The sequence below is a fragment of the Argiope bruennichi genome, chromosome 10 (assembly GCF_947563725.1).
Source record: "Argiope bruennichi chromosome 10, qqArgBrue1.1, whole genome shotgun sequence".
Lineage (NCBI taxonomy): Eukaryota > Metazoa > Arthropoda > Arachnida > Araneae > Araneidae > Argiope > Argiope bruennichi.
Window position 1 is genome coordinate 63920684 of NC_079160.1, and position 110291 is coordinate 64030974.

The 110291-nt window shown below is 29.5% G+C and overlaps 2 protein-coding genes across 3 annotated transcripts; both read left to right on the forward strand.

The window, feature by feature from the left end:
- Positions 1 to 16962: 16962 nt before the first annotated feature.
- Positions 16963 to 62133, forward strand: LOC129989040 (cytochrome P450 4c3-like). 2 transcript variants are annotated; one of them, XM_056097352.1, is made up of 12 exons: positions 16970 to 17185; positions 18402 to 18646; positions 24808 to 24920; positions 28940 to 29025; positions 30588 to 30778; positions 39088 to 39157; positions 43934 to 44060; positions 51675 to 51866; positions 54001 to 54174; positions 56602 to 56668; positions 59504 to 59683; positions 61920 to 62133. In XM_056097352.1, the coding sequence occupies exons 2-12, from the start codon at positions 18421 to 18423 to the stop codon at positions 62075 to 62077; spliced, it is 1584 nt and encodes a 527-aa protein (XP_055953327.1). In that variant the 5' UTR covers positions 16970 to 17185; positions 18402 to 18420; the 3' UTR covers positions 62078 to 62133. The 2 variants fall into 2 exon arrangements, with proteins under 2 accessions (XP_055953328.1, XP_055953327.1); XM_056097353.1 differs by lacking the exon at positions 51675 to 51866 and having other exon boundaries at positions 16963 to 17185.
- A 13561-nt stretch (positions 62134 to 75694) lies between these two features.
- Positions 75695 to 110016, forward strand: LOC129987562 (cytochrome P450 4C1-like). Its single transcript, XM_056095529.1, has 12 exons — positions 75695 to 75765; positions 76905 to 77150; positions 82943 to 83055; positions 86431 to 86516; positions 89058 to 89248; positions 91859 to 91928; positions 96182 to 96308; positions 98954 to 99145; positions 101320 to 101493; positions 103712 to 103778; positions 107384 to 107563; positions 109765 to 110016. Exons 2-12 carry the CDS (start codon positions 76925 to 76927, stop codon positions 109920 to 109922), a joined length of 1584 nt encoding a protein of 527 aa, XP_055951504.1. The 5' UTR covers positions 75695 to 75765; positions 76905 to 76924; the 3' UTR covers positions 109923 to 110016.
- Positions 110017 to 110291: the final 275 nt, after the last annotated feature.

Below are 110291 nucleotides of genomic sequence, written 5' to 3' on the forward strand. Positions count from 1 at the left end.
ATATTTGGATAGCAGGACTTCCTCTGAATGGATTTCTGTTAAAAATTTAATAGAAATCAACAAAATAGATGTAGATACCATATATCTGACTTCATCAGTCCAGCTAAAAGCGGTTTTTTTATTGTAACACGTATGCTTTGTACGACTTTAACTACTTATTTCACCATTGATTCTATATTCATCTGGCAAATAGAACTGGAATTCTAAAATTATAATTAACATTCTTTAAAATGTTAATTAAAATTAATTAAATTTTTGTTCCAGTTTTATAGCTTAATTTTTCATGCGATTATTTTAATAGTTTAGCATTTACTAAATTCGAAATTTTATTCCAATTTCGAATTAATTTAAATCATTTATTTTTAATTAGATATTGAATATCTGATATTCTAAATTTATAAAATTAATTCCATTTATGTTCTCTAAAATGTGTATCTCCAAACAAAATATGTGTCCGTTTTTTGTTTTTTTTTTCCCATACTTCGTTTGAATGAAGCTTTATAATCTTCATGATCTTCAATACATATAAAAAAGCCCTTTAATTCTTTTGATCAGATTATTCATAAAAATGTTTTTACTACATTGTTTTTTAAAAGTGTTTTTTATTTGATTATTTCGACAAATGCTGTTAAAATGAATAGGAATATTAAACTGCGAAAGTTACTTGAAAAGAAAAACTTTTGAAAATGCTCACAGGAAATATACTTACTACGTTTATTTTACCACCTTGTTTATAGATACTTTTTATATTTTTGCTTCTGTCGGTGCTTTTGGTATATAACGTGGAAAATTCCGCATCTATAGTGGTGCTTAATTTCTTACATAGTAGTTGGTTCTCGCTTTCACACTGATGCACTTATATGGTAAACTTAAAATTTGTGAATAAACTACTAATTATAATTAAAATGTCATATTAAAGCGATAATTATAATAAAAATGCCTGAATAAAGTACTAATTGTAATTGGAATGTCTGAATAAAGCGTTAATTATAATTAAAATGGCTACAACGTGTTTAAATTTTGTTAGACATGTCGACTGCGATTAAATAATTATGATAAAAAATATATTAAAAGCAGGTATAGAAAACACTTCATGTGATTTCAGTTACACGTTATATTTATAAGTGGTTGCATTTTTATAAAATTCATTTACAGTAAGATATTCAATATTTATTTTTCTTCTACGTAGTGGCTGAATAAAACATCTTCTTTTTGTATTTCATGAAAACTAAATCATTTTTAGATGCAAAAAAGTTTAATCGTCTATAAATAGAATCAATAAATAAGTTGCCGGCTCCCCGGAATAGGAGTAGTGCGTCTTCCTAGCAATCTAGGCATGCGGAGCTCGAGTCCTGATTCAGGCATGGTTGTTCTTCCCGATGTGTTCTATCTGTGAAGTGTGTGAAAGAACCCACTTGTAAAAAGGGGCTGTGCAAGCAAGTTTTTGAGTGCCATCTTCATATGGGCTGGAAGTCGTTCTTCTGCCTTGGTATGCTGAGGATATTTGCCCTCAGAAGCTACTGGAACCCCTTTCTGTGGTAACGCGGACACGGCATCCTCATCAATAAATAATTTAGAAATTTATACAATTATGCTCTTTATATATTGTTATTTGTAAGGATTGGTAGATTGTGGAACGACTAAACATAAAGGAAGAAATGCAAAAATCTTACGTTTCCCAATAATTTTTAACTTTAGTCACATAAAAATTAAAAAAAAAATTGGGTTTTGATCGTCATTGCTTTACAATAAAGTGATGAACGAAAAAATTCATATGCAATTGCAAAAAAAAAAAAAAGAAAAAAAAAATTACAATTTTAGTTTGTGAAGTTGCAAAAATGATAATATAAACCCGAATCAAATTGGCGCAGTCGACAATTAATTCTCTTTTTCTTTACCTGAACATAAATGCATGAAAGGCATTTTTCTTATGTTATGAATTTATTTTTATCTAGTTCTTTTAATTTGTTTACGATAAATACCTTCATTTAAATGCATTAATTGAAAATAGAAATCAAACTAAATTTCTGAAGGCTTTTGCTTGAAATACTCTTTTCTACTTTTTTGGATTTAAATATTTTCCTGTTTGAACTTTTGTGTTATAAATACTATTATATGTCCGCAACATTATATTGAAATCTGGCTACATTATAACATATTGATACAAAATTTTTCTACTACAACAACCGTCAATCAATCGTAATAACGCAGCGCATTTAATCGGTAGTTCAGCAGCTTTCTTGCTGTCTAATCCTCCAGTTCTGTTACTTGTCGGCGACTCCGACTACTCTCACACACACTACTTCCTACACATGACTTCTTCGCAGCTTCAGAGTGCCCGTCTTTTATAGTTCGGGGAGGCGGGGTTAGAAACTTTAGACCAATCAGGGCGTACCTTGGTGTATCTCGGTTCTTAGTGGATGGATCGTGAAAGTTCTCGAACTTTCCAGTATGATCCATTTAGTCGCCAAACTCGCGAAATTCATCGTCAAGTCGCCAAATGGTCGCCAATCTCAGCACGCACAGGACAGATCTTACAAAGGTTTTAACGGTTTTTCCCAGAATGTCACTATTCGTGCCGGGTAGCAAAATTACAGATTTGTAACAATATATATAAAGATAAATGAATTCAGTAGTGAATTCTACAATATTTCTTTAAAGAATATTTTTCCTCCGATTTTTCATTTTGAAGATTAATTGAAAAACACTTTATTGATTTTAAGTTTTTAATTAAACTTAAAAGAATATACAGAAATATTTAACTTCGAAAAATATATTTGTAAAGATAAGATTTTCTAATCCATTTTTTATTCAATTCCTGATGTTCTAGAACTTAGAATTATTGCTAATATTTTTGTTATAGATATAATACACTATTTTATTATTCTCAGGATTTAAACATGAGTTAATAAGTATATTCAATTAAATTTCGGTTTAGATAAAGTGGTGTTACATATTAGTGAAATCGCGAAAACATAAACTTCAAAATTCCAGAATATATCCTACAACTCGGGGCATTTGGAGACTAGCTGGTTTGAAATAAATGTTAGTGATGTTTAATTTGAATTAAATCCTTAAGGCATAACTTCATGTTTTAAGAATCAAATTGTGGCAGTCATGAAATCATTTATGTCTATAATTTTAGGCATTTGCAATTTATGGTGAAAAGGAATTTAGATAAGCAGCCAAGTGCCATGAAGTCTTAGTGTTATAAAAAGCGAAGTCACAGTGTAAAATATGTAACATTGATCTACTTTCAAATTGCATTTTGCTGTTTATAGCGGGATAATTCTCTTTTTATTACTCATATAATCTTCAACATTTTATAAAGAAAATGTTTAGACTTTAGAATTCAGAGAAGGAAGAAGTTTCAATAAATGAAATGTGCTTTATTTTTTTCATTACAATGCTGCTGCAGAAATCAGAAAGAATCTATACAATTTGAGCCTTCAAATAAAAGTAAATGTGACTTTATTATCGACGAGGCTCAAACTTCGGACTCAAAGCTCTGGTACTTCGAATAACGATATTTGGGTAGATAATCACTTTCTCTCTTTTGTCCGGGGACGTGACACGGACGTGCCATAGAATATTTGATAGAATTATTTTCACTCCCATTGTGAATTTTTGTCCTATAAATAAAAATTCCGCATGCAATGCATATTATAAAAATATTATTAAAATAAATAACAATCGCCAAATAGATTATTTTAACACTTTTACATAAAATGTGTTTCATTAAGCAAATCAATGATTATTGAATCAAAAGAGCTAATTTGTACTTGGTCCAAGATTTATATTTTAAATTGATTGCTCAAAAAGTTGTTTCGAGTTGTTCATATAAACGGAAACAAAATTTCATTTAGAAAATAATTGCCTTATTAATTGAACAGCTATAATTAAAAATGTATTCAAACGTAAATAAAATAATTTAATTTTTATTAATTGAAAGCCTCAAGAAACAAATGACTGTAAAGAAAAACTTTTGTGAATTTATATCATTGATTTATCTAGGAATTCAGAAGTCTTATCAATGAACATTCTTCAGCATTTCTTTTAACAGTTTAAGCAAAATTCATTACATTTGATAAAATCAGGAAACTACTTAAATAAATAAATAAATTTTATTTTTTTGTTTTGTACACATAAAATACTGTACGAGACAATTAGGTATTATCATCGTTCCCATAATTCATAACTTTGCAATGAGTTACAGGATTAAAGATGCATTTCCTAATCAATATGTATAATTAAATTGTTTTGTTTGTCAGGCATTTTGAAATCAGAGTTGTTTATTCTAAATAGATTTCATTGAGTATTTCGAGCCTTCCATATTTTGTTGCATCTATTCTTTCACCTGGCTTTTTGAAAATACGTCAGAAGTTTGGTTTGGTTATATTAACGTCCTGTCTTTAAAGCAACATTAGTATATATTTTGGGACGGACCTCGTAATTTAGAACCGCAGTCAGACGACGAGTACGACACCTGAGCTGGAAGTCTATCTCCAAGCTTCCTTCAGGCCCAACTATCTCCAAGGTATTCAGATAGTACTCAAGATAATAATCAGGCCAAACTATGTCTTCCTCCTATCTCCAAGCACTCTTCAGGCCAAACATAATCCCACAACAGAGGGAGGATGTTTGGCCTGAAGGATTTAGCTTGCATCATACTCGGTCACATCTGGGTGGGGGTTGTGCCAAATTAGGGATTTTAGTCATAAAGCAATTTTTTGTATGAAGGTGTCTTTCTAAGAGAAATGGCTGCTTGATGATGATAATTTACTTGACAATCATAAATTGCTTTTGTTTTCGAGATTTTTCAAAAAATTACGGAAAGAATTGTGCGTTGAATGATTTCGTACTCTACAGTTACTTTAAAGTTACTATTCTGGGAGGATTTAAAAAGTTATGTTCATTATTTAATGTGAATTAGGAAAATATTAAAGTATAAGAATATTGTGTATAGATACAATTTTCAGAGAAATTCATTAACTGAAATTGATTTTATCAAATGTATTATAATCAAGATAAATATTATTTTTAACATTAATGAATATATAAGTATTTTTGTGGTTTAATATATATATATATATATATATATATATATATATATATATATATATATATATATATATATATATATATATATATATATATATATATATATATATATATATATATATATATGTAAAATTATTTGTTTGAAGCAGAAGTTAGGTTTGAAGACATTGAAGAGAGAAGTTCTATTTTTAAATTAATTTTAATATTCGTTTCATGAAAGTATAATTATTTACAAGCAGAGACACGGACAAGGCACGTCCGCCACAGCGCGTCTCAAAATCCGAAGTAAGAAAAAGCGCAAAACATATGATCACTACTCTTATATAACATAGGATTTCCGGCCACATGCCGATGGAATAGAAATGTTGACCGTTGACAAGGGCCACGGAAGTATCACTTTCATTTGATACGTAGTACTGATGGCGCGTTTGTTTTACAGAGGAATTAATTAAACCGAAAGTGGAATTGGATCACGAAATAAGAGAATATTTTTAGAATGAAGTTACTATGGGCGAAATTAAGATAAAATATTGGAAATTAATGAAATTGAAATTAGAATTAAAATATCATAACATATATGTATATAATGATATTTTATATCATTATATATTATCACAAGGTGCTACATATTTACGAATTTGAGAGAATAATTCTAGATTCCATGATAATGGATCTTAAATAAAGATTAATTTGGAATGAAAGAATTTAAAATAATTTCAATTCTTTAATTGAAGGAACTTTAAATAAAGATTAATAAGGTAGGTATAATCAAATAAAACATTATTTCTTTTTAGTGCACAAATAAATATGTATCATTAAAATTTACCTTTCATCTAAATTCAATGCTATGGATTTTTATCATAATTAGTGAAGTTTCAAATCGTACTATTGAAATTGTAATACTTAGCGAGGTCCTGCAGAAATGGAACATAAGAATAAGGATGTCTTTTTTTTTACTGTTTTCTGGTAAGAATTGATTTGGATCGAATATTTCTGGATTGGGAAACAATTCAGGATCCCGGTGCACAGCAAAAATAAAAATACCACAAATAGTCCCAGGTTATACGGCGTATCCTACTTTTATTTATACAGTCTGTTGTCTTTGCATGTCGTTTTAAAATGATACAACTAATTAAAAGAAATAGGGAAGTATTATTTAAAATTAAATTTACACAACGAAGTACACATTGCCACACTAAATACTGAATATACAAAAATATTTTTTCCAGAACAATCGTCTGTATGTATGTATTTCTTTAACATTGAAAAGAAAGTTCATGAATGATACAAGGGGTGTTCAAATGAAAAGGCACTGTGAGTATAATTGAAGACTTTATTCAAAGAAGGCCTGAGCACAACGATTCCATTGATTAACGAGTCGAAAGATTCCTTGTTCCCAGAAATCCCGTGGCCGTGGTGAGATCCAATCCTTCACGGCGTCCTTGCGTTCGCCGTCCGAGTTGAGGCGCTTCCCTTTCAGACGTTTTGTCAGGGGACCAAACGCATGAAAATAGCAGCGACATGTCCGGGCTGTATCGTGGCTGTATGGGGAATGATTGAGTTGCTCCCACTTTAACTTGGCCAGTTCCGCGTATGTGATCCTGGATAGGTGTGAACGCGCGTTATCATGGAGCAGAACCACACCCTCCGTGAGTAGCCCCGGTCTTTTGTTCTTGATGGGCCTGCGTAGTCTTTTTGAGTGTCTCACAGTACGCATCAGAGTTAATGGTTTTTCTGTGCTCGAGGAATTCAACACGCCACGTCAAATGGACGGCGCTCTTTATAAGAGCCTCTGCTCTCTCCTTCGTATGCCCCGATCTAGCCGGAGACTCCAATCACATCCCCAGATATCTCACTATGTTCTCCCATAGCGGCATAGACAAATATGTTAACGGTAACGTTTTTACTACGTTTCGTGCCTTTTTTATTTAAACAGCCCTTGTATATAAAACTTATTTTAGATATCTTAACGAGTGCCGCCTTATAATTAGTTTTAAATATCTATTATGTTTTCAAAAATATAGAAAATAAATCTAATTGATCTATCTATCTCTATTTGATTTCAATACAAAATTTAAGAATTTTATAAAACTTTGAAACTTACAATTAATAACCTTTGAAAAGCGAGTGGACATTATAGAGTTTTCCCACGCTTGAAAAAGGATTTGCATCTTTCAATTTATCCGCATTTATAACATTTTAATACATAACGTAACGCCATCCTGTGCCCCCGTTGCCTATAACACTAAGTTATCTAATCTGTTGGCTGAGCACAATCTGGAAGGAAAAAAAAAGAAAGAAAGAAAATTGTTGATAGAAAGAAAGAGACGACAGACCATCTAGGGTTCTCCAGAGAGATTCCCATTGGTGTCAAAGCCTACATGACTGTATTCAGTTTTTGGGGATGTAATAACTGTATAGAGGGGACAAGAATACTTAAACAAATGGTGACTTTGAGTTGAACTTACAGGGAAATGAGATTACTAACTGAAAAAATTGATAAATTACATTGAGAACATCTGTATGACATGTATGAGCATATAAGCAATCACTGAAGAGTCAGAAATCTGTAGCGTCCGTCTGAGTCCTGTGGTTTTGATTTCCGTCATGAGAACTGCACTTTTGAGGGACTTTTGAAGTTATAATTTCGGCTGATTTTGACAAGTGGCCTTTTGGTCTCAGCTATTGTGAAGTCTTGAAGAGAACTTGGTATTTATGAATATGGTTTACTATGGAGTGGATCTTGCTGCGTGAAAGGGTATTCGATGCAACTCTCCTGTACCATTCTCCCTCGAAACTTGTTTCTGGCCTTCTTATGTATCATGAGAGTGTCAGTAGGCATTCGGTGGCATAGTGAATTTTGAATCCTATCTCCACACAGCTACAGTAAGGAGAGTTGGCCAGATGGAATCTGTGAAGGTATGTCTGGAATGGGCCGTGTCCAGTGAAGAAAAGATCATTCGCTCGGTTCCAGTTGGCCGGGTAGAGAGAAACTTTCGGTATTATGTTGAATGTGGAGTGGCTTGTTTCGCCTTCTTATCATTCCTTTTGCCATCTTGTCATTATATAGGTTTGGAGGATGTTATTCAGATGACATCTTGGGAGCTTCATTACATTCTGATCTGGATTAGCATTAGACGCTGTTTTGGCTAGTTTATCCACCGCTTCATTCCCTTCATAGCCTACATGTGCCTTGATCCATGAGATTTTAATGTGAGGATTTGTAAGAAGAATGGTAAATGTATCTTTTGATAATTGGCTATTGGATTTTGGAGAACTTGAGGCTTGTATACTTACTTTATTGTCGACGTAAATAGTAACTGGATCTGATGTAGGAAGAGAGGTTGCGTATTTGATTGCTCTATTGAGTGCTAGTAATTCAGCTTGGAAGACCGTATTTTCTTTCAATAGGCTGGTTGACCACTGGTGTATAGTCACTGCATCCTGCATGACACAAAATGCAGCCCCAACTCCTGCTGAGGACTTTGATCTATCTCTATAGATCCCGAGTACTACATTCTGAGACCCACCGTCTTCCAACGAAATTTGATGTGATTGGAGATGTTTGGAAGGATGTGACGTCCAGCCCGTAGCTCTGTATTCTTACTCGTATGGGCTGGGCTGATATGTGGCATATCATGCACGATTCCACGGAGTCTGTACAGTTCAGTCATTTTTGCCATAATCTGAAGCTGCAGATATAGTGGTGGCAAGCCAAGGATAATCTGAAGTACTGTAGTAGACGTGGTCTTGTATACTCCCGTAATTGCTAACAGAAAGCCTCTTTGGATGGAAGAGAGCTTTCTTGCTAATCTAACCGCTGGGTGGAGGCACCAAACTCCTGTTCCGTGTGCAAACATCCTTTCAATGACTGTCCTGTACAATATTTTTCTGTATTGAAGTATTATTTTCTGTATTATCCCCCAGGATTTGCCAGCTATTTGGAGAAAATTGAATTGTTGTTGTTGCGCTTTCAATGCTAAATGCTTGAGGTGGGTATTCCAATTCAATTTAACATCAATATGGACACCTAGGTATTTAATGGCGAGTGCCTGCTTTATTCTTTCTCCCTGCCAATAGATTCTGGGTTCTGCTACCCATTTACTAAACAGAATAAAGTTGGATTTCCCCGTGGACACTTCTAGATTATTTATGTCAGCCCAGGATATGAATTGTGCTATTGATTCTTGGGTATTTTGTCTTAAATTTTCTTTTGTTTTGGCTTTAATGACCAGAACAAAGTCATCGGCGAATGCTTGGATAGTTGTATGGTCAGGCCAGATTTTATTAAGCAGATCGTTCGCCACCAAGTTCCACAGAGCTGGATCACTGCATGATCCTTGGGGCCAACCTTGCTTCTGTTCTCTTATGGCCCAACCTTCTTGTGTGTTGAGGATTATTTTTCTGGCATGTAGCAAGTTTTCAAAGATGTTTCTTAAATTTTGGAGACATTGGAGTTTATAAAGATATTTAACTACTGAATGGTGTTGGATATTATCAAATGCCCCTTTGATGTCCACTGAAAAAACCAGAATATTGTCTTTTTCCCTTTTTCCATCATAAATTTTCTACAAGCTCTTTAAGAGCAGCATCAATGAATTTTCCTTCACGGAATCCAAACTAATTATTGTTGATGAGTTTATTTGATTCTAGAAAATAAATAACACGCTGTGTGAATAATTTTTCTAGAACTTTTCCTATAGTAGGCAAAAGAGCTATTGGTCTGTACGATGTGCCTAGTTTAGGGTCTCTCCCATTTTTTTGAAATAGGATGATATTGCTTATTTTAAATGGATCCAGGAATTTTTCTAGTGAAAGACATTTATTAAAATATTCTTTGAAGAGGGTCGAGAAATTTTTGTTTATTGTTTTTAGAATTAGATTATCCATACCGTCATATCCTGGTGCTTTTCCATGGCGTAGATTATCAATGACCTGTGCTATTTCTTTTTCAGTGAAAGGGATTAGGAGTGGACCATTATGAGTGGTGGTGATTTCATGTGTTAAAGATGGAGTTGAATTTGGGAATGGAAAAATTTGTTCTAATATATCCGGAGCTATTTTCTGGTGTCCTCCTTCTGGATCGATATTGTGCAAGAATGTTAGTTGAGATGGATGAATTGTTTTCCTAAAGGCAGATTTAAAATGTTTCCCATATGGATTTGCAGGTTCAGTGCAAAGATCTTTCCAACCAACGCTTTTGGCTCTCTTGACTTTCTTTAACATTTTAATACAGAAAAACAGTTTGAAATTAAAAAAAAATATATTAAAAAGACAAGTACACTTACAAATTTTAAAGGGTTTATTTATTTTCTCTTAAGATTAATGGAGCAGTTGGATAGAAACGCTTTGTTTCCTGTTTAAAAAAGAAAAAAAATTATATATCAAATGCATTTATAATATTTTGAAAAGACTAAAGTGGAAATTGTCTAAATTTTTCAGTAAATGTTGATTTTTCATGAAGAATACGTCGTTAAGAGGCAGAATTTTTCAAAGTATTTTTTATACATTTTAATCATTTTCATCATTTTTAGAAAAATGCATATAATCTCTGGTAAGACTCGAAAGAAATCAAGAACGAAAGTCATTTACATTAATTGCGAATAAATGAGGAGACAGTTGTTTTTATTTTTTATAAGAAAAGTACTTTCGAATAATTTCAGAAATTAGTTCACATAAAACTAACTGCAGCTCATATTTGGATTTTAGACGATTAAAACATTTTGGTATTTTAAAAATTAAAAATGGAATTGGAATAAAGTTAACAATAAGTTAATGTTATACTTAAATTTGTATAATCATTGTAAACTGAAAAACATTGAGCTTTGTAAAGGGATTCGTGCGAAAAAATAATTCTTTAGAAGTTCATTTCAAGATATCCTGATGCTACATTTTAAGTTGTTCTTTTCTTACTCGGGATAACTGTAAATTTTAGAATCAATGGTTTATTTACACGTTTTTTTACTTAAGCTTTCTCTTATTTTAATATATATCATAGTATGTTTTAATAAAAAAGTTTTTTTTTAATTGCATGTTGATTTTAATATAACAAAATTATTTTCATTCAGCATTACAAGACGAATGTCAAAAAAAAAGTATGTAAATAAAATTAAAATTTTTTTTTCTATAATATGCTAAATAAATTAAGTTATATAAATATATAAATAAAAAAATAGAATAGAGGAAGTGATTAGAGGTTGAAAATTTAGGCATATCGATTTGCTAAATCGGAATTGCTTTTTCAGCTTTTCGGAATAGAAGACTGAGTCTAAAGTCTATTAATTCCCATTTCTTTAAGGTCCTTAAAGAGAGCTAATAGAACTAAAAATAGGTAATTGATTTCAATTATAAATATTAAAATGGATGCTTCACATTGAGAAATAAGAAGAATTATAAACTGGGCTGATATCACTGATTATTGCCTTTCATCAAGAACTTAAATATCTAGTTATTCATAAATTCAGTTACCTTGATAACGCACTCAAGATATTTCATCCTGTTCAATGTTTCCTGTGAAATATTATTTTTCGGCTCTCCTCCAAACATCTCCTCTATTTCCTCATAAAAAATTTTCTGAATTTCTTAGTGTATTCCTAAACAGTACAAAACCCAGTTCATTGTTACGTGTGTAGTATCATGACTCTATAGAAAAGTGATAAACTTTATTTATGTAAAATGTATTATCACTCTAGCTTTTGTCATAACAGGAAAAAAAAAGTTGAAATCTTTTACCGCAAACATGAAGGTGTCTATTTTTTCTTTCATATCTTTTTCTGTAAATGATGGATCTTTCAGATGATATTCCAGAAGTAACTCCAAAAACGGCTTTCTACTTAGAAAATAATTTCCTTCATTTCATTTTCTGATTCTGATTTCAATCTGGCGCCTGCTATCATTTCAATCTTTTTTTTCTTCATTACCTGTGAAGAAAATGCAATAAATTTTGTCTAATATCATTAATAAAGATAACTAATCTAATGCATAACTTTGTATTATTTAAATTTTTATTCATTGCCAGTTTTTAAGAACTACTAATTAATAATTATTGATACTTTCTTTTATTAGTGACAGTAAAAAGTGTTCGGAGTAGGGAAACATAATTATTTATGATCTCAATGATAATTCATCGCTGATAATTAGACATTAGCACTGTTGTTGAATAATTTTCGACCTAAATAATAGAAAACATCTCTACCAGTGGCAAGCAAGAGTGAACGAATTGTGATGTAAAGGGTTACAATTGCATGTTCTTTAATTTCTTAATAATTTCAGGTAATTAATAAGAAATAACTTACCTCATTTTCTTACTAGTGGTACATCGACGCTAACCAATAATTGGAGTATGGAAAAATAGTTATTTATTCTCTAAATTCGAATTAATTGCTGATAATTAGACATTAGTAGAGCTGTTGAGTAATTTTCGATCAAAATAATACTAAACATCTTTACCAGTGGAAAGTATGAGTGAATGAAACCTGAAGTAAAGGATTATAAATGCACGCTGTTTAATTTCTTATCAATTGAGGTAATTAGATAATGTTAAAATTTTCTTTAAATTACTGATATTAATGTTACAACACACAAAAATATTACCACATTTTCTTACTAGTGGTATAATGAAGGTAACCAATATCCGGGGTATATAAACATAGCTATTTATTCACTTAATTCTAATTAATTATTGGTAATTTGAAGAGTTGTTTATTAATGTTCAATCTAAATAGTACCAAACAATTTTATGAGTGCAAAGCAAGAATGAAGAAATTCTGGAGTAAAGGATCATGACTGCACGCTTTTCAATTTCTAATTAATGGCAGATAATTAGGTTATGTTAAAGTTTTCTTGTAGTCACTAATATAAATAATGTAACAGACCTTTACCAGTAGGAAATCGAGGTTAAGAGACATCTACTGTGATTTATCCTGTAAAATGTATCAATAATGCATCCATAAATGTATCCATAAAAATATGAAAACACAAACACACACATTTACGCACGCGCTCATACACATGCAAACACACATACAATCACATGCGGGGAAATATTTATTGTAATATACTTATTGATTATATATTATATTTATTGTTAAATTAGTATTTATAAAATATTTATTACGAATCATTATATTAATATTTATCATATATTTATTACGAATCATTATATTAATATTTGTTCTATATTTATTAAGAAAAGATATAAAAGTTAATACACGGACAAAGCATTACTTAACAAACATAAAAACGCATAAAAATGTAAACAAATGCGAGCGGTGCTTTTTACCTACTCACTGTCGAATTCACGTCTTTAGGAGTAGAAACAATTGAGATTATCATAGTATAATCAGTAATGAATTATGTATTTTCTATCCCTAACAGGTGCAAATTATTATTTAAATTTCTTGTTGAAGAATTCAGTATCTGTTAGGAAATGGAATTCGTTTGTATTGCAAATTTACTTTATATGGTATTAACTTGCAAAAGAAATGCATTTCTTTTAATTAATACAGTTTTAGAAAGGAATTAAGATTTTCCGTTTGCGGAATTTCGTTACATGCAAATTTTTGCTTTTGAATTATGTATTTTATATCTCCAACAGGTACAAGTTATTATTTAAATTCCCTGGTGGTGAATAAGGATTTATGAAATAGAATTTATAAGTAATGCAAATTCACCTTATATGATAAACATGAAACGAAATACGTTTTTATCTGTATTGGTTTCTATAACTACATTGCCTCTTGAAAATTAAATTAAATTAAATTAAATAAATATTAGAAATCAAATTTAGTTGAAATCAGAATCATTATTTGTCGCCATGGAAAATTTTAAAAAATCCCATTTATTAAAGATAAATTTCACCACTTTCAAATAAAAAGATTATTTAAAATTGCCTTTGTGGGAATATTGACTTAGAGAGTCTCTATGATTGATATTTCCTGCATAAAGTATATGCAATTGACGTATTGTTTATAATTATCGTATCTGAAAATATAGTTTTATCCATGTACACGATATCTACAAAGAAAAATTATTTAATTTGATATCTATAAGATAAACAAATCTTCATTCTGTCTCAACATTGGTTATTATTGGGATAATTTGGAATATTTTAGATTTATATTTAGAACATGAAACCATAATTTGTTCTCATCTTTTTTGTCATTTTTTTTGCCTTGAGAGAACTGGGAATAATTTGTGCTCTATTTTATGATCTTAAATAGTTTTTATTTGAAACTTACGGTTACTTGGATCATTATTACGAACGATCGATCATTATTACGAACACTTAAATTAGAATTCAATTTTTATCTAAAAAGTAGAGGCTTTATGTTTTTGTTTAAATATAACACTATAGCTACATTATTTCTTGGTATAATCATAATAAAAAAAAATACTTGAATATGAAATAAAATTAAACCATTTAAGGACGAATATAATATTCATATAATAGACTGGCAGCATAATTGCCATTTTAATTACAGACTTAATTTACGCATGATATATGGATCTATGAAACAACTTTTATTAATAACTCTGAGTAATTTTTCCACATTTTAAATTCTCAAACTACTTAATGCTACAAATAGGGTATTGGTTTATGAATTATGAAAAATCTAAAACAGTTAAACGAAATTCTGCTGCGAAAATATATTTCAAAGTCGCTATTTCAGGCCGTTAAAAATTCTAATGAAACGTTTTAATATCTTTAAGAAGACAATACTAATAACATTTGCAAACAAGATTGAAGGTTTAAAATAGAAGAATAAATGTATTACTATTGAGCTATGAATACTACTACGAAATATTATTAAACGTCAACAGCATTTTATCAGCTTTATTTTATGTACACAGATTGACTGAATTTAAGAATACAAAGAGGCCACTTTCAGCAGAAATTAGAGCCAAAAATAATTATTCTTATGTGGTAATAATAATAATAATAATAATTTTTATTAACTATTATTATTTAATAAATAATTTAACTATTTTGATTAATCTTTCTTATTATTACTGTAAATAATTATTTTGATTTGTCTAATATTTGAGAAATTGAAATATAATGAAATTTACTTCTTTTTAATTTCTATATTTTAAATTACAGTGACGAAAAAGTATGATAATGTGTTTAAAAATTATAGAAGTGAAATCATGCATTCACTTAGTAAAGAATTACAAGAAGGGAAGTTACTAAACAAATGAATTTAATTATTTTTCTGTTACTGTTTTTCGGATGATGCAATAATAAACTTTATAATGAAGTAATAAACTGGAATGTGATAAGAGGTTATCATTTAATTTCAAACTTAATTATAATTTTTATTTTATTAAACTTATTGATTTTTATTTCCATAGTATTCCAAAATGATCAATTATGCAGATAAAATAACTTTTATATATCATAGTATTTTAATGATAAATCAATAAACTTCATCAAGAGTAAAATTTGTCCATCATGAAGAAATTAGAATGTTTGATGCTCGTCTTTATTTTTTATGTAGTTACTCAATGGTCCTTGTTTCGTACAATAGCATAGAATATCTTTTCTTCGTTTAGTATCTATTCTTTCAAATCGGCTGCTCTAAAAATTAGATAGGGGCGAGGTGGCCTGGAGGTAAGGTTTCGGCTTCAGAACAGGAGGATTTCATGTTCAAGATCCGATGCCACCAAAGAGCCGTCGTGTAAGCAGGTCTGCTGAACTACTGCCCAAAAGTCCTTTCTCTTGTGTGGTGTGGAATCTTGGAGAGACGGGTACTAGCTCTGGAGTCATCTTCGTTACCTGACCGTGGATCAACATTAGGAGGTACGCTCTAAAATAGCCCAAGTGTAGCTTTAATATAACCAATTTAACGGAACTAATCTAATTAAAATTCGATACAAATCAGCAATTTTAATGTAAAAGTTATATGCTGAATTTCATAAATTTTAATTATATTATCTTGTTTATATCCAGAAGCACAGCCTTTTGCACAATATTGAGCGATATATTATATTATTCGATGTTCACCAAAATTACAGAATATTATAAATAATATTAATGTCATACAGTTGCTTAATACTGTGCAATATAAATTTGCTACTAGTCATATACACGAATAAATAAATGAATGGATGGTCAAAACTTAGATGTATTTGGTCCAAAATTACTGCATTATTATTTTTATGCAAAAAACATATTGCATGTTTAATTTTGATAAGGGGAGGTTCTATTATCCATTTCTCTCTTTGATCTTTGACTCTTTTTGATGTAGTAAACATATACAAAAGAACAAATACATACACTTCGAAAAGCAATTAAATTTATATTGTGTTATTTTCAAATTTTGTCTTATATTTATTAAGCAAAATAGAAGAGGAAAATGAAATAAAAAATTATACAACAATTCTTAAATTCTTAAAATTTGTGTTAATATTTCATCTGAGAATTTATTTATACTAGAAAATTCTATATTAATATCTTAAAAAATTTGAGAGTTAATAAAACTATATTTTTGATTTAATTTTAGGAAGGGAATTTTTCATAAAATGTTATGTAACCTTCAACATAACTAGTTACCGTTTGGCACCAAAAACTATTTCTGCTAGGGAAAAACAAAACTCTTAAGGAAAGAAGATTAAATGATTTAAATCTTTTTGATGAAACATTAAAGGACATAACACACGAAAAATAATAATAGGACAAACAATTATTATAAACATTTAAGGAAAAGTAGAATTTTCGGGGTTAAACATCATGCCTAAATCTATGACTCCAGAGCACAGACTGAAGTTTTATAAAGCGGCCGCCAGGTGGCGAGCTGGAAAAATTGTCCGATTACAATTAGAATTAACTCTTATGCTGAGTGAAATGCAGGTTTAACTAACTTGGCATGTTGACATCACTAGTATAAATGCATTCATATTAATATATTTCTGCTCCTTCTAAAATATGCACATATGGTTAAATATTTTCCTTGTCGATTTATACGTCTGCACAAAACATGATCGCAGAATGAATCTTTATTTAAGAACGGATTAGCAACTTTTGTATAGCAGTGGAAGGTTCAAACTATTGCTACTCATTGTTTCTCTTTCATTTTAAAGGAACCAAATCAATCTCAATAAAGAAAAAAAATCTTCCGCATTTGTAAGTAAAACTTTTTTCCCTGGCAACTATTGTATAAATTTAAAATTAGGCTGCATTAAGCATGGAATTGAATATAGGTATTTGTTTCTTTAGTATTTGTTTTAAATAGCAAATCGAACATGCATTGAAAATAGAATAATCACTATGTTTATAACAAAATTTGGTGAAAATTGGAAAACAATTCTGATTAAAATTCTTCAAATTTAGTATAATATGTAAACATTAATTATATATTTTCAACCTTTCATAACTCTACTTATTTTACTCTATACTTAATTTACTTTACTTATGTTATTCTATACTTAACTTACTTCCTTTACTCTGTACTTAAAATAAAATATTTTGTGAATTACTGGATATTATATAATGATTTTTTTTATTAAGCATGGCATTATTAAAATATATCCTATCAGAAATAAGTGGAAAAAAATTAACAGATTAAAAAAAAGATTATAAATACTATACAGCAAAATTTTTCCGAATTTAAGAAAAAAAAAGTAATGCATTTGTAACTAAATTTTAAAACATTTTTTTCGAGAAAAATGAAAAAAAAAATCGTTAATGGTTTTGTTAATTTATTTCTGTATGGTTCGTCAGCTTTTTTATGTTAATTGTCTTTCGTATTATTTATATTTCAAAAACAAATGTGTACGTTCAATATATTTTTTTAAAATTTCTTTTGCATATAAATGCATAAACATTTTTGACATAGGAATAATGAATATTAATTGTTGTATCATATTTTTAAATTCATTATTTTTTTCGTCTTATTTAAAGATGAAATATTGTAAATAATTTTTTACTGAGGAGTTCGAGTTTCCTGTGGTTTTTTAAAAATTTCTATAAGTTCTGATAGATAAAATGTCTTTTTTATTATTTTTAGATGTTTAAAATTTAACTGATTAATTTAATTAAATTTTGATTTCTACGGGTGAAGTTTAATGGCGATGAATCAGAGGAAAATCTGATTTTGATCTATAGAAATTGAATTTAGGATTTTTAAGGTTATTTTAAGGTATTTATTTTAATGGGTTTCAAATTCGTCATAATTATAAACATGGATAAAAAAAATTGAACCAAAGTTCTATGATTCTGTGCATTAATAAAATTGTGTTATTATTCTTTTATGTTATATATTTTAAGAAAAATGTTGTCATTGTTTTATCATACTTCTAAAATACATGTGCAAGTTTTAATTATTTTAAATTTTTTTCAGCTTTATTTTTTTTGAAATTATGCTCCAATATACAGAATGGAAACCAGTTTTTACGATTATTCAGATTTTTATAATTACATATTTAACGTACAAGCTAATACATTCTGTGAAGGACTATCTGCAATGTCATGGGATTCTTCGATCATCCTCAATACCAGGGATAAAAAGCAACCCTCAAATGTTTTACTTTTCTGCTTTGAATGCTATTTACAATAACTGTATTGCTACTTGCCCTGCTCTGTGTGGTAAGTATTCCCATATTATAAAATATTTTTCCCAAAATTTATATCCAGCACAGAATTCTAAAGCTTTGTACTTTTCCTTATGTTTAATGAGATTTGTAATTACAAGAAAGGCACTGGAATTTATCCTATATTGTACAATCCCCAACAAAAAATAATGAAACATTTCTGTTATTTTGTTATTTATTATGGCGTCTTTACAAAACTGGTATCGATGGAAAGTTTTCGGAAGGACAAACTTTATTTCAAGCAAATTAATACTAATACTAATTAATTAACATTATTAATTAATTAGTATCTGGAAATTTTCCCATGACAGGAAATCGAGATTTTTAAAGAAATAGATAAAATAAGCCTTTTTAAAAATGTATTTATCAAATTTCGCTCCAAAATTGGCAATAATTCTTAAGATATAATAAACTAATGAGGTTTAATGAGGTATAGACGTGCCATCAAATAATTTTGAGTTGTGATTATTAGGAAAATAATATAACTAAATATTAACAACTTTTTATTTAGTACGAAAAAATACATTTTGCACTGTATAATAGTATAGGTTTTAGTTATACGTGTAATTCAAATTAAAGTAACATTAGTGGGACTTCTTTAGTTGCACATTAGAAGAGAACTTATAACTTATATTTAGATTGCAGTATATTACTTTTCGCAGAATGCATGCTGAATTTCAGTCATCTGCCAAACGGTTTCTAAGCGAGTCTTTAACGTTATGGATCTCTGAAAATAATGACACGCATTCATAGGTAGATGAAAATATTGTTAAAATAGCATGTGCCTGCTTCTCCAAATCGTTAAATGGCATATTTACTTATATTGCTTTTTAATCTTTCTATTTGAATGAATTCCAACTTTTTCCTTGTTTCAAGAAATTTTTGAATCCATATTTAACTAGATTGGAAATCAATCTGTTGCATTTCAAATTCTTCAATTTCCTACTAATCGAATTGGGACAAGTTGAGTTTATCAAAGGAAATCACATCAGGCAGGGTACATGATAAACTTGAGCTTTTCCGATAAATCTTTGAACTGAGAAAATCTGGATGAAATTTCTTTGATTGATGAATCAATTACGCGAATACATTCTTCAATATATTTTTCTTCGTCTGATTTCTTATGTGCATCTAAATCTTTGATATATTGTTTTTTAAATTTAGGTAATACGCATAGTTTTTCTTAATAGTATTGTCCCTAAATCATGTAATCCAGCGTCAAAAGCGCGAATGAAATCCATCATGACGATAATTCTTTTATTTTTACCCTGAAGCGCTATGTTCCATTTATTGATATGTTGGCATATGTCTGTAAAAACATCAATTTTGAGAGCGACATAACATCTAACAACTGTGGATATTGTTGAATTTCCCACTCCTTTTGTAAAAACAGTCTGATTTCTTCCAAGAAATCAATAAATCCTTGAAGTCCCGCAGCTCAACCAGCGAACATTATTATACATTAGTAAGCCATTATAACGTAGTTAAAACCTGCGACGATATGAGGTTGACAGTATTGTGACTAACACCATTACGTTATCGAGAGATGTTAAACCACTATCCGAACACAAGACTTGTTGGTGAATAAGGCAGTGAAGTTTCGAATTCAAGAACCGAATGTCCTACGTCTGTTTGAAATAAACTAATGAAACCATTTTTTTTTTCTTGCCTACCATTTTTGGAGCACTATCAGTTACTGAAACAATTCTTTTCAAATCAATTTCTTAGTCAGCAAGCGATTTTTTAACAGCCGTACAAATATATTTATCCTTTTTAAAATGGAATCGGAACACTCACGTTTGTTCATAATATTTCATAGTGAACTTTGTTATTTTGAACTAAAATGCAAACCGTTTTGATCCGCGGCGTGCCCAAACTATTTGTCACGTACCGTCAATGCCACGTGTGCCAATGGTTCGCCATCCCTGTATTAGATGGATCACAGATTACATTTATTGTGTTTTATTTCACAGAAGAAACGAAAAATTAACTAAACGCGATTCAGTATGATATTTAGAAGGAAGTTACATTTTTCAAATTCCAAGCACTTCAATATTTTTCAAAATATTTTCGAAAATTTTTCTATGGTTAATGCTTTGACGTGGAAGCCATAAAAACCTAGTTATACAAGCTATTTAGTTGAAACTTTTAATAACCATTCGTCTCATCGAACCATTCCGTTGCCAATTACGGCTAGCAGAGAAAAACAACAACTATGGAATATCTTAACAATATATATATACTTAACAGAATGTTTTATTATGAAATTAACAAAAAAATTATTGAAATAGGAAATGTCTCTCTCCAAAATAAGTGATTTTATATGAAAATAATTATCATTAAAGTTAATCATATGAAAATAATTAGCATTAAAGTTAATCATCATCATCATTGTTAAATAAAATGAATACTTAATGGGCTCAAAAAAATAAGAATATTTTTAATGCCTTTTTTCTATTCATAATTGTTTGTTTCAATTACTTAGAATTACTTCATACTTTTTAATTTTTTGAGCAAATATTATGCAATTAGATCCTTATTATATATAAAAATAAATCTGGGTGTATATTTTAAGTAGCTACATTTTATATAGGTAAAAATTAATTTTAGTTTGAAAACAAAAACAGAAGATTACAATCACAATTCCATAAGTTCGCATTAAAGTATTTTTATAAAAAATGAAATCAATTGTACATAACATAATAATATAGAACAATCTGACGGTAATAAATAATAATATGATTTGTTTTAAAGAATTTTTAAAAAGATATTTTACTTATTTATTCTCTAATAAATATAAGAATACAAAACTTTTTAACTTCTGTCAATTTGTTAACAATTTGAAAAAAAAAAAAAAAAAAAACTAAAGAATTCACCGTTCTCTTAAAATAATGATGTCATTTTTCCCCTGACAAAATATAAAACATCCGAATCCTACCAACAATATTTCTTTTGTCGAAGACTGAAACTGAAATCGTACTTTCAGAGGTTCATCTACCCGACAGACCTTCCGAGTAGCGCAAGTAAATTTCATATTCAATCATCGATTTTTCTTTCATTTGCATTTTTCAACGTGTTAATCGATTCTCTGTGATGCTGTAATGAAACCTTACATGACGAGTAGCTGTTTGAATATCAGATTCGCATAACGATTTTAATAGTGTTGTTGAGTAGGAATGGAATTACTGTTGCTCTTTGACATGTTTTTGTTTCTTCCTTCTTGCTTAGCTTTCTTTCATTTTGTTTAATTTTTATCTATTTTATTGACATTTATTTTTTATATAGTTTCAAATAATTTTTTAATCTATTAAAAGAACATTTAGATCATTTTAGTTATACAGAATGTAAAATAAAAACCAATTTCGCAATTAAATACGTATGCCAAAGGCTGTTAGTTAAGAATAAATACAATCAATTTTCTTGAGGAACTAAATGGTTTTCAAAAACAGCTGGTTAAGAATGTTTTTTTAAGAAAAGCGTTTTTTACAAGAACCTAATTGTTAGCGCATAAACAAGTAATTTTTAAATTTTAATTTTTTTCTAATTTGTCATTTTAGATTTAAAATTCATGTAAAAATATTTTGGAATCTAAAAATAATTTCTTCATAAATCGATCATTAGGCTGCATCACCCATATAGAATCAAGGTTTGAATAACTTAATCCATTTATTGATAATTAAGTTACGAAAATTGCATACAGCCAAAGAGAATGCACAAGTGCAAAAGATTTTCAATATTCGATATTTACAAATAGGAATAAATAAACTGAAATAAAAATGTATAAAAATTATAAATTCCTGAAAAATTAAAATCTAAATAAAATTTTGAATTCAAAGGGCAACAATATTTCTAATAAAATATTGTACTCAAAGGAGATATAAATTATTTCATCTAACCAACGGGAAGGGTCAGTCAAAACCTTCGCATAAAGTTCCCTAATCTGTTATCCCAGTGAACGCCTTGCGTGGCATTGGCGCATAATAGTTACTAAATATTAATTTTTGGCGCGAATTCAGCACTTTTACTGAATCGATCATGAGATCTTTGGCGATTGTTTTGTTGCTTAATCGCTACCATGCAGTCAGAAATGTCCAAAAATCGGATTTGGGATTCAAACGCTTTTTTCCCAATTCATTGAAACCAAAATTTGACAAAAAGCTGCCATTGTAGTGACACAATCCCATAACAGATTTTATACATTTAAGTCATTACTTTATTTGAATTATCGTGTTTATCTGTTTCTGAAAGTACAGATCGACCGAAAATCAATGCATAATTGGATAATATATGTACACTTTATATTTAACACCTATAGCCTTCACTATGGATGTTAAATCTGTGTACCGAATTTTATCTATCTAGCTCTCTTCATTTTGTAATTATCGTGTTAATTTGTATTCGGAATTTCTCGGAACAGATTTTACTCTAAATTTGATAGAAATCTGCAAGTTTGGTGTAAATACCAAATTTCAGCCGTCTAGTTTAAAGCGTTTTTAAATATTTTTGGTCTCAGAAAGAAGGACACTTTCCAAAAATTTGTTTTTCGGAGAACTAAAACGCGGAGATTCGTCAAGATATCATTTTGAATTTTTCGACGATTACAGTACTTTCCCCATACTATATATACGAGAAATTAAAAATGTATAAAAATTATTAATTTCCAGAAACTCAGACCTAAATAAAATATCCCTAGATCTTGCAATAACACTTAGAAATTTTTATTTTAAAATTAAATATATTGGTCCTTGTGTTTTTAAGTGGAATTTTGTTTAATTAGTGAAAAACTAATTAGTATAAAATTATTTGAAGTCAATGAATTGATGTCTTTATTTAAAATAGGAAATTTTAATTTCAGAAGGGAAAGATTATTAATCAGATAGGAAATGCATTCAGACGAAAAGAATTTTTTTGTTACTAATGTAAATATTACACTTTGTTTTAAATAGATTTCAAAAATATTTCAATTAAATCAACAGAATAAGTAAATTTATTATCTTAAATTACAGAAATAAAGGTTGTACAACATAATATAACTCATTAAGTTCACCTGGTGAAAAAAAAATTGCCTGAGGATGAAATTTTTGGTGATAGAACAATTCATCAAAAAAATTAACATTTTTTTTGATTAAATTAACAATTTTCTTTTATAAGAAGAATACAAGAGATTGCATGTAATCAACAGTAATTGGACTCCAGGTATTAAATAAATGTCATATTATCTAAAATTTAACATATTTTAGATATTTCTGAAGTAAAAAAAAATTCTCTCCGTAAAATGAAAGGCAAAACTAGATTACTTTACATCTATCTGAGAACATAATCTATCTGATATCCTTTTTTATATCTCACAACATAAATCCTTGATCCAGCCAGTTACTATTAATATTAGGGCTTCAAAAATCATTTTTCTGTTCCTAACTTCTAAGATATAGCAACTATCAAAAATCTTCGAATACAAAAGTTGTTTGTTTTAATGAGGCGCTAATTTGGGTAATTGAATTTATTTTTTTATCTTCAATATTAAAAAAGTTACAGCGAAATAAAAATTTCTACTACTTCTAAACATTTAATCTGAGACACAATTCTAATTTAGTCCTACTATATGGTTGCCTTCTTCTCTTGATTAATGGATAAGTGACTAAAATAAAATCTTTCAACAAATATAACTTTTCAATCGAGCCATTAAAAATCGTTAATTATTTTTTGTCCTAAAGTGCACATGACTTTAAGAATTTTGAAATTTACACGAGTTAAGAAGGTGAGTAGAAGACAGAAACAATAACTTTCTTTTTAAAAGGCACATTTCTCAGATGTGAATTAGCCACATTCAATCTATCATTGCGTGTCCTTTTAAATACACACTTTATGTAGTTCCATTACAGAAGGGTTTGAAGAAGCTACGATTCTAGGAATTATCACAATCAGTGTTTGTCTCGATAAAATTTTTTCCGCCTTCTTTTACTAATAAAAAAAATTAGCGGTGATTCTAAATATTAGATAATATGATAAAAGTCTAAATAATTCCATAGAAAGTATTGTAATAATAAAATACTTGAATTTTTAAAATTTTAATACAAAATTTTACATTCAAAAATTTTTTTAAATATATGATTGAATATGTCAAGTTACGTGATGTATTCATTTTTCAAAATTTAGGTGGACTTCAAGCAATAATGGGTTTGTGCCTTATATACGGAAAGAATGGTTTATTTAGACTCCTTATGCTATATAAACCATGTGTTATCTTCTTCAAAGCAGAAGCAGTCGAAGTGAGTAAAAAACGGAAAAAAAGGAAAAAATATTTTTCTGTTTTAATATGGATATATTTTTAGCACATGTTTTAATAATTTTTTTCTTTGCTAGAATGTCTGTTAGTAAAATGTTTTTTGTAAGATCTTTGAAGATTTTATCAAATTATAGGCTTCATTTGAATATTGCATTATATAAAGTTATTATTAATTTTATTTTATGCTAAATTTGTTTTCAAATATTTTGTGTTCCCAATTTGTTTAGCTCTGAACCACATAAAGGGTCAAATTTAAGATTTTGTTACATTTATCTACAGAACAATTAAACATAAAGAGTTCGCGATTATCCGGCAACTTTATTATCTGTCTTAGATTTCTTTTATAGTAATTAATTGTGGAATGCAAAGCGTCTATTAAAGCATCTATTAAAGACATTTTCAAAATCCCCAAACTATAAGTCTGACTCTTATCTTAGAATTACCTTTTCATACCTGTGTAATCATTTATCAGTGAAAAATAAAATCAGTTTGTGTCCCTTTCTTTAAGAATTAGGCCTACGATGAACGTTAATGTTTTGTTTATGTATCCTGCATTTTAGTTAAGCATAACAGAAGTTAAGTTAAAATGTGAACAGTGTATATTCCTTAACTTACTTTTTCTATGACAAATTCTTGAAACGTTCAGTGTAATATATAAACGAATATAAACTACCAGTGCTGAGTCTTCAATTTTAATATGACACGTTGCCGGCAACTACTTCGATGATTCACCCGGCCATGGCTGGGATCACATCGAGATAAAAGTAGGGCTTAGTAGTCAATAAGAAATGAGAAAATACGTATTACGTAATACATTTGGTATAAAAACTTTGTCTTCTGGTATTGGTGGGCAGAGAAATGAATTCATAGAATTCTGGCCTATCCGGTTTGTTTGTTGTCTGGTCTGCCCGTCTGCCACATTTGGCCGGATACTCGTGAGTGTACTATTATAATAAAGTAAGTGCAAATTGACTAAGATATTTTAATTTGTGTCTTTAGAAGTAATTACCAGAATTTTGGATAAACTGTATTAAAAAGAATTCTGAAATTTATAGCTATTTTATCAGGCATATACAGAGCCTTGTATTTTAACTCGACGCCTTACCGGCAACTGCTTCTATGATTCACCGGGCAGCGACCGCGTTCATATTCTGCGTGGCTTGAAGTAAATAGAAGGCATAGTACTCAATAAGAAGTGAAAATATATGCCTTATAATAATAACTTTTGGTGTAAAAATTTCATTTTCTGGTATTAGCAGGCAAAGAAATGAATTTATGAATTCCGGCCTATCCAGCTGTTTTGTTCTCCAGCCTGCCTTTCAGGCATATTAGGCCGTATACTCGAGAGTGTACTGTATTATAACTCTCTTAATACATGTAACTGTCTGTCTGATCATAAGATCTTTATTTTATAGCTTCTGATTCCTTAAATTCTTTTATAAAATAAAATTTTTAATAAAATTTGCTAGTGAAATGATGCAAATAATAATTTAAAGGATAAAATTTAGATATATATTTCTGGACATCCATTTCGGCGATATTCCAGGTTCATTGTTTTTAGCTTTTGGTTTTGAGTAAATGCCGGGTTTATACTCGGTCAGTTATAAGATGTCCAGTAGGCAGCGCATGCGTAGAAAAGCTGAAAAATGCTGTTCGGTACTTGGCAAGTAATTGTCCCGACGAAACAACAACATGCCGCTGTATTGTATTTTTTTCTTACTGCCCATGCATTTGCAGAATTTGTGTTTTTTTGGCAAAAAAACTTGATCACTTATCATAGATTAATTGCGACATTTTTTTGCTCTTTGTTCTTTCTGATGCTATATTTATTTACATCAGGAATAACAAATTATTTACTATTTTATTTGCTATTTTTTATTTGTCATTTTTTTCCTATGGTTTTTCAAATTTTATGTTTACCTACCTTCTATTTTATCACGTTTCTTTGTGTAAAATTTATCATTTGAATACGATGTACAGTTAAAGAAAGAAATTCAGGAATGCCAAAATGTCATTTTATAGCCAAGCATGGAATGCCTAAATCTATCTAATAAAATTATGGCAAACATAAATCAGTCCTTTTCTGCTCATGCTCTTCCTACTGGCTGTCTTATGACTGATTGAGTGCAAATCCGGCAATATATTAAACGTTTCTATGAAGTAATATCTTCTTCAAATAGCGCTATTAATTTACCTTTAGGTTTCTTACTTTTAATTAATAAATCTCGTACCATGAAGAATCTTGAAAATATTGTTTGATATTTTTTATTTATTTATTTTTTCTTTTTTATGAACTTTTTTTTTACATTTTTAATTATTTAACTTTTGTAATAAGCAATTAATGTTTATTCTTTCAACAATTTTTGTTACTTTATCACCTCAATTTTAAGAATTTAACCTCATTTTTATAAAATGTGTTTCTTAAAGAGTCTGTAAATATGTAGTAAATATTAGGATATAATTTTAAATTCCAACTATATTACATTCATTGAATTTATTACACACTAGCTATTACTCGCTACTTCGTTTGCGTGGAAATCTTGATATGTATATATGACGATCTGATCAAAATGTAAAATGTTACCAAATCGTGTCATTATAGTGCTGTTGAAAGCAGAGTCTGATATGATATAATCAAGAAACTTGTAATTGATTGAAAAAGATCTAAGGGAAAATTCCAACATTTATTGTTATTCTAATACCATAATGTATACAGCATTAAGCCCTGGTTTGGCCCTGGGATTTGTTGACCGTCATTGTAAAATAGAAAATCAAGTCCGTATTTCTTTAAAATCAAGTCAAGTCTATTTTATTTATCGATCGAGTTTGAGTAGTTACAACAGTATAATACTCATAATTTTTAAACTTTTGATTAAAATGAAAATACAGTTGCCAACAATCAGAACACATTACGTTTGCGTGAATTTTCAACGCCAGTTAGGGTAACGCAATGCGGATTAGAATTTTTTTTATTTCCTTTATTCTGCTTTATTTTAATTTAAAAGTACTTTAGAATGAATCAGAAAGATTGATTAATTAACAATTTTAAATTTAAATGCATGAAACGCTAAGAAAACGAACATAATCATTTGAAATAATCGATCAAAACCATATTACACCTAGCCTCTTTAGCGTGGAATAAAAAAACAACTGAAGCCCTATTCATTTGGAGGGGGAAATGAAGACTTATGGCGGGAAAGTTAGTTTTTAATTAATAAAAAATAATCACTCGATTAACCGGAATAAATTGCAGCTTATGTTCTATTCCAGACTATACTCTATCTCTGTGCTAAATTTTATCCAATTCCGTACAGCCGTTCTGGAGTGATTGACTAACAAACATCCATCCATCCATCTATCTCTCCAAACTTTCACATTTATAATAGTAGTATAGAAACAATAGCTTACAGAGTATTCCAGTGATAGCAAACTTATCGAATTACTTGCTACTACTTATTTGTTCTTTCAACAACAGCAATATAATATAAACAGCGACAGGTAATGTTACGGAAACTTACTTATTCCCCACTCCCAGTTCTTTTTCCACTTGATGTTTTGGACAGTCAGTTCAATATTTCATATTTAAGTAAGAAATTGATCTATCTGAAGAGGTAATTTTAATATGAATGAAGCCAAGACACACATAATAATTGAAATTGATGACAAATTAAACAAAATTCACATTAAATATTGTAGTGACAATTTTGATTCTGCAAAAAAATCAGGATATGTATAGTTTTAGTATATAAATTGCTGAATTCTAATTTACTTATAAATTATCCATCTTATTTCCTAATAAATTCTGATAATGGGTCTCGAAATAAGAGAAACAAGATTTAAATGATGATTTATTGTCGCAATCAGATACTATATAAATTATTTAATTAATAGGATTCTTCAGTTATAAGACACATACTGATGGCAAATTATATATATTGTTTTAAGAATGTATCTTTTTTAATTGGAGTTCTGATGTTTTTAATTAATAAATATATGTTTCAGGCTATTTTGAGCAGTCCAGAGATTATTAATAAAAGCGCGGAATATTTACTCTTGCGGCCAGCGATTGGTAATGGACTCATAACAAGGTTTGTCAGTAGTATTCTTTTGATATTTTTTTCGATCGGGCAAAATTTTTTTCCATTACTTTCTGATCATTAATCATATAGTTCAAAAGAAATGGAGGACGCTGACGTTTAAGAGAACGAGCTGGACGACCAGCATAAATAAATTGTGATTTTAGAAAATGAATAGACATTTCTTTCTCTGTAATAGACATTTCTTAAAAGAGAATTATAAAGAAACTTTAAAATCCATTTCGCACAATTTGTAGAACATTCTTCGAAGAAAGGATCAGAAATTAGATCTACCGTTATGATAAATGGTTGATTATTCAAAGTGATTATATCAAATATTTATCTTAATTGTACGTAACTCTTGTCAATACTTTTTTCTCTACTTCTTTTTATGGTCCAAGGCATGAGGGGAAAAAAAGGCTGTTCATTTCTAACTCAAAGAAATGAATGAATTTATGTAGATAAAATGCATTAAATTGCCATGATGTAATATTATTATGGTAATTCAATAAGAAAAACTGACTTCAATTGGTGGACAAATTTTGAAAATATTTTTTTTTCATCAGTTATCCATAAAGAAAATTTAGGTAACGGCTATTTGGTACTCTCAAATTCAAAATTGTATGTGGCGTGGGAGGGGGGGGGGTAAATACTTGGACTACCTGCAAAACAACAGAAACATAGCAATCCATAGCTATCTTGACGCTTAGTATTGTAATTTGATAATGCTTAATGAATTTGATTCTGCCGCCTCAACCTCGTAGGCAGTTCGAAAGAAGCAATTATAGATTTTGGTTGAAAAATATTCCATCCACATACCGTCAGCACAGAACTTGCTTCTTTGACTTAGCACATTTTGTTAGCAAGAGATTCCAAGATGGAAATGACATGAAATAAAGTGTTAGCAATTTGTTACCATCAAATACAGCAACATTTTTAAATATAGATATAAAAAAGATACGTTGCCTTAACATAAAGATTGTGGCATGCAGCAATATGAATTATGTTTTTTATGAAATTCATGTTATAATGCACATAATAATATATTTCATGGTCTACGACTCATTTTTCAATAATGTGTTTAATTGTTTCTCATTTTGCATCCTTTCAATTAGACAATAGAACTTTCATTGTCGATAGCTTAAATAGATTAACCCTTTACACTCGTAAATGTAATCTAAGTAATTTTTAAGTTGAATTTCAATGAAAACGTAATCTACAGGTTTTACCATTCTGTAGGCTCTTTTAACAATCGAAATTGAAAAATAAATAAATAAAATGCTTAAATGATGCACCGTCTTGAATGGTTAGGGAGATCACCATCCGAGTGCAAAGGGATAAAGCGATATTAATGAAAATAGTTGTAAGTTCATTAAGGGATATAAATGTTTACAAATCACAAATACATATTACTTAAAGATTTGCATTTAAGCTAAATACAGCTAGTTTTTTTTTGTTTAGAATTAAAGACAAACAATGTATTTCTTTTAGAATTAAAGACAAACAATGTATTTCTTTTAGAATCAAAGACTTTCTGAAGTTCACTTCGCTAATAATTTTTTGATATTTTATAGCTTAGGGACAGACTGGAGAAAGCAGAGAAAGCTTTTAACGCCAACATTTCACTTCTCGATTCTGGATGATTGCATACCTATATTCCAAAAACAAGCTAATGTTCTGATTTCAACTATAAAATCTCGTATTCATGAACCTTGGATCGATATAGCACCTTTGTCACATTTGTGCGCCTTGGATATTATTTGTGGTAAGCATAAAAATTTTATTTCATCGCTAATGAGTTTTTTCTGAAAGATTAAATGAAATTTTTAAACAAATTGGGTTTTTTTTTTATTTATAATCATAAAATATAGAGAAAAAAATAAAGCAACACTTAATTTTTATATGAAATTATGCCAGAAGTGAAAGTGTTTTTGTGTCGTTCATTTGATTAAAATATTTACGTCATTTGGGGATTTCGCACTTTATCAAAGCAGTCCCTTTGTAAAAAGAAAAGTGTTTAGAAGAAGTACTTTTGGAGAATTTAATTAACTTATTTCTTTTGAGAATCCCAACCATAATTTTTAGCGATAGGGAAACAAACATAGATTTTGGAGCAGTTGTTGTTTTCATTTAAAAGACTATGGAGATTGGCCGAGGTTGGAGATCTCTTGAAGAGGTTGATTTAATATGTCCTGTCCAATAACTTCTTTAGTGATAGTCTTCTTTAGTGAGCTCGATAAGACTTCATAGAACACGGATGCCAGGACTAGATGGGGATTGTACATTCATTAGATATTTGATTAAATGAAATTCTGGTATAGGTAAATTTTGTATGATGTTTTTGAAATTTGAAAGCCTTTAACATTTGCAATAATAAGAAGTCAGAAGGTTTAATTATTTTTTTTTATCAGAACCTGTAATCATTTGCTATAAAAAAAAGAAATTTTCTCTTTAGTGTTACTGTAGAATATGTCCTTTTATATATTCCAAATCGTTAAAGTAATATCTTGAATATATATAAATAATTATATACTTCATTCTTTATTAATATATTTTATTGAGGATTTGCTGATAATTATTGAAACTGTATTCGACAAAACTTTAAAAATATGGATTATTATGTTTTTCAATTAACTGTTACTAGAATTACAATATTATTTATCTGAGATTTAAGGTAACCTTATAAATATGCTGCTGTTTTTTTATCAGTAAAAATCTTGAATTGTCTTTGAAGAAGTGCTTTATAATCAGGCTGGAGATAACACGGATAATCTGAATATTGTCATACTTTTTCATTTCAGCGATAATATTTATATGGTTTGATAGCTTCAAGAATATGGCATAATTTGTAGTCATCACATTTTCTATCCGGATATAGATATTCCGACAGATTTTGTTGAATTTTGTAATTCTCATTATATTAGAAATTATGTGATCTTAATAAATAATGTCAAAATGAATATTGTACATTTAATATATAGGCTTTATGACTAAACAAAAAGTTAACAATTGAGCATCCAAATGATTTGAGGCCAATGTGGAGATATATGATTATAATATTCATTATGCCAACTGTAAATTACAAGCTCAAGTTAATGTTATTCATAGTCTTTATGTATTTCGATATTAGAAAAAAAAAATTCTAAATTCGGACATACAGATAAAAGCAGAGAAATTTCCCATTCGTAAGTAGAATAAGACTGAATAGCATTATTGACCTGATATCGATGTCTCATGTTTTTTTATGATATTATCAATGAATTACAAATGTAAAACCATTTGACCAAATATATAAATCTATGTACGATTTGATGAAGGAATCGGAGGCAACCACACGCCACCTATAAACATACACAATGAGATTGGGAAAACGTAGTGCTCATTCCATTTGAATTATAGTTTCTTTCTCAAGAAAACTGGTACACGAGACAAGAAGTGTGAGGTCAGGCGTTACCCACTTCTGAAATAAAACCTTTTCTCCCAGTTCAAACGATCTGTCCTGAGAGAGAAATTATAAAGATGCATATATCTGTCGTCTAGTATACAAAGCTTTTTCATTCAACCAAACACACTGATGCACTTCTTTCGAATAACAAATATAATCGCTTATTCTAAAATTAAATGGAGCCTTTAGGGATTGCAATACCGGACCAAAATTTCAATACCGGTATTCGGTATTTTTTAGATCTTAATACCGGGATACCGGTTTTAATACCGGTATTAGAAATTTTAGAAAAATAAAGAAAACACAGGTGTTTCTTTGTTTTATTTGCCAGTTTTATTAGAAAGGGTAAATATCACAAAAATAATTTGCAACTTATAAATTATAACAGTATATAAAGAATCACAAAAAAGTAAAGGAACAAACTATTTATTTAAATCACAAAAAATTGTAAAATTCACTATTCAATATATAAATTTTTGAAATGTGGTCTTAAAAAACATAATGCATCGATTGTACTGTCATTAAGCCTGAAAAGTAATTTTGTGCAAAAATGACTAGATGTCGAAAACGCTCTTTCGGCATCTACGATAGTTAGTGGTACTGTTAGCAATGCTCGATATACTTTTTCCAAGTATTTACCTCTAAATCCTTCATCTTCAAATAAATCGATTTCTTATCGGATGGTTTTGGATATAGCTGATTTCTGTATTGTATTTTGGTTCGTTGAATTTGTTTTTATTTATCGCTAATTCTAATTTTTGTTCAAGAGACAATTTATTTTCACTATCGAAATTAGTGTCATCATAATCTTCGATAAATGAACAGAATTCTTTTGAATGTGGATAGGTTTGTGGGTAAAAAATTTTAAGAAAATTTACTATAAACTTAATCAGATTTGAATTGATTATTTTCTTTTCTTCTTTTTCATTTTTATTTTTAAAATCATTATAATTATGTAAATACCATAAGACAATTTCTATTTCGGTATGTCTTTCTTTTATGCGATTTTTGAATGTAATATATAATTCTTCAGATAGTGATGTGTGCTGTTCTTACATGACTTCTTGCATTAGCTGTTAATAAATTAAAATCTCTTCGACATAACTCCTCTATAGTCAGTTTTATTAGAAGTAGAGCGGATATAGTTCTGGATATTAAGTCGAATTCACTATCTGAAAAATTAATTTACAGGTTTAAGTCGATTATTGCATTTTGGATTGGATTTCTCAATTTCAAAAATCGTTCCATCATTAGGAGTAAACTGCTCCAACGTGTCTTAGAATCTATTATTAACATATATTCTGTTTTATTTTCAATTAGTATATATTTTTGTAATATGGCATTTTTTGTAAGGGAATGTTTAATTATCTTAACAATTTTTCAAACTTATTAAATTATAGGAAGCAATTCTTGATGGGTTAATATTTCATCCTTATTCGCAATATCTTCTTCAACAATTACATTGTCATTATTTTCATTGTCAATATCACTCTTACTCTCTTCAATGTCGGAATCCGAAGTTTCTATATCCTCAGTATTTGGATTCTTCTGTTCTTTATTTTTTTGGTATAATACATCTATTACTCCTAATTGAATTCCATGAGCATTGTAAGATTGCTGATTTGCATCAATAAACTTTCCAACTTTTTTCATAACTGTTTCTCCGTTAGTAGTTATGGATACAATATCTTCTTTCAGGGATAATCCATGTTTCGCTAATTTAGATTTAAGCAATTAATTAAGTCATTAATTAGCTAATTATTTTCGCCTGTTAGGGAGACATAAAAACAAAAACGTATACTATATTGCTATGTTCGCGTTACCTGAACATACGATGGAGACAATTTTAAAAATCCCTAGTAAATACCGAAAAACCGTTATTTAAACTTGTGAATACCATTATTACAAAATTGTACAAATGGCTCAAAATACCGGTATTCGGTATCCCGGTATACCGGTATTGCAATCCCTTGGAGGCATCCTCCTATTACGAATTGTTCTACATGCTGTCTGAAGAAGTAGTGAATCTAGTCTTACTTTAAGTAGGTTTACGAAAAGCTAAACCACATATTAAAAACTCCTCCCACATATGATACTAAACAAAACGTTCGACACTTAGCCACCTTGCAAAATCAGACTATTATCGATGTTTTTCTGAACTACCTATTACTCTATAATGCAATATTGCTCGCAAGTGTAACATGTAGCCTCGGTCTTATTCTTAGCCTTCGACTATTTATATATTTGATACTGTAAGTCAATCAATTTTGAAAATATCTTGTTTAACAATTTCCAATAAATAATGATTTATTTCAATCAAATTGGAAGTTATTCAAATGCAGTAATGTCCGCTTTTTGTGTTCTCGGATTTAATCATTAATGAGTTGTGCTAATTAAAATAGCGTGGAATGGGTCCCTCGAAATTAAAGACTTAAGGTCGGCAATAAAGTAAAGTAAAGTAAAAACACACACACTCAATTATTTCTAGATCGTTATTTTTATTGGGCCATTCCCTAAAATTATGCCTTTTTCCATTCTGTGAGCTAATGGGCGTAGCAAAAAACATCATTAGCTTCAGAAACACCATACATTGCATATTATGCATGAAAGAAAAATGTGAATTTCTGAAAGAGTATAATCAATTTCATAGACTCAATTTGCAGGAAGTTGCTACTATGTCGAAAATTTCACAACAGTTTCTTATTTAATTGTTAAAATGTAAGGGATGAAACCAAATATCTTAAGTCAAAAAGCATGACTATATGGCGCGTAAGCGAAAGCAATGTATGATGGATGGAGATATGTAATGTTTTATTAAAATAAGAGAAAATGACACGTGAGTGAACCATTGCTTTGTCAGAAGCCCGAAAGCTATAATTATTCCAATAACTTGCCGAACCTTTTGAACACTTCATAAGAAAGCTTCATCCAAAGAATGTTAGACTACTTTAAAAATACGTTAGTTTAATAACTTTAAAAAGAGTTTTAAAAGATAAACCTATACGATTTTTTTATTTGCATTTGGTGTCAGTTTATTTAATTAAAATGAATGAATGATACGAATGACGTTCTGTTTTCCACGGGTCCTTGTATTCCTTGCGATTATTTCTATGATATTTTGGTTGTACTGTTTATTGGAATGTAATGATCACTTTGACGTGGACCCGAAGGGATCACTATAAGTGGTGTCCACTATTTGTTCATACTAGGGATTGCAATACCAGTATACCGGGATACCGAATACCGGTATTTTGAGTCATTTGCACAATTTTGTAATACCGGTATTCACAAGGCTTAAATACCGGTATTTACTAGAAATTTTTAAAATTGCTTCCACTACATGTCCAGGGATTGCCAACACAGCAAAAAAGTATGCATTTTTGTTTTTATGTCTCCCAAGCGGGCGAAATTAATTAGCTAATTAATTGCTTAAATCTAAATTATCGAAACATGGATTGACCGTGAAAGAAGATATTGTATCCATAACGACTGATGGAGTAACACTTATGAAAAAAGTTGGAAAGTTGATTGGTGTAAATCAGCAATTGTGCTATGCTCATGGATTTCAATTAAGAGTAATAGATGGATTATACCAAAAAAATAAAGAACAGAAAAATCCAAATATAGATTGGATATAGAAACTTCGGATTCCAACTTTGAAAAGAAGAAGAGTGTGAGTGATATTGACAATGTAATTGTTGAAGAAGATATTGCTAATGAGGATGAAATATTAACCCATAAAGAATTGCTTCCTATAATTTATAAAGTTCGAAAAATTGTTAAGATATTTAAACGTTCCACTATAAAAATGACATATTACTAAAATGTATACTAACTGAAAATAATACAGAATATATGTTAATATAAGATTCTAAAACACATTGGAACAATTTCCTCCTAATGATGGAACGATTTTTGAAACTGAGAAATTCAATCCAAAAAGCAATAATCAAACCTGTAAATTAATTTTTCAGATAGTGAATTCGACTTAATATCCAGAACTATATCAGTTCTACTTCCAATAGAAATGACTACTGAGACATTATGTCTGAGAGATTCTAATTTATTAACAGCTAATGCAAAAATAAATTTCAAGTTGCAGTCACTGAAAAAACAGCACAGAACAGATCTGAAGAATTATATATTACTTTAAAAAATTGCACCGAAGAAAGGCATACCGAAATAGAAAAAATGTCTTAAAGTATTTGCATAATTATAATGATTTTAAAAAGGAAAATGCAAAAGAAGAACAGAAAATAACCAATTCAAATCTGATTAAGTTTATAGTAAATTTTCTTACAAATTTTTACCCACAAACCTATCCACATCCAAAAGAATTCGGTATAATTATCGAAGATTATGATGATACTAATGTCGATAGTGAAAAGGAATTGTCTCTTGATCAAAAATCAGAATTAGCGATAAATAAAAAAAATTCATTGATCCAAAATACAATACAGAAATCATCTATATCCAAAACCATCTTACGAGAAATCGATTTGTTTGAAGATGAGGGATTTAGAGGTAAATACTTGGAAAAAGTATATCGCGCATTGTTAACAGTACCACTAGAGTTAGATGCCGAAAGAACGTTTTCGACAGCTGGTAATTTTTGCACAAAATTACGTTCCGGGTTTAATGAAAGTACAATTGAGGCATTATTTTTTTTAAGATCACATTTTAAAAATTTGTAATAGTACCACAGACGGAATAGTGATATTTACACTTTTTTTGTGATTTAAATAAATAAGATGTTTTTTTTTATTACTTTTTTGTGATTCTTTATATACTGCTATAATTTATAAGTTAAAAATTATTTTTTATGATATTTACACTCTCTAATAAAACTGGCAAATAAAACAAAGAAATACCTGTGTTTTCTTTTTTTTTTGCTAAAGTTTGTAATACCGGTATTAAAACCAATATCCCGGTATTAAGATCTAAAAAATACCGAATACCGGTATTGAAATTTTGGTCCGATATTGCAAACCCTAGTTCCAACTAAATTGTAAAATAAATAAAATATTGGGTTGGCAACTAAGTAATTGCAGATTTCACTCATAGATGGCTTCAGTTGAATTTTTAGGTTTGCAGACGTCGTACAAATGTAAAACATACTTTGTTATTTGATAGTTGGCAATTCAGCTTTCAATCAGTAAAAAAAAGTTTTTTGATCGGTTGCGTAGTTTTCGTTTGGCGTTCGTTGAAAAATGAAAAATCAAAAGTAACATTTTCGTAATATTTTGCTTTTTTATTTCCTCAAAGGGAAAAACGCATCGCAAGCTCATAAAAAGTTATGTGCTGTTTATGGTGATGAAGCCTTAAAAGAACGGCAGTGTCAAAATTGGTTTGCCAAATTTCGCTCTGCTGATTTTTCACTCAAAGATAAAAAAACGCTCTGGTCTCTCTCTCTCTCTTCCAGTTGAAGTTGATGACGACCTAATCAAAGCAATAATCGATTCGGATCGTCACAGTACAACGCGTGAGATTGCAGAGAAGCTTCATGTATCACATACATGCATTGAAAATTATTTAAAACAACTTGGCTGTGTTCAAAAACACGATACATGTGTTCCTCACGAACTGAAAGAAACGCATTTAACGCAACGCATTAACAGCTGCGATTTTCTAAAGAAACGTAATAAAAATGATCCATTTTTAAAACGACTGATAACTGGCGATGAAAAATGGGTTGTTTACAACAATATCAAGTGGAAAATATCGTGGAGCAGGCCAGGTGAACCAACTCAAACAATATCAAAAGCTGATATTCATCAAAAGAAGGTTTTGTTATCAGTTGGGTAGGATTACAAAGGAATTGTCTACTTTGAACTCTTACCACCCAACCGAACGATCAATTCTGATGTCTACATTGAACAACTTACGAAATTAAACAATGCAGTTGAAGAAAAGCGGCCCGAATTGACAAATCCAAAAGGTGTTGTATTCCATCATGACAATACACGGCCACACACATCTTTGGTCACTCGGCAAAAATTATTGGAGCTTGGTTGGAATGTTTTGCCACATCCACCATATAGTCCTGACCTTGCACCATCTGATTACTTTTTGTTTCAATCTTTACAAAACTCCTTGAATGGTAAAAATTTCAATAATGATGATGATGTCAAATCGTACCTGATTCAGTTTTTTGCTAATAAAAACCAGAAGCTTTATGAACGTGGGATTATGATGCTACCTGAAAGATGGAAAAGGTAATTGATCAAAACGGGCAATACATTACAGAATAAAGTTATTTAATTCAATGAAAAAAATTGTCTTTGATTTTCCAAAAAAAATCCACAATTACTTACTTGCCAACCCAATATATTAAAAAAGGATATTTCCAGTAATTAACACTTTCATCAATCAACACTATTGGGTTATTTTAATGCACCAAAACAATTAAAATAAAATATACCTATAAAAAGTTTGTAATTTTCCTTTAATTCATTTACATGTATTGATTTCTGAAAAGCTTGCTTTTTTTAGAATGCTACAGCAATTCATGAAAATAAAAGCCAACCCAATACAATTAAATCGTTACATTATATGTTGCTGAATTTTATTATGTTCCATAAATACTGAAATGCCTTCTTATTATTCTCATTCAATGCTGCCTATTTCAGAAACTGCCATGGGTGTCACTATGAATTTCCAAATAGGAGGAAATTGTGATTACTCAAACGCTCTTCATGAGTAAGTAATTAAACATGAGTTGCAATTCAATATTTTATTTATTCATATGTCCAATGTTAATGAATTATTTTCTTTACGGAGCATTGATATTGCGGTTTCCTCTGTGTTTTTTTTTAAATTTATGCTATACTTTTTTATTTTACTTGACGTTTTTCAGGTTTGGAATATAGATTTTTCATTTACTTTCTTGATAACCTAGAAACTTAAAATTCTTTTCGAATATTTGTTCTTGAAAATAGAAGACTATTTTTAAAATGATCACAAATTAAATATCAGCTAATCTGTTAGTGCAACATAATTTTGATTTCATAAACATTATGTTAGCTAATAATGAATTTATAGTAAAAGTATTCTCAATATTTTATAAAAAATTATATTAATGCAAAGTTTTATATTTAAATACTCAGAGGTTTCGTTTAGAATAGTAAAATGGTCAGTCATTGAAAGTAGAAATTAATAGTAATGACAGACAGTAATATTAGAGAGTAAAAACAATAGTAACAATAATAGTAACTAATAGTAGAGAGTAAGAGCAGTAATTGTATAAGAAGTAATAATAGAAAATAGTCCTTGAAAATTATGAAGAAATTTGTTCACAGAATTTAAAAAAAGAAGTTTTGCAAGGAAATATTTAAGCGAATCCTTTCATATTATAACTTGTCACTAGGGATTGCAATACCGGACCAAAATTACAATACTGGTATTCGGTATTTTTTAGATCTTAATACCGGGATACCGGTTTTAATACCGGTGTTAGAAATTTTTGAAAAAGAAAGAAAACACAGGTGTTTCTTTGTTTTATTTGCCAGTTTTATTAGAAAGGGTAAATATCACAAAAATAATTTGCAACTTATAAATGATAACAGTATATAAAGAATCACAAAAAAGTAAAGGAACAAACTATTTATTTAAATCACAAAAAATTGTAAAATTCACTATTCAATATACAAATTTTTGAAATGTGGTCTTAAAAAACATAATGCATCGATTGTACTGTCATTAAGCCTGAAAAGTAATTTTGTGCAAAAATGACTAGATGTCGAAAACTCTCTTTCGGCATCTACGATAGTTAGTGGTACTGTTAGCAATGCTCGATATACTTTTTCCAAGTATTTACCTCTAAAGCCTTCATCTTCAAATAAATCGATTTCTTATCGGATGGTTTTGGATATAGCTGATTTCTGTATTGTATTTTGGTTCGTTGAATTTGTTTTTGTTTTTATTTATCGCTAATTCTAATTTTTGTTCAAGAGACAATTTATTTTCACTATCGAAATTAGTGTCATCATAATCTTCGATAAATGAACAGAATTCTTTTGAATGTGGATAGGTTTGTGGGTAAAAAATTTTAAGAAAATTTACTATAAACTTAATCAGATTTGAATTGATTATTTTCTTTTCTTCTTTTTCATTTTCATTTTTAAAATCATTATAATTATGTAAATACCATAAGACATTTTCTATTTCGATATGCTTTTCTTCTGTGCGATTTTTGAATGTAATATATACTCTTCAGATAGTGATGTGTGCTTTTAGGAGTAAACAGTGCCAACGTGTTTTGAAATCTAATATTAACATATATTCTGTTTTATTTTCAGTTAGTATGCATTTTAATAATATGTCATCTTTTATAGAGGAACGTTTAAATATCTTAACAATTTTCTGAACTTTATAAATTATAGGAAACAATTCTTGATGGGTTAATATTTCATCCTCATTAGCAATAACTTATTCAACAATTACATTGTTATTATCTTCATTGTCAATATCACTCTCACTCTTACTCTCTTCAAAGTTGGAATCCGAAGTTTCTATATCCACAGTATTTGGATTCTTCTGTTCTTTATTTTTTTGGTATAATACATCTATTATTCCTAACTGAATTCCATGAGCATAGTACAATTGCTGATTTGCACCAATCAACTTTAAAACTTTTTTTCATAACTGTTGCTCGATCAGTCATTAGCGATACAATTTTTTCTTTCAGGGATAATCCATGCTTCGCTAATTTAGATTTAAGCAATTAATTAGTTAATTAATTTCGCCCGTTAGGGAGACATAAAAACAAAAACGTATACTATTTTGCTATGTTGGCGATCCCTGAACATTTAGTGGAGACAATTTTAAAAATTTCTAGTAAATACTGAAAAACCGGTATTTAAACTTGTGAATACCGGTATTACAAAATTGTACAAATGGCTCAAAATACCGGTAATCGGTATCCCGGTATGCTGGTATTGCAATCCCTACTTGTCGCCATCAATCTTCATTATATTGAGCGTGCAGTGTTCTTTGCAGCGTAAGTAAATTTTTGTCGTCAATTTTCGTTTGATGACTTCTCAAAGAAATAGATCTTCACATATGCAACTATGAACAAGTTACATAGTTTGCCAATGGATCTTTTCGTGCTATCCTTTATCGTTAGGAAAATGTTTGTATATTATCTAATATATAGAATCGTCTCTAACTTTTTTATCGAAATTTAATGAAACGAACCTTTTAGTGCAATAAAAAATGGCTGCTTTATAAACTGTTTTAGTCCGCAACTGGAGACGGGAATCAAAATGACTCTGCATTGTTCATTAGCTCTGATTATCACTTAGTACTCTGTCCTTGAATAGAATGATCACCTCAATACCTTCAAGTAGTACATTCAGCAGTATGTTAGCAAAAATCTATGAACACATGGTTGGCAAAAGTCTATGAACACATGCGCATAACTGAGCTATTCTTTGTCAAAGTTTTTTTTTGTTGTTGTTATTTTTGGAGTCCTTGACTCCATGTCTCTGAAAGTGCTTTTAATGCAAATGACACAAAAAGAATAAAGAAATATTTTAAAAATAATATTTTAAAATATGTATTCTTCCTTTTTGTTCGTTAAATTCTAACAGTTATAAACATTAATGTAATTCCGTAATATCTAACTGAAAAAATATTCATAAAAAATCGGCAATACAGAAAAAAATAACTAGAAAGATTTTGAACACAATGAAACATTAAATTTATTAACTGCAGAGTTCAACCTATAAAACATTAAACCTTTTTTCTGTTATCGCAATTAGGCCTTTTATAATGTGTCTAATAAAAGCTTATTCATGTATTTGATTCCAGAATATGGCTAACAAACTAAGAATAATAATTATTTTTCTCAGTAGAAAACAATATTTTTGTTCATTATGTGCAATCATATCAACATCAAAATTTGCACATGACAGTGGACTGCTATGACCTTCTCCCCTCCTCTAATTTGATTTCTTTTGTCTCAGATATTGATGATATTTTATGACACTGAAACATGTAACATTTATATATTTGAAATTATATACATGCTTCATAAGTTATCATGACATAGCACCAACAGTTTCGTAATTTTTTCTATTACCTCTTTATTAATTATTGTACTGATTTGCTTACTGATTTTTTAAATTCTTTATAATGATTTCTTCAAGATTTAATGCAAATTTGCTTACTTCTGACTATATGCTGAGATATCAAAGCAGTTAGACGAAATATTTATGAAATTTTCAGCATTTATTCTTTTTATCCAAATTGTTTTGAAATGATACATTTTCAAGAAAGAAACATTAAACATGATTTTTAAATTTATTACTTTAGTTTAGTAAATTTTTTAAATCTGCAGAATGAATTCAATGATCTAAGAGTACATTCAATGCTTAGTATATTCATCTCAATACATTCAATGAATACATTCTATCTCAATACATTCAATGAATACATTCAATTTCAATACTTTCAATGAATACATTCAATCTCAATACATTCATTGAATACATTCAATCTCAATACTTTCAATTAATACATTCAATCTGAATACATTCAATAAATCTAAGAGTTCACTGAATATTTTGTTGCATTTATCACACAATAAAACATTGTTATAAAACAACGACTGTGTTTGTTATAAAACTTAATAAAACCTCTAATATACATATATATAATACATAAACATAAACTTACTAAATATTCTCTAACATAATAATGAAATTTGGAATAATATTATGAACAAAATATTATTATTGTTTTCATTAATTATTTGTTGTTGAAGGTTGTAAATTTTAAGTACAGATATATTATTAGATTAACTGATAATACGTTTCGAAACCGGAAATAATGAAGTTGAGTGTGCATTTGAAAACGTTAAATCTTGTCATTGAGAGGAAAAGAGTAAGAAGCGATAATTTATACTATATGGGCATTTATTTCTTTATGTATAAATATAGTTCATTAGCCACCTTTGGCGACCAGTTTGTTCCCCCAAATTGTTAACTTTGTATGCTCTTAAATTATTAATATAGGATGCATTTCTTTAAAAAAAAACATTCCATCTAGTTATTTTATAAGTCTAAAACACATGAATAAAATTAAAACAGTATACTGAAAAGCAAAGCGAATATATATTGCGAAATAAAAGCGGAAAATAAAACTCCTACCAAGGATTGAATGATTGGTAAAAGCAAGTGCTTGAATGATTATATTGCCATTTGACAATTAGTAATAAGCTCGATTTTTGTGAAACGTTCGTCAGTGTTTTATATATAGAGATTTTCAGAATTTCATAACCAGCATTGAGAAGTTAAAATAAATTCGATTGTAAATATATCTTCCCTTGTATGATATTTATTAATTTCGTAAAATGATATGTCTCTAATAATTTTAATACAGCAAATTTAAGAATTATGTACACATTTTCAAGCTTGTTATGTTTTTAATTACTTCAAATAGTAAAAATTATTATTCTCAAATTTGTGAATGCAGAATCGAGGGATCAGTTATGTATCGAGCATTGCGCCCCTGGCTGCATCCTGATATAATTTTCAATTTGACAACAGTTGGTAAGAAGTTCAAGTCTAATGTTCATCTTTTCCGTGGCATGAGCAAAAAGGTAAATCATTTTAAAATAAATATTTTATTCTCTTTAAAGAAAGATGTAAAAGTTAGAAAATTTTAATTTATTTTCAATTACTAAGTTATTTAGTTTGGGAGAATACATATTTCTTATGTACAATTTTTTTTATATTTGTTTGATCTGTAGCTTTCATTTTTATTGAATTATTTTGAAATTTAATCAAAGTTTTTATATTCAGTAAGATTCTTTATTCATATGACATTGCATAGTTGGTATAGGTAATGGCCAGAGAATTAAAAATCCTAGAATATTTAAATAAATGTAGCTAAGAGATGAAATTAAGCCAGAAACCATGCAGAAGATAAGAGATCCATCAATGGTCTTTCGGGAGTATCAAGGTATGCGTTTTGCTAGATCTGCTATTTTAACACAGGTCCCTTGTTGTTCCTGAAATGTAAAGAAGAAATGAACTTTATGGATTATCAATAATCGTAAGTGAACACAAATGTGTCTACAATATGAAGAATCATTTTTTAGATAATAATACCTCCAAACAATAAGATAATAATGCCAGAACTGTTAAAAATTGTCTTTGTGGCATGACTCGAAGTTTCATTGCTGTCAGTGGGCATCTCAAAATCGATGTCTAAGCTAAAGCTTAGAAGTTAGTTTGGATCTTACAGAACGAAAGACAGTAATCTTCTTTACCAACAAACTTCATTTGTTTGCACTTAAATATCCTTTAGTGTTTTATAGAGCCCATGCCTAACCGAATAGGGTTTTAATGCAGAACCAGAGGATCTGCATTAAATTGATCGGAACTATATTGATATATAAATTTGGTATTGGACAAATATATAATAGATTACTTTTATGATATTAATTAATTCTTTAAAATGTTTGTCATGCTACTGAATTCTATTATCACTTTCCATTCTATTCTTCATTTAATAGAATTGCCATTTTAAGTGCTAATTTCCATTTTAAGTTCACTGTTAATGTATTAATTTGTATTCATTCTTCCCTAAAATCATTTATCAGATATTTATTATTTCAAAGATAGAAATTTTGAAATAAAAATAATATTTATTATGTCACTAAAATTTTGCCTTGAAAGCAATGAATCCGCAGAAACCATGATTGCAGAACTTATGTTGATATTCCATATTTTTGTTGTTAATATCATTGTTTGACTATCCATGTTCAGGTGAAAATGATAGTGTAAAAGCACTGTGTGAAGTTGCATTAAATTTTGTATTAGTTTTATGATTCTAAATTGATATATGGAAATTGAATAATAAATTTAGTCCACTTAAATTAAAAAATACAATAATTGAGTAAAACAAGAAATTCAAATTAAAAATTAACCTAGAGAAATCAAAGTATTCATTACAAAGTATATTATAATTATCAAACGTTTATTACACATACAATATAAAATCAGTTATGCAAGAATTAATTTTGCCAGGTTTAACATATTTTAGACTTATTTTTGTTGAACAGTCAAGAAACAGGCTTCGCCTTAACAGAATTCAATAGAGAATTAATTCTCCTATTTATAATCTGAAATGGACAGACATTCTTTGGAATCATATCTTATGAAAAAAAGACACAAAATTTTGCTTAAAATATATGTTAGAGAAGAGGAAAAATATATTCTATAGAACGCTAAAATCAAGATTTTATATGCTGTCAGACTAAAAGTTAATTTAAATTTAAATCATTACTCGAATTCATGAAATTAATGCTTATTAAAGCACTGTTGCTCAAATGTATTGAATATTCTTTTTAGTTGTTTTCTAATAGATATTTAATTACTATTTATTTCCTATTTAATCTATTTGTCAAGAAATTTCACATGGAAACAGGTGAAAAAAAATGCATTATTTGAAGAATTTCAAACTGTTAAAAAAGGGACGGGGGTGTCTTCCTAGCTAAAACAAATTTTTCTATGATAATAAATATAGCGATCCTAAAAAACTAAATATTTAATAAAGTTTTAAAGACGATTCCTAAATAAATAATAAATATAACGATCCTGAACAGCTAATGTTAAGAAAGTTTTTAGATAACTCCCGCTTCAATAACAAAGTTGATGATTAGTTTATATCTTATAACTAGGAAAATTTAATCATTTCGAAAACGAACGACCAATTATTCAAGGAAACAAGTTCATAACAAAAGAATGTCTCTCCCTCTTTAAGTAGTTGGATATATAAATGAAGGGGAAAAAATAAACAAATATTTTCTGAACTCTAATGTCGAACTTATGTTCCTAGAAAGATTAAACTTTGATCAGAAAAATAAAGTCCTTTTTTAATGAAAGATCCTGAATCTATCTAAACATTAACACTACTCATGGAAAGGTTAAGGGAAATGAGTTAGCGTATTCTCTGCCTAAGAAATACCGATAGAAATCTAACGCTAACAATGTAGTGCTGAATTTTAGATCATGGAAATACTGGAGAAATCTAACCCTAGCAATGTAGTGTTAATCTTAAGAGCATGGACCGAATTCAAGTGAAAAAGACTGATGATAAATAAATTGTAAAAAAGATGGCGTGCATCACTCAAAGCAAGATTTGTCTTTGGATGATTCTTAAAAGTATTTATATCATATGTTTTTATACTTTTTATATTTATATACTTTTTGAATACAGCACTTCATCGTGAGATTTCCCTCTCCGCCAAAACCTGCTCTATGAGATATTAATAAACTTCCCAAATGGTCTTGATCAAGTCATTGTTTCTCACATCATTTTTGTTTGATTTTCAAGTAAGTTATGGGGAAGGTCTATCCACGAAGCGTGGCCATTTGACTGGAGCTGATTCAAGATATCTACGATATTAAAGAACATCATGAAAGCGATACTAGAGTCTTCATTAACAGCTTTGATTCTGCATAAGGCAATCAATATCTAAGATTTTTTGTTTTCTGTATCTCTGTAATCATCGATTAGAATCAAAATTTAGACCCAAGCCATCATTAGGAAATGGTGGGAAACAAACACTCAATAGTCGTCGTTATACGATGAAATTGAGGTTTTGCCACAGAAGTATAGGAGAAGATATGTCGATAATAAAGAGCAATAGAAAGCTATTATTTTGTCAGATGAGACAAAACTAATGGCATACAATTTATTGCAAGATAACAGTAACAACACACTTTAGCTAACTGGAAGATAAATTGTACTCGTAAAGTTTGTGTCTGGCCTTTGACAGAAATCACATAAGCAGTGGCATGTGTGTCATGTGACTAGTTAGTCGAAATGGCGGCATCTACAGTGGAGAAGGTTTTTTTTGTGTCCCTCAATTGAGCAAAATGGAATCCGCACATGTTGTGCAATGACATTTTCGATCACAATTCGGAAAAGAAGTTCCAGTTAGAAAATGTATCTATCAATGGCATGAAAATTTTAAAATTGCATTCTGTTTGTGCAAAGGTATAAGTCGAAGACGACTGACTTATCGCAAAAAGTCGTCATTCAACGAAACCCTGAAAATTCAACGCAGAGTGTGCGTCGTAAAATGATGATTTCTTAGCTCACCATCTGGAGAATTTTGTGAAAGAAGCTGAAAATGATTCCATACGAAGTGCAAGTATTACAAAATCTGAATGACTTTGACAAAGAAAAAGAGCTTTGAAATGTGAACCGATATGCAGCTTCGTTTTTAAAATGGCAAATAAAGGGGAAAGTACATGCGAATAGTTCCCTTTTGCGGAAGAGAAAAATCATAAATTGACTGTGCAACACATGCGAGATTCGCATAAGGTAAATTTGTTCTGTGCAATGTCCAGAAAGAAAGTGCACGCCCCTTCGAGGGGGTCACACATAGAGCACCTGCATATTGTCTCTAAAAATGACCTCATACAATTCTTTTACTAGTGATATATGATATCTTACATTGTTCCCGATTTATAGTACATTGAAATTGTATATTTCTTTTATGAATCAACTTGTATACATCTCAGTAATTTTCAATTGGTGGAAGTGTATTAAAAGATATAGATGAAAAGGAATGATTAAATAAAAGATAAAATAAATTCCACACTTTTATTATAAAAATAAAATTTATTCTAAAATTGATAAAATTATCTGAATATATATTGTGAAGTGATCTTTTAAAAATTATCTTTAAAAAAATGTCTGATTACATTTGTTTTTCAAGTGATTAAATAATAATGAGTAGCAGACTTTCACGCCTTTCAGTTCAATGAAATATATACAGAGGCTTTTCAAGAATAAACAATGCCATCAAAAACATAACCTGTAAAAAAAACCAAGTCTCGCAACTCAGTTCTTCTATCGTAAAAAGTTGTGAGATCCATGTAATACCAAGTCGCTCCATTTATTCAGTCCCTACTTAAGGGTCCTTCTGTCTTAAGTTATTACGTAATTAGCTAACCTAACAACATCTTACGGTGACCATATCAATATTAAAAATCTTTTATGGTTTAAATAAATAGATTGACTTGGCCATCGCATGAAAACACAATGTATCTTTACATTAAATTAGATTACATTAACATATTATATTAAATTAGATTGTTTAGTGCGATTGCCAAGTCAATCTATTTATTTAAACCATAAAAGATTTTTAATATTGATATGGTCACCGTGAGATGTTGTTAGGTTAGTTAATTACGTAATAACTTAAGACAGAAGGACCCTTAAGTAGGGACTGAATAAATGGACCGACTTGGTATTACATGGATCTCACAACTTTTTACGATAGAAGAATTGAGTTGCGAGACTTGGTTTTTTTTACAAGTTATGTTTTTGATGGCGTCTCATTTGTTTTTGTAGATGGTCCTTTTCTTATTTTTGTATGTAGTCTTCCCCTTTTCTTTTCCGGTACTACTTCTTGAGATTCAGCCACAGTTTTTCTCAAAGCCCAGTCTCTGTCTCTATGGGTTTTTCTCGTAAGCTTTGATGTTACAATTTTTGACAAGTCTGGACGGTAAATAATTTTTAGTCTGTTGTATTCACAAATTGAGGATTCCTGCGCTTTAATACTTGCAAAGTCGACATTTATTAGAAGTAAGCCGTCCAGACTTGTAACTCTCGGAAGTGCCACGTAAGCTTGACCGGATGTGAACGCTGCAGAACCAATATCCATCAGTGCATTATTTAGACTTAGACCGTGACTTTTGTGTATAGTTATAGCATAGGCTATACATATGGGAAACGGTTCGCGATGAACATAAGCTCTATTAATAATTTCAAATTTAGTTTTGACCGGACTAAGCTCGTAAACATGTTCTTTATTAAATGTAATGTATATTTTCTTAATTATTTTTTGTATTTTCCTGATCAGCCTTTACCCTTTGCACTATACTGATAGAATCATTAACTAAACCAATACTCACGTCAATATTTCGCCTTAACATGACTTTTGCTCCTATTTTTATAATTATGTTCTCTTCCAGGCCTGCAGTCATAGAAGCATCGTCTTCATATTTTTTTATGCATTCACGAGCTCTTTTTGTAAGGTATCTGGGGAAATTTATGCTATCTACAGCTGTAAGTTTTATTTTGGGATGTAGAAGAGATTTAAGCATTGCAGTATTTAATTGTTGACACATGTTTTTTGTAGATAATAAGCAAACGATATCATCAGGAAGTTTCGAGAGGTGTTCAATTATTTCAATTAATCTGCTTTCATTTGAATTGGATTTGAGAGTTATTAATCTAGTCGAGAGTAAGTCGCTGTCTTTTTGTGTAGTCACACCTAATCTTATTCTATTTAGCATTTCAACAGAGTCAAAATCATTGAGCTGTCGCATGTTAATTGTAAGTTCATCGTATATGAACAGTTCAGTCCACAGATTCGGTACACTGAGGGAACCTAATAACTTGTTAGTTTCAGCAGTTGATAGTTTTTCAAAAGGTGACTTTTCTCTTACCGGCGGACGCTGTAAGAGATCTCCGAAAACTACAAGATGTTTTTTTCCAAACTACCCATTCTGATCGTCTCTTGTGTCGAATATTTCAGATAAGCGTAAGTAAATATATGTTAAACATTGGATATCATCGACACTTCGTCTATTATAAACAACACTACTTCTTTCAAATCTGATCTCAGAAGGAGCACTTCATCAGAAAGTTGTTTGTACTTCGGTATTTGCTTGTGTTCTACAGGCAGTTGCAATAGTCTATGTATAGTCAATCTATTCTATGTATAGTCAGCTATTCCTGTTGGAGTACTAACTGCCACTTTTTTGTTTAAATAAGTCTTAACCCAAATTTTCAGAGTTTTTATTAAAAAGCTCTTTCCAGTGCCACCAGTTCCACTCACAAAACAGCGTAAAACGTCAGCGTTATTATCGGTTGTGTCCATTTTATTTGTGATCATATCGAAGACTCTTTTTTGATCGACATTACGTTTTGTGATCATACTTTGAAGATGAGTTTGCTTTCTTCTACCAGATTGATTTTCTGAAAGTCACCCATTGCGTTTGCAGCTTCCACAGCTTCAAATTGAATTATTTCAAATTAGATATTGTTAGAAACCTGTAAATTTGAGATTTAATTAATTTTTCCCAGCGAGAATAGTGTCATCATATGAAAGACCGTTTTACAGTAATCTGTATTGGATGCTGCCGGATGCCGAGCCAGTGATACGAGAGCTTGGTGACAAACTTGGCGACCATTTGGCGACGAATTTGCCGACAAAATGGATAATGCTCGAAACTTCGAAAAATTTATCGATCCTTCCATTATTACATGGATATATTAGTTTTTCCTTGATTTATACACTAAACACTAATTGTATTCTAAATTTGAAGCTTCTATGTCTGCTAGAAGTGCCTTAGAGTTTTGATGATCTGTCAGTCAGTCAGCGACAAAATTCACAAACTTTGACTAGTTATAATTCTTAAACTACTGGTTCAAATTTAATGAAATTTGAAATATAATGTGTTTATATAATGCCTGCTTGGTTACTGACAATTCAGGCTTCTGGTTTTATCCACAACGAAGTTATAGGGGGTTGAAAATGGCCTGAACTGCTTCGAGAAAAGGATAGTATAGCCGTGCCGCTTGTTTTTGCTCGACTTCGTGGGGCACTGCCGAGCCCCCAGATATCGACCCAGTCATACTCTGTCTTTCAGTGTATAATAACTGATTTAACGTATCAATTCTTCTTTCGATTATTTTTCTCACTTAAGGCACGACTTTTATAATCAGAGTTCCATCTAGTACTTGAATCTCTCATTTATTATCTATGATAATTACTTTCAATTCAAAATTTCTGTGGAAGAAGGTTAATTTTAGAAAACAGTTTAGAAAGATGTGCGCTATTAAAATTGATGCTTTGTAATAAGATAGAATTCTAAAAAAACAGGAATAGCTAATTTCACGCATCTTTTCGTAACTCATCCAATGGTTGAATCATGGTTATTTATTCCAGCTAATTTCTAACAGTTGAAAATCTTAAGAAAAATTTAATATTAGCAAGAATTTTTTAAAAATATCACTATGGAATTTCACTTATAATAATGAGTGTCGAATTCTAAAAAAATGAAATAGCTGATTTAATGCATCCCATCTTCTTTCACTTATTATTGTTTCATTAGGTGTTATTGTAATAATATTATCTTGTAGTTTTTAAGCATAACTTTACTAAAATATTGCGAATTTCTTATAGATATTGAAGCAGAAAATCGAATCGATAAATAATAAAAAATGCAACCCAACATCTGAAATTACATCAAATAAATATTCTGTGGAAAAGAAAATGCAGAAACCGTTCTTAGAATTACTTTTGGAACATCATTTGAAAGATCCATCATTTACTGAAGAAAATATTATAGAACAAGTTGACACATTTTTGTTGGCGGTAACGTAAATCTTTCCATTTCAGTGCTCTTTTATTTCACTTCAGCAGTTTCATCTTTTCTACAATTTTACATCCACTTCCTGATAAGCAAGATAATTGTAATTTTGTATATTTGTGCATTCGAGATAACTATATTTTTTCAGTAACATAATAACACTATTAAGTTTCAGTTCTATTTCGCAATGTATATATTTGATTGATTATCTTAATGAAAGTTTATTTTGGATGCTAAATTCTTTATTGGCAAGTTTTGAATCTTGTGGGAAGGGGATGAATATATAAGATTTGCAGTAAATAAAAGCTCAAAAAGCTATCATTAGAATTCTGAAACGGATTAGGACCACAATTGTGTTAAAACAGTATAAAAAAATAAACTACAATAATACTGCTAAAACTTGATTATTAGTATTTCGATTAATTTAATAAAATTACAATTCTAGTGGCTATTATCTGGTTGTGAAAACATGAAAACTGCATTTGAAAATAAAGTTTTATAATCGATTTTTGAACCATTTCATACGAATTTTGTATATTATTACAGTTTTATTGAATATAATGTCCACCTTATAAAATCAGAAAAACAATAAATCAAATGACAAGCATGCTTTAGTATTTTTAAAAACGTAAGATTGAAATGAAAAAAGTAATTATTTTGGAATAAAAATATACAAGGTGGCCATAGTTTGTAATGCGACAAAATTTTGCTTGATGAATTAATTACATTACTGTCTATTTTCTCGAACATCCGAATTAGAACGAAGCTCAAGAATGTAATGCCTAAGATTATCTATCGTTTAGTTTGTAGATTAATTTACAGCTAAATAATTGTATATTTCCTAATAAACTTATTTTTAAATTCTTGAACATGAATATTTTTGGAAATTTGGAGAATAGAAATTCACTGATGCAACTGAAAAATATATTTGTATTTCGATTCTCTTTCGAAGTGAAAAGCAAATTATTTCTCTGCAATGGACATATTTAAGTATATTTAAGTTGTTACTTCTGCGAGCAATTTCACAAAACGAATCAAGATTTGTATTATATCATCTGTATCATAATATTATATCATCTGTAACATAATATTATATCATCTGTAAAAATATAGTGTTTTTATATTGAAAGATATTAATTATTAGTTAGTAGGTTAGACGTGTGACCATATAATAATTTTAGAGAGAATGAGTTTAAAATTTCAAAACACATATGATAAGTTATAATAAAGGTGAATATGTGTGGGCCTGGATGAGTGTGTGTTAGCTTTCTCCAGACCAGACCGTCTTATTTAGAGTTACGAAACTTAATACATATATAACTTAAATTGTGGAAATATGCGTGCTTTCTTTTAATTTTTGACTAGAATTTTAATTAAAAGTTAAGTTGAATTTTGGCTTTTATTTCTGTGATAACTTCCGAATATACTACTGCACCACAATGGTTTTTATATTGTTGCAAAATTCAATCAATTAATATTTTATGAATATCAAATTAATAATCAATATCATAATTTTTTTAGCAATCTCTTAAATGGTTTTATTCTTTTTTTTTTCTACAATTTTTTTCAACAGTAGTTTAATTTTCTGACCTGAAATGCAATCCACTTTTATTGTTTTATCAGATATTTAACCCTGGGATTTCCTCCCTATGTTGAAAGTAAACGAGGAAAGATATTCGTATAATTTTCCAAGACGAATAAAAAGCAATTTTACAATATCTCGAATGTTAGAAGAGGGATGAGTCACAAATTTACGTGTCCAGAGCATTATGATGCCGCAAAAATGGTTTGAATTGGGAATGCTTATGTAACAATTAACCGAAATTATTAAGTCTAATAAAGCAACATGGTTTTAAGTGCCTGGAAAGTTAGCTAAATGGACATGAAATGACGCCTGAGCGATTTCAATGAAATTAATTGTATTCAATAATCTTTTAGAAATAGCTGGCCACAAAAGGTGGTTAATTAATTATAAATAAAATAAAAAATGATCTATATAAAAAATAAAAATAAATTATCTTTTATCAAAAGGTGCAGTCTTTAATATCTGTTTTTATTGAATAACATTATTTTATATCACGACAAGTTTTCTAAAAATCTAATTTTTTATTAATCTAATCGTAAATTTCATGCATTCAGGGACAAGATACTACAGCTGCTGCAATTAGCTGGACTTTGTATTGTTTAGGAATATATCCAGAAGTCCAAAAACAAGTACATGAAGAGTTGGATGCAATTTTCGGAGAAGAAAAAAACATGGATATCTCACGAGAAATCCTGTCACAGATGAGATATCTCGAATGTGTTATCAAGGTAAATAAGATATTCTTCATTCTCTGATAGTTCTTAGACAAGTAGTCACGTAAGAGGAAATTTATTTGATTCTTTTGAAATCCTGGACTGTGCTTCTAGTAACAAAATTTTATTTTGTAATTATCAGATTTATCAAATATTTAAGCAGAGAAATTGATTTTTACATCCTCTTAAAAATCAAAATATTGTCTTTTCAACGATACCAATTTTTTTTTGCAGTACATATTTTCATTTTCATTTAAGATTTTATAAAATATTTTAAAGGCACTTTATGGTAATATAATTCACGGTTAAAGTCTATCACAGATTGTTTTTATTGTTGCATGTATTATTTCATGGCAATATTTTTTTTACATTCTTGATGATCAAGATATGAAGATTCAACTCAATTTCTGAAAGTAAAATTTCAGAAATGTAATTAAAATTAAGGCATAGTTTCTAAATGAAGTAACAGAGAAAAAATTTAAAGTGCGCCCTTTTTTGAACACTGCTCCTTTTCCCAGTGCTATTGTTGAAGTCTGTTGACGATGTGTAGTCCTGACATAAAGGAAATATTATATCAACTTATCTGATTTCATTTAAGGGGAAGTTATCGAACTTCTTTTCCATCAAAAATAATACTTTATTCATCTCCTCACATCGCGCTTGCCGGTCGAGACAGAGCTCTCCTCTTTTCGCTCTGATTCGTATCATTCCTTCACCGTATCGCCTTGGTGCGATTAGTGGTGAAAGGGGAAATGTTTAGTTGGAATTTATAGGTATTTTTTATCCCCACGAATCAACTGTTCACCAATTTTTGCTCGGTTATAATAATTAAAGCTTAAACAAATATAATTTTAACAGTTTCTGGATTATATTATACTTAGATGCTGTAGCAAAAATTTTTGATCCTTTCTGCTTCTTTGGAAATTTACGGACAATTTTTTTGCTTCTTGTAGACTTCTGTGTTTAATAAGACAAAAGAAAAATAAATATTTAAAGATTTTCTCTAGTAATAAATACCTATTTCCACGAAACCACTAGAAAGAGCTATTGCTGAAATGAAAAAATTATTGTTCTAAAAAATAAATAGATATTATAAAAGTATATAATTTATTTTTGCGCAATAGAGATAAACAATTAATTTAATTATCTGCTAATTTTTAATTTCTTTTTATTTATAACTCACTGTTACTTTAATTTTTGAAATTTAGGGTGAATTTTGTCTACCAGATAGTAGCACTAGCATGGAAGTAAAAACCGAGTAAATTAATCTGAATATAAATAATAATATTCTGAAAATATTTCAATCAATAGAGTATTATCATTCAAAACACGGTGCAAAATTTCAAAATTCCAGCATTTGAGGAGAGGAAAGAATAAACAATTACAAGATTCCACTTATAGAAGAATAAATCTTGTCAAGTTTAATAAAAAAATTGCTTAAACAATTAACTGATCCCCGTGTATATTAAATTTACGAACAGGGAGTTACCTTATCCACGCACAAATTATGTGATGCAAAAACTGAAACAATGCATGAAAGAAGTTCTAAACTTTCTTTAAATGAAATTTTTTGAAAGATTAATTACAAATTAAAACTGAAGCTTTTCCAGCATGATTACAGATAATACGATGTTTAAAAGTATGGGAAATCATGCTTTTCTTATGGGAGAAAGTTAATCACACAATCCTCATCACAGAGCTGAAAATATTAATAATCAATGCATGGGCGACCCTTAAAATGTGACTCATGCTCATGAACTTCCGTTTTGGTAAATGAGTAAATCTAATTTCTTTTATATTTCAGTATTAAAGATTTTATTTAAAAAAATTAAATAATGTAAATTACATGCATACATTTTTAAATTCATATTGTCTATGATATTTCTATAAGATTTGAAGTATTTTTTCCACACACTTTTCTGTCAATGCTTTAAAGTTTTTCACTTCACTTATCATCTATATTCAGAACTATTTAATTTGGAGTGCAGATAAAGTCTAATGATTTTATTTGTACGATAACCGCTACTGATATTTAAATCTTCTAAATGTCGCCATAATATATATATATATCTTTATCTATATATCCATTTGTGTATAGAAATATATATTAAAACTGCGTTCGTCTTAATCAACATTGTTTTAAAGTAATCTTCTATCTTCCATAATGGGATTTTATCCCTTTGTCCGGGCATTGGTAAGACATTTTTTTTTAATTTATCATCTAGTCCAATATGATCCCGTTTCTATCAGTAACAAAGGTTGATGTGTCCAGCCTTCAACCTCACATCTCTGTTCAAGACGTTTAGAATTAGTTAAGATAGAATGTCAATAGAGTAAAAAGGAAGAAAATTTATAATTTTTCTCCACTATATTTCGAAAAAAAGTTGAACATTTCATATATTATATATTTTTAATAGTTGCTTGAATCTCTTATTTCTTTAGGAGACAATGAGGCTATATCCTGTGATACCCGTCATTACAAGGGAAAACGATCAGGATTTTAAAGTTTGTAAGTGCTTCCTTACACAATTTTTGGAATTAATATTATATAAGCAACATCAGAATTTGCCAAAGTTTGCAAGAAACACAAGAAGAATTAATTTTTTTTCTTATGTCGAATTCTTTTTTCCTCTCTCAAATATATATACTATATACAGGTTGTTGGCGAATTCGACCAACAAGTTGATCTGATTCGACATTCAGATGGATGATAGTAGGCATCAAGAGGAAAAAGAATCACCATACAACATGGGGTCCAAAACGACGCTAGGGGTGAAAATCGCAAAAATATAGGGAGACGGTAAACTGTTGAAAAACTGTAAAATTAATTAAAAAATAAAAAATGGTGTTTCAACTATGAATTTTTTTAAAGTGAAACCACATTCTTAAAGGCTATTTTTCATGTAAATAACATGCCGATTTGTTGAACCAGGTGGTCATAAATTATTGAAAAAGAAAAAATAATTTAGAACCCTTATCTAAGAACAATAAAAGTTTGAAAATATAAGGAATTTTATAGTGTTTAATTTGATATAAGCCTGAAGTGAGAAAACTTAGGAGGTTTTAAGACATTCAAGAAAAACTAAAGTGTTTGCCGGGTAACATCGCTGTAACATCGGTACCGATGTTTACAGAAGGTATCGCAAAATTCTGCAGAAATATTCTGAGGAGTGATAGTAAGGCCATACTCTTCGCCATGTTAATTGTCTCTTCGATGTCTGTTTTTGCGATTTTCACAGAATAAACGTTCCTGCCACCCTATGTTTAATGATAATTTTTATCTCGTTCATGCCTATTATCATTTTTCTAAATTTACCTTTCGAATTTGGCAACACACTCTGTAAACATTGGTTCAGATGTTGCGGCGATGTGCCCTGGTAAACATTTTAGTTTTTCTGGAATCTATAAGTTATAAAAAAGTTCTATAATGATTTTTTTCCATTTTGAAAATTTATAATGATTTTATACCATTTTTTTTCTTTTACAATTATTATATTTAACTATAGAACATTAAAAGGTGCATTTGAAGAATATTGTATATCTTACGGTTTCGCTCCTTCAAGTAAAAAATAATAATCAGTTTCATGCATGTTTCTTCAATGCTGAAATGAAAGAATCACATAATTTATGTATTGCGCATTGATGTATATAATAATAAAAATTGTGAGAATCGTTTTCTGTTTGTTGGAATTTTTAATCTCCTCCAAAGTACCAAACATGGTTGGGTGCAATTTTTCAAAATTTATTTATTTCCATTTTTTTAATTGAGTAGATTTCAATGAGTATTTTGTATCCATGCATGATTTCAGCAGAAGGGAAGAATAGCCATGATATCAGTTTTCGCATCATTCTGCCCGATATGATATGGAAATTTATTGAAAGTGGAAAGTGGAAGAATAGCAGAGAGATAAGGCCTAAAATATCTAAGGTTATCCTGTGCTCCATATTCGTCCAATAATAAAAGTGTTTTATATAGAGCACGGCTGTCTGTTAAAATCCACATGTCTTTCAAATCCAATCTAGTAGCAACGTTACTTTAGTGAAGATCTATGTGAATTGCAATAGACTCCAACTTGAATACAGAGCAATGACCGGCATTTATGTTGATTTCCTTATGATTATTCTCATTCCTTTTGTCCATATGCAAGGGAAACTCTTTGCTTTTTAATATTTTCCTACTATTTATTTCCTATTATTTCATTTTTTAATTCTGTCCCTTGGATTGATTGATTTTATAACTGTGGAGTGGGGTATAATAATTGGCATTTTAACTTTAATTCATGATTCAATGCACAGAAATACAGGGATATTTATCTGCTAAATGGAAATTCTAAATAAATGGCGGTTATCTATATTAATAATAAGATGAATGCGTGTATGTGTGTGTGTTAACTCAGTAAATGCTAGTTTTTTTGAAGTACCGCTACCGAATTTGGCATATGTATACTTTCATGTAGAAAAATGCGCATCTTGGAACAATTTTTAAAACTATAATTAATTAAATATAGGCTAAATTTGTGGCATTTTTTTCTTGATAACACTCTAAAATATGATCATGCAAGAATGAATCGTTTAAAATTTTTTAAAAATATCATTTTAAATTATACCATTTTAATAAACATGTAAGATTTTGTTGTATTTCAGGAATCTTTGAAAAATATTTTTTCTAATTTCCAACATTAAATTACATCGTTGCCTTGAAATACAAAACATTTTCGTTGTTTCATCTGCTATATAATACCGCGTTTTTTTTACCATAGTTGAAAGTTAAAGAAGATGGATTTACTTTAATATCTGTATAATTTACGAAACATTTAAAGAAAGTGAAGTTAAATTACCGCGAAATTTAGAACCGCTAATTTACGTTTTTAAATGCGCTCTGATGTTATGAGACATTTTTCAGTTTAAATGTACATGTATATAATGCACATAGTAAGCAAACATATTAAAATAATCCGAGCTTCCATTATTAGTCAATTTTTCAAAATCATGAAGCTATAAAAAAAGTGATTGATCTAAAATCAAATATAACCTATACTCCCGGCAAATCTGCAGGTCACCTGCAGTAACTAATTAGTATGCAAAAAAATTGAAACAACAAAAAATAATCAAAAGGTATACATCAAATTGAAAATTATTTTAAATATTTCTCATCCTTTCTACATGCACAACCCGGAATTCTTTCCTTGTATTCATTTATTTCTTTATTTATTAAATAATATTTCGGAAGGATAGAAACAAATGAAACAAGTTTAGTTTATTGTACACTATAGTGAAGCAAATAAGAATTATATATTATACATATATTAGAAGAAACTAATGTATGCTTTTTTTTCTATTCTAGTGAATCACACGGTGGAGAAAGGGACTATCTGCGTTATTTTATTCACGGCCTTACATAGAGATCCAGAAGTGTTTCCTGATCCAGAGAAATTCGATCCAGATCGCTTTCTTCCTGAAAACTGTGCAGGAAGACACCCTTATGCTTATACTCCATTTTCTGCAGGACCTAGGAACTGCATAGGTAATAAATTTACATAAATTGAAGAAAAGCATTTGCCGCCTGAATAATGATTGTGTAGTATTTTGCATTAGTATAGAGTACTTTTAATAAACGAGGAGTTAAATAAAAAATTACCATTAGAATGAACATCTTATTTTGACTTTTAAACTTTAGCTTTTTTAAATCTAAAATGCATTAATATGAAAAAAACGGTGAATTTTCTTTTTTCTTGTCTTAATTTATTTTTGAAATATAAAGAAAACTATCGTTATATCAAAATATCTCTATGAAATGGTTTAGTACGAAAAGGAAATTCATGAACGAATATCGGATTCTTAAACAGATCGGAAATTTTTTTTCTTTTACCTTTTGATGAGCTAGATTTTTAAAATTCGAATAATTTTTATATTCCTATTAATAATAATAAAAAAGTGTTTTATAATTCTGTTAAATCTATAAATCATTTATATTTATTTGATTTTATTTATAACGGGTGGCGTCATTTTGTAACGAGAAATATTCACAAGATTATTAACTGTTCGAAATTCGGATTCGTCTGTGGTTCTATTGGTAGTGAAATAAAGTGAAATGCATTTACTTTTAGTTGTTTAATTTCTATAATCAACCTCAATGTTTCGTGCAAATGACATTTTCAAACAAAAGTTTGATGCATTTATAAAGCTAATAACTAAATAATAAGCTTGGAACACATAATCAAAAAATAGATCGTTGGATAAACATTCAGTTTTTTTTGTTCCTATAGGTTCATACTAAAAGATTAAAATTTATTTAAAAAAATCAGTAATGCCAAGAGAAGGAGAATTAAAAGCTGACTGATCTCATAGAATAATTCCTTGATTTAATACCTGATGTAATAATATGTGTAGACATCTTAATATAAACTGCTATTAAAAACAAAATTCCACAATTACAAATTCGGTTCATGCAGAAGTAATATGATTTTCACACAGTAAAATGCAATATTAATATTGAAGAATGCCAACTTGCATATAAATAAAGATATATATTTAGAAAATATTTTTGATAGTATTTATTCATTAATCTATTTAAAAATATTTTTGGCATGGAGCAGATTTAATGATATGCGTTTATTTTTCAAATTTTAGGTGGTGTTTAGTTTAATATTCAAAACACAATGCTTTGATTGTAAGTTTGATGATATGGTAACAATTGTTAAATGAGTAAAATTACTGATTTCCAGGTATTACGATGCTAATGTGAAAAAACAAAAAAATTATAACTAGGGAAAGAAAAGCTAAAAGGAAATGGCAGTTAACTCTTTTCTTTAAATATGGCTTTGAAACTAATGCGATAAAATGTGCAAAACTTATAAACTTATGATGCAATTTAAATTTTATTCAGCAAATTCATGCCGATAAAAGTGAGAAATAGAAACCTATAGGTTCGTCCGCTGTTCGAGTACGGGGGGTTCAGGCATGGTTGGTCTTCAGTGAGGGATGTGAATGTGCCCTTCTGTTAAATGAGATTGTGCTAGCGGATGAGGCGTGTAAACTAGCTAAGTCGTATTCTTGACCCTAGTTGGCGATAATGAAAACCCAAGAGACCCTCTCTAGGCTTAAATCGCTAACACATAATTGTCTAAATGCCATAAGTCACAACAATACACAACAATCAGAATTTCTATGTATTTAGATCCGGGAGATCCATTCCTTGTTATTTTCTTCAGTACAATCAATTAATCGTTAACTCGTAAATAAAATTAGCGTCAACTGCTGTAGTCAGTTAGAAAATATATTCAAAGTAATATAATGTAGGAAATAAGAAAAATTAAACACTTTTATTAATACCAGGATAAGAAGGAACAATTGTTTTCGAAAATCGAAAATCATGAATATTTTTCAATAAGCGAGACAAGCTGAAAACAATACGATAAGAATATTAAACTTTAACGCACACCAAAATAAAGTATAGTCTTAAAATTTATAAAAATAAAGTAATTATGACTAAGATTAAATTTTTAATAAACTTAAGAGTAGTGATTAAATTTTTTATCAGCTGAAGAGTATTATTATAAATAATATTATATTTATAAAAATATACTACTTTTCCGAATATTGCTTTAAGCACCAATTTTTCGATAACATTTTACTATATATTTTGATTTATTGATTTAAATGTACTTTAAAAATCTTCTGATGATTTTATGTATTCATTTTTCATAACATAATATTATAGAATTCTTTATTTTAACGTTATACAATTCCATTTCTCTTAGGTCAAAAATTTGCGATGATGGAAGCGAAAACTATTCTAGCTTACATTCTGGCTCACTTTCGTGTTAAATCCTTGGACAGCCGGGATAAAGTACTCTTTTACCCCAATATCACTCTTCGAAATGTTTATCCTATGCGTCTGAGCTTTGAGCTCAGATAAATGTGCTGTCGAATTGCAAACATTATTTAATTTACTTTTAAGCTGCGATTTTCATTTAGACATTGTTCAAAATTTTTATTCTTTATCTTTTTTGCATCCAACTAAATAAATTATATTTAAAAAGAAGTTTTGGAAATTTTAATGTTATTCCAAGAAACATTTTGAAACGTAACCAGAGTAGGGTGTAGTCGTCTCAAAACATCTTTCCATACTGTCTATCAATGGCATGATTCCCCCACCCCCACCCCCTGGGTTAAAATCGATTTATCCCTCGCATGACATTGGCAAACAATAATTTCGAAATATTGTTCTCTGGTGGGTATTTATCGTTTTAATTGAAGCTATCGTTAGTCTTTGGTGATATTTTTGCGATTTATCCCTGGTGTTTAATAATCGGTGCCCAAATATTTAATTTTTGTTTTAGATGCGTTGTTGTCAACCGAATGGAACGAAAATTTGACACAGAACTTCTAATGTAATCACAAAATCACATTCTATTTTTCATACATTTAAATCAGTGAGCCTTTGATTTGATTGCGTCATTATACTTGTAAAAGTACAGGCTGGCAGAAAATAATCAACTTGTTAGGTACGTACATTTCCAATGAATAAATGTGCAAATCAAATTTTATTAATTCAGTTCTGTTCATTTTGTAGTCATTATATCAACTTATATTTGGATAACCGGATTTCCTCCCAATGGATTTCTGTTAAAATTTTATAGAAAACAACAAAACTGTTGTTGTTTCTTAATGCGCTTGCCATTGACAAGTCCGCTTTTACGAAGACAGCCTAGATTTTTAGCCTGTGGAGCAGCGTCTCTTGTTTTTATATTAGCGCCAACTAGGGCTAAGATTACGACTTTGCTACTCACGCATTATTCACTCGTTTGCACAATTCCTTTTTACAGGAGAGCACATTTACACATTTCCCAGGACGCCCAGATCACGGGGAAGACGCTCTACCCCATGCCAGGACATCGATAACCAACAAAATAGATTTAGATACCATATATCTGAAATCACCAGTTTAGCTAAAAGCAATTTTGTTATTATATCCTGTATGCTTTGTACGACTTCAACTACTTATTTCACCACTGATTCTATATTCATCTGGCAAATAGAACAGAAATTCTGAAATTTTAATTAACATCCTTTAAAATGTTACATTTTTGTTCCAGTTTTATAGCTTATTATTTAGTGCCAATATTTGAATATTTTAGCATTTACATTTTTGATTTAAGTTATTCCAATTTTTAATTAATTTAAATAATTTATTTTTATTTACATATTGAATATCTGATAATCTAAATTTATAAAATTAATTCCATTTATATTCTCCAAAATGTATATCTCCAATTAAAATATGCGTCGCTTTTTTTTTTTTTTTGCCCGTACTTTGCTTAAATGAAGCTTGATAGTCTTGATGAACTTAAATATATATAAAAAAAAAGCTTTTTAATTCCAGCGATCAGATAATTCATAAAAGTGTTTTTACCACACTGTTATTTAAAAATGTCTATTTAATTATTTCAACAAACGAAGTTAGAATGAATAGGAATATTAAACTGTGAAAGTTACTTGAAAAGAAAAACATTTTGAAAATGATCACATAAAATATAATTGCTCCGTTTGTTTTACCACCTTGTCAGTTTTTATAACTCCCTTTTCGTCGGAGCTTTTAGTATATAACGTGAAAAATTCCGCATATATAGTGGTGGGAATCTTCCTATACAGAAGTAGGTTCTCGCTTCCACACTGATAACACTGATACACTAATATGATATACTTAAAATACCTGAATAAACTACTAATTATAATTAAAATGTCTCATTAAAGCGATAATTATAATTAAAATGTCTGAATAAAATACTAATTGTAATTGGAATGTCTGAATAAAGCGTTAATTATAATTAAAATGGCTACAACGTGTCTCAATTTTGTTAGACATGGCAACTTCGATTAAATAATTATGATAAAACAAATATATTAAAGGCAGGTATACAAAACACTTCATGTGATTTCAGTTACACTTTATATTGAAATATGGTTAAAGTAAAATAAAATCATTTTTAGATGCAAAAATTTTAATCTTCTATAAATAGAATCAATAAATAAGAGGCCGGCTCTCTGGCCTTGGTGTAGCGCTTCTTCCTCGCAATCTTGGCATCCAAGGCTCGCGTCCTGATTCAGGTATGGTTGTTCTTCCCGATGTGTTCTATCTGTTCTATCTATGAGCCCACTTGAAAAAAGGGGTTGTGCAAGCAAGTGTGTGAGTGTTATCTTCATATGGGCTGGAAGTCGTACTTCGGTAATGGTATGTTAAGGGGTATTTACCCTCAGAAGGTACTGCAACGTCTTTCCGTGGTAACACGGACACGCCATTATCATCAATAAATAATTTAGAAATTCATACAATTATGTTCTTTATATATTGTTATTTATAAGGATTGGTAGATTGTGAGAAAAAAAAATCACAATTTTAGTTCGTGAAGTTGCAAAAATGATAATATAAATCGGAATTGGATTGGCGCAGTCGACAATTAATTCCCTTTTTCTTAAACTGAACATAAATGCATGAAAGGCATTTTTCTTATAATATGAATTTATTTTTATCTAGTTCTTTTAATTTGTTTACGATAAATACCTTCATTTAAATGCATTAATTGAAACAGAAATCAAACTAAATTTCTGAAGGTCTTTGTTTGAAATTCTTTTTTCAACTTTTTTCAATTTTAATATTTCCTTCTTTGAACTTTTGTGTTAAAAATATGATTATATGTCCGCAACATTATATTGAAATATGGTCTCACTGTAACATATATATTAATATAAATGAATTCAGTAGTGGATTCTGCAATGTTTCTTTAAATAATTTTTCTCCTCAGATTTTTCATTTTGAAGATTTATTGAAAAACACTTTACTGATTTTAAGATTTTAATTTAACTTAAAAAAATATACAGAAATATTTAACTTCGAAAAATATATTTGTAAAGATAAGATTTTCTAATCGATTTTTGATTCAATTCCTGATGTTCTAGAACTTAGAAATATTACTAATTTCTTTGTTACAGATGTAATACACTGTTTTATCATTCTCAGGATTTAATCATGACTTAATAAGTAAATTGAATTAAATTTTGGTTCTAATAAAATAAAGTTACATATTAGTAAAATAATTTTAGGCATTTGCTATTTATGGTGAAAATGAATTTAGATAAGCAGCCAAGTGCCATAAAGTCTTAGTGTTATAAAAAGCGAAGTCACAGTGTAAAATATGTAACATTGATCTACTTTCAAATTGCATTTTGCTGTTTATAGCGGGATAATTCTCTTTTTATTACTCATATAATCTTCAACATTTTATAAAGAAAATGTTTAGACTTTAGAATTCAGAGAAGGAAGAAGTTTCAATAAAAGAAATGTGCTTTATTTTTTTCATTACAATGCTGCTGCAGAAATCAGAAACAATCTATACAATTTGAGCCTTGAAATCAGAGTAAAGGTGACTTTATTATCACCGAGACAGAAACTTCAGGCGAAAAGGTTTTGCACTTCGAATAACGATATTTGGGTAGATAATCATTTTCCCTCTTTTGTCCAGGAACTTGACACGGAAGTACCTTGAAATATTCGATAGAATTATTTTCATTTTCATCATTGCGAATTTTTGTCCAATAAGTAAAAAATCCGCATGTAATGTATATTATAAAAATATTATTAAAATAAATAACAATCGCTTAATACATTATTTTAAATCTTTTGCATGAAATATGTTTCATTAAGCAAATCTATGGTTATTGAATCAAAAGAGTTAATTTACACTTGGTAAAAGATTTGTATTTTAAATTGATTGCTCAAAAAGTTGTTTCGATTTGGTCATATAAACGGAAACAAAATTTCATTTTGAAAATAATTGCCTTATAAATTGATAACTATAATTAAAAATATATTCAAACTTAAGTCAAATAATTTAATTTTTATTAATTGAAATCCACAATAAACATATGACTGTAGAGAAAAACTTTTGTAAATTCATGTCATTGCTTTATCTATGAATTCAGAAGTCTTATCAATGAAAATTCTTCAGCATTTCTTTTAACAGTTTAAGCAAAATTCACTACATTTGATAAAATCAGGAAACTACTTAAATGCATAAATGAATTTTATTTTTTAGTTCTGTACACATAAAATACTGTATGAGACTATTAGGTATTATCATAGTTTCCATAATTCATAACTTTAAAGTGAGCTAAAGGATTAAAAATACATTTCCTATTCAATATGTATAATTAAAAGGTTTTGTTTGTCAGGCATTTTGAAATCAGAGTTGTTTATTTTAAAACGATTCCATTGAGGATTTCGTTGTGCTCGTTGGTATCGTTGTGCTCAGGCCTATGGTGCATACTTTGAATAAAGTCCTGATTTATACCCACAGTGTCGTCTCATACCTTTTCATTTGAACACCCCTTGTAGATTATACGTTAGGTATCTGTGTGAATTTTTCATTATGAAACATTTGCTTTTATGAGAAGCATTACCCATTTTTTACGTCTGGTTTCTACTTTAATATATATAGAGAGTGCCAACTGCATTTGAAAATTAAATACATAATCAAGAAATTGTGATATCAATGTGCAATTTTCAATTAATTACCTTCTACAGTAGATTTTTTTTCTTTGCCATTAAGAGTTACTGAATTTTTTTGCGATTAGTTGATGCAAAATATATAACATTAGCTTAGTAAGATTTGTTTCCGATCCGTGATTGCATGACGATTCCAACCAAAAGGACGAACTGCGTAAAATGGTATTAAAATTAAACTTTCTATTATTGCGAACTTATTTATTTATCGTATAACCAATGAAAATGTATCATTACTTCAAACGTATTTTATATGCAAAGATTGAAAACAGTAAATACTACTAATAATAAAGATGAACGTGTGTGCGCCTCTTGGCGTTCTACCTGCCACACTGTTTGACCTGCAGCTACCATATTGGCACCATACATATATAACCTAGATGGTTGGAGTAAGCACTACGAAGTGATTTCTTCAATGTTTAATATTAAAATAGAATTTTCATTAATTAAAGATTAAGATGAATTTCAATATTTCTCCGCGGTAGTTACCAAAAATTTATTATTCAAAAATAAATTTCACAGTTACAAAATAAGCAAAAAATACATTTTTAATGCTAATAATTATTAACTATTTTCCAGAATTTCATCAATTTTTTAAATTGGTGAAAATAAATACTTTAAAAAAGTATTTTCAGACTGTTTTTATTTTTTTCATCATTTATTTAATCATTTTAATTCATTTCTTCCTTGGTTGGAAGCTAAAAAGAAAAAGCATTCTATTAATTTTTTGTGTTGTTTACAAAACCAATAAATAAAAGAATTTACAACACAGCAGAAATTATAAGATAACGCCATTATAGAATAATAGAATCAAAATTGAACTGCGTTTTCAAATAAAGTAATATAAAAACTAACTTACCTATTTTCGACTTTAAATTGATTAATTTAATGAGTATGCTGAAATCATTATAATACAAAAAATTTTTATACTGAAAAAAACACCATCAATTATTTTTGAAGAGACCAAATTTGAATGTTGAGAATTGTTTTAAATATGAACAATGAAACAATAAAACATTAAAGATAAATCTTGATTTCCAATACGACAGTTAATGTTTCCTCTAAAATACCTTCAATAAGAATGACATTAAGTTCAATAAACATGGCATGAAAAACAATTTCAATTATACAGATATTCTTTTTTATTCAAGATATATGAGTAGAGGAGTTCAAGGGCGAGTATAACAATATAACAAGCTAGTTTACTTCAAATATGCTGTTAACGAAACAAGTGAGAGACTGTATCATATGGTACACTTTTTTCCTTCATTTACGAAAAAGCAATGAAGCTTATCTTCTTATTTAGACGGAACGAGGGGGCCTGGTAGTAAGGTATCGGCTTTGGAACAGGAGCGCTTCAGGTTCTAGACACGATTCCATCGAAAATTGTCATGTAAGCAGGGGCAGTGCAAGTTAAATCCTTGAGGGTAAATGTCATCTCGATTGTGTGGTGTGGAAGTTTAGAGAATGTAGTGCCAGCTCAGGTGTTGTCCTTATCATTTGAATGCAGCTCAAAATTTTTAGCTCCGTTCTAAAAGAGCTGTAGTGCTGCTTAAGAAAACGGATGTTAATATAACTTGACTAATCGTAATCAGATTTGCTGGTCATTGTGGCCTTATGGTAATGTTCTGGTGTCTCTGCCAAGGGTGAAAAAAGATTCTTCCGAAGAACAAGTCTACGTCATATATGCTAAATCTGTCTATCAAAGTCAAAGGTCTTCTCTCTGGTGTGGCTCGGGAATTTCGGGATGGGGTGCTTGATTTAATGCTACTGTACTAAATGCGATCTAACGTTACTGTACTACTGGCTGTTTATGTATGTAATCTGCTCCAACTTACTGACGGAAATGTAGTTTCAAAAGGAGATGCTAACATAAATGTAAAGACCTAAGCTAACGCAAATGTAAATTTTCAAAATTTAAAATTTTAATTTTAATTGTAAATTTTCAAATCCTTTTCCCATACGTTTCCCCTATTATATGTTTTTCCTAAATATTTTCTCCCCGCCTCCTCTTTCTTTTATTTTCAATTCCTATTAATCACGTCATTATATTTTTTTGCTACTGTTTGGGACTTGGATCAATTAGAATAGGAAATTTTAATATCTATAGAGTTTGATCAGATTTTTGAAAGCGCATTGTAATATTTAGAGTAGAAAGCTTCTCTACATGGATCAAAAACATAAATCAAGATAAATCTCTCTAGTCGTAATACGTCGCAACTTGTCCCGTTGCATAGTTTTAGGCATATTTGTTAATACCATTATCATCAACAACAAAAAAATTAAAGCAGCTTTTTAAAATTTAATGCATAAACAAAAAAAAACTTTTTCTAAAGGTCTTATATTCTGTTTTAAACCAAAATTCATGAAAACCTTTTTTCTCTGTCTATTATCTAAAAGGGAAAACGTGTTTACATCTTCACATTTCGACAGTATATAGTCTGTGCTGACGGAACATCGCTCAAAGGCTTACACACACATTTCAGAAGAAGGGACTATACATTCTAAGCTTTTTTCTGGATAAAAGCGTTTTGTGAAATTGGAGTACTTTTGAAAATTCATTCAATGAAAAAAAATTATACTAGTTATTTTACATGATCGTCAAATTACATCGATGTTATATGCTTTGAAATTTGGTGAAAATAAATATTATCACAGAAAAAGTGTAGAACATGAAAAGTAAAATTATTTGTTATTCGAGACCAATATGGGGAGTTAAGTCTCAGATAAGGAAAGAGATTTATAAAAAGGGCCTCGAATAAATAATGTTGTATGGTGTTAAAATTTGGTTAAAATCAAGTATGAGAATCAAGAAAAGGCGTAGAAAAATGCAAAAAAGTCTAATTTAAACCTTTCAAGGATATATGGATCAGTCTCAACAGAAGAAATCCAGGTATTAGCCGGTTATTCAGTAACTCATATTGTAAAAGTGGAAGTAGTAGAATTTGATCTTTTCATTAGAAGAATTATGATATTAGATTATGATATCATTAGAATAATATTCACTGAAATAGATGACGGAGACATGGGCTATAATGACTTGTCATTTTCTGAGAGTAATTAGCCTCAGAGTAATAACCTATCATAATTCAGAGTAACTAGCCTCCCTTTTTGGTCAAATATCAATATTTTTTGGACAATAAATGTCTTTGCTAATAATAAAGACAAAAAATCTTCAGTGATGATTAAAAATTATTTTATAAGATCGGATAGGCTTCTGTATGTTTTAATGAAAACGTTGCAATATTTTGAGAAATATTTATAAAGTTCAATAATAATGCCAGTTCTATGGCAGATGCATTAACTATTTTGAAAGCAACTAACAAAATGGAAGATTATTTACAAGAATTTACCTTCATATCTGACCTGGCTTTGTACTCTTGGCACTTGAATCGACAACAAAAAGGATTATCCAATCATTGTTAAATAAAAATAATGTTAAAATATAAACTAAATATAAAACTTCATTGAGTTAAGACCGATGCTAGTAGAATGGATATGCAGATAGATTCTCTAGCCAAAAAAGGTAACTGAAAGAGAAATAATATATTTTTATCTGAAAATTCCTTCAGTCTGTCCTGTCATTAATGACTTGAAATAAACTTAAATTTAAAAAATGACTAAAAAATGTCAAAATAGATGTCGTTTATCTAATAAATCAAGTTTTTCTTTTGGTTTGACATCTTCAGTGAAATCGAAAAGATATTCTAAGAAAGCTTTTATATAAATCAAATTTTAACTACTCGTGGTTGTTTCCCGACATATCAAAGTAGGGTTTTTTTTTCTGAAAACCGAGATTGTGGTAGTAATAAGAAAATAAGGGACATTTGTTTATGGATGGTCAAAGTACAGACTGATATGGAAAAAAAAACATTGCTTTCGAATAGTTATAAAACAAACGTAATTTTGGAACTTGTTCAATATAAATCTGTAAAAATCAGAATAAAGATTATTTGACAAAATATACACTTTTAAATAATAATACATGCAGAGATTTTGAGCAGTATTATGTTTTGCCAAATATGCTATTTATTAATTGTACATATTTTACTTGTTATATTCATTAATTATCTGTAATTTATACTGTTACCTTATATTTTACTTTTATTACATGATTCATTTTACAGTTACTTATAATTTCCTCTTTTTAATTATATTTTCCACTTTTTAATTATATTTTCCCTTTTTTAATTATATGTATCTCTTTTTTCTTATATTTTAAAGATATACCTTTAATTACCTTATATTATGTTTTGTTATCTTGCACATTTCTATTACCATTTTTTTTTCTATTTAAAAATTGTGCTATACTTAATATACTTTATATTTTCAAAATTCTATTATAAAGGTCAATTTCGCTGTTTCTAAATTCTATTTGATTATATGTAAATTTTATATTATATTTTATCGCTTGTGTTGAAAATAAAGTATGGCAATTATGGAAGCTTCTGCTGTTATCTGTTTTACTTGTTATATCTTTGCGGGTTGTTGTCTAGCAATTTGCAAATTTGTTGCATATCCGCTTTGGATTGTTTGGGCTTCTCTATCTTAGATGTATTATCTGATATGCTTTCGAAGATAGATACTATAAAGTCATTTCAACTATCTAGTTGTAAACTCAGCCGTCTCTAGGAAAATAGATAATAAGCGACGATGTGAATTAAGTTAAAAACGTAGTTATACCAGACCGCATACATAAGGAAAAAAAATCTGCTTGCGTAACATTTATATCGTTATTCAGGAAAAGTTTAAGACTCTTTGCAATTACTGATATTTTCAAACAATGAATAAGAAATCAATACATGCATTTAAGTACATGAAACTTATTGCTTGACATTTTTTACACTTTGGTTGAAGTTCTACGAGCAACTAAGAGAGAAAATCGGAATAAAAAAGGGGTTATATACGCGGCCGCAACGAAACCCAGTCCTTCACAGCGTTCCTGAGTTCACCGTCCAAGATCCGCTACTTGTTGAATTCCTCGAGTACAGAAGAACCATTAACTCCGATGTGTACTGTGAGAAAATCCGAAGACTGCGCAGGTCCATCAAGAAGTAAAGACCAGGCCTACGCACGGAGGTTGCCGTTCTTCTCCACGATAACACACGTCCACACGTCTCCAGGGTCCCTAACGCGGAACTGACCAAGTTCAAGTGGGAACAGCTCGACATTGCCTTACGGCATGGACATGTCGCCCTGCGATTTTCATGTATTTGTTCCCCTGAAAAACACATGACAGGGAATCGCTTCATCTCGGACTGCGAACGCAAGGACTCTGTGAAGGACTGGGTCTCGTCACTGCCACAAGAATACTCGGAACAAGGGATCCTTCGACTCGTTAATCAATGGGATCGTTGTGCTCAGGCCTATGGTGCATACTTTTAATAAAGTCCTGATTTATACCCGCATTGTCGTTTTGTACCTTTTCATTTGTACACCCCCTGCAGAATATAAATTAAGTATCTGTGTGAATTGTTCATTTTGAAACTGTCCTTTTTATTAGAAACATTACCCTTTTTTTTACGTCTTGTTTCTACTTTAATGTATATGAGAGTGCCAAGTGCATTTAAAAATTAAATTAATAATCAAGAAATCGTGATATCAATATGCGATTTTCAATCGATTGCATTATGCCGTAATTTTTTTTTTTTTTTTTGCCATTAAGAGTTACTGAATTAATTTGCGATTAGTCGACGCAAAATATATAACATTAGCTTAGTTAGATTAGTTTCTGATCCGTGATTGCATGACGATTGAAACCAAAAGGACGCACTGCGTCCGTTGGAATTAAATTTAATTTTTATATTATTGCGAACTTGTTTTTTGATCGTATACGCCAATGAAAATTTATTATTACTTCAAAAGTATTTTATATGCAAAGACTGAAAACAGTAATTATTACTAATAATAAAGATGAACGCGTGTGCGCCTCTTGGAGTTCTACTTGCCACACTGTTTGACCTGCAGCTACCATATTGGTCACATACATATATAACCTAGAGGGCTGGAGTAGGCACAACGAAATGATTGATTTAATGTTTCATGTTAGAATAGAATTTTCATTAATCAAAGATTAAGATGAACTTCGAAATTTCTCCGCGATAGTTACCAAAAATTTATTGTTCAAAAATAAATTTCGCAGAGTTACAAAATTAGCAAAAAATGCCTTTTTAATGATAAAAATTATTAACTATTTCATCAATTTTTTAAATTGGTGAAAACAAATATTTAAATAAATATTTTCAGATTGTTTTCATTTTTTTCATCATATATTCCATTATTTTAATTCTTTTCGCCCTTTGTTGGAAGCTTAAAAAAAAAAAAAATCTATTTAATTTTTGTGCTGTTTCCAAAACCAATAAATAAATGAATTTTTAACACCACGGAAATTAGAAGATAAATGAACTGGATATTTACGTTTTAGATTTCATTATACTGACATTGGACTGATCTGCACTAAAAAGAGCAATGTACAAAATGTACAGAACATAATGTTACGGAATTTCCGGGGTTCGTTTGGATAGTGGAAGTTATATGGTGTGGAGAACGCTCAATCAGCAGGCGGCAGTAGAAAAAGAAACAACGACGTTTATTTACACGAAGACACACAGGACAGCACAAAGACGACAACTATATACAGCATAGAAGACGATTCTCTTCAGCCGAGACGTGCAGCATACAACAAAACTCTACTTCAGACAGTAGCGCACATCTTGGTTCAGCACTAGCTTGTCTCCGTCGCTGCTCTGCTAATCTCTGGAAGATTCCTTTTTCTCCGTCGATTCCGACTACTCTCCTCATGCGATTCCGACTACTCTTCTCTGTCGCTTCCGACTACTCTTCACCGTCGATCCCGACTAATTTTTACTGTCGATTCCGACTACTCTCCTCTGTCGCTTCCGACTACTCTACTCTGTCGCTTCCGACTACTCTGCTACTCTGTCGACTCCGACTACTCTGTCGTTTCCGATTACGACTTCTCTGGCAGCTGCGGCATCCTCCTTTTATAGGTCTCAGGAGGCGGGGCAAGAAGCCTCTCAACCAATCATTAACGTTCGAGGCGTATCTCGGTTCCTAATGGAAGGATCGGGAAAATTCTCGATGTTTCGGGTATAATCTATTTTGGCGCCAAATTCGTCACCAAATGGTCGCCAAGTTTGTCGCCAAGCTCTGGGACCTCCTAGGGAACCAACTATGCTGGGAAGCCGCATCACATATTCGTAACATTATGTGAAGCAATGCAAGTAAAACTGATTTAAGGCATGATAATTTCGGTTGAATGTTGTATATGAAATTGTGTCTAAATGATTTCACTGAAATCCCCTGTGAACAGCTGATCGTCACAGGCAACAAGTTGCAGAATTTGTCGAGAAGTGTTTGGAAAAGCAGAAGAATGAATTTAAAAGGGTTTTCATGTGAGAATATTTAAGGTATCCGACTGGGTTCAGAACTTTTTTTCTAAATATGCTTCAAATTTTAGTTTTTATTCTATGTTTAGTTTAAATATGTAACAGAATAATGAAAAATATTAAAAAAATATTTTAATAATTTTAATTTTGAAAAATATAGATAATTGTTGAGAAAAAAAATAATAACTGTTCCGCCAACAGTCATAGAGAAAAAAATTACAAGCAGATGTTAGAAGTATTTTAGGAGAACATTGTAATAACGAATATGCATGCTTTGAACTAAAATATTTTGAATATATTGAATATATGTTGAGATATTGCTAAAACAATTATATAAATAAGAATTTTTTGAAAAAAATGTGCTCAATTTGTCTATAACTGTAAAATGTCTAAAACAGCATTTATATCTTAGTTTTTAGTTCAGAGCATTAAGAATAATGTATAAAACAATTTTACAAAATTTCATAAGAATATATTCAGAACATTTTGAGATATCGTGTTTACGGTAATCAATAAAGTGCAAAAATTGAATTCTTCAGAAAATGCTTTTACAGTATATATTTTGAAAAAAAGCTAAATTATTATTTTTAAATATGTCTTAAACTCTCCTGATTTATAAGTTGGACCTTCCTTTATATCATCCTTTACAGAGTTACTCTTTCTAGCTGCTCTTATTTTTTTTTCTGAACATTTTTATTGACGCTGAGGAATGTCGCTTCGAATCAGTTATTCTGTTATCATCAATGTTGATGAAGCCTTTCACTTGTTCTGGTTCAATAGGTACACATAATTTTTCAAAAACTGGTAATTGGTCCAGAATTGTAAATTAAAACAGCAATATAAGTGTCTAAACGAAGAGTTTGCAATTCAAAAACTGTTCCTTTTTGCACGAAATTCCACAATACACCGTTAAAACTTTCATTACAGTTCTGTGTTTTTCCAAGCAGGCATTTCTGCAATAATTTTTGGTCACACAGTACCATATATGCTACTTTTATTTTATTTATAATGGTAGATGATAGGCTTGATTTCTTTTCCTGAAGTTTTATCCCTGAAAGTGTGTCTCTTTGAAACTTACAAAAACTATCTGGTCCTTCAAGGCACTGACAACTATTTCAGAGTCACTACTGTGATTTTCCTGTCCTAAATTTTCGCCACTCAAATCTGTGTCATATTCAGGAAATTGTAGATCATCTTCAATATCTTCACTATCAGAATCATCATTCAAAATTTTCATTAGGTAATCCACCATTTCTTCGTTATCTTTAAAATATTGTTTTCCTTTAGACATTATTTTACCTCAAATGCCATTCAAAATACTAACAATTTCACTTAGAAAGATTATGTCGAAAAAGAATTTCACAAGCAGGCGCTCGTTGCATAAAGTACAACATCGCATGTTTACAGCTAAAAATGACAGGTGCAGCTGATTGCGCAATCAGAAATGCAAATAACTTTCAGGAAATGTGAAGGAAGATTCAATAAACAAATACGCATGGTGATCAACGCCCTCTATTGCCAGAATTATGTTTTAAAGAAAAAACAACCAACTGTTGTACTTTTTACAACGGCGTGCCCGGCGGAAGGTTAAAGGAACAAAATCAATCTCAATAAAGAAAAAAATTATCCGCAATTGTAAGTAAAACTTTTTTTCCCTGGAAACTATTGCATGCATTTAGCAAGGAATTGAATATAGTATTTGTTTTAAATACCAAACCAAACGTGCTTTGAAAATGGAATAATCATTATGTTTATAACAAAATTTGGTGAAAATATAAAACCATTCTGAATAAAATTTTTCAAATTTAGTATAATAAGTAAACCACAGAATCAATAATTATAGGTTTTCACACTAACTTAACTATACTTACTTTACTCTATACTAAAAATAAAACATTTTGTAAAATACTGGATATTACATCATGAAATTTTTTTTATTAAGCATGGCATTATTAAAATTTATCCAATCAGAAATAAGCGGAAAAAAAGTTACCAGATTTTTAAAAAAAGATTATAAATACTATACTACAAAATTTTTCCGAATTTAAGAAAAAAAAAAAGTAATGCATTAGTAACTAAATTTTAAAATATTTTTTTAGAAAAAAATGAAAACAAAAAATGTTTAATGGTTTTGTTAGTTTATTTCTGTATTGTTCTGCAGTTTTTTATGTCATTTGTCATTCATATTATTTACATTTCAGAAGCCAATGTGTACGTTCTGTATTTTCTTTAATTTTCTCTTGCATATAAATGTATAAACATTTTTGAAGTATGCATAATAAATATTAATTGTTATATCATATTTTTAAATTTATTATTTTTTTTGTCTGTTTTAAAGATGAAATTTTGTAAATAATTTTTTACTGAGGAACTCGAGTTTTCTATTGTTTTTATTTCTGTAAATTCTGATTGATAAAATGATTTTTTATTATTTTTAGATGTTTAAAATTTAACTGATTAATTTAATTAAATTTTGATTTCTACGAGTGAAGCTTAATGATCATGAATTATAGGAAAATCTGATTTTGTTCTACAGAATTTGAATTTAGGATTTTTAAGGTTATTTTAAGGTTTTTATTATAATGGATTTCAAATTCGTCAGAATTATAAACATGAATTAAAAAAATAGAACCAAAATTCTATGATTTTGTGCATTAATAAATTGTGCCATTGTTCTTTTATGCTATATGTTTTAAGAAAAATGTTAAGTGTCATTATTTTATCATTCTTGTCAAGTACATGTGCAAGTTTTAATTATTTGAAAAAATTTTCAGCTTTATTTCTTTTTGATATTATGCTCCAATACACAGAATGGAAACCAGTTTTCACGATTATTCAGATTTTTATAATTACATATTTAACGCACAAGCTATTACATTTTGTGAAAGAGTATCTGCAATGTCATGGGATTCTTCGATCATCCTCAATACCAGGGATTAAAAGCAACCCTCAAATTGTTTATTTTTCTGCTTTGAATGCTGTTTACAATAACTGTATTGCTACATGTCCTGCTCTGTGTGGTAAGTATTCCCAAACTGTAAAATGTTTTTCCAAAATTTATATCCAGTACACAATTCTAAAGCTTTATACTTTTCCATATGTTTAATACGATTTGTAATTACAAGAAAGGAACTGGAATTTATCCTACATTGTACAATCCCCAACAAAAAATAATGGGACGTTTCTATTATTTTGTTATTTATTATGGCGTCTTCACAAAACTGGTATCGATGGAAAGTTTTCGGAAAGATACATTTTATTTCAAGCAAATTGATCCCCCGAGTTTATTAACATTGCTAATTAATTAGTATCTCGAAATTTTCCCATTACAGAAATCGAGATTTTTTAATAAATCTATAAAGTAAGTCTTTTTTTAAATACAGGGTGTTTATAATTAAAGTTACCCTGTTTAGAACTACGCAGTGTACGCTCTAGTGGAAGGATATCGAAGAAACTTGATACTTAGAATGTATGAATCATGGGGAACGGAATTCTGCAATAATATATATATATATATATATATATATATATATATATATATATATATATATATATATATATATATATATATATATATATATATATATATATATATATATATATATATATATATATATATATATATATATATATATATATATATATATATATATATATATATATATATATATTAGTTCAAATTTCAACCGCCCGGTGAGAAGGCGACGCATGAAAAACAAACAAACAAACAAAAACTCAATTAAAAAAACTCGGAAATTAAAAATTTTATTTAATTACAATATATGTTCAATGTGCATTCCATTTGCGTCAAGCACATCTTCAAAGCTTTTTATGGCGTGTTTCACAGTGGCAGGAAGGGTTTCTCCATCAATTTCAGCAACAGGACGTGTTATGCTTGCCTTCAATTTATGCAGAGTTCATATGATAACTCCATAGACACTATCAGGAATACCCACATTATCAGGGATTAAAGTCCGGAGAAGGCGGACGCCAGGCAGTTGGAAAACTTCTTGAAATTACCCGTTGATCTTCAAAGTGGGCGCGAAGCAATGCCGTCACCGGTTTATACAATGTGAGGTGGTGCACTATCTTGCATGAAGACAGTAGTCCCTAAACATTCTCGTTCTTGTAACGCAAGAATGACTTGCAGCTGAAGAAGGTCGCGGTAACGGGCACCCGTAACGGAACACCTTCGAGTGCCATAAGGAGTGTTCTCCTCAAAAAAGAGAGACCAAGAATGAAATCAGCAGTAAAACCACACCATACAGTAATGTAATCAGGATGTAGAGACTGTTCATGTACATTATTAGGACTTGCAGTACCTCATATCCAACAGTTCTGAGTATTAACTGCTGCGCTTAAGGTAAAATAAGCGTCGCCCGACCACAAAATGTTCCAAAGCCATGAAATGTCAACGGCAATTCTGGCTAAAAAAATCTAGCAAATTGATTCCGTTTCTCCGGGTCTGCAGGATTCAGCGCTTGCACATGATGGATCTTGTATGTATACCACTTTACAATGGATCGAAGAACCTTTCGTACTGTAGGCCAAGGAAGGGACAAGGGAGGGAGAAATTACTTGCAACCGCTCCAGCACTTGATGAAGAATATTGCGAATCGGATGCTCTTTCGACCACGGCAAGAGCGACTTCTTCCGCACTTTTATTTGAAATTCATTTCCGTCCTCTTACTTGTACCACACCCTTGTACCACACTCTCTTCAAATTTAATAATCATCTTTTTCAAAGCATGCCTCGACATAGGCCCTTTCCGTAAGTCTTTCAAGCGCCGATATTCTCGCAGTGCAGCTGACAAATTACTGCTGTTCTCATAAAACAACTTTATCAGTAAAGTTCTTCCTTTCTTCTCTAACGGCATGGCGAAGAATAATTTTGTAGTACTTAGTGAGTACTTTCTTTTTAAACTACTCTAAATTTGCATAACGGCCTTTATCATTCATGAAAAACGAAATCTATCGGTCGAAATTTAAACTATTTTTTATTGCAGATTTGTTTTCGCCATGCTCCATACAACCTAAATACCAAGTTTCTTCGACATCCTTCCACTAGAGCGGACACTACGCAGGTCTAAACAGGGTAACTTTAATTCTAACCACCCTGTATATGGATCAAATTTCGCTCCAAAATTGGCAATAATTCTTAAGATATAATAAATATAATTTTGCTTTCATTTCGACACCGATTAAAAATACCACATATTAGATTAGGGGTGGCGAACCTTTATCGATCAACGTGCCATTTTTTCTAAAGAAATGTTTAATGAGGTATAGACGTGCCGTCAAATAATTTGGACTTGTGATTATTGGGAAAATAATAAAACTAAATAATAACTACTTTTTATTTTGTACGAAAAAATTACATTTTGCACTTTATAGTAGTATAAGTTTTAGTTATACGTGTAATTCAAAATAAAGTAACATTATTGTGACTTCTTTTGTTCCAGATTAGATGACAACTTATATTAGGATTGCAGTATGTTGTTACTTTTCGCAGGATGCATGCTCAATTTGAGTCATCTGCCAAACGGTTTCTAACCGTCTCTTTAATGTTATTTATCTCTGAAAATAATGAATCGCAGGCATGGGTAGATGAAAATATGGTTAAAATAGCATGAGCCAGCTTCTCTAAATCGTTAAATGGCATATTTACTTATATTGCTGGTTAATCTTTCTGTTTCAATGAATTCCAACTTTTTCTTTGTTTTAATAAATTTTTAAATCCATATTGAACTAGATTGGATATCAATGTGTTGCATTTCAAATTCTTCAATTTCCAACTAATCGAATTGGGACAATTTAAGTTTATCAAATGAAGTCACATCAGGCAGGGTACATGATAATCTTGAACGTTTCAGATAAATCTTTGAACTGAGAAAATCTGGATGAAATTTCCTTTATTGACGAATGAATCAATTACGGAAATACATTCTTCAATAATTCTTCAATTACGGAAATATTTTCTTCGTCTGATTTCTTACATACATCTAAATCTTTGATATATATATATTCAAATTTAGGGAATACCTGTAGTTTCTCTTAATAATATTGCTTATAAATCATGCAATCCAGCGTCAAAAGCACGAATGAGATCCATCACGTCGATAATTGGTTTCATTTGTAGTTTGAAGCTTTACGATCCATTTATTGAAATGTTGGCCTATGTCTATAAAAACATCAATTTTGAGAGCTACATAACATCCAACAACTGTGGATATTGTTGAATTTCTCACTCCTTTTATAGAAACAGTCTGATTTCTTGCAAGCAGTCAACAAGCAGTCAAGTTCGTTCCCGCAGCTCAACTAGTGAACATTATTATATTGCTGTTTTTTATAGCACTTTCCACGAACATGCCCGCTGTTCGAAGACAGCCGATTTACGCACAAGGGGGAGGTCCTCTTATTTTTATCATAGAGCCAACTGCGGGACTACGACTTGACTACTCATGCATCACTCATCCGCTTGCACAACCCCTTTTTACAGGAAGACACATTTAAACACCTCACAGTTAGAACATAGAATTAGGAGAACAACGATGCCCAAACCGCGACTCGAACTCTGGACACCCTGATCACGGAGAACACGCGCTACCCCAATGCCAGGACGCCGGCGAGCATTATTATACATTAGTAAGCCATTGTATACCTATACTCCATCAAACTAAGCCTTAAACTTTCGCTTATTTACAGCCAGCGACGATATGAGGTTGACTTTTTTTGTGACTAACACCATTACATTATTGAGAGATGTTAAACCACTCTTCGAACACAAGACTTATTGGTGAATAAGGCAGTGAAGTTTCGAATTCAAGAATCGAATGACCTACGTGTGTTTGAAATATACTAATGAAACTATTTTTCCCCATCATATTTGGAGCACTATCAGTTACTGAAACAATTCTTTTCAAATCAATTTCTTTCTCAGCAAGCGAATTTTTAACAGCCGTACAAATATATGTAACCTTTTTTAAATGGAATGGGAGCACTCGCGTTTGTTCATAATATTTCATAGTGAGCTTTGTTATTTTGAACTAAAATGCAAACCGTTTTGATCGGCGGCGTGCCCTAAATAATGTGACACGTGCAGTCAATGACATGCGTGCCAATGGGTCGCCATCCCTGTATTAGATGAATCTCAAATTACATTTTTATGTTTCATTTCACAACAAATAAGAAAAATTAACCAAACACGATTCTGTCTGATATTTGGCAGAAATTTACACTTTTTCAAATTCCAAGCACTTCAATATTTTTCAAAATATTTTCAAAACTTCTTCTATGGTTAATGCCGCACTAGATATTGCATTAACACTTAGAAATTTTTATTGTAAATTAAATATATTGGTCCTCGTGTTTTTAAGTAGAATTTTGTTAAATTAGTAAAATACTAATTAGTATAAAGTTATTTGAAGTCAATGAATTTCTGCCTTTATTTAAAATAAAAATTTTTAATTTCAGATGGGAAAGATTATTAATCAAATAGGAAATTCATTAAGCCGAAAAGTATTTTTTGTTATTAATGTAAATATAACGCTTTGGTTTTAAATAAATTTCAAAAATATTTCAATTAAATCAACAGAATAAGTAAATTTATTATCTTAAATTACAGAAATAAAGGTTTAACAAAATAACATAAATCAGTGGGTTCTTCTTGTTAAAAAAATTGCATGAGAATGAAATTTATGGTCATGGAACAATTCATCACAAAAAATTAACATTTTTTTGTTATTTCACAAGAATAAAAATTTTATTATTTAATTTTCTTTTATATGAAGCATACAAGGGATTGCATGTAATCAACGGTAATTGAACCAAATGAATTAAATAAATGTCATATTATCTAAAAATTATCATAGTTTAGATCTTTCTGAAGTAAAAAAAAATTCCTCTCCGTAAAATGAAAGGCAAAACTAGTTTCCTTTACATCTATTTGACAACATAATGCATCTGATATCCTTTATTATATCTGACAACATGAATCCTTGATCCAGTCAGTTATTATGAATATTAGGTCTTGAAAATTCTTTCCGTTCCTAACTTCTAAGATATTGCAACTATCAAAAATCTTTGAATACAAAAATTGTTTGCTTTAATGAGGCGCTAATTTGGCTAATTGGACTTATTTTTCTATCTTCAATATTTAAAAAGGTACAGCGAAATTAAAATTTCTGCTCCTTCTAAACCTTTAATCTGAGACAAAAGTATAATTTAGCTCTACTATATGGTTGCCTTATTCGCTTGATTAATGGAAAAGTGACTAAAATTAAAGTTTGCACCCGAATAAAATCTTTCAACAAATATGTCTTTTCCATCGAGCCATTAAAAATCGTTAATTATTTTTTGTCCTAAAGTGCACATGACTCTAAGAATTTTAAATTTACACCAGTTAAGAAGTTAGGTAGAAGAGAGAACTAATAACTTTCTTCTTAAGAGGAACATTTCTCAGGTGTGGGTTAGCCACAGTGATATATTCAATCTATTAATGCCTGGATTTTTAAATACACATTTTATGTAGTTCCACTACAGTAGGATTTGAATAAGCTACGATTCTAGGAAATATCACAATTAGTGCTTGTTTCGTTAAAATTTTACCCGCCTTCTTTTTTTAATGAAAATATTAGCGGCGATTCTATATATTAGATAATATGATAAATGACTAAATAATTCAATGGAAAGTATTGTCAAAATAAAACCTTTGAGTTTTTAAAATTATAATATAAAATTTTAAATTTTAATTTTTTTTAATATATGATTGAGTATGTCAAGTTACGTGATGTATTCATTTTTCAAAATTTAGGTGGACTTCAAGCAATAATGGGTTTGTGCCTTATATACGGAAGGAATGGTTTGTTTAGAATCCTTATACTATTTAAACCATGTGTCGTTTTCTTCAAAGCAGAAGCAGTCGAAGTGAGTAAAAAAAAGTAAAAAAATGGAAAACTTATTTTTCTGTTTTAATATGGATGCATTTTTAGCACATATTTTACTAATTTTTTTTTCTTTGCAAGAATGTCTGTTATTAAAATGTTTAAAAAAATTTTTTTTAAAGGATCTTTCAAAATTTTTTTAAATTATAGGTTTCAGTTGAATATTTTATTTCATATTATGCTAAATTTGTTTTTGAATATTTTGTGTTCACAATTTGTTTATCTCTAAACAACATAACGAGTAAAATTTCAGATTTTGTTGGATTTATCAACAGTACAATCAAAAGTAACTAGTTAGTGATTTTACGGCTTCCTTATTATCCATCCTAGTTTTCTTTTATTTTAATTCAATGTGGAAGGCAAAGCGTCTATTAAGTCATCTATAAAAAACTTTTTCAAAATCCCCAAACTGGAACTCTGACTCTTATCATAGAGTTTCCTTTTCATATCTGTGTACTCACTTATCAATGAAAAATAAAATCAGTTTGTGTCCCTTTCTTTAAGAACTAGGCTTACGATTAACGTTAATGTTTTGTTTATGTTTCCTGCATTTGAGTTAGGCCTTACAGAAGTTATGTTAAAATGTCAACAGTGAATATCCTTTAACTTACTTTTTATATGACAATTCTTGAAACATGCAGTGTAGTATGTAAACGAATATAAACTACCAGTGCTGAGCCTTCAATTATAACTCGACACGTTAACGGCAACTATTTCTATGATTCCCCGTGCCACGACTGCGATCACTCTGCCCTATCCGGTTTGTTTTGTTATCTTAACTGCCCTTCCGCCACATTAGGCCGGAAACTCGAGAGTGTAATGTTATAAAAAAGGAAGTGCAAATTAAGTAAGATATTTTATTTTGTGCCTTTAGAAGTAATTTCAAAAATTTTTCATAAACTGTAGGAAAAAGAATTCTGAAATTTATAGCTATTTTATCAGGCACAGACAGAGCTTTCTATTTTAACTCGACAAGTTACCGGCAACTGCTTCTATGTTTCACCGGGCAGCGACCGCATTAATATTCTACGTGTCTAGAAGCAAATAGAGGGCGGAGTACTCAGTAAGAAGTGGAAAGATATGCCTTATAATACCAACTTTAGGTATAAAAATTTCATTTTCTGGTATTAGCTGGCAAAGAAATGAATTTATGAATTCCGGCCTATCCAGCTTTTTTGTTCTCCAGCCGGCCTTTCCGCCACATTAGGCCGTATACTCGAGAGTGTGATGTATTAAAACTTTTTTAATAAATGTAACGGTCTCTCATAAGATCATAAGATCTTTATTTTATAGTTTCTGATTCCTTAAATTCTTTTATGAAATAAAATCTTTGAATCAAATTTTATGCATCAATAAATTTTGTTTGTGCGTCCATAAATTTCAGAATGTCGCAAAATATCCCAGGATTTTTTACAAATTGCTCTCAGTGCAAGGATGGTTTTTTTATAAAAAACATGTTAATTAAAAAAAATATTAATATTATTTAAATCAATTTTATTTTGTCATTGAATAATTTTTGTTGCAAACTTTTAATATAATGCTAGTGAAATGATGGAAATAATAATTTAAAGGATTAAATTTAGATATGTATTTCAGGACTTCCAATTCGGTGATATTACATCTTCATTGTTTTAAGCTTTTGGTCATGAGTAAATGCCGGGTATATACTCGGCCAATTATAAGATGGCCAGTAGGCAGCGCATCTGTGGAAAAGCTGGAAAATGCTGTTCGGTCGTTATCAAGTAATTGTCCCGACGAGACAACACCATGCCGCTGTATTGTATTTGTTTCTTACTGCGCATGCATTTGCAGAATTTGCGTTTTTTTGGCGTTGAAAAATTGAATACTTATGATAGATTAGTTGCGACATTGTTTTGCTCTCTGTTCTTTCTGATGATATGTTTATTTGCATCAGGAATAACAAATTATTTTCTATTTTATTTTCCATTTTTTTCCTATAGTTTCCCAAATTTTATGTTGACCTAACTTTTATTTTATTACGTTTCTTTGCATAAATATTTATCATTTGAATAAGATGTGCAGTTAAAGAAAGAAATTCAGGAATGCCAAAACGGCAATTTATAGCGAAGCATGGAATGCCTAAATCTATCTTCTGAAATTATGGCAAACATAAATCAATCCTTTTCTGTGCATGCTCTTCCTACTGGCCGTCTTATGACTGAGTGCAAATCCGGCAATATATTAAACGTTTCTATGAAGTAATGTATCCTTCAAATAGCGCTATTAATTTATATTTAGGTTTCTCACTCTTAATTAATAAATCTCGTACCATGAAAAATCGTAAAATATTGTTTCATACTTTTTTTTTTTACTTTTTACGTACTTTTTTTAAACATTTTAAATTATTTAGCTTTTGTAATAAGCAATTATTATTTATTCTTTCAACAATTACTTTATAATTGAATTTTTTACACGTAAAATACATTGAATTTACTACACATACAATAGTTTCCAGCGTATTCCAGTGACAGAAAACTTATCGAATTACTTGATACTACTTATTAGTTCTTTCAAGAACCGCAATACAATATAAACTGCCACAAGTAACGTTACGAAAACTTACTTATTCCCCACTCCCAGTTCTTTTATTCACTTGATATTTATGACAGTCAGTTCAATATTTTGTATTTAAGTAGTAAATTGATCTACCGGAAGGGGTAACTTTTATATGAATGAAGCCAAGACACACATAATCCTTAAAATCGACGACTAATTAAACATAATTCACGTTAAATATTGTAGTGACTATTTTGATTTTGCAAAAAAATCAGGATATGTATAGTTTTACTATATTAATTGCTGAATTCTAATTTACCACACACATACACACTAATTAGGCTATTAACATATTTTAATCAAGATGCCGCACCCCTCTCATTCCAGCGGTCTGGACAGCTGTAAAATAGATAACCCTCCACTGATTCTTAGAAACATGCTAGACTGCGTGACTATAAACACTTTATGTACTTGACTGATGTGTTTAGCAGGAGCGCATATAGAAAACTTCCATTTATTATTTCTAAATCTGAATTTATTATTTCTTGAAGAATGCACTTTTCAAATAATTGTTATTAACTATTGTACAGTCAATTGCAGGTAGAATAAAAGCTTATCCATTATCCATCTTATTTCCTAATATATTCTGATAATGGGACTCTGATAAAAGTAACAAGATTTAAATATTGATTTATTGTCCGAATCAGATACTATATAAATTATCTTATTAATATGAATCTTCAGTTACAAGACACATACTGATGGTAAATTATATATATTGTGAAGAATATATCTTTTTTAATTGGAGTTCTTATGTTTTAAATTAATAAATATGTTTCAGGCTGTTTTGAGCAGTCCAGAGCTTATTAATAAAAGCGGGGAATATATTTTCATACGACCAGCGATTGGTAATGGACTCGTAACAAGGTGTGTCAGCAGTATTCTTTTGATATTTTTTCTATAGGGCAAATATCTTTTTTTCCATTACTTTCTGCCTTTTTTAAATTATTTCTTTTTTCCACAGATGATTTAAACTATCGAACATGTAATTTTAGTTTCGAATATTATGCACATTATTTTATATTTTGTTTACAAATTCGTTCCAAATATCAATAATGTATTAAGAATAATTCGTAAATAGCCGAAGAGTCCGTAACTGAGAGATTAATTTAAAATAAGCGTTATTAAATAGAACCAAGACGATATTGTACATAACCTAACAACAATGCGAAGAATTTTCATTGATAATATTTAATTATTTTTTAGGTTCTTCCGAATTTCTCTTGGGTTTGTGTTCTCTATTTATCTTCTTTGTTCTAAATTATACCAGGCTTTACATTAAATTCCAAGAAAAATGAGGACAATCGAATATATAAGTTTTGGGACATTATATTTTCTCCCTTTATACCAATGATCTGGTGAATTGGATGAATTTTAGCTAATATAAGAAAAAACGAAGAAAGATTTATGCTTAACAAGGGATACATTTTTTACTACTAAATATATGTGAGTTTTTTTCCAACCTTTACTGGACTATTAAAAAGAACAATAGTGGAGAAAACTGAACTTGTTACCAAAAGTTATGAGCAACCATGGTTGCTTTTCGACATTATCGTCATGAAGATACAATTATTGCCATATTTGTTTAAAAAGTTGCTATCTCTTCCTGGAAAATGTTACCGCCAGTGATGTCAGATGGACATTACTATTCCTTTGAACCTCCTGAATTTTATTTTCTCTGGAAATTTTATTTTGGTCTGGAATTTTATTTTGGTTTCTTAACCAGTTCTTTAATTTATTGAAGACTGGGAATCACTCGGTTATAAACCCGCATTTTCCATGAAAGAAAACAAGAGAACAATATTTTTGCAATCGAAAATCTTGTTAAATTAATTAATCACATAGTTCAAAAGAAACGGATGAAGCTGACATTTAAGAGAATGAGCTGGACTGGCAGCGTAGTTAAATTGTGATTATAGAAAATGAATAGACATTTCTTTCTCTTTAATAGACATTTCTTAAAAAAAATTAAATTGAAACCTTTAAATCCATTTCACACAATTTGCAGAAACATTCTTTGAAGAAAGGGTCAGAAATTAGATCCACCGTTACGTTAAATGCTTAAATATTCAAAGTGATTTTTGTAATATCATTATTATTATTATGTTAATTCAATAACAAAAACTGACTTCAACTGGTGGACAAATTTTGAAAATAATTTTTTTTTCATCAGTTATCCATAAAGAAAATTTCGGTAACAGCTATTCTGTACTCGCAAATTCAAAATTGTACATACTTCAAAATTGTATGTGGGATGAGTCTAATTAATTGGACTACCTGCAAAACAACAGAAACACAGCAAACTGGATGCTTTTTATTGTATTTTGCTGATGCGTAATGAATTTGATTCTGCCTCCTCAACCCCGTAGGCAGTTCGAAAGCAGTAATTATAGATTTTGGTTGGAGCCTATTCCATCCTGTTGTTGTCGTTTCTTATGGCAATTGACGTGGACAAGCCCGCTGGTACGAAGACAGCGATTTTAATCCGGTGGGAGAGCGTCTCTTGTTTTTTTAGTAACACCAACTACGGCCAAGAGTACGAATTTGCTACTCACGCATCACTCATTCGCTTGCACAATCCCTTTTTAAAGGAGGGTTCATTCACACATCTCACAGATAGAACAACAGAAGAACAACCATGCTACCCCTACACTAGGACATCGGCATATTCCATCCTTCTCCTTTAAGCTCAGAATTTGCCCCTTTGATTTTGTACATTTTGTTAGCAAATGATTCCAAGTTTTAAATGACATGAAATAGATTGTTAGCAATTTTTTACCATCAAATACAGCAACATTTGGCAATACAGATATAAAAAGATACGTTGCCTGAAAATAAAGATTGTGGCATGCCGCAATATGAATTATAATTTTATGTAATTCATGTAATAATGTACATAATAATATATTTCAAGGTCTACGATTCATTTGTCAATAATGTATTTTATTGTTTCTTACTTTGTATCCATTCAATTGGACAATGGAACTTTCATTGGCGATAACTTAAATAGATTTAACCTTTACACTCGTAAAAATAATCTAAGTAATTTTTAAGTTGAATTTCCCCGAAAAAGTAATCTACATTCTTTTACCATTCTGTAGGCGTTTTTAACAATCGAAATTGAAAAATAAATAAATAAAACGCTAAAATGATGCAGCGTCTTGAATGGTGAGGGAGAGGCACCATCCGAGCGCAAAGGGATAATGCGAAATTAATGAAAATAGTTGTAAGTTCAGTACGGGATATAAATGTTTACAAATCACAAATACATATTACTTAAAATATTTGCATTTAAGCTAAATACAGCTAGCATCTTTTTGTGTAGAATTAAGGACAAACAATGTATTTCTTTTAGAATCAAAGACTTTCTGAAGTTCACTTCGTTATTAATTTTTTGATATCTTATAGCTTAGGGACAGACTGGAAAAAGCAGAGAAAGCTATTAACGCCAACATTTCACTTCTCGATTCTGGATGATTGTATACCTATATTCCAAAAACAAGCTAATGTTCTGATTTCAACTATAAAATCTCGTATTCAAGAACCTTGGATCGATATAGCACCTTTGTCACATTTGTGCGCTTTGGATATTATTGGTGGTAAGTATAAATATTTTATTTCTAAAGCTTTTTTTCTGAAACATTAAATGAAATTTTTAAACAAATTGTGTATTTTTATATATAATCATAAATATAGAGAAAAAATCAAGCAACACTTAATTTTTATATGCCAAAAGTGAAAGTGTTTTGGTGTCGTTCATTTGAATAAAATATTTACGTCACTTGGGGATTTCGCACTTTATCAAAACAGTCCCTTTGGAAAAAGAAAAGTGTATAGAAGTTAGTTTATATTATAGACCATAATGGACTATATATATGGATGCCAAGGTGTATGGCCTACAGAGAAGAATACTTCAGAAAAGAGTTCCAACAACTCATATTGTGGAACTGTTGGTTTATAACTATGCCCAAAAGACCTGCTACAAGACAATTTACGTTACTTATACTGCCTGAAAATTTGTAGGATTGCTCATCTTTATATAGAATAAAATACTTTAGGTGAATTTAATTGACTTATTTCCTTTGAGAATCACAACCATAATTTTTAGCGATAGGGAAACGAACATAGAATTCGGAGCAGTTGTTGTTTTAATTTAATAGACTATGGAGCTTGGCCGAGGTTGGAGATCTCCTCTTGAAGAGATTGATTCAATATGTCCGTCCAATAACTTCTTTAGAGTTTGTTGCACGATAAGACTTCATAGAACACGGATGCCAGGGCTAGATGGGGATTGTGCATTTATTAGATATTTTGTAAAATAAAATTCTGATAAAGGTAAATTTTTATTTATGATGTTTTAACAATTGGAAAGACTTTAACTTTCGTAATAATAAAAAATCAGAAATTCAACTATTTTTTTTATCCGAACATGTAACCATTTGCTATAAAAAATAATTTTTTTCCTTAGTGTAACTGTATAATATGTCCTTTTATATATTCCAAATAGTTGAAGTAATATTTTAAATATATATAAATAATTATATACTTCACGCTTTATTAATACATTTTATTCTCGATTTGCAGATAATTATTGAAACTGTATACGACAAAACTTTAAAAATAAGGATTATTATGTTTTTCAATTAACTGTTACAAGAATTAAAAAATTATTTATCTGAGATTTAAGGTAACCTAATAAATATGATGCTGTTTTTTATCAGTGAAATTATCTTTAAAGAAGTGCTTTATAGCCAGTCTGGAAATTACACGGATAATATGAATACTGCCATACTTTTTCATTTCAGTGATAATATTTATATGGTTTGATAGATTCAAGAATATATCATAATTTCTAGAATATATCATAATTTCAACATCATATTACGACTAGTACTACATGCTATCTGAAGAAGTAGTGATTCTTGCCTTACTTTAATTAGGTTTACGATAAGCTAAACCACTTATTAAAAACTACTCCCACATATGGTACTAAACAGAACGGTCAATACTTAGCCATCTTGCAAAATCAGACTATTATCGATGTTTTTCTGAATGACCTATTATTCTATGATGCAATATTGCTCGCATATGTAACATGTAGCCTCGGTCTTATTCTTAACCTTCGACTATATATTTGATACTGTAAGTCACTCAATTTTGAAAATATCTTGTTTAACAATTTCATTTAATAACGATATTTTTCAGTCAAATTCTAATTTGAAATAATGGAAGTTATTGAAAATACAATAATCTCCGCTTGTAGTGATCACGGATGTAATCATTAATCAGTTGTACTCATTAAAATATCGTGGAATAGATCCTCCGAAATAAAATACTTATGGTCGGCAATAAAATAAAGTAAAATAAAAAAAGACACAAAAATTATTTCTAGATCGTTATTTTTATTTCACCATTCCCTGAAATAATGCCTTTTTCCATTCTGTGAGATAATAAGTTGAACAAAAGAACATCGCTAGCTTCAGAAACATCATACATTGCGTGTTATGCATGAAAGAAAAATGCGAATTTCTGAAAGAGTACAATCAATTTCATAGACTCAATTTGCAGAAAGTTGCTGATATGTCGAAAAGTTCACTAAAATTTCTTAATTAATTGTTAAAATGTAAGGGATGAAACCGAATATCTTTAGTCAGGAATAATGTCTATATAGCGCGTAAGCGAAAGTGATGTATGATAGATGGATATATGGAATGATTTATTAAAATAAGAGAAAAGGACACGTGAGTGAACCATTGCTTTGTCAGAAGACCGAAAGCTATAATTATTCCAATCACTGGCCGAACCTTTTGAACATTTCATAAGAAAGCTTCATCCAAAGAATGTTAGACTACCTTAAAAATGCATTAGTTTCAATAACTTTAAAAAGAGTTTTAAAGATAAACCGATACAATTTTTTTGTTTGTATTTGGTGTCAGTTTTTCTAATTAAAATGAATGAATGATACGAATGACGTTCTTTTTTCCATGACGTCCTTGTATTCCTTGCGATTATTTCTATGATATATTGGTTGTACTGTTTATTGGAATGTAATTATCACTTTGACCTGGACCCGAAGTGATTAGTGGCATCCACTATATGTTCCAACTAAATACAATTAAATTGTTACATTATTTGTTTCTGAATTTTATTGTGAACCATAAATATTGAAATGCCTTCTTATTAATTTCATTCAATGCTGCCTATTTCAGAAACTGCCATGGGTGTCACTATGAATTTCCAAATAGAAGGGAATTGTGATTACTCAAACGCTATTCATGAGTAAGTAATTAAAAATGTATTGCAATTCAACATTTTTTTTATTCTTATGTCCAATATTAATGAATTAATTTCTTTACGGAGCATTTATATTGCGGTTTCCTCTGTTTTTTAAAAATTTATATTACACATTTTTATTTTACTTGACGTATTTCAGGTATGGAATATATATTTTTCATTTACTTTCTTGGTAGCCTAGAACCTTAAAAATTTGTACGAGTATTTGTTCTTGAAGATAGAAGACTATTTTTAAAATGATCATAAATTAAATATCAGTTAATCGATTAGTGCAACATAATTTTGATTTCGTAAACATGATGTTAGCTGATAATGAATTTATAGTACAATTATTCTCAATATTTTATAAAAAAATTATATTAATGCAAAGTTTTATATTTAAATACTCAGAGGTTTCGTTTAGAATAGTAAAATGGTCAGTCATTGAAGTAGAAATTAATAGTCGTAACAGACAGTAATATTAGAGAGTAAAAATAATAGTAACAATATTAGTAACTAATGGTAGGGAGTAATACAGGGTGTTTATAAAGTCCCGGACCCATTTTGATGTTTAATAACTCATAAAATAATAAAGATATAAACACACTTATGACATTTATTGATGGAATAACTCATATATTTTCCTTTTCAGGTTTGAATATTTTTACTTTTGTAAATATCGTCTGCGCGTGTGTTTAATTTCAGATAATTTAATTTTCCAGTCTAAATATCTGTACTTTTCTAAATATTGTCTGCTTATTAATTGCATTTTTCTCTCTTTTGTTTTTGTCAACGATTGCAATGTTATGTTTACTTTTGATATGTTTGTTCTATGTAGTACTTTTGTATGTGATGTTTTATTCGAGCGGATATTAAGGAGAATGCATACACCACAAGAGAAAGCACAGATTTTATGGTGGTTCATAGAAATGAAATCGATAGTGCAAGCACAGAGAAATTTCAGAAGAATTTACCAAAAAGATCCTCCATCCAAACACAGCATCTTGCGGTGGAAAAAGAATTTTCTAGAAATTGGAAGTATCGAAGATAAGAAACGTTCCAGACGTCCTTGCACAAGTGATTTTGATGTTGAGCGTGTCAGAGAGACATTTTTACACAATCCTAGAATATCTGTGAGATCAGAGGCAACAGAATTGGATATGCCAATTTCGAAGGTGTACAAGGTTATTAAGAAAAAATTAAGACTTCCTGCATACAAAGTTCAAATTGTTCAAGTTTTGGAACCGAACGATAGACCTAGGAGGATGGCCTTTGCAACAGATATGCTAAGGAGGATAGAAGATGCTGCTGATTTTCTGAAGAGCATAATGTTCTCCCATGAAGCATCCTTTCATGTTTCTGGCATTGTTAATCGCCATAAAGTGCGCAAATGGCTCTGTGGATGCCGACATGCTTGTCGCTACCTGGCGTGAAATTGACTATCGACTTGATATTCTCCGTGCGACGAAGGGGGCACACGTGGAAGTTCATTGACAAGGGTCATGAAACTTTTTGAGTCTATTTAACCACTTATGTTATTAATTTAAATCTATCTTTATTATTTTATGAGTTATTAAACATCAAAATGGGTCCGGGACTTTATAAACACCCTGTATAATAATAGTATAAGAAATAACGATAGAAAATAGTTACTGCAAATCATGAATAAAATTATTCACAGCATTTAAGAAAAGAAGTTTTGCAAGGAAATATTTAAACGAATCCTTTCATATTATAACTTGTCACCCTCCATCATCATTATAGTGAGCGTGCAGTGTTCTGCATAGCCTCAGTAAATTTTTCTCGTACATTTTCATCTGTTGACTTCTCAAAGAAATAGATCTGCACATATGCACCTGTGAACAAGTTACATCGCTTGCCAATGGATCTTTACGTGCTATCCTTTATCGTTAGGAAAAAGTTTGTATATTATCTAATATATAGAATCGTTTTTAATTTTTTTAGCGGAATTTAATGCAACGACCTTTTAGTACAATAAAAAAAGGTGCTTTACAAACTGTTTTAATCCGTAAATGGAGACAGGAATCAAAATGATTCCGCGTTGTTCATTAGCTCTGATTATCACATGGTAATTTGTCCTTGAATAGAATCATCACATCAATACCTTCAATTTGTTCTTTCAGCAGTATGTTGGCAAAAGTCTATGAACACATGCGTATAACCGAGTTATTCTTTTTCAAAGTTTTTGTTGTTATTTTTGGAGTCCTTGACTCCATGTCTCTGAAAGTGCTTTTAATACGAATGACGAAAAAAGAATAAAGAAATATTTTAAAAACAATATTTTTAAATATTGTATTGTTCATTTTTGTTTGTTAAATTCTAACAATTATAGACATTAATGTAATACGGTTATATCTAACTAATTGAACAAAATGATACAAGAAATATATTAACTGCGACGTTCACTATATAAAACATTAAACTTCTTTTCTGTTATAACAATTAGTCGTTTTGTAATGTGTCTAATAAAGGCTTATTCATATATTTTATTCCAGAATATGGCTAACAAACTAAGACTAATAATTATTTTTTCGAAGTAGAAAACAATATTTTTGTTCATTATGTTCAGTCATATCAACATCAAATTTGTACTTGACGGTGGAAAATCAGCATGATAATGTCTAATACGAAGTAAAATAACATGTTTAAAAAATGATTTTCACTAGCTTCATTACTGGATGAAAATTTACATTTAACCCCTTCACTGCTATTTACGAGATATATCGTAGGAAACCGCTGTAAAATTAAGCGTCTATAAATGTCACTGGCATTGAAGGAGTTAATGTTTTATAGAATATTTCTTTTATCGTAATTGATTCATTTTCAGAAGAGTTCGTAGGTATTTCTAAATTAGAGAAGCTCTCTTAGATAGTTAAAACAAGAAGTGAAAAAAATCAATCTTTTTCTAAACGTTTCCCCAAGAATAAGGATTTTTCACTGCTAAGACCTTCTCCCCTCCTCTAATTCGATTTCTTCTGACTCAGATAAAGATGATATGTTATGACACTCAAACATGTAACATTTATATATTTGAAATTATATACATGCTTCATAAGTTACCATGACATAGCACGAACAATTTTAGCATTTTTTCTATTACCTTTTTATTAATTATCATACTTATTTATTTACTGAATTTTTTAAAATTCTTTATTACTATTTATTTAAGATTTAATGCAATTTTGCTTACTTCTGACTATATGCTGAGATATCAAAGCAGTTAGACGAATAATTATAAAATTTTCAGCACTAATTCTTTTTATTCAAATTGTTTTGAAATGATACGTTTTAAAGAAAGAAAAATTAAGTACGATTTTTAAATTTATTACTTTAGCTACGTAATTTTTTTTTATCTACAGAAAGAACTCAATTATCTAAGAGTACATTCAATACTTCGTATATTTATCTCAACATATTCAATTAATACATTCAATCTCAGTACATTCAATGAATCTAAGAGTTTATTGAATATTTAGTTGTATTTATCGCACAACAAATCATTGTTATAAAACAGCGACTCTCTTTGTTATAAAACTTAAAAAAACATATAATGTATATTTATATAATACAAAAACATAAACTTATTAAACATTCTCTAACATAATAATGATATTTGGAATAATATTATGAACAAAATATTATTATTGTTTTCATTAATAATTTGTTGTTGGAGGTGGTAAATTCTAAGTACAGATATATATTAGAATAACTGAAAATACGTTCCAAAACCTGAACTGATAAAGTTGAGTTTACATATGAAAAGATTAAATCTTGTAATAGAGAAGAAAAGAGTAAGAAGTCATAATTTAAAACCAGTTATTATTATATGTTCATTTAATTCTTTATGTATAAATATAGTTCATTAGTCACCTTTGGAGACCAGTTTGTTCGCTAACATTGTTAACTTAGTAGGCTCTTAAATTATTCTTTTATTAATTATTAAAATATTAATATGGGATGCATTTCTTAAAAAAAACATTCCATCTAGTTATTTAATACGACTAAAACACATGAATTCAATTAAAACAGTACAATGAAAAACAAATCGAATATATATTGAATAAACTTGATTGTAAATACATCTTCCCTTTGTTTGACATTTATTGATTTCATGAAATGATATATCTCTAATAATTTTAAGTCAGCAAATTTAAGTATTATGTTCACGTTGTCATGCCTGTTATGTTTTTAATTACTTCAAATAGTGAAAATTCTTATTCTGAAATTTGTGAATGCAGAATCGAGGGGGCATTTATATATCGATCATTGCGCCCCTGGCTGTATCCTGATATAATTTTCAATTTGACAACAGTTGGTAAGAAGTTCAAGTCTAATGTTCGTCTTCTCCGTGGCTTGAGCAAAAAGGTAAATCTTTTTCAGAAATATTTTATTCTTTTTAAAGAAAGGTGTAAGAGTTAGAAAATTTTAATTTATTTTCAATTACTAAGTAATTTATTTTGGGAGAATATATATTTCTAATGTACTATTCTTTTGTATATTTGTTTGATTTGTAGCTTTCATTTTTATTGAATTATTTTGAAATTTAATCAAAGTTTTTGTATTTATCAAGATTCATCGTTCATATGAAATTGCAAGGTTGGTATAGGTAATGGCCAGAAAATTTGAAATCCAAGAATATTTAAATATATGCAAGATCTGCTAGTTTAACACTGATCCCTTATTGTTTCTGAAATGTAAAGAAGAAATGAACTTTATGGATTATAAATAATCCTCAGTCAACACAAATCCGGCTGCATTATGAAGAATCTTTTTTTGGATAATAATACCTCCAAACAATAAGATAATAATGCCAGAACTGTTAAAAATTGTCGTTGTGACATGACTCGAAGTTTTATTGCCGTCAGTGGGCATCTCAAAATCGATGTCTAAGCTAACTAAGATAAACCTTAGCAGGAAAGTTTGGATTTTGACGAAAGAACGACGATAATCTACTTCATCAAGAAATTTTTTGTTTGTTTGATCTTAAATATCCTTTAGTGTTTTACAGAACCCATGCGTAATCGAATAGGGTTTAAATGCAGAACCAGAGGATCTGCCTTAAATTGATCGTTACTATATTGATAAATAACTTTGGTATAAGACAAATATATAATAGATTACGCTTATGATATTAATTAATATTTTAAAATTTTTGTCATGCTATTAAATTAAAAAAAAGATCAAAATTTTGAAATTAAAAAAAAAATATTATGCCACTAAAAGTTTTCCTTGAAAGCAACGAATCCGCAGAAACAATGATTGCATAACTTATGATGATATTCCGTATTTTTGTTGCTAATATCATTGTTTGACTATCCACGATCAGGTGAAAATGATACTGTAAAAACACTGTAAGAAGATGGATTAAATTTTGTATTGGTTTTATGATTCTAAATTTACAAATGGAAATTGAATAATAAATTGAGTCCTCATAAATTAAAAAATACAATAATTGAGGAAATTTTACAAGAAATTTAAATTAAAAATTTACCTGAGAAATCAAAGTATTCATTAAAAAGTATATTACAATTATCAAAAGTTTCTTACAAATACAATATAAAATCAATTATGCAAGAATTAATTTTGCCAGGTTTAACATATTTTAGTATTATTTTTGATGAGCAGTCAAGAAAGTGGCTTCGCCTTAACAGAATTGAATAAAGAATTAATTCTCCTATTTATAAACTGAAATTGACAGACGGTCTTTGGAATCAGATTTTGGGAGAACAAGAAATTAAATTTTGCTTAAAATATTTTAAATTTTGCTTAAAATATTCGTTAGAGAAGAGGAAAAATATATTCTATAAAATGTGGAAATCAAGATTTTAGATGTTGTTGAACTAAAATAAATAATGAATACAACGATCCTGAACAACTGAATGCTTAAGAAAGTTTTTAGATAACGCCCAATTCAAAAAACAAAATTGATGATGAATATTAATATATAATAGATATAAATATATTATGATATAAATATAGATAAAAATGATATATATAATAATAGATATAAATTGTAATAATAATAATAATAAATAATAGATAATAATTGATATAAATAATAGATAAAATAAATTCCACACTTTTATTATAAAATTAAAATTTATTCTAGCAGACTTTGATGCTTTCAGTTCAATGAAATAAATACAGAAGCTTTTCAAAAACAAACAATATCGATCCAATCATACTTTGTCTTTCAGTGTATATATTTTCCTTCACTGGTCTCGGGATTAACCTCTCTTTATCTTGCAATCAAATCTTTGAAAATCCTTCAGAAAACATTAATTTGTACATCTAGTAGCTGAATCTCAAATAAATTATTGATGTTAATTTCTTTCAATTCAAAATTTTTGTCTGAAAAAATTAAATTTAAATAAGAAGAGGGAAAATGGTAAGACATTAATACTGATGCATAATAATGAGTTTCGATTTCTAAATATATGGAATAACTGATTTAACGTATCAATTCATGTTTCGATTATATTTCTTACTTAAAGGCAATTTTTTTATAATCAGATTTCCGTCTAGTAGTTGAATCTCTCTTTAATTATCTTAGATAATTACTTTCAATTCAAAATTTCCGTAGAAGAAAGGTAATATTAGATAAAAGTTTAGAAAGAGGTGCGCTATTAAAATTGATGTATTGTAATGAGATCGAATTCTAAAAATATTTAAATAGCTAATTTAACGCATCATTTCGTAATTCGATTAATTTGGTTTTCATAAATACAACTTTTATAATTAGAGCCCCATCCAATGGTTGAATCATGATTATTTATTCGAGCTCATTTCTAACAATTCAAAACGGTAAGAAAAATTAATATTAGCAAGAAGGTTTTTAAAAATGAAAATTGACGTATAATAATGAGTATCGAATTCTAAAAAAATGGAATAGCTGATTTAACGCATCGCATCTTCTTTCACGTATTATTGTGTCATTAGGTGTTATTGTAATAATATTTCCTTGTACTTTTTAAGTATAACTTTACTAAAATGTTGCGAATTTCTTATAGATATTGAAGCAGAAAATCGAATCTATAAATAATAAAAAATGCAACCCAACATCTGAAATTACATCAAATAAATATACCGTGGTAAAGAAAATGCAGAAACCCTTCTTAGAATTACTTTTGGAACAACATTTGAAGGATCCATCATTTACTGAAGAAAATATTATAGAACAAGTTGACACATTTATGTTGGCGGTAACGTAAATCTTTACATTTCAGTGCTCTTTTATTTCACTTCAGCAATTTCATGTTTCCAAAATGGGTCTGGTCTACAATTTTACATCCACTTTCTGATAAGCAAGATAATTGTAATTTTGTATACTTGTGCCTTCGCGATAACTGTATTGTTTGAGTAACATAATAACACTATTAAGTTTCAGTTCTATTTTCTCGTGTATATATTTGATTAATTCTTTTAGTTACAATTTATTTTGGGTGCTAAAAATCTTTATTGGCAAGTTATGAATCTTGTATGAAGGTGATGAATATATAAGATTTGCAGTAAATAAAAGCTCCTAAAGCTATACTTAGAACTCTGAAATGGATTAGGACCACAATTGTGTTAAATCAATATTAAAAAATAAACTACAGTAATACCTCTAAAGCTTCATTATTAGTATTTCGATTAATTTAATAAAATTGCGATTCCATACAAATGGTATTATCTGGTTGTGAAATAATGGAAACTGCATTTAAAGATAAAGTTTTATAATCGATTTTTGAACCATTTCATCTGAATTTTGTATATTATTACAGATTTATTGAATAAAATTTCCGTCTAATAAAAACAGAAAAACCATAAATCAAATGACAAGCGTGCTTTAGTATTTTTAAAAACATAAGACAGAAATGAAAAAAGTAATTATATTGTAATAAAAAATATACAAGCTGGCCATAATTTGCAATACGACAAAATTTTGCTCAATGAATTAATTACAATTCTGTCTATTTTCTAGAGCATCCGACTTGGAACGAAGCCCAAGAATGTAATGCCTATGATTATCTATAGATTAGTTTGTAGATTAATTTTCAGCAAAATAATTGTAAATTTTCCAATAAGCTTATTTTTAAATTCCTGAACATGAATATTTTTGGAAATTTGGAGAATAAAAATTCACTGATACAACTGAAAAATATATTTTTATTTCAATTTTCTTTCGAAGTGAAAAGCCATTTATTTCTCTGCAATGGACTTATTTAAGTATGTTTAGGTTGTTACTTCTGTATATCTGTATACCATCTGTTCAACCGTATACCATCTGTATATCATCTGTTTCATAATATTATATCATCTATAACATAATATTATATCATACGTAAAAATATAGTATTTTAATATTGAAAGATATTAATTATTAGTTAGTAGATTAGGCTTGTCACCATATAATAATTTTAGAAAAAATAAGGTTAACATTTCATAATACATATGATATTTTATATTAATAATAAAGTTGAATATGTGTGTCCCTGTATGAGTGTGTGTTAGCTTTCTCCAGACCAGACCGTCTTATTTAGAGTTACGAAACTTAATACATATATAACTTGAAGGGTGGAAATATGCATGTTTTTTTTAAATTTTTGACTAGAATTTTAATTAAAAGTTCAGCTGAATTTTGCCTTTTATATCTGTGATAACTTCCGAATATACTACTGCACCACAATGGTTTTTATATTGTTTCAAAATTCAATCAATTAATTTTTTATGAATATCAAATTAAGAATCAATATCCTAATTTTTTTTGCAATCTCTTAAATGGTTTTATTCTTTTTTTTTTCTACAATTTTTTTAAACAGTAGTTTAATTTTCTGACCTGAAATGCAATCCACTTTCATTGTTTCTTCAGATATTTAATCTCAGGATTTCCTCCCTATGTTGAAAGTAAACGAAGAAATATATCCGTGTAATTTTCAAGACGAATAAAAAGCAATTTTACAATATCTCGAATGTTAGAAGAGGGATGAGTCACAAATGTACGTTTCTAAAAGCATTATGATGCCACAAAAATGGTTTGAATTGGGAAAGCGTTTGTAACAATTAACCGAAATTATTAAGTCTAATAAAGCAACATGGTTTTAAGTGCCTGGAAATTTAGCTAAATGGACATGAAATGACTTCTGACCGATTTAAATGAAATTAACTGTATTCAATATTCTCTGAGAAATAGCTGGCCACCAAAGGCGATTAATTAATTAACTATAAATAAAATATTTAAAAATGATCTATACCAAAAATTTAAAAAAATATATCTGCTATTAAAAAGGGTAGTTTTTAATGTTTGTTTTTATTGAATCAAATTATTATATATCACGACAAGTTTTCTAAAAATCTATATTTTTTACTAATTTAATCGCAAATTTCATGCGTTCAGGGACAAGATACTACAGCTACTGCAGTGAGTTGGACTTTATATTGTTTAGGAATATATCCAGAAGTCCAAAAACAAGTACATGAAGAGTTGGATGCAATTTTCGGAGAAGAAAAAAACATGGATATCTCACGAGAAATCCTGTCACACATGAGATATCTCGAATGTGTTATCAAGGTAAATAAGGTATTCTTCATTCTCTGATAGTTCTTAGACAAGTAGTCACGTAAGAGAAAATTTATTTGATTCTTTTGAAATCTGAAACTGTGCTTCAAGTAACAAAATTTTATTTCCTTATTATCAGATTTATCAAATATTTCAGCAGAGAAATTGATTTTTACATCATCTTAAAAATCGAAATATTGTCTTTTCAATGATACTAATTTATTTTTTATAGAACACACTTTTTATTTTCATTCAAGACGCCCTTTTTAAAACACTGCTGCCTTTTCCAGTGATATTGTTGAAGTCTGTTGACGACGTGTAGTCCTGACATAAAGGAAATATTATATCAGGTTATCTGATTTTATTTGAGGGGAAATTATCGATTTTCTTTCCTATCAAAAATATACTTTATTCAACTCCTCACATCGCGCTTGCCGGCCGAGGCAGAGCTCTCCTCCATTCGCTTGGGTTCCTACCATTACGTCACAGTATCGCCTTGGTGCGCGATTGGTGGTGAAAGGAGAAATATTTAGTTGGAATTTTTAGTTATTTTTATTCCTCACGAATAAACAGGTCACTAATTTTTGCTCGGTTATAATAATTAAAACTTAAACAAATATCATTTTAACAGTTTCTTGATTATATTTTACTTAGATGCTTTAGCAAAACTTTTTGATCCTTTCTGCTTCTTTGGAAAGTTACGGACTTTTACAATTTTTTTGCTTCTTATAGACTTCTGTGTTTAAGAAGTCACAAGCAAAATAAAAATTTAACGATTTTCACGAGTAATAAATACCTATTTCCACGAAACCACTAAAAAAGAACTATTGATTAAGATGGAAAAATTATTGTTCTAAGAAATAAATAGATACTATAAAAATAGATCAATTGTTTTGACGCAAAAGATATTAATAATTAATTTAATTTTCTGCAAATTTTTAATTTTTTTTATTTATAACTCATTATCACTTTAATTTTGAAAATTTAGGGTGAATTTTTTCTACCAGATGGTAGCACTTGCATGGAAGTAAAATCCGAGGAAATTAATCTGAATATAAATAATAATATTCTGAAAATATTTCAATCAGTAGAGTATTATAATTTATAACACTGTGTAAAATTTCAAAATTCCAGCTTTTGAGGAGAGGAAAGAATTATTAATTACGAGATTCCACTTTCAGAAGAATGAATCTTGTCAAGTTTAATAAAAAATTCCTTAAACAATTAACTGATCCTCATGTATATTAAATTTATGAATACACTAATTATATTATCCACACACTAATTATGTGATGCAAAAACTGATGCATAAAACAATGCATAAAAGAAGATCTAAACGTTCTTTAAATGAAATGTTTTGAAAGATTAATTACAAATTAAAACTGAAATTTTTCTAGTAATATTACAGATAAAGCGATGTTTAAAAGTAGTGGAAATCCTGTTTCTCTTATGGGAGAAAGTTAATCACACAATCTTCAAAACAGAGCTGAAAATATTAATAATCAATGCATGTGCGAATCTTAAAATGTGACTCATGCTCAGGAAATTCCGTTTTGGTAAATGAGTAAAGCTAATTTCTTTTATATTTTAGTATTAGAGATTTTATTTAAAAAAATTAAGTAATGTAAATTACGTGCATACATATTTAAATTCATATTGACTATGATATTTCTATATGATTTGAAGTATTTTTTCCACAAACTTTACCGTCAATGCTTTTAAGTTTTTCACTTCACTTATCATCTATATTCACAACTATTTAATTTGGAGTGCAGATAAAGTCTAACGACTTTGTTTGTACGATAACCGCTACTGATATATAAATCTTCTAAATGTCGCAATAATATATATATATATATCTTTATTGATATATCCATCTGTGTATAGAAATATATATTATAACTGCGTTCGTCTTAATCAACATTTTTTTAAAGTAATCTTCTATCTTCCATAATGGGATTTTATCACATTGTCCGGGCATTGGTAAGACATTTTTTTAAAGTTATCATGTAGTTCAATTTCACCCTGTTCCTATCAGTAACAAAGGTTGATGGGTCCAGTATTCAACCTCACATCCCTGTTCACGACTTTTAGAATTAGTTAAGATAGAACGTCAATGGAGTAAAAAGGAAGAAAATTTGTAATTTTTCTCGACAGTATTTCGAATAAAAGTTGAACATTTCGTATATTATATATTTTTAATAGTTGCTTGACTCTCTTATTGTTTTAGGAGACAATGAGACTATATCCTGTGATACCCGTCATTACAAGGGAAAACGATCAGGAATTTAAAGTTTGTAAGTGTTTCCTTACATAATTTTTGGAATTAATATTATATAAGTAAAATCAGAATTTGCCAAATTTTGCAAGAAACACAAGAATTATTATTATTATTATTATTTGCTTATAACGAATTCTTTCTTCCTCTTTCTTGAAATATGTATATAATGTACAGGATGTTGCCGAATACGACCGACAAATTCAGATGGGTGATAATACGCGTCAAGAGAAAAAAGGGTCACTATACAACATGGGTTCCAGAACGACGTTTAGGGGAGAAAATCGCTAAAATATAAGGAGGCGATAAACTGTTGGAAAACTAAAAAATTAATTAAAAAGTAACAAATGGTGTTTCAACTATGAATTTAGTTCAAGTGAAAGCTCAATCTTACAGCTATTTTTCATGTATGTAACATGCTGATTTGATGAATCGGGGGGTCGAAAATTATTGAAAGCGTAAAAGTAGTTTAGAACTCTTATCTGCAAAAATATTAAAACTCTAAGAACAATAAAAGCTTGAAAATATAACGAATTTTATAGTCTTTTATTTGATACAAGTCTGTAGTGAGAAAATTTAGGAGGTTTTAAGACATTCTAGAAAAACTAAAATGTTTGCCGGGTAACATCGCTGTAATATCGGCACCGATGTTTACAGAAGGTATCGCAAAATTCTGAAGAAACATTCTGAGGAGTAATAGTAAGCATCAAGGCAATAAGAATTTCCAAAGGAATATAAAGTCTCAAACAAAGGTTAAAATTTATTTGGTAGAAAACAGGTACAGCATACATTTACCGCACAGACATCTTAACATAAGGAGACCATGAGAAACTTTTATAAAATTTTCTAAATATTGTGGTCGCGACACAACCGACATCGACATTTAAAGGATCACCGGACGCGCTAAAACATATAAGGTGTGCTTGCGATCACTCCATCAGTGACGACGATCTGTCCTATGAGATGTTCCACTGAATCTAAGGGTGTATGATAAAGAAGAGATTTCATGTGGCCCCAGAAGAAGAAATCCAAAGGATAAAGGTCCGTTGAACGTGGAGGTTAATCAACAGGTTCGCCTCGTCGAATCCACCTTCTAAGATTTGTATTATCTAGGTAGTTACGGACAGAATTCGAAAAATAAGCTGGAGCACCTCATGCATTAATAAATGTCTGCCCAGATGTTAATACTAAATTTGTTTTGCAAGTACGCCGAGGTAATGATATGGGGATTTTCGGATGACCAAATATGTGCATTTTGCGTGTTGAAGACACCTTCTCTAGGGTCATTCTCTTCGACAGAATAATTCTCTCTTCGATGTCTGTTTTTAGATTTTCACAGAATAATCATCTCCTGCCACCCGATGTTTAATTATAATTTTTCATCTCCTTAATGCCTACTATCATTTTTCTAAATTTATCTTTCGAATTTGGTAACACACTCTGTAAACATTGGTTCCGATGTTGCAGCGATGTTTCCTGGCAAACATTTTAATTTTTCTGGAATGTCCTGAAACCTCTTCAGTTTTCTCCCTACAGACTTATAGCAAATTAAAGAGTATAAAATTCCTAATAGTTCCAAGCTTTTATTTTTCTTAAAGTTTTAATATATTTTCAGAAAAGGGTTTGAAACTACTTTTCCGTTTTCAATAATTTACGACCGACTGGTTCATCAAATCGGCATGAAAAATAACCTTTAAGAATGTACTTTCAATTCAAAAAAATTCATAGTAGAAACATCACTTCTTATGTATTTTATTAACTTTTTACAGTTTCCAACAGTTCCCCGACTCTCTCTCTCTATTTATATATATTTCATGCATGTTTCTTGAAAGCTGATATGAAAGTATCACATAATTTATGCAGAAATATTTAATATGAAAAGAGAAGATTATTTATCCACTGTCAAACGTTCGTTTTTAGTAACAGTCCAAACAAACGAGAATGTAGGTGGTAAGGGGGGGGGTGACTGGTGAGCTTTACACTAATGGCATTCCAGAAAAATATTTCGGCCCTGCTTGAAGGTAAGCGCATTGATGTATTTAATAATAAAAATTGAGAGAATAGTTTTCTGTTTGCTGGTATTTTTACTTTTTAAATCTCCTCCAAAGTACCAAACATGGTTGGGTGGAATTTTTCAAAATTTATTTATTTCCACTTTTTTAATTGAGGAGATTTCAGTGAGTGTTTTGTCTCCATGCATGATTTCAGCAGAAGGAAGGCATAGCCATGATTTCAGTCTTCGCACCATTCTGCCCAAAGTGATATGGAAATTCATTGAAAGGGGAAGAATAGCAGAGAGATAAGGCCTAAAATATCTAAGATTATCTTATCCTTCATATTCTTCCAATCATAAAAGTGTTTTATATAGAGCACGGATGTCTGTTAAAATCCATATGTCTTTCAAATACTATCTGGTAGCAACGTTACTTTAGTGAAGATCTATGTGAATTGCAACAGGCTCCAACTTGAATACAGAGCAATGACCAGCATTTATGTTGATTTCATTATGATTTTTCTCCTTCCTTTTGTCCATATGCTTAGCAAGCGAAACTCTTTGCTTTTTTGTATTTTCCTACTATTTATTTCCTATTATTTCATTTTATTATTCTCTCTCTTGAATTGATTGATTTTATAAGTGAGGAGTGGGGTATAATAATTGGTATTTTAACTTTAATTCATGGGTCAATGCACAGAAATAAAGGGATATTTATCTGCGATATAGAAATTCTAAATAAATGGTTGTTTTCTGTATTAATAATAAGATGAATGTGCGCGCGCGGGTGTGTGTGTGTGTGTTAGCTAAGTAAAGGCTAGTTTTTTTGAAGAACAGCTGCCGAATTTGGCATATGTATACTTTCATGTATAAAAATGTGCATCTTGTTACAATTTTTAGAACTCTAATTAATTAAATATAGGCTGAAATTTTGACATTTTTTCTTGATTACTCTCGGAAATATAATAACGCAAGAATGAATCATTTAAAAATTAAAAAATATATATATATAATTTTAAATGATACCATTTTAATAAACTTTTAAGTTTTTGTTGTATTTCAGGAATCGTTTAAAAGTATTTTGTCTAATTTCCAGCATTAAATTACATCGCCGCCTTGAAATTCAAAACATTTTCGTTGTTTCATCTGCTATATGATACAACTATTTTTTCCTTCGTTGAAAGTTAAAGAAGATGGCTTTGCTTTAATATCTGTATAATTTTCGAAATGTTTAAAGAAAGTTAAGTTACGCTACCGCGAAATTTTCAAAATCAGGAACATGAAGCTACAAAAAAGTGATTTATATAAAATCAAATATAACCAAATATCCCGGTACAGCCGCTAGTCGCCTGTAGCAACTAATAAGTATGAAAAAAAAAGAATTTTGAAACAGCAAAAAATAATGAAAAAGGTATACTTCAAATTGAAAATTATTTAAAATATTTCTCATCTTTTTCCAAAATTCTTTTTCCTTGTATTCATTTATTTCTTAATTTGTTTAATAATATTTCGGAAGGATAGAAACAAATGAAACAAGTTTAGTTTATTGTACACTATAGTGAAGCAAATAAGAATTATAGATTATACATATATTAGAAGAAACTAATGTATGCTTTTTTTTTCTATTATAGTGAATCACACGGTGGGGAAAGGTACTGTCTGCGCTATTTTATTCACGGCCTTACATCGAGATCCGGAAGTGTTTCCTGATCCAGAGAAATTCGATCCCGATCGCTTTCTTCCTGAAAATTGTGCAGGAAGACACCCTTATGCTTATATTCCATTTTCTGCAGGACCTAGGAACTGCATAGGTAATATAATTACATAAATTTAAGAAAAGCTTTTGCCGCCTGAATAATGATTGTGTAGTATTTTGCATTTGTAAAGAGTACTTTTGATAGACGAGGAGTTAGATAAAAAATTAGCGTTACAATGAACATTTTATTTTGGCTTTTAAACTTTAGCTTTTTTAAATCTAAAATGCATTAAAATGAAAAAAAGGTGAACTTTCTTTTTTTTGGATAATTTTTTTTGAAATATAAAGAAACTATCGTTACATCAAAATATCTCTATAAACTGCTTTAATACGAAAAATAATTTCATGAACTAATTTCGGATTCTTAAACACATCGGAATTTTTTTTCTTTAACCTTTTCATTAGCTACATTTTTAAAACTCGAAATATTTATATATGCCTATTAATAATAATAATAATAATAATAAACGTTTTATAATTCAGTTAAATCAAGGAATCATTTAAATATATTTGATTTTATTCATAATGCGTGGCGCCATCTTGTAACAAACTTGAGAAATATTCATAAAAATATGAAGTGTTCAACATTCGGACTCGTCTGTGGTTCTATTGGTAGTGAAAAAAAGTGAAATACATTTACTTTTAGTTGTTTAATTTCTATAATCAACCTCAATGTTTCATGCAAATGACATTTTCAAACAAAAGTTTGATGCATTTATAAAGCTAATAACTAAATAATAAGCTTGGAACACATAATCAAAAAATTGATCGTTGGAGAAACATTCAGTTTTCGAGTTTATAATGGTTCAAAGTAAAAGATAAACTTTATTGTAAGAAATCAATAATGCCAAGAGAACGCAAATCAAAAGCTGCCTGATCTCAGAGAATAATTCCTTGATTTAATACCTGATATAATAATATGCTGCTATTATAATGCTTAAGATATAGTGCTATTAAAAACAAAATTCCACAATTACAAATTCGGTTCATGCAAAAGTAAGATTATTTTCACACAGTAAAATGCAATATTAATATTGAAGAATGCCAACTTACATATAAACAAAGATATATATTTAGAAAATCTTTTTGATTGTATTTATTCAATCGTCTATTTAAAAATATTTTTGGCATGGAGTAGATTTAATGATATGCGTTTATTTTTCAAATTTTATATTGTGATTAATTTAATATTCAAAACACAATGCTTTGATTTTAAGTTTGATTATATGGTAACAATTGTTAAATGTGAAAAATTTTTGATTTACAGGTATTACGACGTTAAGGATAAAAAATTATAGCTAGGGAAAGAAAAGCTAAAAGGAAATGGCAGTTAACTCTTTTCTAGAAATATGGCTTTGAAACAACTGCGATAAAATATACAAAACTTATAAACTTATGATGCAATTTAAATTTTATTCAGCAAATTCAAGCCGAAAAAAAACAGAAATAGAGACATATACGTTCGTCCCGGGTTCGAATCCGGTGGGTTCGGGCATGGTTGTTCTTCCGCCTTCCAACTGTGAGGTGTGTGAATGTGCCCTCCTGTAAAAAGAGTTTGTGCAAGCGGATGTGACGCATAAAGTAACCAAGACGCATTCTTGACCCTAGTTGGGCTTGCAAAATACGTTAAGTCACAACAATACACAACAGGCAGATTTTCAATGTATTTAGATCTAGAAGATCCATTCCGTGTTATTTTGTTCAGTAGAATCGATTAATCGTTAACCACGTAAATAAAATAAGCGTCGACTGCTGTAGTCATTTAGAAAATATATTCAATGTGACATAATGTAAGAAATAAGAAAAATTAAACGCTTTTATTAATGCAAGGAAAAAAAGGAATAATTCTTTTTCAAAATCTAAAATGCTAAATATTTTTCAATCAGCGAGACAAGTTGAAAACAATACGATAAGAATATTAAACTTTAACACACACCAAAATAAAGTATGGTCTTAAAATTTATAAAAATAAAGTAATTATGACTAAGATTAAGTTTTTCATAAACGTAAGAGTATTGATCAAATTTTTTATCAGCTGAAGAGTATTAGTATCAATAATATTATATTTATAAGAATATACTACTTTTCCGAAAATTGATTTAAGCACCAATTTTTCGATAACATTTTATTATATGTTTTTATTTATTGATTTAAATATACATTAAAAATCTTCTACTGATTTTATGTATTCATTTTTTATAACATAATATTATAGCCTTTCTGTATTTTAACGTTATACAATTCCATTTCTCTTAGGTCAAAAATTTGCGATGATGGAAGCGAAAACTATTCTAGCTTGCATTCTGGCTCACTTTCGTGTTAAATCCTTGGATACCCAGGATAAAGTACTCTTTTACCCCAATATCACTCTTCGAAATGCTTATCCCATGCGTCTGAGCTTTGAGCTCAGATAAATGTATTGTTGAATTGGATACATTATTTAATGTACTTTTAAGCGGAGATTTTCGTTCAGACATTGTTCAAAATTTTTATTCCTTATCTTTTGTGCATCCAAGAAAATAAATTATATTGAAAAAAGAAATTTTGGAAATTTTAATATTATACCAAGAAAATTTTTTAAACATAACCAGAGTAGGGTGTAGTCTTCTCAAAACATCTTTGCATACTCTTTATCATTGGCATGATCCCCCCAACCCCGGGTTAAAATCGATTTATACCTCATATGACATTGGCAAACAAAAATTTCGAAATATTGTTCTCTTGTGGGTATTTATCGTTTTAATTGAAGATATCGTTAGTTTTTGGTGATATTTTTGCGATTT

What these genes read in the sequence shown, in the direction of transcription:
- LOC129989040 (XM_056097352.1), top strand. Translation starts at nt 18,421, where the DNA reads ATGCTCCAATATACAGAATGGAAACCAGTTTTTACGATTATTCAGATT. An exon ending in CGCCTTGGATATTATTTGTG is followed by an intron (nt 30,779 to 39,087) that starts GTAAGCATAAAA and finishes TGCCTATTTCAG; the next exon opens with AAACTGCCATGGGTGTCACT. An exon ending in TACTCAAACGCTCTTCATGA is followed by an intron (nt 39,158 to 43,933) that starts GTAAGTAATTAA and finishes TTGTGAATGCAG; the next exon opens with AATCGAGGGATCAGTTATGT.
- LOC129987562 (XM_056095529.1), top strand. Translation starts at nt 76,925, where the DNA reads ATGCTCCAATACACAGAATGGAAACCAGTTTTCACGATTATTCAGATT. An exon ending in TTGACACATTTATGTTGGCG is followed by an intron (nt 99,146 to 101,319) that starts GTAACGTAAATC and finishes TCATGCGTTCAG; the next exon opens with GGACAAGATACTACAGCTAC. An exon ending in CGATCAGGAATTTAAAGTTT is followed by an intron (nt 103,779 to 107,383) that starts GTAAGTGTTTCC and finishes TTTCTATTATAG; the next exon opens with TGAATCACACGGTGGGGAAA.